The sequence below is a fragment of the Pezoporus wallicus genome, unplaced genomic scaffold (assembly GCF_028554395.1).
Source record: "Pezoporus wallicus isolate ANWC-B61680 ecotype Strahan unplaced genomic scaffold, APGP_CSIRO_Pwel_v1 contig_1181, whole genome shotgun sequence".
In the NCBI taxonomy this organism is placed as follows: Eukaryota; Metazoa; Chordata; class Aves; order Psittaciformes; family Psittacidae; genus Pezoporus; species Pezoporus wallicus.
Window position 1 is genome coordinate 2,473,357 of NW_026641428.1, and position 144,179 is coordinate 2,617,535.

Below are 144,179 nucleotides of genomic sequence, written 5' to 3' on the forward strand. Positions count from 1 at the left end.
GTAGAGTTCTGAAGAGCTCTTTTACGCAGAGTTACCATTCAGTTACAAACAGCTACACAAACTGTAATGTTCTCTTCACACCCCGTGGTCATCTTGGTAAAGGGAAACTTCAGTAAACAGTGTCCTCATCACTCTGGAGGTTAAAACATGCCAGTTCTAAGGGCTGCTTGACTGCCTGTTGGCTCTCTCCCAGCAGACCTTCTGACCATTCAAGAATTACCCCAAGCAGTACTGCAGCTTTTAGGAAGCGTTAGCAGTATGCCAGTCCTTGAAAGTGAGGCACTTAACTGCAGCTGCCTGCATACCCAGTCCTCTACAATTTAAAAAGGAAGTCTTCTGTAATCCACTTCTTCATCCTTTTTCATTTAGGTGCTGGAGTTTAGAATTGCAGCAGCTTGCCATACATACATAAGGACTTACTTGGTACATGCACTTTGTAGCTGCAGGTGTCCCCCAATATGATCCCCATTTGCGTGGCCAAATGCACTTCAGTTTGCAGAACACAAGTGCTTCATTAGCTTTTAGCATTTGAGGAAATAGAACAGCATCCGCTGATGGGATCCATCATACTGGTCACCAAGGTGACCAATCGCAGCTCTTCATTCCTTCCCCCATCTCCCTGTTTAGTTTGAGTGGTTCATTTAGAAAACTGCAATCAGCTTAACTATTTTAATTTTCACTGTAGTTTTGACAATTCAGAGCTATATAAAGCCTTAAGCAACTGTGAAATAAATTCACTTGTGTCCTTGCTTTACCACTTCAGAGTAAGTGTGACTGTAGCCATCACATCTTAGCTCTCACCACAGATCACATAGGGAAAGAAAAGAAAGGAAACCCCCCAAACCAAAACAATCCCAAAACCAAAACCCAAGAGAGTAAACAAACAGGCAGACACATGCATGTAGCTGGGGAGGTAAATTACGAAGTTCTGTCCAACTATAGTTTATTATTTTTTTTTCAACTCTTTTTTTTTCAACTAGAAATATATTAACCATTAGTAAGTACACTAGTGGTTAATGTACTCCAGCACTAGTACACCAAGTACACTAGTACTTGCAGATAGCTACTGTTGGTCAGAGTTATTCTTCAACAGTTGTTGCAGCTGCAGGTTCTATGGACTCAATTCTCCCCCTTGCCCTGAGCTGATCACATGCTTCAATGGCTTTACTCCTCTGGATATTCACTATCACATATGCAAGACATTTGTTAACATTCTCATTCTTTTAAGTACTGTGTCACTTGTGAAGACTTCCTCATAGATACTGTATTTTAGTGTGGTGCTCCTGTGCCGGCTATGATGGTATCAAATATTACAGGCTAAGCAAGGTCAGTCCTGCTTGGTACCAACAAGAAAGACTTTAAACGTGTCATTACCCTCTGCATGGTACAGGAGAGGGTGCTGCATTATTTGTAGCCAGTATTTTGCTTTCTGACTTACTGTATTACAGATTGGTAAACAGCACTAGAAAACACTGCTTCATTTAAATTTGCTTGTTGTCCTGGGTTCAGCAGTAGCAGTCATTTTTCTCCTTCTTGGTAGCTGGTGCAGTGCTGTGTTTTGACTTTTGGCCTGGGAACAGAGCTGATAACACTGGTGCTTTGGTTTGGCCAAGGACTTTGTGAGCCTCATGCTCTGCCAGGGAGGAGGGGAAGCCAGGAGGAAGCAGAGACAGGACACCTGACCCAAACTGACCAAAGAGGTATTCCATACCACGGTATGTCATGCCCAGGATGTAACTGGGAGTTAGCCGGGAGGACTGGGGGACTGCAGGGTTGGAGGAGGCATCGGGCAGACCTTGGTCGGACGGGGGGGCGAGTTATTGGTCAGCTGGTGGTGAGATGTTGTATTCTCTTCACTTGTTATTTCCTTTATCATTGTTATCATTGGTGGTAGCAGCAGTGATTTGTGTTATACCTTAGTTACTAAACTGTTCTTATCTCAACCCATGGGAGTTGCATTCTTTTCAATTCTCCTCTCCGTCCCTCCAGGAATAGGGGGAGGGCAAGAAGGGGAGGGGGAGGAGGGGGGGAGTAAGTGAAGGAGCTCTGGCTGGTTTTAAACCATGACACTTGTATATGAAAAACAGGACACAAAAGGAGGACTAAGAGCTCTATTCAGTCACTAGACATGACAAAGTCAGTTCTGTAGAGACGGCAACATATGTGCTCCAGCCATACTGTATTTTAAGTAACTATATTCTCTGTACCCAACTTGCTTTGACACTTGCAAAAGACTGTTTTACAACACTTCAATGCTGCAGTCTACATCTGACTGATAAGAGCAGAACAATTATTCACAGACTTCAGTTTCAGTATTTCAGATAATTTTAATCCTTATTTGAACACAACCTGCCAGCTGGTAGACTTCTTTAAAGTACTCAAATAACCTGATGGTTTGTCTTTTTAGTTAAACCTCACTATTCATAGTACATCACTATTTTCTAGTGTTTTAACCTCCCTGCTTCTGTATCAGCTTATTTCAATATTAACCTTTTTTTTTTCTGATATGCATATCGAAGGAGTACACTCTTTTTTCCTATTATTGCCTGTAGGAATTCAGGTATTTGATACCCACATGAAAATAAAGTTTCATTGTGACCACCTAACCCTATGCAGGGTTAGATATACTACATAACCTTATGCAGTAATCTCTGCAACAAGCCTGTAATTTGTGATCAAGTTAAATCTCAATCCACATTCAGAATGTAAATAATGACTAAACCTAAGTTTCTGTGGGAAGTTGCTTTAATGATTAATTAATTTCTTTTGTATTAGTAATGTTAACTTCCTTATGCAAGTTACAGAGCAGCACTTATTCTCGCATTAGTGTCAGCAGTATGCAATGTTCTCATTCATAAATCAGAGCAGGCTTGAATTTACATCTTAAAAATGACTGAAGACAGTTGTAAAGGAGACATGACTACTAAAACAGGAACAGCTTAATATTTCAAGAATCACTGACATGGAATAGGCATCCTCAGGTGTGGTTATAGTCCATTCAATAAGGGAATGTCTCTAAACAAAGTAACTGCATACCTTAACAGTATTTCATTAATACAGTGATTAGGTCCACCTATTTCTATATGGTTAAACATCTGGGGATCCTTCACACTTAAAGATGTTAAAGGTTTTTAACAGCTGCACATTTATTCAACATTTAAGTTCAATATGAAATTCAGGTAAAAAAAAAAAAAATCCAAATTGAGACTTAAAACTATAAGAAGGTGATGCCCCATAGCTTTGACATTCTCTGAGACACAGCAGCAGAGCCCCCTATACTGACAATTGCTCTGTTTTTAAAGTTTAACTTGAAACTTTGAAGACTGATGTAATATTTAATGAGCATTTCCTGGCACACTGGAAATTCTTATCTTCACAATAAACTGAGATATAGACTTTTACAGATTTACAGTTCATATAACCTGATGCAACTAGATACCACAGCTGCATAAAAATACAGACAAATCATAAAATTAAATCTGAAAGGGTTTGATAGCTACATAAAGACTTCTGAATATTCCACAGGGTGATCGATCTCATTTTTTTGCTACTAACTAACTAAATTATAAACTTAATTCATACATGGCCATAGCTAGATATACTATGAAGAATCATGCCAATCCAATGAAACCAAAGATTAAGGATCTGAATCTCAGGTGTTTCAGTTTATTCTCTCCAATGGAAGGAACAAAGGAACAGTCCATCAGCAAGTTGTGGTTTTTTTTCCTGTAGGAGTTCAACTACACGAATCATGAAGCTTCCCCTCCCTCATCCCAGCCTCCCTCACCTCTTGACACTCACTTTTTACTAAGAGTAGGGTTACTATTTATGCAAATAACAAAAAAATGCTGCCTTACATTTCATACACATTCATCTATTTCAACAGTTTCACTAAGGTGTATTCAAGTGACTAAGGAGGAACCTAAATTAACTTCCCACCCTATCCCTAAACTCCTATTTTGAGCATTGTTTGGGAACACTCATGCACTGATGGAAACTAATGCTTTCGAAATCACCAAGCAGATAATTTGTTGACACAGAATACAGTAGTTCTTCACATGCAGCAGCTGATACCAACAAAACAGCTACTAAAAATACACTCACCATACAGTCACAAACTGGTAAATATCACTGGCATTTGTGTATAATCACATTGGATGTAGTGCGATATTGGCACAAGACTGTTCTCAAAGTTTAATTCACAGATGAGTTAGTGACTTACATCCAAATCCAACTCTCTTGGATTCTTTTTGTCCACAGAGTTGTAGCTATTTCTGCTGGAGATGATACAGCCCTTGTTATTTCCAGGCCCTATGTATATATGCACAACCATTCTGAAATAACAATTACCAATAGATGTAGTTGAAATTTCCTAATAGTTTTAGTGCCCTTTTCAGATACAGTTGTTTCTCCTTTCCCAATGCCAAAAGATTTTCTTTCACTGCTATTTAGAAATGTGGAACAATACCTGTCCTGCACAGGATTGCATTTTCATCATTGTACTAATTACGCGGATGGGGATCACAAGTTATGAGACTTTCGGAGTTAAGCTTTTAATTTCTGGCTTGTATGCACACATTCCAAAATGGTACAACATTTGTAGCCAAAACAGAAAACATAATATGAAAGGTGGGGGGAGAAGCAGCACTCCCAAGACACTAATGAAGAATACGAAATTCACTCAACATCTTCCACTGGCAGCAAGCGAAGTAAATTTCTCAATTAATAATTTGCCTGTAGAAGATTACTCCTTTGTGCATTTAACCAGGAAGGAGCAGAAGTATGCTCCTGCTGGTCCTCACATACGGTGATTCTCCACATCAAGAACTCCTTTTTCTATACCTCATTCCCTCTTCTTCCCCCTCCCATGAATTTTATTCTCTTAAGTGTCTTGACTGATTTAGAAATAACTAAGCCCATTAACAGTTTTAGTGGTCTTTCCAGGGTAATAGAGGAAGTGGGGAAAGCAAGTGTTCATCTACTCTTTCACTTAAACAGTAGCTGCTGCACTGTTACGTGAATGTGAGGTTTGATACAACTAAAAGGAGAAAACTACGTGTCACGTCCAAATTTTCTCCTTGAAGACATACAAACATCAAAAAGGTGTTAAGTGCTTCTGTTAACAAGCAGGATCTGTTGACAAAAAATAATGCAACTTTATGTACAATACATTGTGATAGATTCTTGACACACAGTTTGTGTTAGTTACCATGTCACATAGCTCTTACAAGAAGGCAAACCAAAATGAAATATTTTTAACAAATGTAGTTTACTGTTACTTGCAAATTTCATGTCATTTAACAAGGACACCTTCCCTCTCACAAAGCTACCTAATACACAAATTTTAAAGGAAAAAAAATCCACCTTACCTGTGATTTTCAACTGGTTTGTATCAAATAATCCACAAAGCATCCTTTTCAATAAAAGGCTGTGACGCATTTCCATTGATATTGCTACAGCTTTGCTTTATCCTCACAATAGACTTCATAAGAAATCTGTCTACAATAAGTGATGTCACAGATTCAGCTATCCAGTCAGCAGCCAAACACTAACAGAATGTCACAGATTCAGAACCTCAGACCATTCACAGCACCCAGAAACAGTTGTCATGCCTGTGAAGACGGCAGCTCCAGTCCAAACACACTATTTTGACTTCAGCCTCACATTCTGCTAACATGGATGCAGACAATTAAATTAAAACACATTTTCCCTTCTGCAAAGAGCTCTGTTTGCTTTGCTACCAATTTAGTCATTTACAGTTACTCTTCAATCTAGTTGTAGTTGTCCAACACCAGATAGAGGCACTTTGGCCAGGCATTCAAGTATGTACACCCTACTGCTCAACAGCATCTTTGCTTTGTTTCTAGTTAACAGAATTCTTTCAACCTTCTCAGCAACTGTGGTTTAAAACAGGATTCTAAGCAACCCCAGCTGAAAAATGTTTGCTTTGGCTGGTAACAGATGCCTGCACAATCTTAACATTGAAAGCATTAGCTGCCCTCATGTTACATTCTGATCCTTAGTACATGTGACCTTGTGTCTCTTGGTCCATGTCCATTCATTTTCATGTCTTCCTTAATGATTTTCATGTTGTATGTTACAATATGCTACAATCACAAGTTGCTGGGAAAAAATAAGGCAGTGATTACTAAGCATATGTCCCAAAAATGGAGACATCCAGTGGTTTAACATCTTTCAGCTGCAAGTATGAGAGCTCCTGCCTTGGCCTTAAAACTTCTAGTCACAAGAATATTTCCAAATATTATCGGGTGATGCTCTCTCAGCAAAACTGCTCCTCTCTCCATGTACATCTGTAGTTTTGATTTTATTCTTCTGGGTAGAATAAATAAAAATTATAACTAATAAGTTCATTTTTACTCTTTTTTATTAGCCCTCCTTTACTTATAAAGTCCTGAAATCTGAACTAGATCAAGATTTCACTGTGCTACATGGATTTCTAACGCTTCTTCAAAGAACTTGTGACGGTAAGTCATAGCACGCTTTTATTTGGGTCTGATGTTTCACCTGCACAATTACACTGACATTTCATTTGCTGCAATATGCTGATTTCCTAAACATTCTGGCTGCCATTCAAAAGCAGCAAGGGGATTGTAAGTGCTGTGGCATAACTAGTTGCATTCTGTTGGAAGACATCCATGATACAGGTTGCCTAAATTGTAAGTATTCTCATGCCCCTAAAAAAGTCTGTTTTCTCTGCATGTAAGGCATCTACAACAAAAAAGTACTGCTAACTTAGGTTTTCAGTTGCTAAAAACACTTAGTTCTTACTCAAGCAGAAGTGTTTTCTTGTTTGAACAATGAATAAACATGTCAAGTTCATCAACAAGTTTTTCTGGTAGAATTTAATAAAAGAGTATAAGAAAAAATTAGTCTCTAGATATACAATAGCAAGATTTAAAAATGTCTTACAATATATGTTTCAAGAAGAGGGAAAGTTTTGCTAAACAATATTGCCAGCTAGTAAATCTCGTTGAAGAGTTTCACAGTACTATGGTGTGTGTAGACATTTCAGTTAATTATCAAGCAAGCTCAGTTACACAGACAAGAAACCCCAGAATTCAAGCAAGGTATTTTAGTTTTAATCTCTGTTACATAAATCTGTATTTGCCTTCAGGAATTCACATAAAAGGGCAATGTACTTTTAACATATAGGACTAAAGAAGATACAGTATTATAGTTTTGTAGTCAAAACCAAAGAAATCAATAATGAAGGATGGGTATTTGAACTTTCTCCCAAGCCAGAATAATGGGATTTTATCAATTTGGTTGAAATAGTGAAATGCCATATAGACTTTTATTACCACAGATGGAGATTATGCTAGTTTTATGAAATAATTTTAGTCACCTCGGCAGGGAATACCAAGGTTTGAGAAAAAAAAACATGTAACCCCTTCCCACCCAAAGTACAAACAAGGAGATTCCTTTCACAGTGCAACCTCTTCACAGCAGTTACAAACCATCATGTTGTACAGGAATGCTTGAAACACAGGCTGTAAATATCACAATGGATCCAGACACTAGAATCCTGTGAGTTACAATTTTTAAGTCTGTCACTCAAGACACGGTGAAATCTAGAATGTAAACCCCAGTTAGGAACTAGAAAAAAACCCTACCTCTTCTATCTCACCATTTTCAAGTGAAAGATGAAACATCCGTTTGCAATCAGACCCTGAAACAGATCTTTTGAACTACCCCCACCTTTGGAATTAGCTCTTGATCAGAGGCAAGAACAAGGAGGAGAATGAAGTGATAATAATATATATTGTCAAGGGACTAAGATACTGGAGAGAAAACAGGAGAGAGAACATCAGTGAACAAAAGTTCATCAGTTCTCTTTGTGAATTTTTATTTACTAAAACATTCCTTGAAGGGTTTCAGCATTAAATTAACACTGTTATTTGTAATCAGTATCAGAAAAGTAATGAGACCTCTTAGAGATTATTGCACAAAAACCTGGCAGCAAACCATTAATAACCCTTTGAAATGCACATATAGATCAGTTTCTGAAACTGAGTTACAGAATGTCTTTAAAGTACAAAATAAATATATTGTTAAAGAATAGAAACTAAATACAATTAATTTTATTTAAATCAAGTCCAGCATAAAATATTTCAATATGGCAAATACCCCAGCACTTGCTGCATGCATCCATAATCTAGCTATTTCATCATGAGTGTGATCATATTTTATTCCCTCCCCAAAATATATAACCTTGACAAGTAATGCAAAATAGATAAAATATAACATGAAGCCTTTTCTTTTAATGTATATTCCCATTTTGGTATTTAATGCTTAATCTATAAATAGATGCTCTCAGACACAAGAATGCTTTGTAAATGTGTTATTGTGCTGTTTTAAGATTAAAATATTTTACATTAATAAGTCCAAAGCAGTTCATTCTTTAGTCATACTTCCAGCAACAACAACAAAAAATTCTTCTATTTCATTAAGTATCAAAACTGGAATTTGCATTTTATCAGTAAGTGACTATATGCTGATGACTACTTCAATACAGATCTAGTTCACAATAAGTATTGCTTATTTGAGTACTAGGTAAATACTATATACATGTACTCAAAGAGTAGAAGAGAAACATCATGTAGTGCTACTGTTAAGAAAAGTTCTTAAGTAGTACAAAAATTTCCAGTAATTTATATCCTGGGTTTTTTTTTGTGTGATACCAGGAAAAAATTAAAGGAGATTAAAAAAAAACCAAAACCAACAGACTACTTATACCAACTACTCTCAGCTGAAGACACAAAACCATCTCTTTTCTAAACAGAAACAAAATATTGCATATATTTAAGATTTTTCTACTATTGCAAATTTAATTTAACAAAGTAATATGGAGGCAGCATGTGGTAGATTTAAATTCATACAATCTGTTAAAGTAATACACAATTGAAAATCAATGATCTAAAATCCTTAGAATCCTTTAAATCTGTAATTTCAGCATAGTGCTACATATTGTTTGTCTTAAAGGCTAAAATTAGGAATTTTTGATTCTCATGTTAACATAAGCAAAGCTCATCTGCACCTTCTCTTAAATTTTTTTAGCAGCATAGTCAGCTTTATAGAGAGAAAAAGGCAAAATATTACCATAATTTACATATTCTAATAATCTTTCCAAGGCATTAAAGGACCCAGTTTGAAATTTCTATTACAATTGACAAAAATATATTAATATATACTTGCATTTACACTTTCAAAATTTTGTAGTTAATATTAAGTTGGCCTATGAAGCAATAGTAAAGTGCAAATTATTTGGTATAGTATCTAGTGATTAACTTTTGCTTCTGTGGAATATAAATGAGTAAGCCTGGCTCTTCCATTGACTGACATGGTGTTTGATGGAGGACCAACCTGGAGGCAGGGGGGAAAAAAAGAGGGGGGAAAAAAGTAAATAAATATTAACCCAACTTTTCAGATTCTTTTCTCTGTTGTATTTTACACAGTATTACTTCAAGGAAACAAACACTGTTACTTCAGTTAGTATTTTTCTCGTTGTAATAAAAGACCTTTTATAGGATTTCTGAACAAAGCACATATGCTATAGAAGTAGAAATATAAGAAATTACTTAAAACATATTTTATTCTCTTGAAAAAAATCTGTGTATAACTATTAAAAATACACATTTTTCTAGTCCTTCTCCAGACCTGATTGCAAAGAAATGTTTGAAAAAACATCACTAAACACTTTTATTAAATATTGAATAGAATGCAACACTTACAACTACCATTCCTTTATACCATGGTAATGTTTCTTTTATCAGGATCTCTTGGTTTAAGAAGCAAACTATACAAATTTTAGAATAGATAGCAAAGATCTGATTTTTAGGAGAGCTGCATAAATCAGCAACTCCAACTGGAGCTACTGTGAGCTGTGAGTACTCCACGGCCATGAGAACTGCATACCGCAGCGCACACATTACTAAATACAATGAGAACACTCTGAAGAGAAAAAAATGGTTAAAAAGAAACCTCACTTGACCCATTTTAGGTTAGTAATTACTGAGGACCCTATTGAAAAGGCCAGCAACACAAAAGGCTACAGATCTCAGCATTTCTCAGCATTGCATATTCACAACATATTAAGTAAAATGGGGGAGAAGAAAGAATTTGGTTCATCATGCCAGCATTTTATTTTTTAATGATTCTCTCACAGAGCTGAAGAAAGGGTGAGTATGGTAAGAGGCAAAAAGAGAAGTATGCACCTGACAGACCTCTGTCACAATTCAAATGGATCAGTTATACTCCCTTTTACTTAGTGCAGCATGAGAGTGGCAGCTATAAAGTAAATGCATTTAAAAGACCCTTTCAATATTGGAAATCACTTTCAGGTGCTAATAAGTTATTGTTACAAAATGCTTCATTCCTCTGTCCTACTACTACCAGTTCTCCATGTTAAACGTCAAATGAGACCGTGTTTTCGTAAGATTTTCCATAGGCAAAAACCCCCTCTCTTTTTGCCGTCAGACACACCTGTACTAGGTATGTCTGCAGAAAAGAATTAATAACCACTTAAGTTTTTTGTTGTTTTCTTTCTAGCAGAAATAGACTTCATGAATTTTGAAAAGCACGTTATGAATTTAATATTGTAGTTATAAGCTACATTGCAGCAGCCATGCAGAAGCATATTTGCCATGGAATCATAAAAAAAAGTTCACACACGATGCAAAATACATAAAGCTCAGTATTATTCAAAATGTAATTATGCACCTGAGGTGGGGGTGGGGGAACCCGCCTTAATAAAAACATTCAAACTAAATCCAAATGGTATTTCTGGTAGAACAGATAGAGTTGACCTCTAAGAAACTGAACAATACAGCATTTTCTTAATCTTATCCTGTTTTTAAAATGGCTGTCGTTAGTGACATGTAGTTAGAAGCATTACTACGGTGTGTTATGTACCACTTGTACTGACTTTGAGGTCAAAAACTACTTGAGCATGCTTGTAAACCTTCCTGAGAAACTGAATCTTTCCATTCAGGGTAGAAATGATGGGAGGTCTACAAGCCTCAGAGAGGCTGTTGTAGTGCCACACAAACAAAACCTTACATATGAAATAGATTGCTCTAGTATTTGACCATTCACTGACAGATTTTGACCCCAGAGAGTCAAAGACTTCCATAAAAACAAAAAGACCCACCAACCCTCACATCCACCCACCATGTATCATTTGTTTCTTTCAAGTGGGAAAGGGAAGAGAAACAAAAACTACTGACTTTGTTTCACCTTCTGCAATGAGAAATTCTCAATACAGAAGGAAAAACACAAATGCCTGTCAAGAAAGCTGTGCGCGAGACCATCATTAAACTGTCTGGTTACAAATTTAAAATATAGATTTCTAAAGAGTGCAATGTTTTACCCAATGTGAGAAGTATAGGTGAACTTTGGGTGACAGAAAAGAGAAAAATTAAGCCACAATTTTAACCTGAGGGGCTGGGGGAAGATGGTCCTACCATGACTGTTGATAAAACATTGAGAAGTATCTTACTAATGATACCAAACAGCAGTAGGAGGCCTGAAGTACATTTAAGAAGAATTAAGGACCTGATAGAGTCTAATAAAAAATACAGTCTTCACAACTTTTCTGTGTTATCTGCCTACATAACATTGCAGCTACTTCAGGTCTAAGGCGAAGCATGTGCCTAAAACTGTACCACTTCAAACCATACAAACAGCAATAATTGAATATGTTCCTGATTTTATGAAAGAGATACTTGATTGATAACTTAAAAGATTTTTGACTAATTTCAGGAAGATTTCTAATTGGGTTTGTACTGTTTAAAAATACGGACATAAAAAGCTTGTGTGTGCATTCACCAGTTAATTCTGCAAAACTAAAGTCTCTTCCCCTACCTCCCTTCATATTGTTAAGAGACCTCCTAGTAGCACTTTGTGCTAAAGCTAACTGCTTCTAGTGTCAGGCATTTGAATCTTTGGTAATTTGAAGGAAGTTCCATGAATTCATTGTTATGGATGCAATGATGAAAACTCACCCTTTTCAATTTGGCAGCAGCTTCTCCAGAGCGGATTGCAGCCAGCAAGCTCTGGTGGATCTGTTCTGGGTCAGAGCTCTGGAATGTCATCACGGTTTGTCTCTTAGTGACAGGGGGTGGATGGTCAGTGGAAGCACCTGACTGTGCCTGACTCTTCTGCTCACTATTCACATTGCTGTTTTTCTATAAAGGGAGGAAGTGGGAGGAAAAACAAAACAAAACTCTTTAATCTCAATTATTTATAAATGGCAAACTAACTCAACCTGGCACAAGGTTGTGCATCAAACTGCCACCGTTCTAGTGTTTCATTCACAATTTCAGAGATAAGCCTCATTTCCCCTACAGCATAGAGTTTCCCCCTCAGATAATTATGCCAGCGAAACTGTATACCCCATTCAAGTGTGTGTGTGTGCCATGATCACCTGAAGCCAAACTGATCACACTACTCAGAATTATATTTAAGAAGAAGGGGATGCTAATTATGGCCAGAAATTGTTATTTCCAGTAATCTGAATGAGGTTGTTTTCACTTTAAGATTCCCCGTATACCTGTATTTCAATATGATGCTGTGCTACTGCTAGATTACTACAAGTGCTTACACTGTATTAACACAATACTTTCTGATCATGGAGCAGTTCAGAGACTATCTTCTAGACTAGTCACACTAGATGCCAGTGGATCAACATTCAAGCAACAGTAGAAATAAAGTTTACCTTATCCATTACACTATTTTGTGACTCCCCTGTTATGGTCTGCAAGGAAGGGGTTTGCACTTGAGGTACGGAGGTAGCTGATAATTCAGCTGCCGAAGCAGCAGAGGAGAGTTCAACAGGAAATTCCTCTCTCAGTGCCTGGCTAGTGATCGTACGTGTCTTATTGAATGATTGTGACCTTCTGACTGCAGATGAGACAGCAAGAGCAAAGGGGGATGGTCTTGAACTGGAGTATGGCTTTGGAACTGCAAAAGTTCTTAGAGTTCTTAGGTTCAATGGTGCTGGTGGACAGGAGGGAAAAGTTGAAGGTTTACTGCTTTTAACAGGAGAAATGGAGGATTCAATTTTTTTTCCATCATCATCATTTTCTTCATCTGCTGGAGGAGAGGGAGTACTTGTCTTGTGTAACGGTGAAGTTGGATCAGCTGATGAGATTTTTTTCCCCATCTCTGTATTCTTAGCTTCATTTTGAATGGAATTAGAAGCACAAATGGTACTTCTGGCAATTGCAGATGTCACATAATGACTTGAAGCTCTTCGCTGCATCTGCAGATAAAAAGAACTAGGCTTTGTTGTAGGACTTAATGCATTTGACTTATTCTGTGTCTCAGAAGAAGCATTTGTATTATCCAAGCTTAGCGTCAGTGGGACATGGTGTTTGGAAGACTCTGTTTCTGTCCGATTGCTCACAGCAGCGATCTCAGCTCCAGACACGACAGCATGTTCAGAAATGCTGTTTGCTCTGTGCAGCAGATCATTTGCTGCTGCAGGTGCATTTTGTGAACCAACCTGTAAATGACCCACACTTTTTGGAAGATGAGGAATTTCAGCCTGCACCATGAATTCTTTGGGGTCTTCATGTTTCAGAGAGTTTTCCAAAGTAGATTCCTCTTGATCCTTATGATCGGGTGGAATTTCTGATTCCCAGCTCTTCATTATTTCTAAGGATTTTGGAGGCACTATTTTATAAGTAGTCATCCCAATTTTTGGTATGTAATCCCTTGTAATTTCATTAGCAGGTTTGGGTTTAGGCTTGGCATCCTGTCTATAAAGAGGGTGACCTTTTATAGGAGAGTCATCTGAAATTTTTGCTGTTGTTTCTGGTGAAACAAAATTACTGCCATTTATACAAATGTGACTGTGATCTTTAATGGCAATTACTTTTTCATGGGTAGCTTCTTGTCTCTCAAGATTTTGTTCTGTTGAATTATCTTCATCCCCTTGCATTCCACGAATCACTTGAAGAAGGGGGCTGTTTGCATCTCTACTGTGTTTAGGGACCAGTCCTCTGAATGTGGATGATTCACAAACCTGAGGAACAATAATTTCTTTCTGAGTAGTCCTTCCCAAATTGCTATCCAACGGACCTGTCTGGATTGCAACATCCTGAGTTTTTACTGTGTCCAAGCTGGTTTGATGTGTTTTCTCATCTTGCTTTTCTGGAATCATTTGAGGATAATTCCTATGACTTACAGAGACATAATTTTTACATGTCTGGCAGTTTGATAGTCTGTCGACTTCGAGCTTGTTATTTTCTCTGAAATCTACTGTTTTAATTTCAGCTGACTGAAGTTCTTTAGCTTCTTCTGTTGTTGGAAAGAGTTCTGTATCACTGTGGTCTTTAAGAGAGATTCCAAAATTAACACAAATGCCAAAAAAGATTCAAACTTCCCCCTTACACCATGAAGCCCCCCATCCAGTGCATTTAAGTACAAGGACTGGCACCTCACTGATATTAAAGTTTTCCTTAACACTTACTTTTAAAGACTATTTAAAGATATCTTTGACTAATAATGCCAAATAATAGTATTCCAACTTGAGTATTTTTCTTTAATTATCAGACAACTGGTGCCATGCATCAATTTGACAGAAAAATCTATTCTAGAATCATTTAAAAAGTGCTAAATGAATTTCAGTTGGTTATATGGGCATCAGCGACTCAAGAGCTCAAGGACTATTCTATATTAAGTTAGATGCTATTTTTATTTAGTTCCACACTTTTGTGGCTTCTGTCCTTTAGTTTTAACATTACAAATGTTATTTGTCAACTATTGTACAAGGGACCAATTTGAAAACACATGGACAAAAGCAATTTTCTAGCTCTATTTTTCCAACTGTTTTTAGCAGGTATGAAAATTCAATTCTTTACTCCTGGACTAAACACATAGCCCTCTCCAAAACACTGGAATCAGTTTGGATCAAATTGGTTTGAATACAATATTCAAAGGAAAAAATATTCTTAAGGAATAATCATATTTTGAGGAAAAAAAAAATTCCTGTTTTAAGTATGCTGTAAAATGGCAGTTAAAACTTGTATCTCGTATAAACAAGACTCATGCAGTATGCTGTTATGATTTATAAACAGAGATGTGCTGAACATAAAAGACTATGGAAGGCCTAATATATATAAATCTGAAAATCAGTGTCACAAAAGGGAAAAATAAATTAGTAAGCTCACTAAATCGACAGAAAAATTTATGATCCATTAGATGCACAGGATGTCGTCATTTCTTTTGAAATCAGCATGTCACTTTGTTCTGTTTCTGCTTGAAAATATTTGCATTTCCATGCAGAAAAGTCATACTAACTTTGTAAGCACAGAACAACTGATTGCTTCTCCTTCCCCTCTGCAGTGCCCATGTCACACCATGGGGCAGGACAATCTTTGTGTCCAGCCTTCCCTCTCCTCAGCAGTGCTCCACCCACAGTGCCGTACAACAGCACAATGAAACTTTGACTACTGCTATAATAAAAAATTATTAAAACCAAAACCCCTGAAACCCCAAAACTGCTGTCAATGCTTGTCACCACATCACAGAGATGTGATACACTGCAGCTAGAGAGAGTATGAAGAAAATAATCTGATGATAGCAATTCAGGAGTTGACTGATTTGTCATTTTTCTCAAACGAATAGAAAAGCTCTCTTCAACCTTACTCTGAAGTACTAAAAATGAGTGGGAACTACTTACCATCAGTTTTATTTTGATCCAAAATTCTAAGCTTCCTGTCTTTTTCAAACGCAGCTTGCTCACTGCTTATCATAGTCTGTAGTCCTCTGCAAAGCACAACAGTACATTAAATATGCTGGTATCATTCATTTCAGTAAACACAAGTAACGGTGCAAGAGAACTGGCAATATCCTCCAAACACAGATGGACAAAATAGAATCATTCTGCCAAACACTGGAGTACTCAAGGGAATAGATTTATTTATTTTTTTTTAACAAGAGGAAATTCTGCTATGATATTTTACCAAAATTCAGCTTCACACTCTTCTGTGTAAGCAGATGATTGGTTTCCTTTTCTCTCCTCCCCCTCCTTTTGTTTATTTGTGCAGTTTGAACAAGCCCCTTTCCAGAAACAACTAAGTTTCAGTGATGCCACAACAGTTTATCATTCATATAACAGTAGTGTTCTATGAAGTGTTTTAAAACATTTCCTTGACTTTGTCCCCAACACAATATACAGGAAGCTGTATGAGATGCTGACTGCATGTGAACACATGAACTCTGCGGTACAGACTTTTCAAAATAATAATAAAAAAATTGTCTGTCCCTTTCGAGAAATCCCTTGAGAACAACAAAGAAACCTGCATCTAACATATTACTTGCATACTAAATGTTTTGCAAATGCATATAATTTATGTCCTTAGATCACGGTGGGCAAGAGAACTGCACAAATGCTGAATAAACTCCTCATCTTTTATTGAGGAAATTTTAATTCCTTGCCTTAAAAAGGTAAATGAAAAAGGCAAAAATATTTAAAATTTCTCTTTAAAAATATTATTAGAACTTCAAGCTTACATCTTTGCTATTTTTATTTTCTGTAGTTACAAATACTGGCATTATGAAGATTCCAATTCATTTGCTACATCAAATGTATTAGCTGTCAGGAGCCAGTGCCTTGAGCTAAAACATCTGCTTTGAATCATTTGAGTGTAAAACTTCCTCAATAACCACCCATCCTCGTGTTGCTTGTACAGTCCAAAAATATACCATAAGTATCCAATAAACCACTAAACAGGAGCACAGACTCCTAAAATTATTGCTGGAAGAAAGTTAAATCTCAGTCCTGCACTCTGTACTCTTGCTTATCTCACAGGGACTGAGGGACTGAACTACAAGTTCTTACAATGGGTTGAGCTGTGGGGTTTTTGGAATTTTTTTTTCTTTTTTTTAAAGGGGGGAGGGGAGGAAACCACAGAATACCCCAGAGTACCATTATAGAATATACAGTGGTTTTGACTGGACTATTACACATATCTGTGGTTTGATTAAAAACCACTTCTTCAAAGTAACTAGATCTTTTATATAAGATCTCACTTATCAAAAGGGCTCCAGAAATAGAATGTCAGAGAAATACTAGCCCTCATTCTGGAATTCCCATGATATTTCAGGAAAGAAAGGATTGCCAAACTCTGAAGTTAGAGGGCAGCGCATGCTGGATAATACCAGGATTATAGGCCATGAAAGGCTACCACAAGTCAGTAGGGGAAAAAAGAAACATTCCTTAGCCAATTGGCCAAACCAACCCATTAACGCAGTAACACCGGACTGATAATTTGCAAGTTCAAGAAAACTTAAAAACAGCTCATGGCTGATCCTCCTCCTTGCAGATCCCCAAAGAGCAGACACACCCAAGCAACTGGCACAGTATTTGTCAGGACAGAGCATCAAAGATTTTTGCAAAGCCCCATTTGGCTTTGGACTGACAAAAAAGACCCTTGAAATACAAGTCAAAGTTCTCCCTACTACTTTGAAAGTTCTTGGCTACTAGGGCAGTCATTTTGGCTTCAGTGCAATAATTGAAATAGTTTTGGGGAACAGTAGCCAGTTTAGTTGCCCCAGGGAACAGAGAAATAGTGAATTACATTAACACAATGCGACTTCTTTGGACAATCAACATTTATTTCAAGCAGGCTCTAACTCATGTTGGAAACCTGCTAAGTCAGGTAGTTTAACAAACATGCTGAAGGGTAAAGGTACAGCATCACCAGAAGGGGAAAAAAAAGCGGTTAAGGATACTAATGTGTTTATTCTTTAAAAGGGCAGAATTAACTTGTTTTCTGAGAGCAGATGGATCGATACAGGTCAAGACAACCTGCTAACGCAGAAGCAAAAGACAGAAGAAAAATTCAAACCAAACCAAACATGCAAGGAATAGGCAACTGTGCCCAGAACAGAAGTGGCCAATCTACCTGTTTTTCCCCAAATGCAAGAATGAATTTGTAAATTTTCATTTAATTAATCAATCCAGGTTTTTTTTTTGGTAGCACTTTGCTCTAGTAAATAAGCTGGGTATTTCAGAGCCAGGTTCAGCCTTCCTGGGATCCAGCTGTTTGAGTAGTTAGGAAAGGAAGGCTTAAACTGAATAGCCTGCAGAACACTTGTCATTTTTGTTGAAAAACTACATGAATTACTGTGTACAGAAGAGTGCTACAAATGAAAGTTAAGCATATTAAGCTCATTCCTCTCTCACAATCCTCTATTCTGTGCTCCACAATGAAGCAGCACTCCACTTTTTTTTTGCCTCCCCCATTCCCTCCCTAATGCTCCTTTCTTTGTCACAAAACGTACTTACTTGCCATCTGTGCTCATATTTTCTTGTTTTTCTTCCTTGAAGCTTTGTGATTTGTCTACAGAAACACTGCCAGGAACTGGAGCTGATGAAGCAGGATCATTTTGTTCAGTTTCCAGTGGTACCTCAGCAGAGCTGAAGGCTGCAGTAACCTCTCCTATCCCAGGAGAGGCATTTGTACTTTCACTGTCCTCTCTCTGTTGCACACTCCTCTCTTCCCTTTCATCAATTTCTTCTAAGCTGTATTCTGGGTTCCTTACACCTACACTCAGAAAGGAAAAAGAAAAAAAGAGAAAAAACCCCAACAAAATATGAAACCACCCACAGCTCGCAATGCACAGTAGAGATACAAAGGGGCTGGGGAAGTTCACCTAAACAGTTTGAAGAAGAGTAACTGAGACTTCTTTTTATAATTCAAGTAAAATAAAATAAGTAAACCAAACTAATTCAGAGGTTTAACACCACAGTATTTTCTGGTTCCTTCCAATTCTCTCTTTTTTACAGGTGAGAATACACTCACTGCCATGCCATGCTAGTGTCCACCTGTTTCTGAATCTGAAACTACTGTATAACATTTTCCTGTTTAACTCAAGTACTGGATTAGGAGAGATCAAAATATATCTAACAATATTATAATCCCAAATTTCATGGAGGCAGACGGTTTATTTTACCCAGATTTCTAAATACTTCCCTTAGGTCTCCAGTGAGGTTTAACATACAAGGTTCCTTCATACCAGAGTAGGTATGTTAGAGAACTAAAGAACAAACTGAATCTCAGTTTTGCTTATGGTTTGAACAAGTTTGATCTCCGCTATCAAAGATTTCCCATAATTATCCAAAGTGTATTAAAACAGTTGGAAGTGTCTTGTGCAGTTCCCTGTGCTACAGTAGAAATGCACAAAGAAAGAACATAGAAAAGTGTGAAACCACAAAAAAAAAGATTTTTTTCAGATATAGCATAGTTAAAATAAATGATTCAGCTACTGGATTAGCACACACGGAAGTCAGCGTACCTGAAGTTAAACTAATAAATCCACCTATTTTAATTTCCAGAGGAATTAGCCATCTCTAGCTTTTCTTCCCTGACAGTAATCTTCCTACAAGATGATGATTCACATTTTTCAAATATTAATAAAGTAGACCATACAATTAACCTCTTGGCTTTGCAACCTGCATTCTGTAACACACAGAAGATAGTAATTCCATCTATAAAGTACAATACAGTGCCACAGAAGGCTACTGGCACCAACTGAGCCATACAAGCAGTGCGCCTTGTGTGACCTGACCAGGGTATTCCTGTCAGCTTTGCATGAACCAGTACCTGTTAGGGACAAGCCTTGCACTTGGGCAATTAGGTTTCAGTCTTTTCTCACTTGTACCACTAAATTTCCAAATGTAAACCGAGACTACCAACGAAAGCAAAACAGTGGCTTAAAGCAAGTAATACTGGAAAGCAGTAGATCCTAGAGGACAGAAAATCTTAGACTGACTTTTTATTTCCACAGACTGGTGTGCTACAATGCTTCCAGTACTTCTAGAAAAGTACACTTACAGAAATATAACAAAGGACTGTATATACTGGAGAAAGTGTCCATATAGAACCTGATTTTTCCAATAGGGACGTTAGTTAAGAGTTCAGTAATACCAAAGTTACTCATTCACAGGTACAGGGCAACTACAAAAGCCAAACTTTTTACTACTTAATTGTAGTTTTTTGTTTTGCACTCCTCTAAGACTCCTTAAGAATTTGCTATTAGTAAGGACCTTCTACTCCTTTCCACCTGCCCTCTTCCACTGCCAAACCCTTCCATCTTCAGGTAGCTAAACGTAATGCCAATAGCTTTATACTCTGGGAGATGATTTTAGTAACAAAAGTATGATTTTATGTGTGCAAAGATAAATATATGCCACAAGGCACAAAGAAAGCATGACAGAATGTGAGCAAACAACAAACTTGCTTTGACTGTCCCAAAGCCCATAACCAGGTCTCAAGAACACTGTCTTCTTCACCAGTGAGAACTATTCTGCCATGGGCCTGAGCCATCATCAGCAACAGAAACAACAACTAGGTACCTTCAGTCTAAATACTCTGTGGAAGCCTGAATTATGCAACAAAGCACAGCCAGGACTTCTGACAAAACAAATGGAAGCATTCTGGAGTTGCTGTGGCTTTGTGCCCAGGCACTGCTGTCATCTCTTTCCTCTGGAGAGAAGTGTAACAAAGACCGAGTTGTATCTGTATTGGTGGGATGGAAACTTAGCTTGGGCTGGTAGGAGACATTCCTGCTATGTGAAAGTCTGTTCTTTGCTGAGCTAGGAACACTTCCAAGCTTTGGAGTGGACTAACCTGACTGCAAATGTGTAACACCAAACAAAACCAACCCTCACTTTTCCCAAAGTATTGTACTTCATTTATAAGCACAATATTAGCCTGGATTTGAGTTAATTTCAGTTACTGGCTTTTTATCTGTTAACTGGACACCATTCCAGACCTGGGCCACTACTGCTACAGCAGAATAAAGTCTGAATGCATCTGATACATAAACAGTTTTTAACAACTTACATCATGCAGTTAACTCCCCAGAGGAACAGTTCAGATTTTATGACTTGTTTCCACTCAGTTTAGAGTTTTATATGCAACATATTGCTTCAAAGTACTTACGGCAATACTAGCTACATACTGTTGCCTTATTGCTTATATGCCTTATATGTAAATCCATATACAATATGAATTCCAGTTTTGTCTGTGTATAATTTATTCTCTATGAACATTAGTCATTGAGTTTTAATTAGCCCTAAAAGAACACTGTTAAAGCCTACAGGATAACACTGCAAAGACATACCTGATGAGTGACATACCAACTGCAAGTCTCCTTTGAGTTAGTAAGAATCATCTTTTCACAACAGAGAAACGGCTGGCACTGCTCTGTGAGCCATTATGCTTGCAAGCACCAAAGCCAGAAAGCTTCACTACATCATGCAAATCTGCCAGTGTTTCTGCTCTTGATTCTACAGTCCTTAACAAGGTTCTTAAGAGATACTGTAACCAAGAAGATTGTATCACAGGGTTTGTTGGATGGAAACGATTTAAAAATCTGTAATTTTATAATTATTTAAAAAAAAAACACTATTTCACCCTTTTCCCTAGAAAAAAAAGACTGAGTATTAATTAAAGTTTGGGAAGGGGAACAAAAACCATAGTTGAGAAAAAAAAATGTTTATAATCCCAAATGTTCAAATTAATTCTCTCTCAATGTTTATTCTAGTAGATGTACGCCTTCAAACTACTTTTGTCAAGGTACAGGCTGTTTTTACACGACTGGAAAACTGTCATTTTGCAACAGACTTGCTGTCTACTCCAAATTATACAGCATAGTTCCACTTAATACATATGTATCTATTAGCTAGGTACTACTTAGTCACCAAATTGAACATTTGTAATGGCTCATCATAGGGCAGAAGGTAATGCTATATTTGCAGCTTAACTTTTTTTGCCTATTTGCCACAGTAGGAATGCATATCAGAACTACTTTGGGAATGCCAGTTGCAGCTGACCAAAAACTCACAATGCTTCCAGAAGCATGACAATCAAAGCGCTATTAATCCAAATGGAAGGAAGTACTGAGTTTATGTAAAGCTACAATTATGTCCAATTTGGCAATTAAAGAAATACTAAACTATTTTATGCCTTTAAAACAATACCCAAACGTGCATAATTTTCAGACTAGAAACAGGACGAGTGTGCTGTAACTGATTTTACTGCAGGTGAATGTTTGTTCTCACAGCATGACGGGCTTTGCTAAAAGGACCCTCTATATATAGGTCTCAGGACAGTTCCAGAGGTGCCACCAGAGAGCAGCAGTATCCCATGAGTCAAATTAAACAAAAAACAAAGGCAATGGAGCTGTGCTATGTGACTTGTCTCTGCATTTAAAACAAAACACGCACTGCATGAAGTCTTCAGCAAAGGCATCGCATGAAGCAGCAGAATGAAGACTGTCACAAACTGCAGAATTAAAACCCAGGGCTCAACACATTCTGTTCTGAGCCCAGTGAATATCCTTGCATTTTTCTATTTCTTTCAATTATAGCTCAAATTACAATGTTTAATTACAAACCTTAAAAGCCTCAAGCAGAAATTGCTAAATCTATGGAAAAGCAAAAAAGCTGTTTCTCTGAAATTCAGGGCTGATTATCTGTGCAGCACTCGGGCCTTAAAGCAACAGGAAGTGCAGACATTCCAGCACGGATCTATAATCTTAAGATAGAAACAAGCTCAAGAAAACAAAAAAACCTTGATTTTAAATCATAGCATGGTAACTTTGCTCATCATCTTAGACCCATCACATGTAGATAAACAGTTTTCAACACAGAAAGTTAAGTACTAATAAATATCATTAAGAGCCACTCACTTAGAAGTGATTGCCCTCTATCTGCTACAACAACTTGGAAAAGCAGAGGTTTCAGCTTCATTACACCTTCAACCTCAGACTTCACAGAACAGGTTCATGCTTTGCATTTATTAAGATCTTTATTGTTTCTATTAAAGGTCTTTTCTGACAAATTATATAAATTGCCCTAAACACAAACCAAACCTGAATTTACAGATTACTGATTATTTATTTTCTTTTCATTTACCAGAGATCTAGGATGACAGGTGACTTACTCAACTCCTCTGCTACATTTGTGTTTTATCACTCCAACCAATTTGATTAGCGTCCTGAAAAAGAACAACTGGAAAACTAGTAAGAGATCCTGTCAACTAGCCCAGGAACTATGAGTGCTTAGCCTCATATAATGCCAGTGGCACTCCACATGCTTAATGTTTATGTATTTCATTTTTAGTGAAATACATTGAAGAGTGATTTTTCTAGATACTGGCACTGATTATTCTGAAAGGTTTTATAAACTTTAGAAGAATCTTAGATGCTGTATCTTGTATCTAACCTTACAGCCTGATGCTTACAAACAGCAGTGTTTAAATAGTACAAACTGCATAAATTGAAAAAGTATTCAGCAGCTGAAGAACTGTATTTTAAACAGCTGCTGTATTACATTTTCTCCACAGCACCCAATAAATGGCTTAATTTAATGTATAAACCACTACTTATGCATATAGTTTATATTTACAGCTTATGTTTTCAAAGGCTGTTCAGATGCAAATCAAAAGGCAGGCATGGATTTGCTCCTACCCCTAGGTTACACAGGTCAAGGGCAGCACAGGGCAGGGTTCTGAAAACAAGACTGGGTTTTTGCTTTTGAAAGGTTTGTTATGAGGTATACAAAAATCACAAAAGTTCTGGCTTGTTCTTGTCTACAGCTTGTGGAGGAGGAGGGAAAACGGGGGTAACATTTTGTTTATTAAGTGTAAAGCACAGAGACCAAGACAAAGTATATTGTACACGTTTCTGTAGGCAGTAAAGGTAAAACACCTTTATTTTAAAAAGCCATATTTGTACTTCAAAGGAAAAGTTAAGCTGAAGCGTTAAAATTAGTACTATACTTATGACCCACCTGTAGTATAGTAATTTACTGTTATGAATTATCATAGCTTGCTATGAAGTAGGTTTTATCAACGCATTTGGAAGAGAACCAATCTGTTTCAGACTGCATTTCAGTGGCTCTTCTTTCTGCTTTACTAGGGGCTGATTCTATTAATTTTGTTACTACAAAAAGTCAAGTAAGATTTTTGTTGCCTCAATTTCTGCACCAACAAAAATTCTAGATAGAATATTAAATTGTGATCTTACAGACTTGTGAGTTCCTTAAAAATGTACCTTCTTTTAAGCAACTGATGTTCGTTGCCACATTTTCCAGGTATTTTAATCTCAACTCAGGTATTTTTGAATCAGATAACTGAATTTTGATCAAACAGAAGAACTACAAAAGAACAACACAAAACTTTCTCTAAATTATTCTTCTCAGTCCATTTCCTACGAAACCCTCTCTGATCCAGAGAAATCTTTTCTCCCCACATATTACAGTTAACCTAACTATAATTATTTTGTTTTTTTCTGGTTTGTTTGCTTTTTTTTTTTCCCCAGAGCTGTGTGCCCTAAAACCTGCCTACTTTCTCACACTTATGGGAAAATAATGGAGGATTGGTGAGGAGGACTGTAAACATGCTCGAAGTGACTTGCAGCTGGGTGCAGAAAAACATATACACGATACTATTATTTAGTCTTGTGTGTTTGACAAGTAGAACATCTCCGTTTAGATAACACAGGCCTGTGACAGACTGAAAGGCACCCTACTAAACATGCTTGAGATTCCTGTCCTGCTACCGGAAAGATCAAAGCACAATGGTAAACTACACATGCATGAATCCCTTAAATAGAGGCTAAAACAGGAAGTTCGGTGATCCTCTAACATAGACACGGACCGAGCTCCATGGTTCCAGCATTCCTGCATGTGTGCCTCTGCCCAGGTGTTGCTTCCAGGGATCCCCTCATTGGTGAGGTAATGAAAATAAAACTTTGCATTTCATATGTGGTTTTGTGGCTGTTTCTGCATCCTGCCTGTGCTGGCTAACATGCACTACGTGAGCTAATCTCATAAAGTGGTATTACTGCTCCTTACAATCTGAAGATGCCTAGCAATCACATTTTTACTTGAAGGTCTTATCTCATAAGGTGGTATTTCTTTAATGTTTAGCCAAGTTGCCATACCTTCTGTTGCCTCCCAATTAAACAGCATAAAAAGATTACCAGTCTCATTACTGCTTTGGCTTTGATCTTCTGGTACTCGAGAGGGTGGTGAGGGTGCTTTGCGCTTCATCCTCCGTAGAGAGGAGTTTATGGAAACGGTGTCACTGAGTGGCAGAGAACCTTTCCGTACTAATCCTGGAGGGGCCTAAGAAGGGAGACAAGGGAGAAAGAAGATTATTAGCCATCAAAGAAAAACCATAAAATACCTCCAATAATTATTCTCCAAAACTACTTATAATAAACATTTGGGAAAGAAATAATATATATCTATTACCAAATGTATTATGTTTCTCATCTTAATTCATCCAAGGAATTAAAAAAAATCTAGAGTAATTGAATATATTCACAGAGTTACAAGATACAGCAGCAAAAGAAAATCGGTTGTTACATATGCTATAAAAGACAAGCTTAATTCTTCTATGCCCAAAGGCTATTCTACAAACCCCAAATAATTATTTTCTATAAGTAGCTAAAAATTATTGTGGAAAGAAGATTCAACTATACACCATTGCAATGGTACATCACAGGTCTTCCTTCTCCATTCCTTCAACAGCAGTCCTAATTGGGCTGTGTATGTAATTAAAGGATTTTTTTTCCCTGCTTCAAATACTTGAACATTTATAAAAGTTTTTTGAATGCCAGTTTTCATACTACTTACTCAAGTTAAATTGTAATAAGCTGTAAAAACTATAAGATGTTAAAAACTAATGCTGTTAAAGTGTAACAATGACCTCATTATTGTAGCAAAAAAAGAACCCCAACTTTTTAATTCACAAATAATCAAAACCGTTAAAAAATGGACAAAGGCTGAATACTTCATAGTTTATGACGGAGCAGTCCAATTGCATTCTAAATTGTTAAAAACCAAAACAGAGTATTTTGTTGCACAAAATAAAAACTAAAAAGAAAATTGCTCACAAGGGAAAAGGAAACTGATACAAGATGCCTGTGAAGCAGAGTCTGGTAGCTCCTGTTAGATCCTAGTATCATACCTGAGTGAATGAACTGGGATGGTGATAATCATCCTCTGAGCTACCCTGGGCATATTCAGTCATCTATTTTGCCCCATCTCAGTGTCAGGTATGACAGGTCCCTTCAATACTTTACTGCACTATAAGGAGCAACACTGTCCAAAATGTTCACCTAACTCTTCTAGCAATCATATTAATGCCAAAGCAAGAAACCTGAACCTTTTACAGCAAAGCAGGACTGAGATTCCAAGGAGAAAAACAACAAAGCACAAGGTGAAATGTTCTTTTAAGAACATCAGAGGATGCAGGGGCACAGCACTCCACTTCTAATTAAAAATACTTGCATGCTTGAATAGTTTCTAAACAAGTCAGTTTCTAGATTAAAACATCACACAACAAAAAAATCACTTAACGCTCTTATAGTTTCTTATTCACAGTTCCCAAATAATTCTAACAAAAAAAAAAATTAGTATTCAGCATCTGAATTGATACAGGAGGGGATGTCAAATCTAATATTTTCCCAAATTAGGCTTTCTTATTGTTAAATCATTTTCCTCCTTGCTGTTGGGCAGTTCTGGTTTTCTTCTCTTTGGTAGCTGCTCTCCAGGCTGCAGCCCCTCCGTTCTGCACAGACACTGTTCTCTGTTCAAAGGTCTGCAACCCTCATCTGCTTCGCACAGGCTCCCTCAGCTGACTTAGCTGGCACCGAGTTCTGGGCATACTCGCTCAGCTAAACAGATGTCACCAGAGTTCCCTCCTGCACAGAAAGAGTATGTGTGTAGGGGGGAAATAATGTTCTCAGCATAAGAGTGCAAATGCTACTGGAAGATTTTTATAAGCCTTTCCACTGCCCTTTGCATCCAAAGAAACAAACGATTTGCAAAGAGAGATTTTGAGAAAGTACTAAATGTTCCAGTTAAGGTTCAAGTGTTGAACAGATTTTCTCAGGAATTATTCAACATATGAATATTAAGAGCTTTCAAATCCTAACAAAGGGTGCAATGTGAGAATAGTACTTTAAACAGATGGAAAAAAATTAAAATAATGTTATTAAGACATATCTGACAAAGTTTTGGAATATACATCTGGGTGTTCGTGTGTCATACCAACTGCCAGTGGTAACCAGTGCGTTATCAGTTACACTTGAATTAAAATTCATGTTAGAATCACTAAAGTAATTAACTGTGCTTATGCAGAAACACCAGCAAACTCTGTCATAATTTCCACAACATATGCAGAAGTTCCACTTTTAACAAACACTGTTACACCCTCCTTATCCTGGAACAAGCAGGGACGGGTATGAAGCTTTTTAGCCTCAAATGTGTCCAGGCAAATTTGGAACCAAATCCTGTACCACCCCAAGCAGACACTCATAGAGGCCAGTGCTTCCCAAATTCCAGCCTCTGAAAGCAGTAGCAGGCATGGCGCCTGGCCCTTCTTATTGTTTCAAAAAGCAAAGGCGAGTTAAGTGAGCTACACTAATTTTGCAGCTGGAATGGAAGAAAAAAGGCAGGGGGAGGAAGTATTTGGGAAAGAATGTAGTGTAGTGGAACATTTCAGAAAGCGTACCTCAAACCAACGGTCACTGTACACATTTTCATACCACCACTATCTACCTCTTTTCCTCCATAGTTAACTAGGTCTATCAAGAAGATATGCAGGCTGGAATATCAAAGAACATTGCTAGCCATTTTGCTAGTATTTCTTTCTTCTCTTTGTACAAGTATTCAGGCAAATGTATGTCCAATGATTAATGCACTCAATTTCTATTACATGACCTAAGCTTCCCAAAATACTTTAACTTGGCCAAAGAACTACACAGGAATTAATATACCTCTGACCTACTGGAAAGAAAGGACACACAGAACATGTTTGCAGAAACTCAGCTGGTGTTATTCTGTCCAAACACCCACTATTACTATTCTTTCCTATGATTTATCTATACACTTGCCAGTACAGAAGTAAATACAATAAGGGGACAAGGTTATACATTTGGTACACTGAAAAGCGGATGCACACAATATTCACCAGCAATTCTGAATCATACCAGACTCCTGTCTAGTGATCTTCACACCAACTTCAGTAAGAGCAAACAGGTCTGAGCGCTATCTTCTCCCAAGTAACCCTGTCTCTGTACAAGAACCTCCCTGATGTTCACAGCGCTCACTGCATCATCGCCCAACTTTGCCAGTAAAGGACTAACCATCAAGTTCCAGGCAACTAAGCCTCTGGTGTAACTTCTTAAGCACAGAACTCGTGCTCACAAATATCTTAACAAAGCTGGTCTGTGACAGTGACTAATATATCTTTTGAGAAAGGTTATGATTTAGTTGCTTCCCAGCCTTCCCCTATTCCCCCATCGTCTTCCCTTCCTTTTCAAAGGAGTAGACTGGAGAGTCAATTTTCTTTAGGAGTTAGGGTTGTGCAAATAAAAGCAAGCTGTGTTTCTAAATTAAGAAGTTTTATCCATAATTTAAAACTGTAAATGTTTTGACTAAAAATCTCCACTTAATTGTTCTACCCAAGCGTAGTTTACATATGCTCCTTTAGCATAACTGAAAAAAGGAGACAATCTCCTTATCCTTGTAAGGAGACAAACAGTCATGGGATAAAATAAAGACATCACAGTCTAGTCTTTATATACAAAGCATTAGGAAGAAAATCAGCAATGGCATTTTGGACATAATTAAATTCTTTTCTTTTAAAAGAAATTTTCTTTTAAATAAGTGTTAGTATTTGAAAGTTTTATCCACTTCTATGAAAACTGTGAAGATACTGCATTATACAACAGAACTTTGCAAAAACCGTGGAGAGTCCTCTCGACTTGCAAGTTCTAAAACTTGGCTAGTTCTAAACATACTTCTGGTAAGAGCCATCTTGCCCAAAATTAGAACTGACAAATAAAAGATTTAAATATTAGAGACTAACATGCTCATTTCCAATCTGATTTAACATAAACATTTGCTGGACAAACATTATCTATTAATCTTACTCTAATTTTCTGAGTCTTATAGAGAATAGGAAAGTCATGCTATGTAGTAACTTGTAATAGCAAGCCTTAAATCCACTGTACTAATTTACCTCCTAAAAATAGGAATGTGTCTCCAAAAACTAGCTCTTTAATCGCTCTGAAAATGAGGCAGACAAATTTCAAACCTCATACTAGAATGTAACTGCTCATATAAAGAGAAAGCAGTTCCTTTTTTAAGGGAAAAGATGTGGAGAAGCTGTAGGAGGTAAACATTAAAACCCTTTTTCATGCTGTGAGAAGCTGGACTACAATACACTGTGAATTTGAAGAAAGACAACAGTGAATACTCTGTTCCCTTAAAGTTGGCTCATTTCACTGTTGTCTGATGTTACCACTTTGGCATGTTTCTATCAAAACCAGGGAAACAGTTTATCCAGGCAAAGCTGACATTTCACTTTGTCTTCCTTGTTGATGTTACAAAAGAGGCTTGTCCATAATAAGGCACATGCAGAAGGTCATCCTGGTCCATAGAAGAAATAAAGCATGTATCCAGTCTGCCAAATAAACTGAAGGGCAGTCTTCACAACTTAGGCACTCTGAAAAGTAAAAGGATTTGCAAGGAAATGCTACTTGTATGGCAAAAGCAAATAAAAAGGAACCCTTGGCGGGGGGAATAGAGTATATTCTAAGTTTTGTAAACTAACTTCATGGGACACTACAATAACCGTGATGCTCCCAGACATGCTAAATAGTTCAGCAAACACACCAATCAGCCTGTTAAACAACCCGAAAGAGACTTAAATCCCACCAGCAGGACACAGATTTTTCAACAGTGAGGAATACGAGAGACCAAATTCTTATATTGTTTACACTAATTGTGCTCTAATGTGACATTGTACTTGCCTCATTACAAGTATAAATTGGTCACTTTAAGTTGAGAAAATATTAATTCATGATACAGATGAAAAAATGCTATGCAACCATCAAAACTGATTTTATTCTACAATGCCTACATGCTTCATTCCCAATTCTGTATTTAGGACGTCAATTCTTGAAATAAAGACCAATTCTTACTTGATGTATTTAAATAGTGCTCAATTTAAAGTTGTAAATCCTGTAAATGACATTTTTCTTTAAATAACATCATTTTACATTGTCCCTTGCCTAACATCTTACTTTTTTTTAGGGAACTGTCTTTTAATTTACAGTTAAGTGAAACCAGAAGTCTCGATAGCTAGAGACACTTTCTTGTTTATTTTCGAGGCTTCAGTGGAAGCCCTAAAAAACAAGCTTCCAAGTCTTCCCCTTGCCAGCATTACTCAAGCAGTGCTTAATCTCACGGCAAACCCAAGTATTTGTTGGTTTGTGTTAGCAGTGGAGTCCTAATATATTTTTTTCTGTTCTCCTAATTATGTGGATACAGTTTTGGGAAATCAAAATTCTGATTCACCCACGAGAAACAGGAAAGTCTAAGTTGGAAGGAATCTTTGGAGATCATTTGCTCCACTTTTCTGTTGAACACAAGGTCTTGCATTAGGTTATTGCAGGAACCTGTCAAGGCATGTTTTGAATATTTCTGATGTGGGAGCTTCTACCACTTCACTTCAGCAACATATTCCAAAGTCCAGTTTTTTTAACAGTGATGAGTTTTCTTCTGTGTCTGAATGGATTTCCCTCTGAGGGAACACACTTCTTTGTGCTCATTGGTCCTTACTCTGTCACCATGCATCTTTGTACAGAATATACATCTTTACTTTCTTTATAACACCTTCTGGGTATCAGATCCCATCTGAGCTTTCCTTTTGTTAGAACATGTATGTTCTTCAACCTTTAAACATCCTGGTGACCTTCCACTGGACTATTGCCTAGTTTTAATCTCTATTTTGAACTGCAGGAACTAAATCTGGACATAGTACAGCTGTGGCCTAACAAGTATTGAGTACTGAGATTCAAGGTGGATCACACAGCCAGACCCCAGGCTGTACAGGTGCTTCGGATTACTCCATTCCAGACAGAGAATTTCAGATGCACCTATTTTAAACCTCATGCAATCCCAGCCTGTCACTGCCTCCCTAAATGGTGGCTCTTCTGGTGTACCTGCCTGTATGCCCAATTTGGTGTCAACTTCAAGTTTGTTGAGGGTGCATTCAATTCCATCATTGAGGTTGTTTATAAAGATAAATTTAACAGTATTGGCCACACTACCAACTCCTCAGGAACTCCACCTGACAACCAGTCTCAGTTTGAGCCATTGTCTACCACCATCTGAGCCATTTAGCCAGTTTTTATCCTACCTTGTGGTTCATTTGTCTAGTTCATAGCTTACACATTAAACAAAAAATGTTGTGGTAGACTCTGACAAGCACTTTTCTAAAATAAAGATAGACAACCTCATCCTTTATCCTCAGACTTCTGCTTGCCCCTAACTTAAAAAAGCCTTTTTTGTTAATCTTGATGACATCTGCTGCTTTGAGCTCCAGGCTTGCTTTTGCATTCCTAACTGCATCTCTGCACATCCAACAAGTATCTCTGTATTTCTTTTAGGGAATTGCTTTGCCCCCTTTCCAGCCCTCACATGCTTCTTTTTGCACTTGACCTCCCTCAGTAGTACATTTAGATGAGACTACTCTTCTGCTTATTCCTTTTCTAAGTAGGGGAATGGACCACTCCTGTACTGCAGGAAGGCTGTCTCTGAAAATGTCTCAGCACTCTTACAAGGACCATATTTCCAAGGAAGTCTCTCATTAGATCCCTCCTAAGAGTTCCCTGATCAAGTTGAGCAACATGTACTATACAGTCCAAATTCTTCCATTAGATGACATTTATTGGAAAATAGGTACTAAAAAGACAAAATAGTTTACATGAATTAATAAAATTAAAAGCTCAGAGCAAATATTTGCTCACATTTAAGTCCCAAACTCTGTATTGTCTGGTAAATCACTGTGCAATCAAATTGTAATGAAACAGAAGTCATCTTAAAAAACACATGCCAAAGGCGTTCAAGTTCTACGGGAGCTGCACACATAAATACAAAACAGAAAATGCACAAAAAAAATGTAACTTAATCTGGACTTCTGTCCTTTCTTTGTGGGCTGTTAGACTTTAGTCCAATCACTTTAGATGAATAAGAAATGTCAGCACAAAATAATAAATCTAAGCAATTTTGTTGAGTGACAGATCCTAGCCTAACAGCCATACATTACTGTTAGACATAATAGGATGTGAATCATTTAAAGCATGTTGACATTAAGAAATTATTTTCAAAAAAATTTGAATTCAATTAAAAGAAAAACACGATGAGGTAAAAGAAGATCATGATTCCATCATCCCCCCCCCCCCCCCCCAGGTTCTTTTTATTAAAATACAGAAAGAAACCTTTGTCTTCTTCAAATGATAAAGCTTTTCAGCAGGACACAGTACACAGATTCAGAACTTCTGTTAAACAGTGCTCTCTTGTGGTTCTGTGCATCAATGAAAGAGTATATGATTGTATAAAGGAAGCCACAGTTTGAAATTTCTTGTCTTTCAGTTTAACTCAAAATTCATCCCCCAGATTTCTATCTGCATTTTATTTTTCTAGCATACCGATATCCTCATTTATTAGATACCACATTTAGGAACTGCATTTAGATACTGTATAAAATAATTTTTAAGGATTATAATGACAATTTAGCCTTGGTCTATTAATTGGAATTACACAACTGACAATATGTCCAATACCGGGAGAATACCTTATGCATCAGTTCTCCCACATTCTTTGGCAGAATTCCTGCATAGCATGGGATATATAGGTTACTTAAATATGCAGCCCACATCTCATAACTTCAATTAAATATATAACTATTGGATTAAAATAAAGACCTTACTTTAACTTCCTGGGAGCATAAGATTGCAAAGACTAGTCCCCAGGATTTCCACCTTTTTTTAGTAAGGAACAAACTTCCCATTATCACATGTAACTAAAGCATCAAACATTATTGGAAATATCAAAACATCAATTACTAGAGACGATAAAGTGAGACAATGTTCTCACATTTAAATATAATACCTATTCATCCACAAGAACAAAAAGGTGCTCACAATACCAACTTATATAAGAAATAGGTTTTACCTTTTCAAAATACTATTTTGAATAGCTCTTTGGATACACAATATAAAGTTTAAAAGGAATGAATCTTTCCATTTCTGTAGTTATTTTCCAACTACGATTTTTAAAAGAAAGTACTAAACTTTTCTTTCCTGTTTATTTCAACCTCAGCAGGTATTAACAGGGTTATCAGGATTATGATGTCTAAGCTTCCTAAGAGACGTGAAACAGACATAACTAACCTGTTCATTGCTATCAAGGCTGTTAGATTTCACAATATCAGATGTTGGTCTGACTTGGGCTTGTGCAATTTCCTGGGGAGCACTCTGAGAATTTGGCATAGGCGGTAGAGGAGCTCTCCGTTTCTTCGGCATTTCAGATGGCAGAGTGTTTGAATCATACTGCTTGCTAACAGTGTTAGATCTCGTGATAAACGTTGGTCTTGGCTTGCTCATCAGTGGAGTTGCTGGGGCACTGGAAGCCTTGACATGCAGGGTGGGGGAAGAAAACAAAATCCAAGTTACTTATACTCTCCGGAAAATGATCAACAGTGATTGATTGCTCAATATGTATAAGCAAAACTTCTAGAACCATATTCAAAGTTACAGCTTACTTGTTCTCTTTTCTTCTTGCTTCGTTGAAAAAAGCTGAAAAATCCTTTGTTTTCTTTCTCCTTCAGAACGTCTAAGTTTTCAGATTGGTAGGAGTCTAAAATAGAACACAGTAATTCTAGACATTATTTACTGCACAGATTATTTCTCCTGCGTTCTTACTATTTCACTGTCATTTCACATCCTTCATTCTTGAAAGGATATACAAAACACATTGTAAATCACCTGTGTTAATAGCTTTTTCTAAATGCTGCAAACTTAACAGGCTTCCTACCACCCCTGTTCTTCCTTCTGTCTCAGAGCTCAGAATAGCTGAGTTTCAGGTGCTGTTAATACCCCTACCACTTAATCCAGCCTATCCCACCTGTCACATGTTATGGTTCATGTAGAGGAGAAAAAGAGCATCAGCCTGTCCAGCTCTCAATTCAATTTAAATTCACGGCAAAGTGTGAAGTGGGACAAGTCAGGCACATGCCTGCACATGGTATGGCTCTGGAGAAAGATCACTGAAATACCTGATAGGTGCTGCACAGGTAACATGCATATCTTATACAAGTCCATTGTGGTACCTTGCAGAATTTACTCTCCTTACATTGTCTTCTTCAGGCAGATGATTTGTAAACCTAAAGGCTGTCTCTAATTTTTTACTAGATTTAACTTTGGTAAAGGCATCCCACTGAATGCAAATGCAATGAGGAGAAGAAATAAGAAAGGCCCCTTTGGGGTCTCAGTACAAGTATTAATAAAAACATGACTGCAAATCTAATCCATCAGTCCAGAGTAGAACTATACAGAAATCCTTCATATATAGCTGGGTATATCCATTTCTGTATTATCTTTTTAAATATGCATTTATGATAGGACAATTACTCATGTCATAGTTAAGCAGACGTTCTAATAGCAGCAGACTGTAATGTCACATAAGTGCTACAGTTTCACTGCCTATTTCAGTAAATCATACCTTGCAAAGATGGTAAATTTAAATCAGCTGGTGATGTGGCTATAGAAGGACAAAAAGAAAGACAGAAAATGTGAATCTGAATCAAGGATGCAGTTATAAGTTACAAACACAGAAAGTCAAGCTCAATCTTCATCACTTGGAAAATGTAACTAGGTACTTTCCTGAAGTAAAAGGATGTGTATCTTTACTATCTAAATGTTAAAAACCATTTAAGAACTTGAGTCTGAAGACATAAAGCACAGACAGAAATCTTGCAAATAAGGAGAGAGTCTTCAGTTATATTTCTGATGGAAAAACAAAAATCAGTATATAGAATAGTTTGCTCTGTAAATTTTGGATTGTAAGGCAGCCCAAACATGGAAAACAAAGAGGAATGTAAAATGCAAATATAATCTGGATAAAATATGAATTTAAATTTTGCTACAAGGCACACCGCACCACATGCTTTCATAAAGCAAACTCAAAATGTAAAGCTCTGAAGCTGTCTGCAAAACTGAAATGCTGAACTACTTTGTATCAAGAGAATAGTTCCTAGCCAGGCACTGCTGTGTAGAAAGCAGATATGCCCTCATATTCCCTCCCTAGGATTTTTGGCTGTTGATTCAAATGAAGCACACGTCATACGGCTCAAAAGGCAGCTCTGCCAGTCTGTAGATGAAAGCAGTAGCCAGACAACAAACAAGACAATGCACTATGGGCACATGTAGCCCAAGGAGCATGTTTAGGCAAGTTAAAATATGTTGTTTTCCAGTGGGGAAGAGAAAAATATTTCGTGTTTGTTTTCTCCACAGAAAAAAAAGACATTTTCCAAATCTCTCACTCTCCTGTTATTCAAGATAACTGGCACTTGCAAATTGAGAGAACTCTTAAAACTGTAAGCACCAAATGATAAGGTTACCATAATAGGTAGAAATGAGGAAAAAGACAAAAAAAGAGCCCAACAACCCCCCCCCAGGTTTTAGATTGGAAAGGAGAACAAGCAGATAGAACAACAGTCAAGAACAGGAGTAAGCCACTATTACTGCATTCTATATGAGTTAAGATTTCCTGTGAGAAATGTCTGAAACAGAGCAAACCACACTGTAGAAAGCTTTTACTTGTAGTACAATAAACTCTTCATGAAAAAGACAGGTTTACAAATACTGCTAAAACCAGGCAATAGGAACGTATGTACAAATACAAGGACGTTAGTTAGTTCATTATGCCCTTGTCGGGCCACAATTAAAAAAGAAGATTATTATTCCTTCACAATCTATAAAATTAGCAAATAGCAATCCAACAGACATAAATACCATCAGAATATTCTAACACTTTTGAAATTTTAAATAATTCTAAAACAAAACTATATTTCTGTAATGTTTTTGTACTTTTCAGCTCATCATGATCCTATTATCTTCTTATAAGCTCAGAGAAATACAGTGTTGTTGGTGTTTTGGGGGAAGGAAAGGAAGAGGTCGCTTACAAGTGATGATTTGTACTTAGCTATCTTTACTGGTGCCTAACACATTGTTAGAAAATAAGACCTTTTTATAGCACTTCTCAAACATAAGTACAGATACACTTGTCCCAGTTTCAATTTTAAGGAAGACTAATTAAATATATACTATATGCTAGAAATCAATTTCTTCAAAAGTAAAATTATCCCAACAAAACGTATACCTGATTGAAATATTAAGTAATTATCTTTTCTATAATTTTCTGCAATTCACAGAAGTTACCTTACCTCTACTGATATCCATGGCATATAATTCTCTTAGTCCAAGGTCATTAAGGGATTTTGTCACATCAAGGGGTTCTTGAGACTGGTAATCCTTCAGCAGTAGAGTGTGTGAAGGATCAAACTCACATTTGCTACAGATAACCGGAATGAGTTCTTGAAGGGGTGAATGTGGACTAACTCTTATGACTGTCTTCTGTGTCTTCTTGTAGTTTATCACTACCCTTACTGTTTGCTGGAAAGAAGAAAACTCCAGTAAGTACCACCACAAATTGTGAAACAACTGGCATTTTTATGACAGCCTTATAGCAGTCACAGGAATTCCACTTGTGGCCAACTTCACCAATGTTATTGATTCGACACTACAATTTTGCGATTTCCTGCTACAGAAGAAAAGGGCACATGAAACAGTCTGCTCCTTCTTCAGTATTTGTCATTTGCCTGTCCAGTAGGGCACATTCCAGGAGTGAGATGCTCTACTAGGTTACATTATGGAGCTGTAAAAGTCAGCCAATGAGCCATGGGTGCATGTGCATGTACACAAGTAGGATGAAAGTAACAGGGCAGCAGAAGAGTTCCCCTGGTCCTTAAGTGCTTTAGATAAATTAAATCCCAGGATTTTTCTCTACAGCAGAACAACAAAGCTAGAAGGAAAGATTGAAGCAACACCCAGAAGTTGCTTTAGTACTTCTAAAACCTCCTGCCTTCTCAAGGGTATATAAAAAAAAAAAACTGGTTAACAACAAAAAAGTGCAGTATGTATTAAAGGAAAATGAACATACAATCAGAAGGGCATATATATCACAGCATGACAGATGGTTCAAGTTGTTGATTTTCAGTTTATAGAAGGCTGTATTCAGCCACACCTCATCTGCAGAATTTGTCAAAAGGACGGTAAAGCGTGGGAATTCAAATAATATTCTAATGTTCCCTTCTTTCACAGCAAAGATGTTTTCTGCAACAAACTGAAGTGTATTTTACCTAGGAGGAGGTTATCAAGAACATGGAGCCAAGCATTTCAAAGGGGTGCATCGTGAGAGGATCAGTGACAACAGGAAATGCTGAAACAAGAGGCTGACCTATGAGCTCAACTTGTTGAATCCAATAGTGATTCTAATTTCTCAACACGCTTTAATTTCAGTTCTCACCTCCGGTATAACTGGAGCAGGTTTCTTCTTATCCATTTGTTTTGGCTTTAAAATCACCTTTTCCACTTCAAGCAGTCCCACTGGTGTATTAGGTTTGAATTTAATCTGGCTATTTTCTGCTGATAACAACTCTATAGTATAACTTGATGGATTTAAATGATACTGTGCACAGAGAAAAATCAGCAAGTCCATCATGGGCTTCCTGTAAAAGACAAATGGAACTGTCACAACAGACGACAATTAAACAGGCAATAACAAAATGCGCTGCTAAACATTTAACCCAAGTCATCCTTTCCCTTCCATGACTAAATAATTATTGCCAGCCACCAACTTTAAATATCTTCAACATAAAAAAGAGACAAAAAAAAAACAGCAATAAAAAAGGCAAAGCCAAAAAAAAAAAAGGAATACACTAAACAGAAAATGAAACCAGCTTGCACAGAAGTATGCCATGTGCTTGAGCAAAGGCAGAAATATTTTCTTGTATGAAATGATGCTTTTCCTGAGGTCAGCAGGGACATGTGGATTAGCCACCTCATTTGGTTTTTAATGGGAACTTAGCAGTGGGGATAAATACCCTGCTACTCGTTAAGAACAGTTTCTTTCCAAAGATTGACATTTTTATATCCATTCTGAGGTTACAAGGTACTTTCTTTTCAGAAATACCAAGCAGGAGCTATTTGGAGGAAACAGGAGAAATCAAGTTTGAGGAAGCCAGCTTTTAAGGAGGTCTTGCATTAGGGATCCCAAAATAAGAGCCAGGTGCTTAATACAGACAGAGGGAAAGAACCTAAATAACAATGTAGAAGCTGAATGCAATTTTATTTTAGAAGCTCTGTGTGATGCAGCAGATGTCCCTTTCACAATGAAGTATGCAAAGCAAATTTTTCATATGTAGTCATGAATTGTGCATCATTGTTCACTCAGTGCTCAATAAAGAACATGCAGAGCAGCACATTAAGATAATGCTGAACATTCCCAGTTGCTATTGGAATAAATTTATTAAAGCTGTACTTTAAACAGAAGCATCACAGATGTTTAAATAGACCAAAGGGAAGAACAGTATCCTAACTTTGCATGTTACAGCAACTGAATAAAGTTATAATACTATCAGGTCACTGCAACTGGTCATTCCTCAGTTTGTTGAGTTGGGCAATTATTTGTAAGGAGCATTTCATTTTGACGTTCTCTGTCTCTCCCAGTTACAACTACAAAGAGGGAAATCTATCACGGAGAGGAGAATCAAAAGAATGCAACTCCCACGGGTTGAGATAAGAACATTTTAGTAACTAAGGTATAACACAAATCACTACTGCTACCATCAGTAATAATAATGATAAAGGAAATAACAAGGGAAGAGAATACAACACCTCACAAGGATATTATGAAAAGAATTTACAAGTTTGTGAAGCAATCAAATGCTATGCTGAAAAGGACACTGAAGTGTCCAAAGGAAAATTAATACAGGGTTTGACTGGTATGGCTTTATCAGAAATCTTAAATTCTAGATGTAATCTCATAACAGATGCAAGTACTGATAGCATAACCAAATGTGAAAATAGATAGCTTCTACAGAGATCCATCAAGCTACGCAGAATTATAGACAGTATGAAGACAGTTAATACATTTATTAAGTTGGAAGTTAAACCAGACTTTTTATATGATATAGTTCTGTAAAAGAATTAAGAATGACTCAACATTAGAGATTATTGTGAACACTGCTCTTCTACCCCCTTTAACCCTGTAATATCATTCCTGTTTTCATTTAGTCTTAAAGAACAAATGTTCCTTAAGCAAGCTGTCTTCTGATTTCTAGAAGCAAGGCTGGACTACCTGGTGCACACACTGTACTTACAGAAGATGGAAATGGTTTGAAAGCTGACAGATATAGTTATTGCAGGACTGTTACTTCCCATCCACCCCCCACACACACAAGAAAATTTCTCCCTGCTTAAATGTCAGAAGAATACTTGCCTCAGGAGACAAAGGCAGGAGGAACAATAAATAAAAAACATACAGAAATGAGCCACCAAAGAGTCAAAAAAGCAGCTGACGGTCTGAAAAGGTATAGAAGAATGTAATATATTCCCCGTGCTTTCATCTAGATGATATATATCAGCCTGAGAAATACCATGCATAGTGCACTGAGCACTGCAGAAAACTAGCTATACCTCCCTTTTCACACAGCTAAACCAGAGTTTATTTCAATTTTACTCTCCTGCTCCAGTTAGAAGAACGAAGAAAAAACTACTTTATTTCTTGCATTTCTGGCAGAGAACAAGTATACCCATCTTACCCTAATAAGCTGCAAATGCAAATCATGTCATTCCCCCATGCCACTGGCAGGAGAGGCAAGGAGGGACCCAGAAGAGACTGCAGACACTACTTCTGTAGCGACCTTTCTAGTTATCATCCTATCCAATAAGTTACCCATTACTTTTTTTCTGGTGCATTTATATACACTATTTTTAACAGCTGCCCTTCCTTCTGGCCTTCAGGTATCAGAGAGTGGTAAGAACACTGAAGATGACCAGAGCAAGAATTCACAAGCAAAGACCACAAAAAGCCACTATATGGAAATGCACCGTGGTGACAGGGGAAAGCCCTCACATTACCAGAGTCACAGCAAGTGACAGAATGGTAAGTGAAAAACAGCTGCTCACAAACAACAGACAGGTACATGCAAATTAGTACATGAAAACAGTGATTCGGAGCAAATTTGCTTTCCATTGATACTTCCAGAAATTACCTGCTTGACTGGAGGATGCTAGACTAAGTCCCGTCCCCCCCTCCACTGGAAGCCAAGACACCTTCAATGACTGCTTTAGACAGATACTCCTACTGCGATATAAAAAGCAATCTTTTTTGCAATCACATCCTCCAAAACTTGTAACACTGTGTTTTGCTAAAGCCTTGTACATAAATCACAGTACATTTAACAGCTTCCATGATTAATATTTAGCAAAACTCCAAGAAGTGGCCATCAGCTGCCTCAGAGTACCTCATCTGCTTGTCTTCCTCTATCTAATTTCAGTAAAATCTTTATTTGTGACTTCTTTACCTTCATTACCTTACTTAACTTTTCTGGAAATCTCTGTTCATACATTTGTTTACATATTGCCACACCCCTTCTTCTCTCATCTGTTTGCTTCTGGTTCTTCCTACCTGACTAAAACACCAATAAAAGGTGGCTAGTAGTGTTTCATTACATCACCTCACAGTTAAAGTTGCACCTTCACCTATACTATTATGCTTGTAACCAACACCGAAAAGTGTATTTGAAGTGACTGAATCAAGTGTTTAAAGGAAAAACAAAAAAAAAAAAAAAAAAAAAAAAAAAAATCACATTTCTACACTCCTCTCTAAAATCAAGGGCTAGAAACCTGCTACTTAGAAAGCGGAGATTCTTACACAATCAAACTTTAGGAACAAGGTCTTTCTTCCCATCATGAGACTCACAGTAAGCACCACTGAACAAAAAAAACCTTCTGTCAGCAGCCACCAAGAGTATTCCTATGAGGAAGGGAGAAAGAAAAGAGAAGAAACCTACACACAATGTGGCTTTCTATAGATCTCCAATTACTTAAGCCCATGGCTTCATGGCCTTCCTTGTAAAACTATTTACTAATCCTAGTCACTAAAAAGACATTTTTTACTAACAAGTGTAAGTACGATAAGTTTTGAAAAGTAGGGCAACACCACAAAGCTTATTATTCACTAGCCAGCTATAGAGTAAACCAATGGTTTGTTAAAAAATATCTTAAAGACTGAACATACTCAAGAATGGATAAATGGAAACTCACAAAGGACTCTAAAGAAAACAAATTCACCAAAGCTAAGTCATCAGAAACTGAAGCTCTAAACATGCTGCCCTGCAAAACTGACACACCATTTCCAAGTAAAACGCACGTCATTACCATATTGGTCCTTGATATTTCTAAGTTAATTTACTGATGTATACAACTTAATCTAATTGTTCTGTTTTGATAACATTTTCTCACACTTTGCAGTTCTTTCTTGTGGGAAAATAAAAAAACTAACTCAAAATGATCAGGCTGCTAAACAAAATAGTTCAAGTTTTTTGTTGTTTGTGAGGTTTTTTTCTTCTTGGGCTTCAAATCTTGACCTATTCCTTCACCTGAACAGTGGAACTTCACTTCTTACCACTCACTGCTCCTACAATGCAGGTTTTTTTTTTTTTTGGGGGGGGGAGAAGTTGTTTGTCTGTTTTAAAAAAATAGTTTGCAGGAATCCTGGTGACAGGAGAGTTTGAATGCCACTGTCAGATTCTGAACTGAATCACTATCATCAACTACTACAAATTGGTGTCTAGGCTTAAATAAGAGAATCCACCTATGCTTGAAGTTCCAGAATGAGGAATGAGCTATTTCAGTCCTCCTTCCTTTCTCACTTTTTTGCTTTAGTTGCCAATAGATCAAGGATCAAAAATTATTCTCTCTTGTAATCTTTTTCTATAAAATCTCTTTCAGATTTCATTCTGATCCTCTTCTGCCTACTTCTACTCACTCAGGATATTTAGCTGTGTAACACCTTGCTTTCTTCAACATAGCTCTCACTAGACACTATGAAAAAGTAGGGAGCAAACCAACCCAACTTCATCTGAGAACCGTAGAGAAGTTTACTCTAGTAGACTATGACATTTGAGCACATGGCTGTACAAACTCACAGTTTTGCTTTTTCTAGTATGAGATTTTGAAAGGTATTCTCTCCTTGGGAGCTTCGAAGCTGCTTATCCCTGATCATGAACAGGAAAGGGACAAATTAGCAATTTATGTCATTTCTACAGGGATCTTCCAATTTGTCCATAAAATACAACTATCAAGACAGTGCAAAACTAGAAGATAGTTTGAAGTATGTTTCATGGTGGACTGCAGGTCCTGCACAGTGTCTCCCCTCATTCTAAGTGAGCCCAGCAGCACTTATATAGGTTCTTATTTGAAAGAGAGCAATTTATGAAGTCAATTACATACAGAGTCTTGACTGAAAAAAAGAAACAGTAACTGTGGGATAATAAAACTGATCAGGAAATAAGTGCACTTCCTGATAAGCCTGTGAGGTCTGTCTTGAACAAGGAGTAATTCTACACAATATAACAACCAAGTGAAGACACGAGCAATGTTCCTTTCTGGCACTTTGTTTTCAGCAAAGTGAGACAGTGGGCTCCTGGTACTCATAAGTGTGGACAAAGGGAGTGAAAAGAAGGAAGAGAAGTGCCTCATAGCGTACATGTGGAATCTCACCTTTAAGAGTGCCATGGAAGGCACCGTGTTAGCAGACAGCATGAGAAATATAACCTCAGATTTAAGTTATCCTAAAAATCACATGGAGTTGGGAAGGGGGGCAAGAAGTAGCCACAAAAGTTCACCCACTGCAGCTCTAGAGTATTTGATTTCTAAGAAACGACCTCATGAACAATGACAAAGCATATAAACAGACTCAAGCCAAACTATCTCTTATTGAGAAGTAGCTGTAACTATACATTTACATTGCCTAATTTGAATAAATAAATAAATTCACCTCCTTGCTTTCAGCAGCAAAGACACTGGCAATACACTAACGCAAGGACGATATACAGCTAGTTTATTTCAGCTTAGGAAAGCAACAATCTGGCATCCTAATTGCTCTCATCCATATAAGGCTTTCCATAGGAGCCTTCTTGGTAGGATAATTAATATAACATTTCAAATTTGGATCAACTGCTGAGGTGAGCAGCGCGAGAGAGGACGCCTTCAACACCGGAGCGGGGGGGAGGGGGTAGATCAGCGTCCAGGAGCCTCAACTCGGAGCGACGAGAGCCACCGAGGGAACCTCAAGTCCTCGACAGGAGCTGCCCGGGAGCCGGCAGCTCAGCTGACGACAGCGAGCAGCTGATTCACACGGGGCGGAGCCTGAAGCAGCGGCGGTTAAAAACCTGCCCCAAGGAGTGCGAGGGACCGGGAGCGCGGCGAGGCAGCTGGCGCGGGCAGGCAGGCGGGCGGGCGGGCGGCGGGATGGTGAGCACCCGTCGTGTGAGGAGGGCCCGGTCCGGGAGCTCTGCTCTGGCTGCCCCGGCGGTGGCCGGCGTAAGTACCCAGACAGAGCCGATGAGAGGGGAGGCTGCAGGGCAGAGCTCGGGGTGCAGAGAGGAGAGTGCCTGCACTGGTCTGGTGAGGGGAGGGTGCACAATGGGCAGGGCTGCACTCGGTGCTCCCTGGTGGAGGCCCTCCTGCAGCAGGGGCTGAGCTGCGGGATGCTGTTAATAGGCTGCGAGATGTCACCGAAGCTGAGAGGAAGCAGGAATGCTTGCTCCCGGCCCAAACTGTGCAGGGGCCTCGAGCTTCACCTCTACCTCATGAAGGAAAGAAGGAGGCCGTTAACCTGGGAAGCTGGGAATTAGTGACAAAAAAAAACAAAAAAAAAAAGAAGGAAAAGGACAACCGAGAGAGCGAGGGGCTTCCCCCTAAATCCCCTGTCCCCACGCAGAACCACTTTGCTGTCCTGCAGGGGGCTAATGAGGAAACGCACTCAAGCCAGAAACAGCCGGCTGGTGCACTGCTAAAGAAGATCTCTACTGGTGCTGCCAGGAAAAAGCGGCGGGTCGTAGTAGTAGGGGACTCTACACTGAAAGGGACAGAAGCACTCGTCTGCCGGCCAGACCCCGCCCCAAGGGAGGTGTGTTGCCTACCGGGGGCACGGATCAGGGATGTGACAGAGAGGCTGCCTGCTCTAGAAAGTCCCACGGACTATTACCCACTCCTGGTGATACATGTGGGTGCTACGGATATAGATAGCAGTAGCCTGGGGAACGTAAAGAAGGACTACAGAGCCCTGGGGGAGGTGATTAGGGGCTCTGGAGCTCAGATAGTCTTTTCATCAATTCTCCAGGGTACAGGGGAGGACCTAAAAAAAGCTAGGAGGATTGGCCAGGTTAATAAATGGTTAAAAGGGTGGTGTCATAGTCAGGGATTTGGGTTCCTTGAACATGGGACCCAAGCTTGTAGGCCAGGTCTAGTGGGGGCTGGTGGAGCTGGTCTGATAAAGAAGGGAAAGAGCAGTTTTGGTAGGAGGCTTGCCAGACTGGTCAAGGAGGCTTTAAACTAGATGTGCTGGGGGAGGGGGCATCATTCCATCCCAACACACCCAGTCAGTTGCCAGCACCTACAATAAATGCTCAGAGCAATGTAGAGATATCCCAGCCACTCCAGCCAATGAGCCGGCTTCAGTTGGAGCTCGGCTCAGATGCCTCTGTACAAATGCCTGTATCATGGGGAACAAACAAGAGGAATTAGAGATGTGTGCACATCTACAGGGGTATGATATAATAGGCATTGCAGAAACATGGTGGGATGGCTCCTATGATTGGAGTGTTGGAATGGAAGGTTACAGGCTCTTTAGGAAAGAAGCCTGGCAGGCGGGGAGGGGGAGTTGCCCTTTATGTTAGGGATAGGCTGGAGAGTATGGAACTCTGGGGACAGGTGAGCAGTCCACAGAGAGCTTGTGGGTCAGGGTTAAAGGGAATATAGCTATGGGAGACATTACTGTGGGGATCTGTTACAGACCGCCTGATCAAGGAGAACCTGTGGATGAAGCACTCCAGAGACAGATAGGAAAAGCCTCACGCTCGCAGGCCCTTGCTCTCTTGGGTGACTTCAACCACCCTGACATCTGTTGGAAGGACAGTACAGCCTGGCACAAGCAACCCAGGAGGTTCCTCGATTGTGTGGAAGACAACTTCCTTCTGCAAGTAATAGAGGAGCCGACAAGGAGAGGTGCCATGCTTGACCTCGTGCTCACCAACAGGGAAGGGCTCGTTGGAAATGTGACACTCCAGGGCAGCCTTGGATGCAGCAATCACAAGATGCTTGAATTTGAGATCCTCAGGACAGTGAGAAGAGCTTGCAGCAAGCTCACTGCCCTGGACTTCAAAAGAGCAGACTTTGGCCTCTTCAGGAACCTGCTTAGGAAGGTTCCATGGGATACAGCCCTAGAGGGCAGGGGAGCCCAAGACTGTTGGTCAATATTCAAAGATCACCTGCTACAGGCTCAGGAGTGTTGCATCCTGACCAGAAGGAAGTGCAGCAGGAGGGCCAGGAGACCTCCTTGGATGGATAAGGAGCTCCTGAGGAAAATTCAAAGGAAAAAAGGGGCTTATAATAAGTGGAAGCAAGGACAGGTGGCATGGGAAGAGTACAGGGATGTTGTCCAAGAAGCTAGGGACCAGGTTAGGAAAGCTAAGGCCCAGTTAGAATTAAACTTGGCTAGGGATATTAAGGATAACAGGAAGGGATTCTACAGGTACATAGCAAATAAAAAACAGACTAGGGAGAATGTAGGCCCCCTCAGGAAGCTCTCGGGAGAACTGGCTACACGGGTTTTGGAGAAGGCTGAGGTTCTGAATGACTTCTTTGCCTCAGTCTTCACTGGCAAAGGCTTTGACCAAACCACCCAAGTCTTGGAAGACAGATGCAGGGACTGTGAGAATGAAGACCTTGCGCCCACTGTAGGAGAGGATCTGGTTCAAGACCATCTTAAAACTCTGAACGTGCACAAGTCCATGGGTCCTGATGAGATCCATCCGTGGGTCCTGAAGGAGCTGGTGAATGAAGTTGAGAAGCCGCTGGCCATCATATTTGAGAAATCATGGCAGTCAGGTGAAGTCCCCGATGACTGGAAAAAGGGAAATATAACCCCCATTTTCAAGAAGGGGAAAATGGATGACCCGGGGAATTACAGACCAGTCAGTCTCACCTCTGTGCCTGGCAAAATCTTGGAGCAGATTCTCCTGGATGGCATGCTAAGGCACATGAAAAACAACAAGGTGCTTGGTGACAGCCAGCATGGCTTCACTAAGGGGAAATCCTGCCTGACCAATTTGGTGGCCTTTTATGATGGGGCTACAGAACTGATGGACAGGGGTAGAGCAGTTGACGTCATCTACCTGGACATGTGCAAAGCATTCAACACTGTCCCACATGACATCCTTGTCTCTAAATTGGAGAGACATCAATTTGATGGATGGACCACTCAGTGGATAAAGAACTGTCTGGATGGCTGCACACAAAGAGTTGTGGTCAATGGCTCAATGTCCAGCTGGAGACCAGCAACAAGTGGTATCCCTCAGGGATCGGTGTTGGGACCGGTCTTGTTTGACATCTTTGTTGCTGACATGGACAGTGGGATTGAGTGCACCCTCAGCAAGTTTGCCGATGACACCAAGCTGTGTGGTTTGGTTGATACACTGGAGGGAAGGAATGCCATCCAGAGGGACCTCGACATGCTTGTGAGGTGGGCTGATGCCAACCTCATGAAGTTTAACCATGCCAAGTGCAAGGTCCTACACCTGGGTAGGAGCAATCCCAGGCACAGCTACAGGTTGGGCAGAGAACAGATTCAGAGCAGCCCTGCGGAGAAGGACTTGGCGGTGTTGGTTGATGAGAAAATGAACATGAGCCGGCAGCGTGCGCTTGCAGCCCAGAAAGCCAACCGTATCCTGGGCCGCATCAAAACGAGCGTGACCAGCAGGTCGAAGGAGGTGATCCTGCCCCTCTACTCTGCTCTTGTGAGACCTCACCTGGAGTATTGCGTGCAGTTCTGGTGTCCTCAACAGAAAAAGGACATGGAACTGTTGGAGCAAGTCCAGAGAAGGGCCACGAGGATGATCAGGGGACTGGAGCACCTCCTGTATGAAGACAGGCTGAGGAAGTTGGGGCTATTCAGCCTGGAGAAGAGAAGGCTGTGTGGAGACCTCATAGCAGCCTTCCAATATCTGAAGGGGGCCTATAGGGATGCTGGAGAGGGACTCTTCATTAGGGACTGTAGTGATAGGACAAGGGATAATGGGTTCAAACTTAAACAGGGGAAGTTTAGGTTGGATATAAGAAGGAAATTCTTTCCTGTTAGGGTGGTGAGGCACTGGAATAGGTTGCCCAGGGAGGTTGTGAATGCTCCATCCCTGGCAGTGTTCAAGGCCAGGTTGGACAAGGCCTTGGGTGATATGATTTAGCGTAAGGTGTCTCTGCCCACGGCAGGGGGGTTGGAACTAGATGATCTTAAGGTCCTTTCCAACCCTAACGATTCTATGATTCTAAATCCCAGGATTTCTGATTTCAACACCAGTCAATGTCCAGGTCTTTCTGAATTAAAGGTCACTTGAGAGTTACACACACAACCTACACTACCAATTATCAGACTAAAATATGTATTTTAAATTAAAACCAGCTTAAACATATTAGTAAATAAAAAAAAAAAAGAACTAAAAAAAGTAAAAATAAAAAGGAAAAAAAACACCCAAGCTGTAGCTAGAAACTATTTGTTTAAAGCATTACAGATTTTGTCTGAAGTGATGACGCTATTTTTTAGGACTGCTAATAGTCTATAGGTAGTAGTGCTGTGTAAGTGCTGAACACATGACTTTGTACCCAAACAGGATTCAGGAATTCATTTTTAAGTCCAACAAGGAAAACTGATGTGGGAAGATTCAGTGACTCATACAAGCCTACATTTTTCTAGAGATTTGCAGCGCCTAGAAAGAACAAGTATGGCTACACATCCCAATAGGTGCCATACACAATTTGGAGAGAATAAAAGTCTCTCCAAAAGGTAGGTGAATGTATAAAGTATATGTTTCCACACTTACTCCAAAATCATAGCAGAATCATAGAATTATTTAGGTTGGAAGAGACCTTTATGAGCACTTAGTACAACCATTATCCTAGCACTGCCCAAGTCCACCACTATGCCATGTCCCTAGGTGCCCCATTTTACACATCTCTTAAATACCTCCAGGGATGGAAACTCCACCCCTTCCCTGGGCAGACTTTTCCAATGCTTCACAACCCTTTCTGTGAAGAAATTTTTCTTAATACCTAAGCTGAACTTCCCTTGGAACAATTGGAGGCTATTTCTTCTCATCCTATGGCTTGCTACTTGAGACAAACACCACCTCACTGCAAGCTCCTTTCAGGTAGATGTAGGGAGTGATAAGGACTCTCCTGAACCTCCTTTTCTGCAGGCTAAACAACCCCAGTTCCCTCAGCTGCTCCTCGTACAACTTGTGCTCTAGGCCCTTCACCTTCTTTTAATCCACCCAATGTTCACTTACAGAACTCATGTATTTTACTGAGTGATTAAAACATGGATGAAGATTGAAGTAAACCAGAGCAAGAAAATTCAACAAAAATGTCATTCTGTGTAACTTACCTCCCATTAACTGTAGTATACTTGATCACATCTCCTGGCAGGACCACTGATAGTTCAATATCTTTATCAATTACATTCTCTTTCTGTTCCATGATGAAGTTGGCTGGTTCTGTGTTATCAAATGGAGAAATGGCAATGGGTTTTGTTTCAGATGGAGGAGGCGGTGCTTTAGATTTTCTTCTGAAACAAATGGATAAAAATTAAAAGTCAAGTATGTATTTATACATATGATTCCATACTGGCAAACTAACAAGTCTCAGAACAGGAATGATACACACTTAATTTTCACTTGGACTGTGCAAGCTATATGTGCAAAGAAGGGATGAGTCAATATTAAACATGATCAGTGATGACAGAAGTTACAACAGGATAATGTATCCATCATACAAAACATAAAACAAACCCCAACCCAATGAACATCAAGCCCAAAACAAAAAAAAAAAACGGTTTTTAATACACATTTAAAAAGTATAAACTAAAAAATTAGTTACTTGTTTTCCTCCCTTGGATTTTGCAAAGGACCCTATTTGTGCATTCTCCAAACAGATTTACTGGATTAGTACAAACTGAAATAACTGTACCATTCAGGATGAAGCCAAATAGCACCGACAGTACGTTTAATAGAGAGGACAGATAGGCAAAAGGAATAATAACACTTTTCTTCCCCAAATTTTTCTTTTTATTATTAAACTCATTCCAACACACCCTACCAACTTTAATCTATTTACTTCATTATGGTAATAACGTAGCAGTATAACCAGTCCTACTGTGTTGTAATATTTCTTGGCACTTCAGTCACAATATGCTTTTATATTTTCCTTTCACCCAAGCCAATTTCCTATTTCAATTTTCTCGCTATCCTTTGCTATCTTGGTGAGAAGCCAGGGTACACTTGAATGCAAAGAGTCATCAATAAGGAAGTTTCACTTATTTCAATTAAAAAAAATAAACCAAAGTGGTATAAATGGAAAACTCTCTACATCTCTTAATATATTTATGCTTAAGTAAATTCTGAAGGCAGAACTCTCATGTCCTATATAGCACAACATCCCCTTTTATTCAAATAACTTTTCACCGATATTGTCACAAGGAAGAAACAGTATTTCAGAATTTCACCATGAGAAACAAAACACCCTGTGGAGATGTATTACCTCATGAGTGCTTCTTAATCCTTTATAAATATTCTTTTCAAAAGCTTGGATAGAGCCACATTCACAGAAAGCTAAAATATATCTCAAACATAATACACAAAGGTTCCAAAAATATGCTTGCAATTTAAATTCTGGAGCTGTAACAAAGTTCATTTTAAATTTAACAGAAGAAATTAAGTTCTATAATTGTCCTGCAAAATTAAAACAAAAGGTCTAGTGTACAATTAGAAACACACATCTTTCTTGGGAAAGCAAAGTTTAAAGTCACTCACAATGAAGGGGAAACAAGGTCCAGAGCCGCACTGCAAAAGACGGCTGTGTAATGAGACTTCACATGACCGATCTGTTGCTGAAAGTGCTTAGGGTTTTGAACTTAGGAACTACATGCTGAATAATTAACTATTCACAGCCTCTCAGAGCTAATCAGGAGTGCTCGTAGACCTCCAAACACACCGAATGAGGATCCGCCATCAAAATTTATACCTCCTCTCTGCTAATGTTTTAAATTAGTTTTGGTGCACTCTGCATACAGTTCAAGACGTGTGGCATTAGCTGCAAATTTAACTGTAGTCTCTACAGCTGCTTGCCTAGGTTGTTTCTGGGTTATGTGAACATTGCAAAATGTATTAATCAAACTTCTTTTTCCTCCTCCATGACTTGTTTGGAGGCTTTTTGCATGATCTTCAGCTTTCATGCATCTGCCAGAAAGAAATTATTGACCAGTATAGGGCATCAATACAGCTATTAAAAAAACCCCAACAAACAGAAACCTAAAAACTCCCCCGGCATTAATACCAAAACAGAATCCAAACCCAAAATGAAAAGGTACTGCTTATCCTCTTCTTTGCACGCTGTTACGTCTTTAAGTGACTTCTAATGACTGTTAAAAGATGTTTATTACAACTGATTTCAGAATTTAATCTTTGAAGAGTACATGCCACAGAAAGATTAGTTTGCAAATGCTAGTGGACTCTAGTTTCCATTAAGCACATGAATGCAATTGCATTGCGGGAACTCTACTATCACAGCAATAAATGCACGGTCCACATAAGTAAAATGTGGCTGTATTTAACATCTACAGTGTCTAACTTACACTAGAAAGCTAAAACTGATAAGATACTCTGGACAAAACTTAAGTGTAACAGCTAGATAGATGAAGTTCTTGTATTTATAAAGAGCACATACACACACCCACATGGGATCAGGCAGTCTAATGAGGTTGGCTGAATCCACACACACACCACTGCAGAGCCATGTACCCTACCCATCTCTAGCACATCTGCATGTTTGTGGTTAGTCATGCTTATGTTTCCTGCCCCATACAAAGGGGGTAAAATCTCCAAGTATACCATCTCAGAAGTTATGCCAAGTTTTCAGTAACCTCTTATTAAACTACAGGAATCCCAACACTTTCATTTTCTGTTTCCAGATGTCGTATCTTTTTCTTCATTTTTTCACCAATTCCTTCATCTCTCATTCTTAGCCCAAAGCACTTATATTTGCTCTTACAGCTTTTTCATTTCTTGAGTTTGTCTCTCCACCTTGTCACAGGAAAGGCTGCCTGACAAGTAATAGAAGCCCTGTGCTCCCAGTGCCCAAGATATGGTATCAGGCAGCAAGAGCAATTCATGTTACCATGATTACTTCTACAGGTGCAAATCAGAATCAGCAGGTGACAGGATGGTGGCAATACACTTGCAGGGATAGATTTAACCTACAAACCTTCCCTTCCTCTTTTGCACTAGGGTGCCTCCAAGAAGCTGACACAGGTGATTTCACTCACAAAGGCATCCTCCAGACACCATTTTATTCAAACACCAAAAAGTAAAACCAGAATTATCTAAGTAGCTCCAAGTCTACACCATCATTTCAAACACTTATCCATCATAAAACAAAACCAACAGCCCTGTTCTTTGTTGCCTCTTCAGCTCTATGAGGTACCTAGCAAATCAGGAGAACTGCTGGTTTTAAATTTGCTGAAAGACAGAGAGAGTGGTTAAGGTAGTTTCTTCTGAAAAAAAGAAAAGCCTTGATTTTTAGTATGACAACATACAACTATAACAGAATAAATTCCCAGTCATACAAAAATAACCCTTTAGAGATCAGATAAAAGGTGTTCTGTAAATAGTCTCACTCACAACACCTTTCATATTAAGATAGCTTCCAGATGTGCTAGGAACTAAGCAGACCTATTCTTATTTTCTAATATAAGCATTAGAAGGCGTTAGAACAACTAAAAAACCCATTCTTTTTATTTTCATGACTACTACAGGACTAAACAAAAGCTGTGGAAAGAATCAAAGTACAGCTTATTTATCTGTGACACAGAGGGAATTAAAAAGAGAAATTTTAACCAAGTAAGGCCACAAGTCATAACAAGAATTCCACTGAAAATTGTGTTTCAGTATCCTATGCAACACAGGTCCTCACTCCTTCCTTAAGTCTCAGCCCCATCAACTAACCAACCTACACCAGACATTAAAACTGCCAGTGAGCTCACCTGAAGGGACATGCCCCCACTATTTATTACACGATAAACAATTCCAGTTGCCTGTTACGCTGCTGTATCTTGAGTGTCATTTTCTGTTTAACTAATTGCTTAAGACAAAACAGGAATGGGGGGAAACCAAACCAAACCAAACTTTCTTCTCTGATTCTTCCTAGCCCTGGAAAAGGCAGCCAAGAGGGATACCTGCAATAGTCTCACAGGGTTTCACAAACACAAGAACACAAGCTGGTGCAGCCTGGACAGAGTTTGTATTTCCCTTGTTACAGTGCACATGGGTCCCACTACTTACGCCAAGGCTTTCAGCTAGCTCTCATCCTGTAGGATTATATTCTTCCCAAGAGAACTGATTCATCTCGTTTAGACATTTAAATTTGTGAAGTCCCACCTGCAATTCCCACCAGTCTTTGTGACAGAAGACAGTTCCTGTAAAGATTATTAGAGAATTCTTTCAGCCAAATACAGATAGAAATCTTCATTTTCTTAGGAAAAACAATACATCTTTTAAAATTCAATGCAAGATCGTTTTATGTGCTTCAGATCCCACTGCGACAAAGTGTCATTGCTGTATCTCAACATATTTTATGCTTGCAGAACCAAAGTAATCGTGTCAATAATCTGGATGTGTGGAAATAAATAAAGCCTCTATTTATTTGATTTTCATAAAATTCCCATTAGAAAGTTACAAGCAGTATATTTTTAACTAGTAGTAACTGGAGAAAAGCATTTTTAAATAATGAGAAAAACTTGAACTGACGGTGACCTGGATATTGCAGTTATCACTAGCACTTCCTTTCGACAAGGATCACTCCCCCCCCACCCCCAAAAAAGGATATCTATTTGCTAAACTTGTGCACAACTAAAGGCTACAGCATAAAAAATTCCACCTCTTTGAATCCTGATCTCAAGGAGTATTAATGTTTCAAGCACTTAGCTTCCCATTTTGAACACAATTACATGAGACACTGTACAAAGACAGCCCGATAGCCTTCTCACTGAAATTACTTTGGATCTAACCTCCAACATTTGAATCATCTCTCAGTTTTCTACAGCAATCACCTAGGACAAGAAAGGTCATATTCAGTCATCTCTCAGGTACTAAAAAAGTTCATTAAACATAGTGCAATAAAAACCTTCTACTGCATAACAGATAAGACTTAAGTTTGTAATTGTACTTACAGTACCATGAAGAACACCAGTTTATACAAAGAGCAACTACACACTTTTTTTACATCAAGCTTTACAAAATTATATATGCCAAAAGTACAAGCAGCACTTAACTTTCACTCAAACTCAGAAAAGGATCTAGCTCTGCTAAGATCACAAGAGGGAAAAGGCCATTGCAATAAAGCTTCTAGAGCTTTTCTTGCCTTTGATGTCTCATCCCAAGTAAGTATTTTAAGACTTTCCTGATTATGACAATAATGCTGCTCCACTACTACACCATAGTAGTAGAAACCTTGGACATCATCTGTTCAACCAAGAAACAGCTGAACAAAAGTTCAGGCCTACATAAAATACCTTAACTTGTTTTGTTTACAGTGATACATCAGTTTTGGCCAACAGGTATATGAAATACTTAAGTCCCTTATTCTACCTATTAGCATTTCCAGCCCAATACTCATCCTTTATACTCACAGAATAAATTTGTCTTCTACACTAAACAAAGATGACCTTTCCTCCTATTTATTCAGTTCCCTCTTTATGGATTATGGTTTCACAGCATTATTACTGCACATCTTCAAGATCAAGCATTACTTATTAATGATCAGATGAAGCACCTCTCCTATGATGAAAGGCTGAGTTGGGGTTGTTCAGCCTGGAGAAGACTCTGCAGACACCTTATTGTGGCCTTTCAGTTCTTAAAAGGAGGCTATAAGAAAAATGGGGAGAGACTTTTTAGTAGGGCCTGTTGCGATATGGCAAAGGATAATGGTTTTAGACTAAAAGAGTTTAAACTAAAAGATTCAGACTAGATGTGAGGAAGAAATTTACAATGAGGGTGGTAAAATACTGGCACAGGTTGCCCAGAGAGGTGATGGATGCAACATCCCAGCAGAGAGTCAAGCCCAAGCTGGATGTGTTTTTGATAATTACATAATCAAATACATGAAAAAATGGAGTATTTTACTATAGTATCTATTGTCTATGGGCCAGTCTGAAAGGCTGGCTTCACCCATAATTATAGATATTTTTGTTTTCTTTCTTTTAGTGAAACTTTTATTGTTCTTAAACTGAATACTAAGAATAGCATTGACATTTCTATTCCACATGGATTATTTTGTCTTTTAGCCTGAGAAACGGAATGCATGGTTTTCCTGTTATAGTAACTACAGAGACGTTGTAAAGACACTGCATAACTCTGCGATAGAGTGAAATTAAAATACTCAAGAAATATGACCATTACTCTTCCCACCCTTACCCCCAACACTGAGCAATGAAATAGGCTACATATGAGCACAGGACTTATTTTCTATGCATGTGAAGGCTTTTTTTCCTGTCTATATGATATGATACTTGGCATCTAGTCTCTTACAGGAAAAACAAATGAAAAGCTTTTTCCAGAGATTAGTGAAAATATAGAATTTAGCAATGAGTTACATGTAATAAGATATTTTCATTAGAGTTCATTAAAAAACTGTATTTAAAAACCTCACTCAGTAGCTCACATCCTAGAATGTATGAGTTTCTATTTTCCTGTGTGCTATTAGCAAAGAATGGAAAATTCCTGAGTCCCTAAAGTATCTGTTCACCATTATGTGAAAACATTGCATAAAATCAGTTAAAGTCAACAGTGTGGTATTACATATAGCTACAGCAGCATATATGCGTGGTTACTGCAAGCACGTTATCTTAACATTTTAAAATTCCTGATGATGAGTCCACTTGCTAGTGCACCTTTAAAACAGTATTTATTTCATACCACAATACAACATTATTTTTCTCATTTTCAGAGAGACTTCTCTTTCACATTTTGACATCTTGAATTCATCCATTCCCATCCTGGCTTCTTCCAGCCTAAGTCTGAAGCTGACAGAAAAAGAACTGACTGGAACTCCTTCACTTTACACCGTCCAATTAATTGGAACTGTTCTCACCAAGCAAACAAAACAAAACAACACCCCCACACACACACTTTTGGCTTCAGAAAAGGCTATTTTCTTTATATGCTTCAAAAGATTCTCCCCCTTAATGACTGTTACACTCAGAAAATAGAAGTGAGAAGGTCACCTGTGACTATCTTCACTGCATCTTAATCACCTTTTACTGCTGTTTGCTGCACCTGACCATCTCCATACAGACACATTTCTAACAAGTTGCTTAATACAAATTCTAGATTTTTTTCAATTGCTTAAAGTTTCAGACCAAAAGGTCAAAAATTACAGTTGTAACGAAACACTCTCTGCACAGCTGTATTTTTATTGTGATTCAGCAACTGTATTTAATACTAAGTAATATCAGCAAAAGTACGTATTTGTAACATCAAGTAAGGCTAAGGAATTGCAAAATACTCCTGCCAGAGAGAATACAATCACTCTATACAACATAATTTACATTATGGTACACTCATTGGCAAATTACAGTTCACTGCTCAGGTCCTCCGATCAGGGCTTAGAATTCTCACCTTGAGGTAGGCATGAAGACACAAAAGTCAGGCAACCCCTGAAACTACCCTTAATGGAGTACAGGGTTTACAGCAGAAGCCCATGCAATGGATCATGTTAAGTGGCTGCTATTTGAGAATGTGCATCCTTCCTTCAGATAAAGTTACCTATACTGTCCTACAGGTAAAGCCTATATTGTGTTTGGATCTTAAACTGAGAGAATAAGACAAATTAACATCTAAACAGAGAAAAAGACTCTGATAAACTAGCCACAACAACCTGCAAGGAAATTAAAAGTCAAGCTTGAAATAAACGACTAAGAGAAACTAAGGAAACCAAACAAAGAAACGAAAATGCTGAAAATGTGAAGGAGAAAACAGAAACCACTTTTTCCTGGTCATTGTATATCTGCTGTAAAGACAATGGAACAGAAGAGTCCAGACGTCTCACCTCACACAAGAATCACAGAATGGCAGACATCAAAAGCATCACAACCACTCCCAGCTTTGACTCACCTTTTTATAATATGTGATACACAATCTTTAGACTCAGCATGAATCCTTACCTTTGCTTAAGATCTATGGCTGTATTTATACACCGTCAACTTCTTTGTTCCTCCCTCACATAAAACAGTCTCTAAGTTTTTCTTATGTACGGAAATTAAACAGTGAAGGTAGCCCTGAATGGCACATTCAACTTTTGCTTTCGATTCCAGTACTGCTTGCCAAGAATCTCAAAAAAACCCAACCCCCCAAAAGTCACAAAACTGTTAATATTGTCTTCCTCTGGACAATGATTACTTTATTTTCACATGCGCGTGTTTGGATCACAGAAGAAACTCCTCAGCAGTACGCTGCTTTCCTCTCTAATGCTACAAGATATTGTCCATATTCAGCTTTTAAGGAAGGTCTTAAAATACTAGTTTTCTTAATCACAATCCTTAAGCCAGACAACTTCTGCTATATAACAGAAAAGCTGTTTCAAAACATTAAGATTTGCTTTGCATATTAGAAGACTTGCAATTTTGTTTCTAAAGTATCAGCAATGGAATTTTTCCCTACAGCGCCTGCAAGTTACTAAATTTTTAATTTTTAGAGCTAATTTAATATGTGACAAAGCAATGGTTAAAAATCATGCTCAAAGAACAGTCTTCTGTTGCTCATTAAAAGCACCTCTCTTTTGAGTGGAACTGAAAATAACAATTTTTAACTGGAGGTTGGCTAGTTGAAATGTCACATTCTAGTCACCTTGACTAAGTTACGGCCAGACACAGGTTTCTACACAAAATTTGGGTTGCTAAAAGTGCTGCAAAAAGATTACTTTTGACTTAGTTTTAACATACTGCAATATTCTAACATTTTTTTCCTTAACATTAAGCAATCTAAGTATTTGCTGTACAGCCTCACAGTACCTATATAACATGCCTATCAACCTTGATACTGGCTTTCATCTCTAGATCAATATCACTGTTTGATACAGTCTCTCTCTTTATTTCTACTATAAAAGCACCACCTGGATGTTAAGATCAAGGTCTGGATCAATGCAAGTCAAGCATTGTCCGTTCTTAGGTTATGCCTTCAAGCCAGGCTTATAATGCATGTAGGACAAAAAAAAAAAAAGGAAAGACATTTGCTGTACCTTCTCCATGAAGAAAGATGAGCTTTCAGGTTCTGAACTCATCCCCTTAGTTATTTGGGGAAGATTCTGAGCTTACATTGTATGGATACTGTGCCTAGCAGATGGCTCAGTAGGTACCCAAAAACCGTGAAGTTCAGAAACACATTTTAAGTTCAATTTCCAGGTAGAGGAACAAATGAACAATTTGGAAGTCTTTTATGATAACAGGGTATTTCACAGTGCATTTATCTATAGATTCCCACAGCTGAAAGGAGATTAAAATTGCAAATAAAAATGGTATTTTAAAAATATTAGATAAGACAGAACTAGAAATGAGGCACTATGTAAATAGCTCTCCCAACATAAAAAAAAATGTTGTGCAACTGTTACACCAGCTGACATGCCAGTAGCAATGTTACAGGTGATAAGATTCCTTGAGCTCACCTTTGAAAATTATCATTACAGGTTTACTTAGTGAGGTTCCAGCAAATAACAAATCATCTGCAGATGTTCTCTTACTTATGCCTATACACAGATGACTACTACAACAAAAGCGAGAAATGTAGAATACCTTCATTTCCACTCTCCATAAATAAATTAGGTCAAGAAAACACATTCCTTGAATGGTTTCAGAGCTCTTGCTAGAGAAAAGTTTTCCTAGTCAGTGGGATGTGCACAATCCTCCCTATCCTCCACTCACCCCCACTTCCCCCAACTAGCCCATAGCTCTGAAGGAAAGATTTTTTTTTCAAAGAAGACTTATCCTAGAGAGAAATAAATCACAGAAGTGGCACGGTAACCATGACAGTAAGGTGAAAGATTAATGGAATCTTCGGACGTCTGGTTCACACTAAAAGCGAGAAAGCAGCAAACGAACCCTTCAGTTGCCTCCAGACCACTTGGAGCAGACACTTGCCAGCCTGATTGTCTGTCCCCATGGCAGTGGCAGTCTTGAAAACAGAAGAGACTGTACCCAAGCCACAATTCATGCAATGTTTTCTCTTATTACACAGAAAAAAGGGTGACTCAGAGGCAATGTAAACACAAATATGTATGGTAGGGGCATGTATTTAATTGTGTGCCTCTTAGCGCAAGTCCAGTACAAACACTGACCAGGACTAAATCAAGTGCAAATTTAAAACTTTTCTAGAAAAAACCATTCATTATCCTTTAAAGCCAAATTATAACTACTGTTATAATGACCTTTTCAAGCTCACTTAAAACATAGGAAAAAACATGGGAAAGACTATCCAACCCTGAGCATGGACAGCCTGACTTAGTGCTGGTTTATGTCATGCAACAAAACATAGTTAGCTCCTCTCTAGATGTAAAAATTGCCTTGCTATTAGGAAGACAGCCAAGAGGTCAGAATCTGAGCAGGAAACAGAGGCTAAAAATCAAATTATACTATGAATTAGTTTATTACCATTAATGAGGAATTACAGAAATGTGTTCTAATACAAAAGTTCCTTTACAGTACATTCTATTGTGCCAAAAGAAGTACTACTTTTTCTTCTAAAAAACAACTGAGTAAACAAAAAAAAAGAGATGTAATGGAAAATTTGTTCCAACAACATTGCTTCTAATGAGTTTAAGAACTTAGATTTCTGAAGTAAATATAGCTAGGACAAAATACAAATACAAACTTGGCACATCCATGTGCAACATACCTCTGAGTAAGCAGATACTTCTATTTGCAACCTTTTCATAAGGTATAAGACATAAAAAAAACAAACCAATCCAGATTTACTACCAAAATAAAGTACAAAAAAACTTGAAAGGCATTGAAAACTATCAAAACTTCATACAACTCATTTAGCCTCTATTATATATACAGTTATGAAAACAGCCTGACAGAAAGAAAGGACAGCAGGGAAGAGAAAGCAGTAAATCTGTAACAGTAATTGAGTAATATATAACTGGCTGAATAAACAGGAAAAGAAAACAAAGAGCAGCTTGAACTGAAAGGGGGAGCTTAACCTTTGATACACTTGTAAATCTAACGCTTAAAACTCAAGCAAACGTTATGTTACCTCCACTAGGAGCAAACTCTCAAATCTTTTTCAAGGACTGTTATAAAAGGATGCTCATACAGATGTTTTTCTCCCATGAGCAGTAAAAAAAGTTCAATTAAGGGCTCTCAAATAGAGTAAAACCTGAATCTGCCCTTCTGGCCATTATCTCCTTGTCATGAAAGCAGGTGTAACACCACTGTCTTTTCAAAGCCTGTAGATGAAATACCTAGATCTGCTCATGGCATTTTCAGCTGCTATTCTGAACATCAATAGAGGCAAGAACTGTCAATTTATCTGAGCTTTTCTGCTGCTGCTTTTCTCTCCTGTTCAAAACCACGTTTTAGAAATAACACTGGAGGCAGGCACTGGATGGATTTAGAGGTTGGGAAGGGTAAGGAAAAGAAAAGCAGAGCCACTCCATAACCACAGCAGCCAGGAGAGAGGCTAATATGGACACTTCCCTTTTTCTTCACATACACACATGCCTTAAATATAGGTATGTGGGTGCAGGTATGGTTGGGTAATAGAGAAAATACTGCAGGACAGGTAGGAAGATCTGCAGTAGCAACAGAAAAGACAAACTTTACTCTCTCTTCTTATTTGCTGGTATAAAAAGCTGGGATCAGCTGCGACTGTCCGATTTCCCAACAGAGATTCAGATACAGGAAGAATAATTAAGCCAAGCACAGCAATGCAACTTTGGAATTCACTGCAGCTAATTATGGTTTGGTTTTGTTTTTCATGCAGATGTTTGGAATAGAACAAGCTTTCTCCCTTGCAGAAAGCTCTTTCACAAAGAGGATCCTTCTCTTAGCAGTTACGTCCTTCAGCTACCTGGAGTTTGGTAACACTTCAAAATGTTTTGCTCATTTGCACAACCAAGAAATAGGAGGGTTTAGTAAACTGGAGAACAGGTATGCCATTAAGCACTGGAAGGGAATGGGAAGCAGGGAAAGTTTCCTGTCCTGAGCAAGAAGCTTAACATATATATATATAACCTATAGATGCTATGTGACATGTGAACAATGGATAGACAGTTCCTACACAGACCACCACATCAGCAAACAAAGCACCCTAGTTCATTACAGAAAAGTAAATGAAAGAGAAAAAAGTTTACTAAACAAGTGTTTTTCTTTATTAGACTGCAAGAGAAGCATCTTGACAGTTAATACTCTGAAAGGTAGGACGTAATAAAGAGGTTTCTCCCAAAACATGAACAATGCAGTTTTAGTTTCCCAAACAGAAGCACTGAGCATCTTGGGCTAACACTCCTTGCAAAACTAGGAAGACATGCTCTACCTACCTGCCACCAGGTTCTTCTGCTCGTCTTCCACATCTTCCTCAGTGCTTACTCTCCTCAATCCTCCTCAGAAAGCAAAGCTCCTTACCTTCAGGAACAGGGTTGCATTTACTACCTCCTAAGATGTCAGTGCTGCTGCTAGAGCCCAAGCCTGACTGCTTATTCACTGCGTGAGGGGAGATGGGTGGTACGAAGCACAGGCAGAAGTCCTGTCCCAGCTTTCTCCGTAGCATAAACCTAACCAGCAGTTTCATAGCCACCTCTGCTGCCCCTCCCCTTTGTCCTACTTTAACTCCCTCGTCGGTTGGCAATTTTGGGCCCCAAATGAATGCTATTATTTCCTCTGCAAACTCATCTACACAAAAAAGTTTCTCCACTTTCTTCTGCACACTCAAAATCCCCTAAATCCATGTCTTACTGTACTCTTTCAACAAGCAATGAAGGAAAGACGGTATTTCTTCAAAGAAAGCTGGCTCGCTGAGTGATGGTGGTAGTACCAAAGCTATTTTGGGTGACCCATTACTCCCATTAGAAAGTCTCTGCTCTTTCTGAAAAATGGCACAGGATGTCAGCATTAACTATAAAGTAGGAAATAGAGAACAATACTTCTTACTAATCTTTAAAACAATTATAATCATAACTAGCAGTCTGCTCTGGGGAATGTAGAGAAACTTTCCTATACCACTATGCTGATGAATAATTTGCTGTAATTACTACACTTCTTATTCACCCCCTCATCCTTTTCAACTTTCACTATCACGTTTACACCCAGTATTTTTCATTGCTGAGTTCTTAACATAGTAATGTATGATTCAGTGCCAGAAGCATATCAACTTTTACAATAAAATCAACTTGACAAGATTTCTTAAATTCTTTCTTTATTGCTGTAACCGAGGTGCATCTTGGCACTTTGTAGTTATTTAGGTATTTAGTCACGACAAAATTGTTTTAATGCTTTCCATGACAAGTGTTATATAATATCCAAGGAATACACAGAATACACATCAAGGACTAGTACAGTAAACGCTACAGGCATTGACTTTTAAACATTATTAAAAACAAGGTTTTTTTTTTTTTTTTTACAAACAAAATTTTAGATCAAAATCAGATGAAAGACAATCTAAGTTAGAAAAGCCTTGCAGTCTGCATGAAACAACAACATTCCTCATTTAAAATAAGCTCAGTAACCTCATCTGAGCTCCTAGGCCCCAATCATCAAAATAAAATACGGAACAGCTTCTATACACAGAAATGCACCACTGAAATTTCAGCAGTGCATCCACATGGATAAATTCACAGGCCTTTATACAGCCTCAACTTTGAGCCAGAAACAAGATAAAGAAAGCATTTGTACCTTGGACTAGAAGAATTACATAATTTATCTAAAAAACACAACAACAGACATTAATTCTTCTTTCTTTCTTCAAGCCTATGTTTGAGCTCTGGCAATTTATGTACTGCCCTACACCTGAATTCCACCTTCCCTCAAAGAGCAATGACTTCAATGCTGCTGCAGATATGTTAATTATTGGTAAATATTTTTCCTCACAGCAGGTGTTAGGACAAGTTCAACCAAACAAGCAAGCAAATGTTGTGCAAATATCAACATTTGCATCCTTGAAAATAGTCTTGCAAAATATGTGTCACTTTACACCAACAAACACCTCCAGAATTCCCATTTACAGCCACCAGAACAGGGCTGTGGGTCAATTTTTTATCTGTGTATAGCAAACAAATTACTGTCAGTATTTATCTCTACCCAGTAAGATAATACAAGTATTAGTTTGAAGCCCTTCTGCTAATTACAAACAAGGAGAGGGAAGAATTACTGAAAGTGATTACACTCCTTTTCAGCTTACCTCCAAGATAATACAGGTTTTTCTCCTCCATTAAAATCAATTGAATCTCTTTCAACAGCATATGTATGTAGAAGGGATGAAGTGTGTGTGTGCATAGCAAGCTTGTTGTTGTTCCCTTGTGCTACTGGTGACATCAGTAAGCCTACCTATTTATAATCCCACCACCTGACCAAACAGCCTAGAGAGTACATCTAGAGATTTGTATAGCCATTAATCCTGACATATGTACTTCAGCCAATTCAAAACAGAGTATTAACTAGCTTTCTTATGCCTTCTGTGGCTTTAAATCATAAAAAGAATCCAATCCTATTTTCCATGCCCCTTTAATTCTTGCAAGACAAGTTTAATGGGAAGTTTTGGAATTAGGACTCTTCCTTCCCTCCATGCTTTTCAGCTTTCCCTACTTCTCTGTCCGTGATCAGCGGAATGGTTAGGCAGCAAAGGCAAATACCCATTCACATCCAGTTAATTTGATAATCAGTAGTACCTACAAAATTATTGAAACTTAAGATCTTGACAAATCAATTTCATAAAGTACAATATTTATGCTATCAGGAAAACAAAAAAAAACATTTATCAGTGTTTGGAGTAGGATACTTCACAGAAGCTTGATCTCTGTCAGTTAAAAACAGAAGTTGCTTAAAACTCAATTCGCTTACGTCTTCACAAAAATCAAACCTAACACACACAAACATGTGAGGACTGATTACAACTGTCTGCACAGGGAATGGGCAGCAATGCAGTCAACAAAGTGCCTAATGCTAATGCTTGCTCTTGGGAAAACACTATCATCAACAGCAACATCCTGCAGGTTCCTGTGATTGGTAAATGTTGCTCCTAGATCTGTATCAGGCCACAATGTTTTGAAGTGGATTGTGTCCCGCTTCAGTGAGAGGGTAACACCTCTGTGAGAGCATGCGAGTGTGCCGAGTGAACATTACTGAGGATTCCTTATCTAGTCTCTCTTACCTGAGAAGTCTTGCCACCAGCATCTACTCCCCACTACGTCAGATATAACAGTCAGTTTTGTGTAAGGTTCAATGAAACAAATCAGATCAATCTGCCGTGTTCCGAGTCAACTGCACTCTGCAACCAAACTTCAAGAGTTAGCAATACAAAGAATAGAAATCCCTGAAGCAATTTCAGTTGCTTGAAAAGCTGTGAACAGAGAGAATGCAGTTGCAGCTGAATCACCAGTAGTAAAAGTTTCAGTGCAGACAGGGTATCAGTGTTGCCTAAAATACCAACTAACATACTCCATATGGCTAGTATGGCCTACACAGAACAAAACGTGGGAATTCCACTTGGAGGCACTAATTATCCTCCAGGTCTAAAGGCTGTACCTAGAAATATTCAATTACTATTCACAATAATATCCATTTTGTTTAGTGTTTTTTTAGGGGGAAGGGTTGGGTTTTTTTGTTGTTGGTTGGTTTGGGTTTTTTGGTCTGGGTTTTTTTTTCAGTCTACTGGTATCTTGTGGTACTAAATTTTACATACTGTTTATCTACTTAGCAATTCCCTTCTTATGGCTTTCACATATGAAGCAGTAAATTTATCACTTTTAATTCAGGGAGTCATCAATGTAACTTAATACTGTAAGTACTTAATTGACTGTAATAAGCAAGTGCCCAAGATGGCAGATGACCTGAAAGGAAAGAAACGAAAGTTCTTCCATTTCTGCAAGTACGCACCTGGCTGTTTCCCCTGCATCTCAGAGATGGGTACTTTACTTTTTCGCCCACTGATATCACTCAGCACAGGCTACTAATATTTTATTTTTTTTCTAAGTTCCTAGAACACTTGTGAATGTAAAATGTTGAGAATTTAAAAAGATGGTGCAGGAGGTGAGCTTAGGCAGGGTACTAAAGGTATTCAGGGAAATAAAATAAAAATTTAAGAGAAAGGTATTAGAATGTTTTTCTATAATTACTTTAGGATTAGAATTTTAAAATGCTTCTCATCTTTCCATAAAGCATGTACTTAAATTACACACCCTGACACTGCTGTATTAGCAAACATTCCCTAAAAATAAACTATATTAGCAGCAAATGGGAATGCATGTGAATGGATGATAAATGTGGAATTTATTTTATTTCTTGCATGTATGCTCTTCAATCCACAGAACTGTTTCCAAGACCAAAAAGCTATGAAGACTTGCAGATACTACTGAGGGGAGTAAAACAACCGCTTCCCAATATTAAGTATTAGATCTTTAATACCTTCAGATTCACTTGTCCCTGACTACCCAGAGCACTGAGGATTTCTGCACCGGGGGAAGAAAACAAAACAACTAAACAACAACAACAACAAAAAAAAAAAAACTCCAAAAGACCAACAGACTGTTAAAATTCAACAGATGTGCATCAGTTACCTTCATATGGAAAAGCTGGTCAGAATTACTACCTGTTTTTAAAAATCCCCAATAGGAACCCATCTGTGAAGCTGGGAGCTCTTTGAACCCATTGTCTCTATTGTTATAAACAAAATACTTTTTAAAAAACTATCTGATATTCCATCTAACCCAAAAATAGTAATGATTATTTTTTTAAGTAATATTCATGGGAAACTTGAGTCTGAAAGCAGCAAGAATAGCAGGAAACCTGGATTACTAGGGAAAGAATAGGCATTCTTCCATATTAAATACCTTTTTCATTAAATACTCTATTCCTCCAGTTGCTTTCCACCTACTGAGATGACATCTCATCTGTGATGGATCAACGAAGTCAAGTCTCCAGGGAAAGGCAAATAGTTTTGTTCTATCAAAAAGAACTGGAGAAGAGAGCATAGACAGAGGCTTCCAAATAGCTTGAAAGCAGACCAAGAACTTGTTTTTCTTATGCAAGTCACATATCAACAAGGAAAGTTGACTATATATTGTATAATCACTTGACATTAAGGGGGAGGGGAGCTAATTATTTTTCCATTATTTAACATTTGGTTTAAGAATTTTATGCATCTTCATTACAATTATGTTTCATGTTCTCTTTTCACTTACTTGGAACAGTCGGAAGACAACAAACTAGTACATGTACAAACGGTAAACATAAGAACGTGAGAGCCAAGAGACCATGTCACTATATCCTTATATGAAAGCCATATCACACCTTTAACCATCTCTGTCAATCCTCTCTGGACCTTCTATAGTTCTACTACCTTCTTCTGGAGATGACGGAGACCAGAACTGTGCACTGTATTGTCATGGATTTAGACAGTGGCATAATCATGTTTTCTCTTTTCTTCTCTACTCCTTTATTAATACACATGACAAACTGATTTGTATTACATTTATATAAAGTGAATTTCATCTCATTTTATTATCCCTTTATTTTTGTAAAAACCTCCTGCAAGTCTTTAGAGTCATGCCTCCTCTCATTATGACAAATAACTTTTTACTGTCACCAAACTGCCACCTCATTATTCAGCTGCTTTTCTAGATTAACAACATGTTGAACTAAGAGTTCCAGCTCAGATCCATGTGGAACTCCAAGGTGGCCTCCCCTGACCTTCACAGCACACCATTTCCCATCTCTCTGTTCTTATTTTGGAGCCATGCAAGGTCTACTGTCTACTGCAGGCTTTAAGTTAGAGACTACTAGGATCCTTCTGAATGACTAGAAAGACTGTGTCAGCTGGCTTTTCCTCATCCAGTTGGTCAGCACAGCGCTTAAGATTCTTTTTATATTTTTACAGTATAAAGACATTTACTGTGTAGACACACTGCTGTATCAGAGTTCCTTATTTTAGTTTAACTGTGCTTTTGCATCACAGTCTGCAGAGAAACAGATCTTAAGTTCAGCCACCAAATTTATAGTTTATCTTGAATGCTAAGGTAGCACTTAAGAGCCCTCCCCAAAGCTGTCCTAGTCACTATGCAAATTCAGGATATAAGGACTGCTTATTTAGAAAACTGTCGGGGACAAAACGACAAGACTGTAATTTAAGACGCCTGTCCAGAGCGTAACTTCCCTTAAACTGCTGCGTAACCCTTCCACTGCTCTATCTCAGTTATACCTCTTTATCCTCATTTTCATGTCATAGATCACTCATCTCCCTATTCAGCACAAAAGGTAATATGCAAACATTAGCACATTTTATGACTTTACTGAGTCATATTTCATCTCAGCTGCTAAGATCTGCCTCACTATCCCAAAGTTGTTTTAGAATTTTCTTCTGTGCCAATTCTCTTCCTCAGAGCAATTTTTGTAACTTTCCCCATGGGAGCACTACCTTTTTCTCACCTGAGGCACTACCTGCATGACACCTATGATCATCTGACAACTAAGAATCCATAATATTCGTTGGTAAGTGCACGGTAATACATTACAACTTCCCTTCTTTTCGAGGTTAAAGAGAATTACAAATCAAGGAACTTGGGAAACTTTGGAGGAATTAAGCTCTACAGAGCAACACAAGGGTTAAGGTAAATGCAGCAGCAAAAACCCCAGCATCTTATGACAGCAAAATGCTTCAATTCATACCCACGATTCTGAAAGAATATTAATAGATGTTATCCAGAAGTTTTTATTTACTTAAAACCAAAAAGAACTGTAAATTCTAAGACAATCCTCTCAGCTTCTGAATTCTGGAAATTCAGATGTATTTGAGAGAATACGACACTGAAATTGAGGGGTCATTAACTGCCCAGAAATTACTGTTTTGGAAAGTCACCACCTCTTCCTCCCTGAATACTTCAGTTACAGTATAGAAATTGCAAGCTAAAAAAAAAAAAAGAAATAAATACATTATTTAAGGGGTAAATGACCAATTACACACTGGTATTAATGCCATGGCACTAGCGGTTGCCACAAATGAGAGATAAGAAATAAGAAACAATTGGGGTTGTTAACTGGGGGATTTTCTTTTTACTATTTTTTGTGTCAATTTGCTATGGCTAGGGAACAGATGGTATATTATGTTTTTCCTGCTTTGACACAATTTAAAAACAAGCTACAGATGGCTATAATGAAATCCTCATTAACACACTTATATTTTCACAGTTTAGTATAGCAATAATGAAACTTTCAGGTCTGGAATTTCCTGTTGGTTAATTAGTGGTTAGGTTAATAGCCTGAGGAAGTGCACAAGCCAGAAAGTTTCCTTATTGTTTAATCATATAACTACTATGTTCATGTTTCTGGGAAAGCTCTCAAGACAGATTTAATGTCACAGTAAAGCTACCTTTATAACCCTCCCTCTGTTTGTGAAACAACTGTATTATTTTATTTAGAAGCATGTGTAGGCAGGAAGGCTACAAACAGGCCTTCAGGAAGTTTCAGCTTGTTTTTATTTTAGAGATACTAAATTACACTTACAGAATTCTTCAAACACACACTACACCAAACACTCTACAGAAAAGTCATGATTAACAGCTCCTGGTCTACTGCTACAATGTTACCATAAGATCACTGATTAATGTTTAAATAATTCCTTTTATTTTTATAATCCCAGTTTATAATCATCCACAAAAACATGAATATGACACATGCTTAGCACCACACCAAGATAGCACTAAATCTAGCACATAGAAAAAAAGAAAAATCACCACAAATCTTGTATTCAGGTCATTTCCATAAACGAAGCTGCGGCTGTAACACAAACAGGCATAATACTAGCTGTAAATTAAACAATATGATTAAAATAATAGAGAAGGATGTGGCATTCACAGCTAAAAGCCCTCTGGGGTTTAATAATCCACACACTAGTTACTAACTGATGACATTGCAACCTTCCTTTCTACAAGATTACAGCTACAGTGCACAGCCATACCCATGCCCCACTCAGGTCTCCAGTGGGTGGTACAGGCATATCCCCAGATAACCGATACCTGCGCTTAGTGATGTGGCACTAGAAAAACAGTAGCTTGTCAAAACTACATCCCAAAATATTATTCAATCTTGGTGCTGGATTTTTCTGGGGCTTTTTGTTTGTTTAACTACCATCACCCAAAATCTACATTGAGAAAATGCAGCACTCTTGTACAAGTAGTATCATTCTGAGGTACCAGGCAAAGTCCAACGGAGACAAAAATACTGCTTTTTGAAGTGCTAGAGGTTCGAAAGAGGATAGCTACTGCCAAGCCATCATAAAAGGAACAACCTGGAAAACTTGACTTGTGACTGAAGTTACATAGTGAAAAAGAGATGGTATCCAACTCTTTAAAAGCTGTAATGCTAAAAATATCTATTAAGCCCCCAAACTCATAGCAAAGAACTGCAGGGAAGGAGAATTTGGATTTTCTAACAAACACCTTATTATTTAACAAACACATTATTATTATTACTATTCTGTAAGATTCTGGAGCCATCCCATTTCTTCATCATTTATTTAGACAACATTAAGGAGAACTGAAACAGTATTATCTTCCTTAACCAGCGGAAGCCATACACAACAAAGACTTTCTGGAACACTAAATGTCGCTATGGGATTCAACAATCAAATGAACAGACAACTGGAAAAAACCCCGCAGTGTTTTTGGAGATCTGAGAATTACTCAGAGTTACTGTGCTTCCTTAAATGCGTCTCAGAGGCCTAGAAAGTTAAACAAAAAATGACAGACAAAATAAAGCTCCCACAGTGATTTTTCTGCTGGAAAATCCCATGCTTTCAGAAACTTTCAGATCCAGTTTCACATGCGAGTTCTTATAATCATATCCATTCCTTGACAGAATAGTCTGTACTTTGACAGATCTTTTTATGGCACTGTTCTGTAAGGAATTTAGACGTAGCTTTAATCAGGAGTTGAACAAGTTTCTTGTTCTGGATGTTTATACATAGTATAGTGCTGTTTTTAAACACCTGTACCTGTGGTCGAGTTTAGCAGCACTCGCCCTTCTCCTCCCAAAACAAAATGTTAAAAATAATTGCAGTGTTTCAATGCTAAACAGTTTGTGAAGCAAGGACACCTTGTGTTTGCTTCATCTAGCACTCCCCCACTCTGTTCTGCAGAACTGTTCCTGGTGGTGTTCTCTTGATCTTTGGAGTTCCTGTGCTTATCAGACGATAAATTAGAAGGAAAAGGAAAAAAATAACAAAAATAACAAAAGCAAACACGATACTACAGTTATAAATTCTGTTATGCAAGTTTCAGGTACTTCCTTAAAGCGAACACATGACAATGGAAAAAATACAATTAACTGCACTGGGATCAAAATTTGTAATGAAAAGCCTTTGCCTTTTTAATGATGGCATCAAGCAATTCAGATCAGAGTTTCTTTTACAGGAGCTGAAACTGATTTACAGGTGGGCCTTTGTTCCAAAGGGGTAAGCAGCTATCTACAGAATAAAAGCCCACAGCTGTAAAGACGGCACGTGGGAAAGAACATGCCTTAGGCACCCCGCTACCCATAAGACAGGAATGAGGAAGAAAAATACTATGTACAATGTTCTTACTTTATATGAACACACAAGCTCCTTAATTCAGATAAGCACTTATCTTTGGAATCAACACCACGGACAATTAAATTTGACTGTACCAAACCAACTTCTGGAAGGGGCAGCTGGTCGTGTTCAGGGATTCTCTCTAGCATTCAAAAGAAGAAAGCTCAAATCAACAAAGTTTTAAAAAAGGAAAGAAAATACACCTCCCAAAATACACACTTCATTCTAGATATAGCAGAGACAGTATGGTACTATTAACAAAGTAGTTTAAAATATCTCCAAGACCAGGTAACAGGTTAGCAACCTGAAAGTAATATTTACACCATTATGATTTAAATTTTTAAAAGGAAAAAAAAAGGGCTCACAACTGCTACCAAAAAAAAAGTGTTTCCATCATTTTCAATCTCTGTACATGTTACAGTATTGGGGGATTTACTTTCTTATTTTATTTTTAGAAAATCTATGGTATAATCATAGAAAAATGCTCCCGCCATAAGCAATCATGGGGGGGAGGGGAGGAGAATATATTTTACACTGGCAAAAAATTGACAGAGCTCCCATCATGCTAATATTTCACTGGAACATCCACTTGAAAGCAGAAACCTTCCATGCATCTCAACAGTAGCTCATAGGCTCCTTGAAACTGCTACTAGATAAACCAGATATTCAAGAAACTAAGTACAACACCCTATGCTATGGAATGACATAATCAAAGGATCGCTTAGGTTGGAAAAGACCTTCAAGATCAGAGTCCAACGTTAAGCTAACACTGCCAAGTCCACTATTAAACAATGTCCCTAGTTCTGCTGCCCACGCTATTTCCGATTCAAGCCAGGATGCTGTTGGCCACCTTGGTCACCTGGGCACAAACTGGCTCATGTTCAGCTGGCTGTCAACCAGCACCCCCAGATCCTTTTCTGACCAGCAGCTTTCCAGCCACTCTTCCCCAAGCCTTGAGCATTACATGGAGTTGCTGTGATATAAGTGCAAGACCCGGCAGCTGGCCTCGTTGAACCTCACACAGTTAGCTTCAGCTCATTGATCCAGCCTGTCCAGATCCCTCAGTAGACCTTTCCTATACTCAAGCAGATCAACACTCCTGTCCTGATTGATGTCATCTGCAGACTTACTAAGAGTGCTCTCAACCCCATCATCCTGATAGCTGATAAAGTTATTAAACAGAACTGGCCCCAGTACTGAGCCCTGCGGAACACCACTTGTAACCAGCCACCAACTGGATTTAATTCCATTCACCACAACTCTGGTCTCTTCCATCCAAGCAGTTTTCTACTCAGCAAACAGTACACAAGTCCAAGCTACGAGTAGCCAGTTTCTCCAGAAGAATGTGGGGAAACAGTGTCAAAGGGTTTACTAAAGTTTAGAGCCTTTCTCTCATCCACTAAGCGGGTCACCTTGTCACAGACAGAGACCAGGCCAAGCAGGACCTGCATTTCAAAAAACCCATGTTGACTAGATCTGATCACCTGGCTGTCCTGTATGTGTTGCATGACAGCACTTAAGACGATCTGCTCCATAATGTTCCCTAATTGCAAGGCTGTACAGCTCATCAAACAGTTCTATGCCACTTGTTCAGCTTGCCTCTCATGCGCAGTAGTACAAAAGAGGTGCTTAAAATTTTATGTGAAAACATCCTAAGTCCTTGTAAGCTCTTCATAGAGCAGGACTGCCAGCTTGATTTTCTACCTACTCAGAAAAGGTTAAAAAAGAGGTGATACAAGTATTCAAACACTTGTATTTGTGTGAAGTACAAATACTGAAGTCCTATCAACTGAAAAAAGCTTAACAAAGAACAAAATGAATGAAAGCAGGAGGAAAGGAGAAATGCCAACAGCACAGTTTAATGAAGCTGATTTCTGCTGTATGAGAGAGGGACGGAGAAAAGGAAGAAAATATTTACTCATGCAGTAAAACGCCTCTTAGTAAGTTCACAAATATTTCTCAGCATCTTGCCTTGATGTGCTGCTAAAAAGGCATTATATCATTGTAGAGCGATACATCAGCCACAGAACATTTGGACTGCTTACCTGATATTACCTATTTTTAATCTCAGACGTACAATATCACCAAGATTTTATGCTTCAGTGTTTTACTTTAGCCCTGTAAGCTTCACAAGCCTTCAACAGAAAGGCAAATAGGTAGGTGGCTATTGCTGGCAGTCTTCTTTCTATCAAACAGTCCAAGCTAGACATAGCATATAACAGAATCAAAGGAACACCATGTATCACGCTGGTGGGGGTTGTTTGGGTTTTTTGTTTTGTTTTCCCCTCCCCTTGTGGACTGTTTGGAAAAACCAAAAAGCAGCTCTTCATAAAGGTTTCTAAAGATAGAAAGTTTTATAAGGGACAATTTTTTTTCTTTCATTTTATTGGAAATATATAAACAAAAGTATTCATTAAAAAGATACATAAATAAGGGTGTACAGCACAGTCCTGAATTTCACTTTTACAACAGCAAGCACAGTTTTTCTTTTCCGATGAAATAAAGTGCCATCACAGGCACCAACAGGCTTTTATTCACAATGCTGATGTCTTACCAGAACATGGTGTAAGTTTTTCAATGTATTTTCTTTATGTAAAATTGCAGTCTTTTTGTAATCTAGGGTATGAAGAGAGACATTTTGCTAGCCAAAATTCTAATACAGGAATGACTCAAGCTAGGACCTGTGATACACAAGAATGTACATGCACATGTACCTTTCAGTATTCTGTTTTCCGTTTGAAGAAAGAGTAAACAGAACTGTTCATGCTTGAAATTTGAATTATTTGAAAAAACATCCACTGAACAAAAAATCTAAACCACAATGAACTTGTTCCTTCTATTACAGCAGCCTGAAGAGATTCTGCAATAACTACCTTAAATCACACTTCAGTTTACACATCCCAATTACTGCAGAAGCCTGATGTGTGGCAGAAAGAGCAAACAAGCTTCCTAAATATAGACAACTAATCGAAAACTTCTCCAGGACTTGCCCTTACATCCATTTCTACCTTTGGTTGTTACTACCTGGAAATCCAGGCTTCTGAAAACATGTATTTAACAGCAAGTATTAAACCAATCAAAACTGCTTTACAAAAAAAACAAATTCTGAAAGAACTCAGTTCCCACATTCACATGCCTGTACTTCCACTTTACAAGCAAGATACATGCATTTGGAAAAAAAGAAACAATCACTTTCCATAAAAGGCCAAGTATAACTTCTGCAGGTAGGACACAAATATGAATGTAAGCACCCGCTTACCAGAGAAAGCCCATACACATTAAATACACAGCCTGATACTTACCATGCTCTCATATATATGTTTCTATTACAGAAAAATACAAAGCTCTTAGTGAATATGCCAAAGCCCAGAGGTGTGTGAATAACACATGTGGAGGCTTTGCTAGCCCAGACAGGATTTGTCCCCTTAGTCACTCGTCCTACCTTCACACAGCACAAGTAACCCTGGGGCAGGCAGCAAGCACTCTGTGAAAGCAAGGAAACCGAGGCAGTGCAATCAGGCCAACAGCAGAACAATGCAAGCACGGAAAGTTCATTTTGTTAAAATAACTAAGTACTTTTGTAGCAAGAAAATACTGAAAGCACATTCAAAGCATTACAATAAAAACTCTTACAACATTAAAAGCACCGATTTTAAACACTCAAAAACATAGCCAAATACTCTTCTTGGACTAGGAGACCTTGACAGGTCAGTTTTTGGTATACTGTAGACATGTGGTGGGCTGTGGTGGCAAGCCCAAGGAACTGCTGCTGGCACTTGCCCTGAGCAATATGTTAGTGCTCCAACCTAGGCAGAAGGGGCAAGGGAGTCTGTTCTGTTCCCAGCCAGAATGACAGGAAGAACATACAGAAAGGCAAAACCCTGACTTTCATCCAGAGATGTTATTACACTAAGCTGGCTGTGAGGAATAAAACTGGTTCTGCTCTGCAAGGCAGGCCAGGCAGGTGAAGGGCTGAAAAATTCCTTCCCATATGCTTGCTTGGCATGAAATATGCTCAACACTCTATTAATTCCTGTATGTGAAAATCACAGTCTTAAACATGCAGGTACTTACCCCACCGAGATCCGAGTGACTCTTTAGAATGATGCAAAGCAAAGCACAACATATCCCTCAAAGCATAATGCTGCTTTTAAGAACAAAGTCTCTCTGATATTCTTCAGTTAAAGTTAACAAAAATACACACAACTTGAATGCAAAATATCTCCATAAGAAATTCTGTGCCTACCTAGACAATCTATTTTTAGAATTAAATCATCTTTCTATGACTACCTGGAAATAAACTCTCTGCATATGTAGCATTGTTGGAAAAGATAAGACCATTTAACATGCTCCTTCTAGTTATTGCTGTGAATTGTTTCGCTTTCCAGTTCCAATGTTATCATTCCTTTTCAAGGACCAAACCAGCCATTGCTTAATGATTTGATGTGGTAGGTGAATGAACCAGTACTGCTCAGAAACGCTCCTTCTGGTTCTCCATCTAAACAGGTTTCATCAGGGACAAATAATGCTGCCTCATACAAGTTCGGCAAAGAATTGTGCTGTACTGTCCCTGTTAGAGTCTGCAGCCAGGAATACAGACATTTTAGAAGTCAACAGGTAGTCTTCCCGCTAGGGAAGATGGAATAGAAATTGATTTAAGAGAAGCCATGAAAAAAAAAAGCCACAGGGTGGCACTGCAGGTAACTGTATTTTGAAACTACTCGGCTTCTTACTCTTTTCCAGGCAAATCAGAGCATATCTAATCCCGTCTGTATAAAACAGGATACTGGTTCCTAAGGTTTTCTTCTTTTCTTTTCTTTCTGGACTGTAATGACCAGAACCAATTATCCCTAGCATACAAATCACATCTTAAAAAAGGTACTCTACTGCAGAGATATCAGGGTATTTTATAAATTCATTAAATGGTACCTTACAGCATTACCACAAGAATGCTATTGTAAAGATACTTTAAGAACTGGTATGTATTTTGGGTTAGTCAGTTCAGTTTGAAACAATTTAAGGAAAAAGTCTTCATGAAGCATGTGCATTTTCATACAAAAGCTAAAGAATTTACTTCATAGCATGAGCTTATCAATGTTGCAATGGCAAAATCTCTAAACAGTTCTCTCTCCCTCTGAAAGGAATAGTATTAACCTATGAGAAAGTGGCTGAAAGTGTGAAAAAGTCCTAATGTTGCATTCAACGTACCACATCCTTTTGAAACATTTTCCTTCTCCTGCATAAAAGATGCATACATCATTTCATCCAAAATAGAAGACTTAGTACAGCAATTTTTCAAAGCTAGACTTCGGAGTCTATTTAACCTGCTTTGCTGGCTTCTTCTCCCCTAAATTCCCAATCCCTGGCATTTGAGTTAAAAGCCAAAATATTTAAGAAAAGCTATTCCTGTTCATTTAGTGAAGAAACTGATTTTCAAAAGGAGATTTGGAGGTCATCCAGGATTGCAACAGTTATTTTCCACTTTACAAAACAAAAGGTTCCTTCAAGGTATAAACCTGATATTTCAGTAGATTCTAAATTAACAGATAATATATGACTATGTATGACTATTTTAGTCATCTGAAGTCCTAGATCACTTTCAGTTTCAAAGTATGATCAGCACCAGTCTTTCTTGACAATGCTTCTAGTAATAAATGAAAATGAGCAAAAAGTTGTATTTTAGTTCAGTTGCATCATGTTATAAATTAGAACACCAATTCATCTGCTGCCATTTCATACCCCAGAGGGCAAGAATTCTTAGAAAACAAAGTTTTATTCCCTCAGAGAACAGTTCAAGAGTGGACTGGTAATTGTTTCAACTGCCAAGATACTATAAACAATTCTTTCTGCTGCCAAGATTTGCTCTTTGTAATTTTTAAACTGTGTATGGAGATTATTTTGCTATTAGATAGCAAAGCATTAATATATTGGCAATAAATACACTTATATAGGTGCAACTTTAACATTGGATAAGGCAGATGTTATGTAATAGTATTGCTTTCCAAAGCTATACAAATTTGATTTAAGCATATTATTTACCTATTTTACTGACTTTCATACTAAAGCATCCTAAATTCTAATGAACAGTTTCAGAACATGTGCCTGACTAATACTAAATTAACAAGGTAGTGACCGGGTAAAATAAATCCATTTTGGCACCAGAAACTCTGTGCCTGGAGTCAGTATTTCTTAAAAATCAAATATTTAATAGAAAAATATTTAAGACTCCCAAAAACTCTCACCAACCAACAATAAAACACAAAGGAAAGTACTTATTATTGAAAAGGTGTTGCTGTTATTGTTTCCTCTGCTTGGGTGTGAAGAGCAAGGGCTTCTGCTGAAGCATTTGCCTGTAGACACTGAATAGCTATACCTACAACACTTCATATAATAACATCCCAGTTCATCAATTACATAAACTGTAATACTGTTTACCTATAACACAGCAAGATCATGTGCTGGTGCAACTAATGGAAGTGAGCTCCATTAATTCTAGATAAAATAAGCTAAAATTAGACACACTGGATGAAATCTAACAGTGTTTCAAGTAAGTTTTCCGTCTACCTCTATTGCCATCTAGACCATTATTAATAGAAAGATAAATAGAACTGGACCTATAAAAGTATGTCTTCTGAGAAACCTGTGTATAAGATGATATATGGTAGAATTAACCAGAATGTCTTTTGTTTGAGTTGTGTTTCCTTCTGCTTTTTAATTTCCTTACTTAAAGCAGAGAAGCGTTCAGTTAATTTGTACTTATTTTGCACAGGTTTGGAATAACACCTCAGGATGACACTAAATTTATGCAATTATATCGCTGATTTTGCTAACCATATTGCTAATCATAATATTAGAACTAGCCAATGCATTAAGTTTCCATAACTGGTCATTAGTAACTTCAAGAGAATTTGGTCTATGATATGCCATTACAGAACTTCTCAGTTCTAGATGAGAGGTTACACACACACAAGGAAAAAAAAAAAATAAAAATAAAAAATCATATACTAAAATTTTCACTCAAAAAAAGAAAAATACTAAAGAAAGCATTCTGCCAACCCTAGCCTTGCCTTACACACTGTAGAACAAACAAAAACCAAAACAAAACAAAAATCTGTTTTTACGTCCTTGGTATCTGAGAACTACGTATCCATGTATTTATGCAGGTGACTAAATTAAGTCATCTCTCCCTTCTTTTTCCAAATATCCTTGAACAGAAGTATTTGTTCAAGAACATAACAGAAACTCAATGGCTGCAAAGCTTTTGTCACTGCAATGCAAAACGTTTACGTCCAGTTCTTAGCAACCGCGGTATCACACAATTTTACACTCTTCTTCAAAGGTGCAATCAACATGTAGCCCAGATTTCTATACAATTGTCCTGGGTTCAGCAGTAGCAATCATGTTTTTTCCTTTGTGTTAGCTGGTGCAGTGCTGTGTTTTGACTTCTAGTTTGAGAACAGTGTTGGTGAAGCCGATGTTTTCGGTTGTTGCTAAGTGATGTTTACCCTGACCAAGGACTCTGTGAGGCTCATGCTCTGCCAGGGAGGAGGGGAGGCTGTGAGGAAGCAGAGACGGGGCGCCTGACCCGGGCTAGCCGGGGAGGTATTCCATACCACAGCACGTCATGCCCGGGGTGGGGGGTAACTGGGAGTTACCCGGAAGGACAGGGGCTTCCGGGTGGAACTCGTTTTCTTGGCCGGTGGTATCGTATTCTCTTCCCTTGTTATTTTCCCTTATCATTGTTTTAGCTGATAGTAGCAGTGGTGATTTGTTGCTGGACTGTTCTTGTCTCAACCCGTAGGAGTTGCACTCTCTCGATCCTCCTCCCCGTTCCTCCGGGAGCGGGGAAGGGGAGAGCCCCGGTGCAGGGGGGGGGGGGGGGGGAGACGGACACGGACCTTGATTGTTGTCAGCTCGGCACCACTCACTGGGAGTGAGTGAACAAGTTACCTGACTGGGTTTAAACCACGACAACAACCCACAGGAATTTAGATATAAGAAAGCAAATTTTAAAAGGCAAAGCAAAACCCTCCACAGAACTGCTCCTAGTCAGCAATGAAACACATTCTTACATTCCCATGGAAAGTTAACAGTGCAAGGAGCACAGCCCCATGTTCCCCTGAGTCCATGCACAACTGAGCTATTGGACAAAGAACAAGTTCTGGTCCCCATCATTTGCACATACACATAGATCATGGGAACTCATTTTGCCTGGGTCACTTGGCTACACAGCTGTGTGTGTCATTTTTTTTTTTCAGAACACAAATGCCTTCCTTTAAATGAACAACCAATTAGTGCATGATTTTTTAAAATCCAGAAAAGACAAAAATATCTGTACTGCTGGTATGGCGTGCTTTACAGCAGAAGCTAGAAACTTATACAAAAATCCTGTTTCACTGAACAGCACAAGAGTATTTTATGTGTACAAATTCTGCCAAACTAAAATCTTTAGATAGGTGACTTACAATCAGCTCACTCTCAGAAGGAATCCCAAAACTGTTGCAGAAGACCCATGACACTATGACAATCTTGTCTCTGTCTCTTGCTGACATATGACTAAAACTTATGCTTTCTGCATTTCTTTAGAGGAAACAAATTTATTTTATCACCTACTTAGAAGATAAAGAACAGCCATCAAGATGACCTAATGGATCAAAAAGGAATTTCTACCCCTAGTTTTAAAATGTAGCCTGCATACATGAAGACCTCGTCAGCAAATTCAGTAGAACTGGAAATTGAATGTGCATGGAAAATTGATGTAATCATGTAACTGCAGTTACCGTAAGTGGTTTTGTGTTGAAAGTGTGGGGACAGCCACAAATTAAACTTGTTAGACAAAGTTGGTCTGGTGTTGACTCAGATATACAAATAGGGATCAGAAAGATAGGCTATGGCTTTATTTGTCACTTCATATATCTACAGAGGACCAAACAAGCTATGACTTGCTTTTACAAAATACCAGAATTCACCTGTCAAATTAGGGATTACAGTAGGTAAAGATAGAGTAAACATACTGTGTGATTTTGGATGCCTTCACACTCTTCCTTCTAACGTCCAGCAGCCTCTCATCATCTTCTGTCTAAGGACCAGCCATGGCTAAATAATGGTTGTCCACGAAACACTTTGTATCAATGCACTATTTCTGTGTATGCATTCATATGGTTTCTCAAGCTCATCATAATTTTTAGTCTCACAGCATATCTGCTGATGTGAAACAGTGTTGAACAGGGGATACATCTGTCACAAAAACACTGCAGACTATGGAATTTTTTTTTTTTTTTTAGAGCTTAAATATAATCCAAAAGCCTCTAAAAATACTGCCTACTATTAGCTTCCTGGGGTCAAAGGTCATGAGTAAAAATACCAGATGATACCTAATAAGGAAGGTTTTCTTTTTTCTTCCCTTCTAAAACTCAAGACAGCAGAAACTAAAACAAGATGGCTATTTGCCAACACAGAGCACAGTCTTTCCTACATTTTGGAAAAGGTACATACCAGCTCAGTTGCCAAAGCATCCAGTTACAGGTTTTGGTACCATATCCTGTTTTATCATGTAGCACTTTTTGAAAAATTCTGAATATTTTATAGCTAAATTCCAATCTGAAAATCTCATTTATGGAAGCTCATTCAGTGCAAATCATTCCCTTCCTTTCACGGCAGCCTCTGCCTTTGAATATGACACTGTTAAGTCCAAATCAGATCAAATTACCAAGCCATCTAAAGTAATGTTAAGATAATATTGCAATCAACCTTTTCAATTCTTCCATATGCCAGTTTTCTCTCTCACTAGTCTTATTTCCAACAAAATTATAATACAAAACAATATAAAGAAACAAAGCAGAATAAGAACTATCATTATTTCACTCCAGTTTTTGTATGTGATTAAGCTTAAAAGCACGCTGAGTGATGTCTTACACCTGCTGCTATTTCAGGGTTGCACTAATTGCAGCAAAAATCCTTACACCAGCAGACCAATTTAAAATAGAAGATGCAGCATATCAGCTGGGACTATGAAAGGCAAATATTCTACATAAAAGGCAATTAGTCAAAACAGATCAGATAAATAAAAATTGGCTCAGGCCAGGTACCTGGAGTACCTTCCAGCAAATGCATTTGAAGTTTTTCTGACGACAAAGCCAACATGAAACAATAGAAAACAGTGGTATCCGTGACTCCTGTAATTTAAAGCCTTCCATGAAACACCAGAGATACTATGAAAAACATGCTCTTTATGGTTTTTTTTTGATATTTTTATTTACTTTTATTATGAGGAACTTTGCATGTAAAATGGAAGCTCAATTAGTGACAGAATTCATCAGAATTTATCAGCTCCCTGTACTTAATTTCTTCTTGATTTAATTCCCAGGATATCAGTTATTTTCCTGTTAATTGTTAAGGTCAAAGAGGACCCCATGGAAGCAATAAGCTGCAGGAACTAAATAAACAGAAGACCGGATCTTGAACGCAAATGTGTTTCCTGGAGGAAAGGAGTAAATCAGTGCAGATAACGTAGTACAGAAGCAGGCAAAAGTTAAAATATTAAAAAAAATAAAAACTTAAAAAAAAAAATATCACATGTTCTAAAACAATCTGTTCAAAAGATTTCTCACTGGAACATAAGTGCCTCTTCAAAACCAGTGTCCTGCTGAGGAATTTACATACTTGCCAAGGTTTAAGTTACCAATAAAAAGCAACAGCTATTTGCTTTGTGGATAGAAAGTTGTGATACTCGCTTAGAAATTTAAAAACAAACAAAGCACAACCATTTGAAGGTATAATACAACCTGCACAGTGAGAACTATCTCACAGTGTGACTGTGTAACTGAGACAGGGCTCCAGAATGCATCTAACTTCATTAGAAGTTTTAAGAAAAATACTGGAAGTATAATTAAGAGAATTTCAGAGGACTGGACCAGTTCAAACAATGCTTAAGGCTTTTCAAATCCATCAGTTAAAAGGTCACATCAGAATAATTCCACAGCATGTCTCCTGATAACCATGCTTCTGGCCTGTTAAAGAACACCATGCATTTATATGAACAGCTAGAAACCAAAATTTATCTTTAATGACCACAGGGCACGACTACTTAAAAGTTAAATGCATTTTCCAAAAGCACTGATCTACCCTAAATCATTATCTACCCTTGTTTCATGAACCACTGCTACAGACATTAAGACATCTGACACCTGACAAATATGTTTTCAAATGAATTAATTTTGGGCCCCAGAAAAGGTTCTCAATTCATAGAAATTACCTATCTCTACATGTAATACAGTATCCTCCCAAGTACATCTAATGTAACCCAATCTGTACCACAGAACTCGTGTTTCAATGAAATGACTTCACTCCCAATTAATTCCTACCACTGTTTAGTACTGACATGCAATAAATTCAAGATTCTGAGACTTCTTCCTCCTAATTCCACCCCTGTGGAAAAGCTGAAAGAAGTAGATTAGCGAGGCCTCCTTACTTCTTAGAAAATACATTTAATTGATAATGACATACATCCCCATTTTAAATCTAAAATCATTTTATCAGCATTTGTTTAAAAATAAAGTGCTCCAATAGTTATCCCCTGAGAGCATCTCACCTCCAGCACTTTTGAATTAGTAACTTTATAGTGTACACAAATAATGTGTCAAACATAAGTGCAATTTAGAAAATAGCTCAAACACCAGAAGCAAATCTTGTTTAACCTAATACAACCAGTTCACTCAACTGCAAAAAATTTGTAAGAGCAATATTCAAAAATAACAGCACTATTAAGTCTTTTAAAGAAGTTGCTATTTAAATGTGCTTCCATCTGAACAAGAAGGCTGAAATGTCTTTTGGAACATTGTATTAGTGAGATATTTTTCCTCAGGTGTTACAACGACCTGTTACATAGCTCCTGCAACATCCTTCTCCTATAGAATTTAGGGAAATGAAAACTGTAAATTTGAAAGATGAATTTATAATTCAGTATTAAGTAAAATCAATATTAAAACAGTATTATATTTACGCTGTACAAGCTTTCAAGAGTAATGATTCTTTCAAGAATGAATATATCTGCTTTCCCTTACAGTTCAGCAATAACTGACTCACCACTGCTGCCTTCTCACTTTCTTATCAGACTCTTTTCCTCCACCATGCAGGCATCAGCAACATGGACTGTTTTCAAATCTGATTCAGAAGTCTTTCGGTAAGGAGGCTAACCCTGCACTTGAATACAAATACTAAGAGGCTGACAAGTCTCTACTAACCAGTGTAAACCGCTATATAAAAATCACCCTACCAACATAGGTCTGGTTTAGAGGAGTCAACCCCAAAAATTTTCTGTAAAACCACATGTAATATTACAGGAATATCAATTTAACATTTATCCATACATTTACTGTTGTTCCAGATTCGGCTATTTCTCCCTAAGAGGAACTTACATGTATTTCTTAAATAACAGTCTAGACTATCTTACAAGCATACTACAGATCTGCCATGGGAGTTGGACTAGATGATCTTCAAAGGTCCCTTCCAACCCAAACAACTCTACAGTTCCACGATTTCCCTGAAAATAAACTGGTAGAAACCAGAAGCAGAAAAGTAATTTGACATACTTCCTTCCTAAAGTGAGAAAGTGTACTTGGATATAGTGCTCAGTCGGATAAAAACTATTAACTTTTAAAAACAAAATTAAAGGCAACACCATTCTAGTTAGCATTGAAGAACAGTAGAACAGTACACTGAGTGGAACAGGGGCAGAGAAGTGCTTTGAAAGATCTTATGAGAGTGAACAAAAATGACTTAACCTATCAAACAAACAAAACACTAAAGATGTTATAAGTGAGCTCTTAAATAAAAAAAAAAAAAAAAACAAACAAAAAAAAAAAACAAACCCAAAACTAAGCCAGAACAAAAAAACAGAGTTAGGAGAAGGAAAGGTCAGACATCAGCAAGGTGAGAAAGCCACCTGGCCGTTTCCGAATGACACGAGTACATGACTAAGCGGACACAACTTGGGGCTTAATGGGCACTGGGGAAACAACCCACATCCCTCTCGGTAAACCACCTTTGGCTAGAATATAGGAAGGCGGTTTTCTATTTGTATAATCTAAGGAACCATAAAGAGATAAAAATAACCACACTCAGTTTGCCCTCTTGAATGGGGGATTAAAATAACTGGCAACATTTTGTTTTCAGTCATGAACTTGAGGTGGATTCACCAGGTCACAATTGGAAAAGGAGAACTGGCAGTCCTTGATAAGCATGGTGATTACCATTCTTTTATATACAGAACTACTCTAAGGGAGTACAGCTTCCTTACACAGCAATAATAGCATATCCTTTGATTTATACAGTAGTTCTCCAGCAATGCAACCAACATCCTGTTTTCATCTTAAAAGTACAGCTGGGCAGTCTGTCTACAGGCTTTATTTATCAGAGTTCCTATAACTGAGTGCCTTCTCATTATGAGAAACAGCACCTTCCAACTTAGCAGCATTTTATGTTCCTGGTTCTTTCCTTCTGAAAATGCTAATATAGTACCTACCCACCTACAGGGTATATAGATGTAATCTAAAGTGGTTTAAAACAATGTAACTTAATTTTATAAACATTAACTAAAAAAAAAAGTAACATACTTTTCCCACCCAGGAAGTCATGTAAAAATATCCAAGAAAATTCAGAGAAAAAGAATTTTCTCACTTTATGGCTTTCAGAAGAAAGAGCAGAAATACTGCTTGAATGATCTAAGCTGCAAAAACTCATAAAGCCCTTGAAACACACATACACAAATTCCTGAGATCTGAAACCATCTCTTAAGTTCTCCCTGAATTTAGAAGTTTCCCTGAATATAATAATCTCTGTAAAATGCCTAAAAGAATATACTTTTATTTCATTAGACACCTCTCAGATTATTTTAAGTACTTAATAATTCTGTATCCTGTGTTATCACAAGTCAAAGCCCTGTCAGAAATTCAGTATACTCCACATTCCTACCCATGAAAGTAACCAGCCAAAAAAGCGCTTTGAATGATTTACATGCTCGCACTCTGAAACCATGCAGTAACTTATGAACATGCCATTCACATGTTGTCATGCTTTAGAAATAGAAAGACTTAACTGTTAAGCACTGTACTTATTCAAAACAGTTTTAAAAGAAATTGAAGCTTGTTGAATACGTATCACGGAGAACTTATAAAATGAGGAATGTTTTGCTAGTTATACCTACCAGACAACCATATTTTTTACTGATTTATCTTCAAGCAAGTGGTAAGCACCATGCCAGTAGAATATCAGTGTAAACAAAAAGGCAATTACTAATACCAACATAGGGCAACCTTCTGAATTAGAAACTAATGATATGCCGATTCACAAGCATTAGAGAGCCTTTAATTTGACTACATTGGCCAAAAAGGCCAATGGGGTAGGGTGGGCACTGGGGGTAAAGGACAGGCAAAATTACTACCAACACAGCAACAGCAATAGACGTTTCAGTGACAACATGTGTAAATCAGAACATGAACATCACCTAAACCAGAGCTTCTGCTCTTGTCCTTAAGGGTAGGAGCTAGGTCAGGCACAAGCTGCAGAGTGCTCATTTGCTAAAATATCTTGAAAATTTGTCCCAGTTTCTCCAAACTTAACTGCAGTAGGTCAGAGCTTCACAGAATGTTATTACAAAACTAAAGTTAACATGCTGAAAAACAGGTAAGTCAAATAACCTCGGAAAAAGTTCATGGGCAGCTATCTATACAGATGACAGGAGCAGAACGACACACAAACAAGACAACTTCAGCTTCTAACTCTGTGATCATTTGAAAAGTTCAGCCTCACTCTGCCAAGTAAAACTCTAAGTGCTAGTAACCTAAATCTCACTGACCTCTCCTAAGTGCCATATTTACTCTTGAACAGTGACCTTGGGTTTCGAGCGCCACCCAAAGATGGAAATCCACTGAAAGAAATCTTGCTTCATATCAGAGAAGATATTCGAATTGCGGCTAATAGCCATCTGGCTGTTCTTTTGATGTACATAAAATGACAACAAAAACTTTTGGAATTCTTATTACATGGACAGAAAGTCACTACCATAGTGCTGCTATAAAGCAGAGAGTGCATAACGCAGAAAGCCTCTCTTCAGATCCAGAAATTCAAAACTGACACTTCAAAAACATCCCCAAACTAACAGTATATCCTAAGATGAATATAGGCAAGGGAAGAGGGCCTAAAGCAACAGAAGTCTTGCCTAATCTTAAAAAGAGAAAGAGGAGGTGTCTCAGACCTTTGTGATCACAGCTTATCACTGACTTCTGGCTGAAAAGAACATAAAGAAGCTGCAACAAACTTATTCCACTGGTTCAGAACATGATATTAAAACTTCTACCTAGGTTATCTGCAAGGGAGGAAGACAGGTATGCAACCTCTGTTATTTATTTGACTACTACACTAATAAAAAAAAAGAACAAACAACAATCCTCACCCACAAAAAAAAACACAAAACAAACCCACACCAAACAAAAGCCATAATGGCAAGGGGTTGGGATAAGAATAAATCTCCATATTCAGCACCAGGTCTTTGACTATATCAGTCTTAAGAGTCACCAAACCACTTCTCTCTCACTGCAACTTACCTTTCCCTGAAAAATATTGGTTAATCAAAGCAACAGCTTAACACGGTGATACATAATACTGGTAGTTACGTCAGTTTGAGGAAGTGATTCATATTTTCTGATGGATCTCATTTTACTGTTGGAAGACAGAAGTTTTTTAATGGGTTGATCTTACTGACTGAAGTTTTACAACTTCAACAAATGCTATGCCATGTATAGCTAGCCCTACTTATCTTTGGTAAAGCATCACATGCTCTTTTGCAAACAGACTGGAGATCTTTCTAACATGTTGAGCATTTATTCACATGATACCACAAACTGACTCAAGGATACGCACACTCTCAGTGTATGACTGAGATGGGAAACATGATGTGACAGGATGTGAGAAAGGCCGGTAACTGTAGATAGAGTTTTCCAGATCTCACTGTTCTTTTATTTTCAAATGACACCTAAAACCTCAAAGTGATTACATCTAATCTTGGAGTTTTCGTTTACATGAAACGGAACTCTTTACACATTCAACCATTTTTTTCTTTCTGAGACTATGTAGGCAAATGAACTGCACACTTCTCAATCAGAGTAGGGTCTTGCAAGGGTATTTCTACCTTAAGTTGACTATGTTCTTCCACGTGGTTCTGGCAAACATTTGTTTACAAAATAAACAATTCACTGGGCACATCACTTCCTACTGCAGATCTCTGCAACATGAGCAGGAAAAGGCAGCATCAGCTTGTCGGAGTTTAGACAGATGTCATTCAAGAAATGTGAAGGAAAATTCAGTTTTTCTCAAGTGGACACAGCATGCAGGACATGTATTCTGCAGAGGGGCAGAGCTTTGACTGACACTGTATTGATCCTTCCACAAGACCAGTACCAAGTAATTTTAAAACCTCCATCTACAGTCAACACATAAAATACTGCCTGGCATTGCATAGGATGAAATTTCAGCATTTATGTTATGTGTCATTATTTCCAAACATTCTCAATTCTACCATAAAAACTTATTCTGGATTAAGTGCTGGCAAGTAGACTTAAAAACAATAAAATCCTGTAAACCCATTGGCTGGCACGATTTACATACTGGAGCTGCAGTATCCAGGAAATTTTTTCTGTAAGTAAAGGGAGGAGGAAGAAAAATACAGACCCCTAAAAGCTGTATCTTAAAGAACACCACCAGAAAGAAAAAACAGAAAATGACTGATCTGTTTGAACATTTCTAAGACTATCTTGACACTACCTCCCCCACCCCCTTTTTTTTTCTAAAATAAATCACTGCCTTTTTAAGGTTTCATTTAACATTTACAATTCATTGCTTTTCTCCTTTATTCATTTGAGATTTATGGATAAAGAAGCATTACAGCAATGTATTTTGGGAGGAAGACTGGAAAGTTTGTAAGAATGTTTGGGCAGTGGAAACACGAGAACAAAGAAAGACGCTTAGAAATAAAAGAGATCCCAGCAGTTCAGACAATGATGTCAGATCCTTATTACTTTTCCAAAATAAGCGGCTTCAAATTCTCTCCTATCCCACTCACCACTGACAATCAGCTCTGAAGGAACATTCATAAAATGTTTTGGTTTTCCATACCTTCTAGATTTTCACCTTGCTTTTCTATAAAAGTGAAAAAGCACTGTCCAGTGTGTTTGTATTTGCTCAACAATACCTGGGGGGGGGGGGAGGGGGGAGGGGAATATGTGCCCTACACTGCAGTAAAACAGTGGAAACAAAACCCAAAAGTTACCTGGATTCCAAAATCCTCTCATTCCTGTACATATCACTTGGAAGAAAAACAGACCACTCTCCCCACCCCCCCAGAAAAAAAAACAGCCAACCAAAAAGAAACAAGAGGGAAACATTAAAGTGCTGAAGGAATGAAGACGTATCTGACCCAGTTCCATCAGTTCATTTCTACAGCAAACATCCTGATAACCTGTCATGAAGACATCAAATTGAATATACCTGATTCTGAGGAAGGACAGTATATAACACACTAATAAAATTACTGCTACTGGCCCAACAAACTCATAAGTAAATTCTGACTTAGTGGAAGAGAGAAAAAAAAAGTAAAATAAATCCTATTTCATGTCTCTAGCTAACACTGCTGCCTTCAGATCTCAGCTTTAAGTCCTGTGATATCTAAGGCATTCCTCAACAAGCCGATAAAAACAGTACTGCAGAGACAGCCAATGACCCCTCTTTAGAGTGTCATACGAAAGGGCCTGGGAAGGCTTTCCCCACTTAAACGCAGTAGCAAAAATAGCTTCCATGTCCATATAAGTACAGGGGAATAAAATGCATTAATCTAGGTAAAATGATACATGATATTTAAACACAAAGCCACATTTATAAAAAGAAGAATCTATAGTTTTAGGGTGGGTGAAGTCAGGGGAAGAGAAATCAGATACAGGCAGAATTGGACATGGGAAAAAACAACAAACCCAAAAGAGATGGAAGGACCAAACTGAAGCGCCAGGTTCTTTTTAAGTCTCAAAATTTAAAAGAGCACACAAAACCAGAATCCAAAAAGCTAAAAGCAGAAGGAGTCTATGAAAGAGTTTAAGGACAGGGTCATACATTGCCAAACAATTTAATGTAACAGGAAGAAGGCATCTCCTCCCTCCCCCAAAAAATGAAAAAGGGCAGGGGGGAGAAAAAAAACAAACCAAAACTCCAAGTGTTGTTCAAGAGCATCTGCCACCAGTAAAAGCAGATGGGAAAAGTCCACTTTAGCTTCCAAGTGCTAAAACCTGTAACAGTTAAGGGGCATCAGGAACTGTGTAATCCTTCAAGGTTCCTAAGTGTGATCTATGACAAAGGCTTTTAGAAAAGAAGTAGTAGCACACTGAATTTCAAGATGCAGCAAAACAGGACTTTCTCCAAGTAGTGAGTACTTTAAAAAACGAATGAGGTAAAAATAGCTCAAGGAGGGTGCCAAGGATGGAATTAGTGAGGCTGCCTTGTAATGTGGGTGGAAGGAGAGGATCAAAATTTCAGGCAAGGGGAAGTCAGAGACACAAATCAGAGATCAACAGTGGATACAGAAAAGTTTATGTCTGGAGACTTCATAGAGTAGATTGAGAAAACAATAATTCTTAAGATGGAAGTTTGGGAACCTAGGGACAACTTTTAACACAGCAGTACCTGATTTTTGAGGAATTAAAGCTTCTGAATTTAAATAAATAAACAGATACATACGTAAAGAATTTGTCAAAGCCCAGATTTCTGTGATGGCTTGATTTTTTTATTTTACACAAACTCCTGAAAATCATCAGAAATTCCACCTCTGGAAATTCCACCTACTACACAACCATCATCAACTAACACACGCCCTGTTTGCCTTGCAAACTAAAGAACTAAAAAAACCTTCCACCCATGCAAATAATTTCTATGCTCTCAAAGCCAGAATGGTTTCATATTTAATTCTGCATAATATGCATTTCTAATGAAAAGAACAAACAGTTTAACTCTACCGCCACTAGTGAAGAAAGATGTACTTCATATTTGCCTGAAGGGGTTACAACCCAGCATAATGAGTTGTAAACATTTGTTTTCTCAACTTTGTTACTGATAGACATTTACATTTTGGCTTCTCTTATTCTCTTTTTTTTTTTTTTTTACTAGATTGAGACACAAAACATTGGTTTTTGTTTCTCCCAAGTTAAAAAAATGCTTTCAACACTGCTATCCCAAGAATAGTTAAACAATACATACGTCAGTAGATTATCTTCTACCTGCAGTATTCCTTCTAGTTTTTTGTCCATTTGGTTTGACAGTACAGAAGGACTGCAATAGATTTTACAAAAGTCAAGAGCAATACAATACTTAAACACATAGTAAAAGAGTAAATGAGAAAAATATGCCCTTCTAATTACCTGGATACCTACACATCAAAAGTATCTGGGTCCTAGTAACACTGTTTCCACTGCTACCCTACTCAGGGTCCCATGTCCTTGAACATAACTCAGGTTATACAGCAAAGCATCCAGCACATGAAACTGTTGGAAAGATGTGAAGGGGAGGGGAGAAGCTGTCAAAACATTTAGAAGTTACCTGCTAAAAACCCATGCACAGAGGCTTTTGTCACTTCGTCTCTGGAAGAAAATCCACCTGAAGGCCTGACATTAAAGCCAGGTAAAATACTAAAAGGGAAAATTAATTCCCAACAGGAAACCAAGGCCCATGAAAAGAACAAGATTTTTAAAACAATAAAGCAATATTCAGGCATATTAAACTGAAAGACAATTTGATTTTAAAGAAAAATAGCCACATTTCTAATGTTGTTATTTTGAGACAGAGTGATGGTGGATTTTGGTTGCTTTTTGTTGTTGTGTTTTGTTGTTTGGTTGGGTTTTTTTTAATTAAGATAGTATCACTTTGCAGGACAGATGTAGAACCAGAAAACCTAAACTGTATCATTGTTGGTATCTCAGAAAAAATTCAAGCTCACAACATTTCATCTTTAGCATACAGCAACTTCTTCACTGCTTTGGGAAGAAATTTGTTTGTTTGTTTATTTTTAAAAAAGATTGATCTATGTCTTCCAAACCAAGTAGCTTTATTTCCAGAACATAAAATTGACAGAAATGTGCAGAAGATTTTTAAAATACAGCTCAGAAAGCTCAGCTTGGAAGCTACTTCTTCAATGAAAACCACTGCAGAAGTGAAGTTTCCAGCAAAACCAGTGCTTTCTCACACAAGAAAGCTTATGCCTAGCTAAAAATATTTATGTGCTCTATTTTAACTGAAAATAGCAATCCTAACAACCCTAGTCTTGTAGCACAGTTGATATACATGCAAGCTTCCCAGGGAAACATTACACAGATAGATTAGGGATCCATCCTTTAACCACCTACAGCACTTTGATCATTTACATCCACAAAAGATACACATCAATGTACATGCCCTTCTGAACTGGATAACCTCCTAGCAAATAAAACACAAATCCAGGAACTCTCAATTCTGTAAAGATTCACATGGCATTCCACTTCTAATGCATAACCCCCACCCCCCAGTTTCTTAAACTATTAAAAAAAAAAAAATGCATTTTTACCCACTAGCCCAACATCATGCAGATTTTTAGTCAGAACACATCTACTGGAACTCCAGTTAGTAAATGTTCAAGTTTACTTTTACACAAAGAGTTGCATTTTTAATTGTGGGATCTTATGAGAGAATTCAGGTGAAACCTCAAGTTTTTAATTGCTTGTTACAGCTCAAAACAGCAGGGGTGGTTTTCCCCGTTGAACTCTCCATTGTCGCATGCTGCAGTCAGAGTTTCCTCTTCATTGTGCTAATGCTGGGCATGGCCACAGAACTCCACAGGAGTCTAGAAGCCAACATTTTGGCTTCTTGTCATCCTCTAATGCCTAGGCATCAACTCTCTTGAGTTTTAGAGCTGCATACAGTGACAGCAAACACTCATAGTAAAAAGCAACTCTTCCTCAAACAGCAGACAGCTACATGACCTTAAGTCAGAGCAGCAGGTCAGCAGCTGGGGAAGCAAGTGAGAGCCAGGTGAAAAGAAAAGAAAGCACAGGATTATATCTGTTTCAACTTGCAAGAAGCCATAAAAGAGAACACCCAGCATAGTGTATCATAGTGCATTAACAGAGCAACTCATCAAATTTACTTGGTAATTTCGAGGGAAGAAAAAATAGCTGAGCAGGCTAACATTGTTACAACTCCAGTGGCTGGCTGAATAATTTGGCATCTGCTGCTCCCCAGCACACATAAAACTGTAACAGCAGCAGCTAAAAACAACAGCAGTCAAGCTAGAAAAACTTGCACAGTTAGAAACTTTCTTCCAAGCTACAGCCAAGGAAGCCAGAAACAGTACTGGACTTCATGAAGGGTGACCTATTTAGATGTTACCAGATTACAGGAGGAACCACGTATTTGTGACGTTAAAATATTACTAGCGAGTTAATTTGTCTGTCAGATTACAGGAATCTGTAAAGATCTTCCGTTTCCTCTGGAATCTAAGCTTTTGGTCCCCTGCAACAGGTTCTTTTCTTCTTCCACCCAACACAGATGCACCTACTCAACACAAACAGCAATCTTCAGGTTTACATACACACTGTAATCTCCTCCTTTAAAGTTAAAAAAAAAAAAAATCCATTACAATAGAAAGGAATCTACCCTAAGATAACACTGAGACACACCTCCCAGATGCAAGCACTTTCTCCCCTCACCTGGGTTTGGTACCTCACTTAACTAGCCCTCACTTCTCCTTTTCACAGAATACCACCACACTTGGACAAAGCTTTGAATTTCTGCTGATTTCTCTATTTGTGTATTACCCTCCCACACATTTTTTCACCCTAGTATCCACATTCCTCAACCCTCTAATGTTTCCTTGATCTCATTCCCACAGCAACACACTCCAACAGTGAATGTTACCACTGACTACTCCATAGGCACTCAGCTATGACTTCAGATTTTATGAAGTTTCAGTTATCAAACCAGATTTTAAATACAACATTCAGTTCACAGCACCACTGTCTCATGTAACTATTTGACACTGCCCTGATTAAAACAAATACATCAAAAAGAACAACATAATCACCTCAAGAAATATTACATATATGTTCAGAACTCAGTTGGCAAATTAGCCCCTGGAATGATTAGCATTCAAGTGGCTCCTGATGGGCATCCACCCACAAAGTAGTTAACTCCCTGTTTCAAACATCCAGCAAGCTCTATGATCACGAATTCCCAAAGTTCTTTCCATTTTGTTATTGCTCAATCAGCTGATCTTCATCAGGGTCACAGGGGTGAGAAAAAATGAACTACTTATCTTGAAGTCCTTAGTCTAAGGGATGAAGCACACCTAAGACTGGACTGTTTGTAAAACGCATGCCAGCCTAACTTCTGATCCGAGATAGTGCTACCATTTAATAGCACAAGCACAAAAGGTCTTGCATTTATTGGTAAATATGTGTATACAATAATGTAGTTTATAGAGCAATAGCAACAGCCAATTCACCAAAAATACTGCAGTTTCGGTCCTGACCTAAATTTCACCAATGCAGCAAATTCACACACACACCTCACAGTCTGCTGCTGTGGCCTGGCAATACAATGCTTGTTTTGAAGCCATTGCCACACTTTCTGTCCCATCCCACACTTCACAACAGGCAGGAGTTCATTTATACTTGAACAAACCTAAGGCTATGTTGTGAACTAGCTCAACTGACAATGTGAAAGAGAGGAAGAGAGCTCTAATCAGTATTCTAAGCTTGATGCCAGACACTTCTCAACACTGAGCCACAGCTGATGTCTCCAGAGATTCGTAATCTGATTGAAATGATTTGATAAAAACTCAGTGGTTACACACACAAGGGAACAGCTACATTTCTTGTTCTTTCTGAAAAGATCTCTCACTTCCTGAGACAGCTCTAACCATGGGAAAAAGACTTCTTGCCTGTCCCTCTTATTAAACTTTTCAAATACTTTCACTAGGCCAAGCAACTGGGGAATGAGAGCATGAAGACGCGAGGTGTGTTTCTCCAGTAAATTAACTACAAGTCTGTTTGGCTTTGCCCACTTATCTCCGATACAACCATCTCTATCTTCAGCCCCTGGAGAGCAGCTGTATCTCCTCAGCATGTTTTCATTAGACGCACAAAAAGAAAATGACAAAACAAAGGGATTTTGTTTAGGTAAAGCAGGTCAGAAAGTTATTTTGAAAGTAAGTATATAGCTTTAAATATTATTTAAGGGAATAAATGAAATCATGTCAAATTATCAGAAACTGATTAGAAACTGAAAGTGGACCTCAACATGCATTCTAGTATTTCAAAGGAAAACCTTCTGTTTACTGAAATCCACATTTGCTCCAAAATTTTAACAGCATATTAACTTATGGTACAGTTCTTCATGGTAAAGAGCTGCATCAACCAGTGAAAACTACTCAGTAATGTAAAAATTAATTTACTCCAGGGTAGAGGATTACTATCCAGCAACAGTAGGAAACCTGTGTTCAAGAGGTGGATACCAACCACAGGCACTTTTTTCTTTTTTAAAGCATTAAAACACACATTTTCCTATCATCCTGTAACATAGCCAATACGCAAAACCTATTCAGCTCTGTGAGGAACAGGAGCAGGCTGTGTCAACTGGCCTGGCAGGAGCACACTGTCATGAGTGCTGCTCAGACTCAGGGCAAAACAGATGAGCTATAAAATGCCTCTAAAGTAGGTCTAGCCAAGTTTCTTCTGCCAGAAGAAACTACTTGTCATGTCCAGCCAGTTACTGGGCACACCTCCTATTCACCATATTTCAAAAAATTCCAGCCAGTTACTGGGCACACCTTCTATTCACCGTATTAAAAAAAAAAAAATAATCCATCAGAGGCTGTTTTTAAATCTCTTTACCTTGACTGTACAGTGACAATAACCACTGGCATATTTTTCTCCAAATTCAAGCACATATTTTTATCCAGAACCAATTTTAATAAACAATTTTTCAGTTGTTTCAAGAAAAGCATAATGCTGCATGCAAAAAAAGTTGTCTTCTAGGATGTACCAACAGTATACTTTCCCGAAGCTTGTCCCCATAGAACTGATAACAAAATTCCACATTGAAGAGCCACAGATTATTAAGTCATATACAAGTTCCAAGGCTAAATAAACATCAATGCTTGAAAATTCACAAAACGCCTTTAAGGCAGTTAGCATAAGACCTTTCTAAACTATGAAGAGTTACCACTTACTACACCATGTAACCTTGAAAAGTGATGTAAGAACACATTTACTGGTCAATAGTTTTCAGCTGCAGATTAACAAACATTCTCCACCTGGCTGGGCAAGCAGAGATACAATGCTGTTATCACATCATTTGGTAATACATTTAAAGAAAGTTGCTATTTCAACTGAAATTCTTTGCAGATTACACAATTTTTCCCATTGCCTCAGAGAGAAAACTGCAGTATTGCTTGCTACTCAAACACATATCTGAGGATCATTTTCAGTAAACTAGGAGTTGCCATTTTTGCTGTTATATCCAGTTTCTTTCCCCCCTCAAATCCGGCATTTGGATGAGCAAATTAGACCATCTTCAGGAAATAATTAAGTCTGCCAGTAAAGAATTCTTGTTGTAACAAGAAAGGAATGGCAAATTGATTTCCTAAGTACCAAATTATGCGGGATAACAGCTGATAAAAGGCCTGAAAATATATCTGCAGGGCTAACGAAAATGAGCACTGCTGTTAGCTACGTGTTTTTCAAAACTGAGATGTGAATGCTGACAGATGCTTGAAGACACATTAAAGGAACAGACTACTTTTCGTGACATAGATAAGTCAAGTGGCAGCCAAGATCCCTATAACCAACAGCTTTATGGCAGGTGTCAGGCCTAGAGAAACTGTCAGAGCAACCAAAATGTTAACTGTGCCTTTTTGCATGTTTCCATGCTCCTGCCCACAAGTAAAACTGAAGACCTTTCAGATACACCGTTTTAGTTAAGTTCCTAAACTGGTATCATGCTGTACTGCCCTACATTCAGTACTTTCAACTGTGCTTACATACTCAAAGTCTAAAAAAATACAGTGATTACCTACACTGTCCTCATACCATCTACACTGATTAACAATATAAACTTAATTTCTCAGCGGCCATACACAGACATGGAATTGCCACAAGGCCCTAAGTGAATAAAGACCCATTCTCTATGAGTGTTCCATATTCACCACAGCTATGACTTAAAACTTATGTGATTGCTACTGCAAACACTACAGCAAATTACCACCAGCTGCACCTGTTTATCTTGTATTCACTTGGTCAGAAATACAAATAATGCATTTTTGCATGTAATATGGAAGCTTCAAGAAAGATTGTTTCCTTCTATTTACAGGTAACTCAAGCAGACTTGGCAGTATTTTTAATCCCTCAAATTCCTCCTACTGAAGTTATTGAGTGAATTCATTTAAACACACCTTACTGCTTAACTTAACGGGAAGCCATCCTCCTCCTGATCTCAGATTTAAAAACACATTATTTAACGTTACGCTTTCTGACAGATTATAAGCAGTTCAAAAACAAACCAACCAACCCTTTTACTTCTCCCAACAGATGCTGATTGTTTATTTGCTGTTTCTCCTCCAGTGCGGGCAGTTCCCAAAGCCCCGAGGAGCGCCCAGCTCTCCCACGCCACCACTTTCACACGGACAACTGAACGCCGGCATAGGCGCACCTCTCGGACGGCCCGGCTGGCGAACTGCGTTAAGAGATTTCCCCGAGGAGCCGATCCCGATCGGCGCCGGCTACCCTACGGCCTTTTCCCGCAGCCCGGTCCCAGCTGCCCAAGTGCCGTCGAGGCGCGGGGAGCGCTGCTCCCGCCGCGCCGGCAACCGTTTAACGGTCACGCTGCTCCATCTGCCTCCGCCTCCCAGCTGGGCTCGGCCGGGCTCTGCGGTCCCGTACGAAGCTTTCGCCCCTCTCCCTCCGCCGCCGAAACCATCTCTCGCCCTGGTTGCGTCCCAAACGCCGCACCCCGCCCCGAGCTGCCCCCTCGCACCTTACCTCACCCGGCCCCACACACGGCCCCCGGGCCTCCCAGCCCGTGCGGCGAGCAGTGCTTACCCTGCGGGCGGTGGGGCGGCCGCGGGCGGAGCGCGGCCGTCCATGCTGGCGGGACTGAGTGAGCTCCGGTCACCTCTCAGGAGCAGGGCGGGTGTAAACGCTGGGTCCGCCCGCACAGCGCCGCGGCTGCCGGCCTCACCTGCTCAGGGCGGGCCGAGGAAGACGGCCCCGCTCTGCCGCCCCCAGCGCCGCCTTGCCCCAGAACCCAGGCATTCCCCGCTGTTTACAGCGCGGCCATGGGGCGCCGGCCGCGGACACGGCTCGGCTAGGCTGCTTGCGCCGGGGCGGCTGCGTGCTGAACCACACCTTGGGCGGACGGGGCAAAGACACAAAAGCAAAAAGAAACTTCGCGGCCAGAAACTTGAACCGCTGAACCGTCCCCGCTCCGCCACCCGCGCAGGAACAGAAGCTCCCTGTTCCCGTCCCAGCTCCTCCCTCCCTCTCCCGCCCACCCGCCTCCACACACCCGGCACCCGGCCCTCCCGCCCGACGCCCAGCCGGTGCGGGGACTCGGCCCGGGCACGGCTGCCAGGAGGTCCCGGGCTGCTCCTCGCGGCTGGAATTTTCCTCTCCCCGAGCAAAGCGCCCGCGGCCGCCTCGGGCTCGGCCCTTCCCCATTCCAGCCACCAGGGCGCGGGGCGAAAGCCCTACAGGTGGGGGTGGCCGGGCCAGCTGCAGTCACAGCCCGCTCTGGGCTCCAGCGCCCTAAGGCAAAGCCATGCTGCTCGGGGAACAAAGCTAGCGCACCGTGTGCCCGTCGTCGTGCGCGCCGGGACTTGTCTCGGGTGTGTGCGATGAAGTAGCCCGGAGCTGGATCCCAATCCGCATTCCCTAGCCGCCGGCTGTGCGTGGGGTCGCGGAGCCGGCTGCATCACAGTGTGACCCATCCGTGTCACTGGGTGCTAACTGCCGGTGTTAGAGCGGTTTCAGCTCCATCTTCAGCTCGCTGTTTGAGCATGATAGCAGCTCACCCCTTCCTGTGTGACAAGCTGCTCCTTTGCCATACCTAGCGAGCAGATCTGGCAGTGCATGCTACCCACCCGTGTGGGCACTGAGCGCCTTTCCTGCTGTGCCGTGGGATCAGGAGGTGATACAGTGGCACAGTCACATATATGCAACTCTTTATGCAGGTAGTATTTTGGCCAGTGCTCAACAGAAGGTGAAAAATAGCCAATGACAGAGCATTTGTACCTTCTTTTTATTTTTTTCCATCGGGAAAAGTAGAACATTGCGTTCTAGTAAATGTCCCTTTCCTGACTAGTTCTAGGATTACATATCTGGAAAAATTATTGTAATTGACCATTCTGTGCTAATGTTTTTCATAATATGGACAGTGTCTAGTATAATATTGTATATAGTATAATGCAGATATGGCAGTTTAATAATATTATACTTCTCACTGGATGCCCTTCTTATTTGTATTGTGCTTCTTTAATAAAAATTTTCTTTTACTTTTATTTTCTGCTTCTTCAATAGTTGAAATAACCCTGACGTTGCCTGTTTTGACAGACTGCAGAGGTTGTTCACACCCTGAATAACCACATACCATTACTGGGCACGCCCCATGAACCTGTGTACCTTTCTTAAACCAAAAATTTAACCACTGATGAGTCAGACGGATTTTCCGTGGTGCAGTTTTCAAAGTCAGTGTTCAACGAGTTGATCAGTAAGAAGAAACTTGAGAACAAGCCCACTGAAGACCTTATGTAAGTCTCTGACCCATTCTCTCTCTTGACAGTCCACTTTCTTTTTCTCACGCTCCTCAAACTGTTTGGGCACTTCCTAGGTTAGGATGAAGGCTGACAAAGTCCTTTGTACGTTGACTGTTCCTGGAGTCAGGGCAGGGTAAACTTTCTGCATTCAATATGTAGCCTCAGTACTTCTTGAGCAAAACCATTAAGTGACTTCATTTTCTAAATGGTAGTGAAACTCCCTTGTTGCAAAGGTGTCAGATGACTCAGCATTACAGTGCTGTTTCAACTGAACTGAAGACCATCATAGCTGATTGTATATTAGAATAATTGCATGTTGGTGTGATGTTGTCATCTCTTCTAGCTGGACCACCAGCAGAAAAGAAACTGTTGTACCATTGTCTTTAAAATCTCACTTGAAAACCAGTATATGCTATAGTCTAATTCTTTTGGCAAGTACTAATGCCATGAAGAATGAAGTCTATTGAATAGCTCTCATGAGCTAACAGTAGAAATTCAGTAAAGCCAGGGAGGAAAGTGACAGCAGAGAAATAACCTAAAAAATTGTTAGTGGTGGCAATTTGCAAGAGACTGGGGAATTATCTAAAAAAGCAGTTCACTGAATAATGCCAACCTCACTTAAGAGGGGGAAGATTATGCTTATTTAATTACACTACCACTTCTCTTACTCAAATCTCAGTTGTTAACTAAGCATGTCTGAGATACTAATCACCAGAAACACTGTAGGCTCTAAACTTGAGTGCTTGCAGGCCATGTTCTGCAGTGACAGTTTTATGATGACTAGACTGAAAATCATTTGGGTTTAAGAGATACTGGAGATAACATTTGTCCTAGGGATCTGTTTTTAAAAATAAGTTCTGGGTGATGATGGCACTTTGTTTTTTTAACAATAGAAAATCACTTCTGTGTTCCAGTTTCAAAATATGTTGACAGCCACATACTGGTTTGGTTTTTTTTTTCTATTTTCACAAAGTTACCAACTTTGTCCTGAACTCAGAATGTTGCTCATATAAAGAAATGTAACTTTCATACACAATAAACCGAGGGCTGCAACAGAGAATACCAAGCGGGTTATTAACACACTATTCCTATGCCTCCTCTTGAATTTTCCAAAGAAAAACATTTAAAGCAAAGTTCCCTAGTTTTTTCATGCTGATCTGTGAAGATAGCATTGCAGCAGTTAATGAAGTGGCAGGTTATTAATTGCACAGCTCCAATAATGTAAGCCTTTGTCTATGGTTTGAGCTAAAACAATCATTTATCTGGAGGCATTAATCCCCGTGACAAGTAGCCCTGCACTGCATTTAGTGAACATATTTGGTGCCATTGTATATTCAGTATAAATGTTTGCAGATTAATACCTAGTTCTGATAACTGTTAGTATAACCTTCAAGTTATGCTTGTAGTGAGAACTATTATTTGCAATTGCTATTTGAAAGAGAACCTCTGTCTTAGGTAGAGATGCAGAGTTTCAGGCAGCTTACTAACTATGGGGTTTTTACACAAGTTAAATTACTAAAAACAAAGTCCTGCCTATTCTGAAAAAGTAATATCCCATGGCATTTTTGTAACAGTCAGGAGTTGTCCTAGGTGGCTTTGGGAAAATCTCCATGCCTTTACCCACACAGTAGGATAGTGCTGGTGGTTGCTCTCCTCTGTTCAAGAGGTTGCCAGAAATGTGGAATACAAATATTTTGGGATGAAAGTTGCTGTAGAAATGTAACAGATTTTCAAACAGGTATGCCTATTATTGGCTGTGGGGAAAGCCATTAGAAATGTTAGACAACAGGAGCCATACAATATTTTTCATTGTTGCAAAGGTCTGTTTACAAGGTATCTCTTTTAAAATTTATTCATATATAACTGCATGTTAGGGGCCTATCAAGATTTAAGGATGTAATCTGAATGCTCTCTTAATGCAGTTTTCTACATAGAAAAAAATTACTGTAGCACAGAGTAGTTGTTTTGAATAATACTGTGCAAAATAGGTGTGAAATAAAATACATAACTGAAGGGTGTTTTCCTTCTTAAATTAATTTTATGATGCATAATTAAAATGTATTAGAAAAGTGAACTGGTTTATTCTGTATAGCAGATATGACAAAAATGGGGGGGGGGACACCTTTATGGCGTAAAGATAAAACAAGGAATTTGTTATATGATTCTTGCTTTTGTTTAAATGAAAATGTATGTAATTTTTTTCTACAGAGCAGGCAATTAACTTACACTGCATCTTGTTGAACAGTTGCCTTTTCTGTGTTTGCATTCCAGCCTGTGGGTGAGGTTTTGGGAAGCATGCACACACATGCATATAGCCACTGAAAGTATTGCTGCAGGCACAGGGACAGATTTTTGTGCCCCTCTAAACTGTGTGCTGAACTCAGTGCTGATGAAGCCACACCTCTAACACTGTGTTCAGTTTTGGGCCCCTCACTACAAGAAAGACATCTCTGAGATGCTGGAGTGAGTCCAAAGGGCAACAAAGCTGGGGAAGGTTCTAGAGAACAAGCCTGATGAGGAACTAGGATTGTTTAGCCTTGAGAAAAGGAGGCTCAGGGGAGACTTTATCATTCTCTATGACTGTTCGAACGGAGGTTGTAGCTAGGAGGGTGTCTGTCTCTTCTCCCAAGTAGCAAGCGATAGGACAAAAGGAAATTGCCTCAAGTTGTGCCAGGAGAGGTTCAGATTGGATATTAGGAAAAAAGTCTTCATGGAAAGGGTTATCAGGCATTGGAACAGGCTGCCCAAGGAAGCATTTGAGTCACCATCCCTGCAGGTGGCACCTAGGGACATGTTTTAGTGGTGGACTTGGCAGTGCTAGGTTAACATTGGACTCAATGATCTTAAAGGTCTTTTCCAACCTAAATGATTCTATGATCTCACCTATAAATACACAAGAGGAATAGTAAGCATTTTGTTAACACATTTTTGTAAGGAGCTCCGGGAGCATTTCTAAGTAGTAAAAGGTTATAACCATAAAGAAGTTAAAATTAGTATTTCTATTTCTCATGTTAAATAACCTTAGTGCCCGGAGATGATGCAATTTGCTAAAATCTCAGCTAGTTAACAGTACAACTGGGATGGTACTACTCTATATCACAACTACTTGTATTCTCTACTTTCACCAGCAGATGATCTAAAAGAAAATTTGATTACAATAATGAAAGGCATCTGCCTAGGTGGATGCTATATTTTTAAATACATGGAAAATTATAAAACTTGTTTTAAAATGAGTAGGCTCAATATTTGCATCAGTGATTTATTAAGTAGGGCACTGATACATGGATTTGATAAACATCTGAGCATAAAGACATCCTATGCAATATGTTGATGGATTTATATTCAGTTTACAGGAGGGCTACTGCATTTTTTTTTTTAATAGAATAGAATAGAATGGAATATTTTAATAATTTCTACCTAGGTCATATCTACACAAAGGTTTCACTCTAAGAAGGAGATGGATCACATTATTCTAAGCTGTAAGCAATGCAGTTGGCAGTTTAGTGCTTTGGCCAGACAGGTGAACTACAAATAAGACTATGAAAAGGTACCCCATATACTGTCAGATATAGGACTAAGGCATTTTTGTCTTTTATAGAGGACTTTTGCAATAGCTGCCACTACATATAATAGTAAACACAGGGTTAGATCCAAAAGTATTTTTTTCTTTCATTAATACTGTCCCACATATACTTTGCTCCTAATGTGTTTCAAGCATTTACTTTCTTTGAGTTACACTTTGAGTCCTTTTAGGTCATATTTAAGATTAGCATGATGCATTCCCTTTGCTACCATTATGTTTTTACTCTGCTAGTGTTTTATTTTTGCCTTTGGAACATCGAGGTGATTGTTTTACCACATTACATGCCATGGTTTGTAAGTTACTTTGTTTGTTAAACAGAATTTTTGGGAAATGCATAAAATAGCCATTAGTGAGGTATTTGTGTGGACTAACTTTGCACTTGAATAATATTAGAAAGCGCTTCAATGATGTGGAATAGTAAGTGATTTAAGATAGAGGATCACATACGTCCTAAAGTATATCCTGTTGCAACATTAATTATTTAAAAAAAACCAGCTTTATCTAATGCTTTCAAATCATACTAACCACAGTAGTTGCAATGAAGAATAGATAAGAATGAATTTAAATGTTAATCCTACCTAGGGTTTAGAAGAAACTACAAGTTTACTGAATTGCTATCATGCATAAATTTACAAATTATGAAAGTATATAACCAGGAAAGTATGCAGTGCAAAAATCATCATCACTGCAGTCTGTAAAGTCTAACCACTAAAAATACTTATGGAAAAATAACCCCTTTGGAAAAAAAAAGTTTATAATATTTGTTCAAGTGATTAGTAAGGCATTAGCTTATGTCTTACTGTACAATAACACAAGAAACATAATCTCCTTTTTCTATTAGAAAAATACACTTAAATCCAAAAGATGTGGGAATTTCTTTATCAGAGATACAGAAAATGTAGCAGTAGTAAGGTGTCATAGAGGAGTTATCTTAGGTCCTGAAATCTGTATTGCTATGGTTATACTGTATCTTGAAAACAAGGTGTATTAGCCCAGGAGAAGCTTTATGCTGCACAAATTTGTATCTCTTGGTACTTCAGCTAGCCTGCTCAGAACTAGTCTGGGTAACTACAGGGCTCATGCTTTCTGGACATCCTCTGAGGCACTGCATACATTTAGGTGGAATCTAGTGCCATATGTTAAGATGCTTTTCAAGCACGGAAAGGGAGTTAAATATTTAACTCGGATGTTATGAACTGCACACTCTGATTAAACAACTGAATAAGTGGGGAGGAGAGACGGAAAAGGTGCTCCTCCTCTGGAATGCTAACAAGTAAGAGACACTGCTCTATGTGCAGCACTCTTACTCAGGTATGCTTTAGGGACCTACCACTGGAATGGGCCCCACAACATTGCTCCAGAGGGAAGTATTCATCCTGTCTATTTTAAACAAAGGATGGTACTGCAATGTTCAGCACAGACAAATCCAGGATAATTCTGATTATGTCTGTGCATACAGTAAATTCTAGGGACCTGGAAAAAATCTGTTTGTCAAAGAAAAAAGGCTCATCCCACCTTCAAATGGTGGCAGTTTCAAGAATACAACACTGCAGTATTTACGTTACATTGTAGGCATATATGCTGCTTCACAAATCCAGAAATTATGAGTGGTCTAAACTTTCAGTAAACTGGATTATTTTTTTTCCCCAATAAACATTTGAATAAAAGTCACAAACAGGTACTTACATAAAGGTTTCAGCCAGAGCACCTAGCAGAGTTTACCAACTGTGACAATTCTCACAACCTTTTCAAATACAATTTCCAACTATATCGCTTATCACTATGATTCTAAGAAGCAAGAATGAACACAGTGTTTTTACACAGCTCAAGGCTGTGTACTAGGATAATATGACTTTATGCCTAGTGTTTGCCTCATCAGAGGGAGGTGAAATACCGGTTGCAGAAATTCTTTGAGGTCTTCAGTTGAAAATTATTACTGATCTGAGTTTGAGTTTGCATAACTAATTTCAAGTCCTTTCAAGGCCCAGCTCTGACTCATGTTTCTTTTCTGCAGTTTGCCAGTGTCTCCTTACAGATTTACCTCAGTTGTGAGCACCTATGTGTAGTCAACGCAGCTTGTGCAGACATGTCAAAGACAGTTTGAAACTAGCAGTTGCCTGAAGCTCAGCACATGCTAACAGCTCCTTTTCAGAGCCAGGTTTCCTGGAGAAGCAAAATTCTTTATCTCTTTAGCCATTCTTAGTAGCAGTACATAGTACAGGATAGCTCAAGGACAGCACAAGTATGTTCTCTGGTATGTATGCACCAGTATATATATCACTGTATTTCCCCTGTAAACAAAAAATGGTAATTAAGCAGCAAAGTAGTTTCACAAATAACTATAGTGTAAAATCAAACATAATGATGCTTAGAATTCTGACATGTTAATTACTATGTATACATGCAGCAGTTTACATTGGTTATTATTCACTCTAGCTAAGTACTGTATGCTAATCATAGACAAAAGTTGCATTAAGTTGTCCAGATAGTTCTATTAAAGGAAAAAAAAATAAACAAGCTGGGCTAAAGCTTTAAATGCTCCACCTGAAACCAGCAAACAGAAATGCCCTTAATTCAACCAATATAACTTGGGCATTAGACCAAATTTAGAAGACTGTGCAATGCATAGCAGTACCACTGCGCAACTAAAAGATCTGAAGAGTCAACTTTTAAATTGCTCATTAGAGGTACCGTTAACCTTCTCCTTTGAAAAGAAAAAAAAAAAACAACTAAATACAGCAAAAAGATTTTGAATTCATCATCCAGTCCCACTCCACTCCCAATGTGCAGCTCCACTGTCACACATTTACGCCAGATGTGACATTGCCATCATCATTCTATACTGAGCCCTAGGCCACTCAACTGCTATAAGAGCACTACAGCTATTTCTGACTTTCTGGAATGGGGCCAGTATTTTCCCCAGAAATAAAGGTTAGAAAATGAAAAGTGCACCAGTTGTATCTCTCTTATCTCTTCCTGGAGAAGACTAGGGAAGTTAATGGGAAAGAAATCCATCAAGAGTTGTTAAATACAAAGCACTGTCTCTGACTCAGGAAGTTCCTGAACCACAGATTGCTTGATGGTAGGAATACTTGTGGAAGCATATAATGTTCCATCAACATCCAATTTTGGACATTGTCTAAGACAGGATACTGGGCTAGATAAGACATTCAATCTGACACAGAGAGGCCATTCTTACCCTCTGAGGTTCTTGAGATATATTTGGAGGTCTGAAATAGAAAGGCCTGATTTTTAATAAAGGTAAAGGAGTGCTATAGATGTTTGTGGTTTCTTTGAACCTACTGTAATTATTTCAGGATTTTGCCTTCAGTCTTATTTTTTACCGTTGTAATGCACCACACCTTTCAAGTATTAGGCATTCAAAGAGCTGGTAAAGGCAGTTTGGTGGTGTTAGAAGGTAAATTACAGCTCTGCTGAATGCTTTGCTTGGGTATTGGCTTTAGAAGCTCTATGTAAAGCAGTGGTGCTGAATGGCCTTATTAACAACTCTGAGGCCAGTGTGTGTGAAAGTGACAGCACTGGGACAAGGAGATGTTTTATCTCTCCCTAGCAGTGAATGAAATGCTTATTGACCTGGTTGAACTTTAAAAGTCAGCTCATTATAGTCACATAGAAGTTCTTGGGCTTCATTCCAGATTACAGATGCACAAAGATAAGCATGTATATGCTAATCAAATGCATCAGAGTTTATTTAGGCCAAACAGTTAAAGAGAAAAGTTTGAAACAGGGCTGAACTGCTCAGATGCAAAAGGAGAAGAAAACAGGGGAAATAGTCACCCTAAATGCTTTGTACTCTTTTTTATTTTGCTACTTATAAAACTGCATTTGAGAAATAAGCAGCTGTAGACTCTGGTCAACATGGCATCAATCTGAACTGAGTCACACAAACATTTTTCAAGTGAACTAACTCTTGTCTCTTGATTTTACAGACAGAACCCTCTGCATAACCTGTTTTAAGCAATTCAAGATGCACCTCAGAAAATCCTTGGCCCAAGGGCAGAAGATTTTTAAAACATTTAAAGTGAATGAAAAAAACAAGGAGATAAAGCTGCACAATGGTTTAGGAGATAAATTCCTGGAAGGGCAAAAGGAAATTATTTTAAAACATCAACTGTGATTATCAACGTTTAAAGGAAACATGAAATTTTTCAGTTTAAGATATGAAGACTGAGATGACAGGAAGAGAACCAAGAGGTAAAAATGTCCAGCAAGGCCAGACTACACTATACACAAGATATAGGGACAGATTCATGGCACAAGTAAAAATAATGTTCTTGGACTGGACAGATGGTTAACCATGCATACTAAGGCTTTAATCTCCAAGTCACTCTGTCCTCTGTACATCAGAGTGACTATTAGGCTAGGCTGTATGACTATTCATCATAATCTCTAGCAAATAAAATATCCCTATAAATCATTCCTTTTTCCTTTTTTTTCTTTTCAAGCCACCTTTTTTTCCACATCACATGCCACTGATGAAAAAAAAAATGCAGAGTCCATAAAGAATAGTGCAGTACAAATTTTGCCACAACTTCATTCTTAGTCAGGACTGAGAGAGTTTAATGCTCGTACTCTTCAAGGTCTGTGCTCCAATGGCCCTGATCAACTGTCTAAGCCTGAGTCAGGAAATCAGATTTGTTACTGTCTTAATGTGTGAAAAGAACTAAAGCAGGATGGAGCTTCATCAAGCAGCTATCATTCACATGTAAACCTGAAAGGCAGCGAATGTGAATCTGAATTTAGGTCCTTCAAACTGAAATGGTGGAGACAACTATATCTAATTATCTAGACTACTGCAATTTTTGGTTGGAATTACTGAATGCAAAATGACATTATTTTTGCCCATAATTTTCAATGAAATACAGATTTTTAATCGTTGATACAGAATAAACATGTAGCTGACAAATAAACTCTAGTTCACAAAGATTTAAATCACTAATACTTAACCTGAATACATCTTTATTCTGTTAATCTGATGCTTATGAATTGCAAAACAGACTAAATATATGTTCTGTTGAAAGCAGAACAAACAATAAAAGTGAATCTTGTATTCTGAGAGTCAAGGAGGCATAGAAACATGTATTGCTTCTCCAGTAAAACAAAGCATTACTTCTACAAAGAAGAAAATATACTGATTCACCAATGCAGAACACAGACACCCTGGATGAACTCCAACCAAGGGCAATATCCTTTGTGATTCTTAGAGGTGCAAATGTACCTGATGTTTCAAGGTTCAAATGTGTGTTTTCAAGGTTTACCTTCTTCCTACTATTCAGGATAAGAAGTCTAATTTTTCAAAGGTCAGATACATTTAAGTCCCCATTTCTCTTTGAATTAGTGCACAAAAGCAAGTAAAAGACAGGACTTGATAGGGATCACATAGATGGGGAGTAATGAGGAAGTGGAATTGTCTTAAACTATTTTTAAACATATGAGGAAACTTATTTTTTTCCCCCTTTCTTTTTCCTAATAATTTTTATTATAGTGGACAACATTACCTTGCTTTATACGTGATGTAATGCTATCTTGCACACTATTATTAAGACTTTTAGTCCTAATGCTGCTTACAGCAAGTTTTTTGTGTGTAGTTTATGATGGAGAATTTAATCATAAGCCTGTTCACCTGCATGAGGCAGACAGCTGGAAACTGCTGTGCTATCTTGTGAGAGAATTTGTACTAGGATTTCCATCTGTGCTATATATGTGCCTGGAAGGGTACCAATAACAATTACTGATCATTGCAGAGATCATCCCTAACTGATGGCTCTTTCAGTGTCATTTTTGAACACATTCCAGTTTTCTTTAAGTTCAGAGAGAGATTTGAACCATAGTGCTAAGGGAGAAAAAAAGCCAGGAGGCAGATTTCAGAGTAACAGCTATGTCATATATTGAAATTCTATCTTTACACGTCCATTTTTCTAGTTTTTACTGAGTCTCTCTCTTAACTCCAAACTAAATCATGAGATATATTCTGAAAGTTACTTCAGTGAAAGAATCCTCGACATCTAGGGCCTATGATAAGTAAAGAAGCACTTTGCAATCTTCAGCAAAGTAGAACATGGTGGAGATAGTGAGGGCAGTGTTCAGAATTCATTATCACAGTCACTGTGAAGAGAATCTTCTCTTAAGTACTGTAGCAATTATGTGTAGCTAACTATTCAAACAGGAACCTAAATTGTATACAGTTCCTTAAAAAAAAGACTGAAATCTGAAAGCTTGTCTTATGGCTGTGCAAGTCAAATACATCCAGGTAAAAACAAGCATACAGCACAGAAAAGGTATCTGAGGTCAGTATGATATGACAGAGAACACCAGCAATCTGAAATGTGCTTAAGTCACGGCAACTTTAACCTGATGCTGGAAGAAAAAAGTGATATGATATTTCTCAAGTCTTTCCATGCCACACAGCTTACTCCTTGTGTTTATCCAGCAAACCTGCTTTTCCAGAGATCTCTCCAGGTTGCACCAGATAGCAGCAAGTATCACACATTGCAAAATGCCATAGTAGACAGCAATCTGATTAGAACTGTAGCATTTCTTTTGCAAACAGTCTACTTCAGTTACAGATTAACAGAAAGGATTTAATTTATTGAAGGAGAAAATTAGTAGCTGATAAAACCAAGGTATGAAAGAAAGCATGATGGAAATTACAGGAAAACTTCAGGACCTGATTTTAGTAAATGTTTTACCTTTGGCACTTTGAGGTGAGAAGTCTCGTCAAGACCAAATAAACTTTCCATTATTAAAGATTAATTAGAGATTATTAAAGGTTTCACCTTGTCCAGTGAAAAAAACACAGTGATTTTACTGATTTGTAAAAGTCAGCTCAACATCCCTGAAGTCAGGCCTCAAATTAACATAGTAAGTGTAACAAAAAACCCGACCTTGTTGGAATAGTGGAATTATAAACTAATCTATTAAACTTTTCATAACTGCCACCATGGAACATGGAGGTAAAGGAATAGGGTGGTAATGTCTTTTCCCACTTCTGCTAGAAATCTCACTTATCTCTCCAGGATCTATGTGACCAGCACATCCTGCTTGAACAGTATTCACATTTAATCTGTAGTACCGGAAATAAAAGGAGGAATAATAAAATGGGTAGAATTCCCTGCCAAACTTATAACAAACGGCAAGTTCCAACAACTCCTGTCCTCCCTTTCACTACCCAGAAGCATATGAAAGGTAACTTGCAGTTTAATCTCTTTAGCAATATCTGACCCAGCAGATTTAAGAGTATTTTTTGTATTCCCATACCTAGACAAATTCGCTATGCATCATAAGCCTAATTTACTAGAATGGTGTAGAGCCCATTGTAAGGATGGGGGGATTCTATAGAAACAGATCTCTGTGTCAGCCAGAAAGAAAAGCTTTCCTGAATTTCTTTCACCTGGCAATCAGTGTAACCCTACTCACTTTTCAAATTGTTAAGGCTCATAAACTATTTTACTGGAAGTGTGAATAAGCAGAAAGGCTTCTGTATTAAAAATATGATTGGCAGCAGCAAGTCTTAGCACACCATCTGCAGTGATTGCACTCAAATATTTATTATGTAAGTTCCACTACAGAATAGTCAATAAGCTTTGTCAGAAAGAGGGATGAGAGTTCAGAGGAGAACGCTGTGTGTCAAGCAGCCTGTGACAGTATAAAGAGACTACAGAAATATATGCATCCATGAGAGCTGTCAGGCACTTAGAAGCTGGAATATAGCATTTAGTCACTCTCGGTTTCATGAATACGCACTGGATTATTACATGAAAGGAAACTGCAGTTCTAACGATACTGTGGACTGCAATACAGGTGCATGTGCTGCCAAGGATGACCTTCCTGACAAGCACCTTATCCTCATCTCAATGCTCTGGATTCTCAGTGACACACTTCACCCTCACTTTGACATAATGAATACAGACTTCCTCAGAACATTGTCTTAAAACCTTGAATGCCCAAAAGTCGAATGACTTGTCTCAAAAGGAGGCAGAAACTCCTCATTCCTTGCTTTTTCTGTTTCTTAAAGCTCTCTTCTGAACTGTTATAGACTGCTAACTTTCTAACAGCCATCATTTTCTCTTCCTGAGGAATCTAAGGACCAACAACTATTTCACAAATAGGATTTGGATTGTTCTGTGCTTCAGGTTGTCTCTTATGCAGACTAATACTGCCCTGCCAGTGTTTGTTCAGCAGTTGCCATTGTCTGATACAATAGGCCTGGGTTACCATTTATCAGACCTGTTCTTCCAGCTAGTCTACATTCTGTGGCCTGGCCACATCCAGGATGAGGAGATTCTTTACAAAAATACTTCTGAGCCTCCCAAAGGGGCATGCTCCCTTTTCAAGAAAACGACAATAATCACGTTCATAATAAATTTAAAACTGAAACAAATGCTCTGAAAAGTATTTTGATTAATAGTCCTGATATAATGCTTTTTTTTTTTCCTCTTAGGCTTCTTGGTTCCAAGAAAATAAAATACCATCTTTCTACACTTCAGCTGGATTTCATTATCTTTTCCAAAATGTTCATATTTGCAACTTTAGCTGCTTTCTGCAAGTTCAGTGCGAGCTCTGCAGAGTAGCTTTATTGAAAGGGAGTTAAAAAAAATATCACTATGCATAAGTTAAGTGTAAAAGTCCATTAAAATGGAAAAGGTTAGAAATTAATAATAAAATTTAAAAAACTTTATAATTAACATGAAAAAGTTCTTCAAACAAAATGGTGTTTTTGCTTAGAAAATATCTGCCCATCTCTTACCAGTCTTCTCACCGAGTCACAGAATTGCTCCCAGCACATTTTTTTGCTCTTTCATATATACCCAGCTGTAGGTTCTCAGATTCTTTGCAGAAGACAGGTATGCTCAGTAAACCAAATACCACAAAGCTCCTGATACAAGTATGCTTAACTGAGATGACCATAAAATAATCCCTTGAATTCACTGCGGAGAGAAATGATCTACTGAATAGTATGAATGCCCTCTGCAGGTAGAACAAGAAACCACTGTAATTCTGGGATTGATTTCAGTTTGTCTCTGAAGAAGGTTCTAAATAAACAAGTCTGTATTAGTCCTTATTAGCCTCTTCTGACATTATCTGAAAATTGTAAATGGTACAGTGGTATCTCCTGATATCATTGGTATAAATCGACCACAGACTTTTCACCAGTCATAAAAACAGGCTGTGTCTCTACTGCTGAATTATATAGAAACATAGAGAAAGATTGGACTCTGCACCCTTGTTCATCAATGCTGCTTAATTGTTACAACACTCCTAGCATGGTGTGACTGTACTAGCTAGTACTCTTTCCTATACCCTCTGTATGATGCTATCTGTGAGCGTTTCACAAGTCCCAATAGTTGTTGCACATCCTTCACATCATTCTAAATATTTTGAGCTGAAAAAAAGTCTCACACACAGACATGCATGCACACACAAATTATACCTAGAGCCAGAGCAGTACTCTATTTTGTCCAGGTCACATCCAGGGCCAGCTGACATATATTTGTATTGTAGATATAACCAGTTCTTTGCCATCTGGCCTCTGATCAGGAGACCAGTCCCCTCTCTCTAAAGCCTCTAAATGTACTGCAAGAGCCAGGTTTTGAGGTAATCAATACTGCATTTCCCTGAAGGATCAGTTTAGTGTGGGGGACACCATACGTTAGGTAGCCCATGAGCATCAGGTGAAAATAGCTTCCCGTTGAAGCTGTTATCAAAGCACATGCTAAACCACCAGGCCTATATAGGCCTGCTCTGATCCTACTGCAGTCTGTCCACCACATATTGCCAGAGATTTCAGAGCCTCTGTCACAGCAGTCCTCTATTCTTCACAGGAAAATAGCAGTCAGCAACTATTGTATGCCTGAACTCTGTGACATTCAGCCCCATGACCTCCATCTCAGCACATCCATGCTGGTTTTCTGGTTGGCCAAGTCTGCTGCGGATGAGATCAACAAAAATATACACACGCAATTTAAGAGAAGAATGATCTCATCCCCTAGGCAAAGATGAACACGAATAAAACTGTTTGAAGACTATTATGAATTCAGAGAAGGAAACAAGGCATTTAAACACAGTCGTTACTGGAATAAGAGGACTGATGGACACCATGTGGAGTGTAGTAAATGCCATCTGCAACAAGAGTAACAAAGCAACAAAAGTACTAGAAATCAAAACCAAAAAGGATGGTCGTGTGACAAAGAAAAATCTATAGCCATACTTAATAGTTGCCATCACCCTTGTTATTCCCAAAGGAGCTCCTAAGAGCTTCCATGAGAGCATGCCCAAGACATCTTGCTTCAGGGTAGATTAACTCAAGCAAATGGCCTTGATTTCAAGCTGCACATGAGCTGCAGTTCTAAATTCATATGCAGTACAGAGTAAGAGCATTCAAAGACTCTAGCTGCATGGACTTGCTTGTATTTGTCCCTAACTCTGCCATGGAAGTTCAGGTAAAGCATACAGTCTACAAAATCAATATACACCATTACAGTGCTTGTCTTTTCACTAAAAAACATGAACAAATTACTTCCTTTCTGTATTTCAGAAAGCAATGAGAGGTGTTTGCATACAGCATCCTAAGCTACAAGCAGAATAAGAACTGAAGAGCAGAGAACTGTTTGATCAGCTTTGAGTTCAAAGACATGTCACAGCATATATAACTTGCAAACTGGATTATTGTGACAAAGGCAGTTATAAAAATACCTTTCTTTTCTTGTTCATACCTACAGCACACTTGAAAGTCAGTCTCCATATACACGGCTTTGGACTTGGTCTGATTCATTCTCAGTCTATCAAGGATATTAAGTCATATTTAAGGTCCATGAAAATCACATTGTATGAATGCTTATAGAGTTTTGAATCCTAATTTATATTTCAGTATTTATATTTTTTTTTCTGCAAATGCAGCAATCTCAGTAGCTTACAGCAGAAAACCTAGTGCAGAGACATGCTTCTCATGGATGCTAAAGGTGTGCCAAGCACTGAGTATACAGAGCAGCTATAAGAGCTCTGATTATCTGAAAATGCTTTTTTGAAAGTCCTGTATTAATGCCCCTCCTTTTATGTGCAACCTAACAGAGAGCAGATAAATCTTTACTTTTTTCCCCTGATGCATCTGTTAAAACACTAATGGCAAGTTTACTTTTAAGAGTAAGTGTAACAATGAGCTTAGCAGCAAGAGGTTGGTTCCTTGGTTTATTTGCATGCTGTGTAACTTATCTGTTTTGCAAGTTTGTCCTGTTTCTAAATTGTATTTTCTCCTTTCCAAAGAATGCACAGGTGGTTTTCAGGTTTTTTTTTATATGTATGGTTGTAAGTGGGTTTGTTTTGTGTGTGTATGTACACATACCATGTCTACTTCCTGAATGCCACTATAGTTCAAACTCTACTTGATTTCCCTGGAGTTTATGTAACCCAAAACTTGTTACTTGCCATAAACTTCTTACGTTAATTGTGAGATCTGTAGCTGTCTCCACTGATATGTAAGCTAGCCCTGTCTACATCCCTGTCCTGCCAAAGACCTGTCTAATTCATATTTCCTTCAGAAAATGCCACCACCACTATACCATTTGGCACTTTTTTGATTCTTTGTCAACTCTTTTCTTTCCAGTACAGCTACCTCAAGGCAGTTACTGCCAACATTAAGCTTTTACTATTAAAAAAAAAACCCAGTTTAATTAACTTGCCAATTCATTTTATTAAAAACAGACTATACAGCTTGGGTGGGTTTTGGCAAAGTTCCCAAGCTAGGCTCTTTTTCACACCGTATTGCATAAACTGAAGTGAACCTTTATCGAGGTGTCTGCAAGTGAAATATCCAAGAAAGCAGGGACTATAGAGCTGCCAGGTTTCAAAGTACCTGGGCATATCATTCAGAGCATCTAGAATGTAACATGTCAACAGGTTGTCACAGCCACAGACTGAGACTTAACAGGAAGGCAGAGCATGGTAAGTTTTCTGCATTTTTAACATAGGCCAATGCTTACTTTGTGATTTGCAGGAGGTTTTATGGTTAATACAATGTATATTAATTCTCAAGGCTCTTAAGATTATGAGTGTATCTTTGCAGCTTAACTTAATTTCAAGATGGGATTTTTTTTTTGTTAATATTTATTAGTTAATAACTATCATCTGCAGCTCCCATCACTCCTCCAAATATCATTACAATTATTCTTAAATCTACAAGGCAAATCATCTCAGTCTGATTAGGAGGAAGACTAGAGTTTTAACTTAAAACTATTAACATTTGAACTGAAAGTAAGTAATATAAGATAAATGATGAAATTAAACCCAACGATTACTGCTAGAAGAAAACTAGTAAGGATCCAGAGATTGATTTCCAAGAACTGTTGGGTATTCTGTTCCTCCATACTTATTCACATTTCCGTGTCATTAAGAAATGTGTGTAATAACCATTCTATAAAGAACAAAATAGAAAAATAAATGAATCGACAATGCACCATCACAACCCACATACGCTGCAATTAATTTTTGAGCACCATCTGCTGGTTTACTTGTAAAACAACAACTACATTTCTCAACTGCTGGTAACACGGGATACTTACCAGGTCTGTACTGACCTATCACTTATTTTGTTACATATTTACTAAAAGTTCCCACGAGTCACGCAGTATCATCATTCTAGTGGAAATAACAGAACTCATGTAATAATGGACAGCTATAGAGAAGATGTGTTGCAAAAGTTAAAATAGCTGCTCTGTTGTTAACATGGGTTGAGATAAGCCTGTCACAGTGATGTTTTTAAGCTGAAAAGGTTTCTGAGGTACACTGAAAATGAAAGCAACTTAGCCACTGTTTGTGTCTTAACATACCATATGTCACCCCTACCACAACTCTTCAGCAAGGAAACAAGAGGTATCACTGCTTTTATTTCTTGCAGATTCTTAGACACTACTGGAAAGAGTTATAGAGAAATCTAGAGAGAACCTCACCTTCAAATATATTATTATGATTACTTCATGCTCACCTCTTGCTCCTAGCAATACAGTGCCATCTGGTTTTTCTTTTGTCTTTCTCCTTACTCCTTTTCAGTAAAACTTTTAGGACAAGTTGACAAGGTCCTGTGTTAGGAGCCTGGATTTTGACGGGGTTAACTATTAGCAAATCTGGAGTCTTTTCTCCTTCTCTCTAAACACTAAATAAGTATTTGCTCAGGTTGCATTTATGGAAATACTTTGTAATAGAAGAAATCTGTACTTGCTTTCTGTTAAAGATAATTTGTTTCCAGTTTGAACTGACCTGTAGTGTCCAGTTTTGAAGACAGGATTTGAATCTTGTCACTTTGTTCCTATGCTTCTGATAAATGTACTTAAGTATTTTCCAAATATCTAAAAAGAAAAAAAAAAAGAAAAAAAAATAGTTTCAGTATCAAACTGAAGGTATAACCTGCAAGGCCTAGATATAAAATGCTGGTCTGTTGATATGCTGAACAGTTATTTACTCACTTTTAATACTGAATTAGTGAATAGTCACTAAAAATTTTCAATTGAAATATTAATTTATTTATATTCCACAATTTCCCTGTTTACTGCCCAGAATATTGTAGTCAGTCTGGGTATATTCTGTATAATGGTCAATATTTCACTGTAGACACTTGTCAAGAAAATCATGACTCCTACAATATGCCAACAAATGCTTAACCCTTTTTTCTTTTTTCATGTCAAGCACATAGGACAGCTTCTGCATTTTTAGTTAACTTTATATGTTCAGGACTGAGTCTCTGGATCCCTGTGGAGGCTCACAAAAATTTAAATCAAAGTAGAATAGCATGCAGACTGCTACTGTTCATGAGTCGAGTCTTAAGAATTAAAATATGCTTAATATTTCAAGGAACCCTAACACTTCACAGAGCAGAAAAAAACCCCCACCCAAGTTAGTCTGTATCAAAATGGTTGTAAAAAGAGAAAATGCAGTGAATTCTTAATAACCATTAATAATTTGCAGGAATCCCAAGGGCATCGATAGAGTTTCATTTACAAGAATACAAGAGTAGAGTTAGTTAGAGTTAGGAATAAACAGAAATAGAAATGTTTCTGTGATTCCTTTATATTCCAATTAAGACATCATTATTTTTGCATTTGCAAAACAGCAGTTTAAAGTTTTGCTTTGTGCTCTCTTGTTTTTTCTAAAAGGGGTAAGTCTAGTATGATGAAACTATATAAACCACTTTTTATTTATCATAGTTCTATAGAGGAAGAAAATTAACTGAAAATTTTAATACAACAGTTTATCTAGTTGCCTGGTTGTATCTAGTTCACTTCATCTTTTCCCACTAACAACTTTTTTTCTCTTGGGTCACAGTGATATTCTTCCTAAACCTGTACCAGTCCCATGATACTCTGTCTAGCACCTAGGGACATCCTGATGCATGGGATCTGTTTTATAATTCAACACTGGCACCATTCCATTTGTAGGAAATAGCTAGAAGCTGTTGCACAAGTTACTAACTATCACCATAAACAACTATTACTTGTAGAACATTCTCAACAGTTTAAAAATACAGTCCAATGAAATGCAATTTACATTGTTAAAATACTGATGTTACAAATGAGTTCCAAGTGAATTCCCAGCTTATAGCTAACTATAGAACAAGAAACACAATGTTGAGGGTTTTTTTTTGGCTCTAGTTTTGGAAGCATTAACCACCAGTTGGAATGTCTGCAAATTTTCAACAAAGTTCCTTCCTCAGTTCTAGGAGGATCCTCTTTTGATGCTCCACTAAAGTTTCAGGATGTTTTTTTCTGTTGCATCCTGCTTTAGGTCCAAGATAAAAGCTCTCTTGGAAGCCCCCTACAAGTTTCACATTCTTCCAAGGAAAAAAATTACAATAGAATGTCCATCTAAGGAAGAACTGCATCCTAGTAAAAGAAGGTGGGAACAGACTGCCAGCAATTAATAATACAAAGTAGCATGCAACAGAACTTGGAAGAATCTTTTAGAGCTAATTTTGCTGCAAGAAGTCCACAGCTCTTTATTGTTACAGATTGAGTTAATGTGAGCATTAGAGTATTCCTGTCTATTAAGGAAGACTTGCATTTTAAATGTTTATATTGATTTCCTGGTTCAACTGTTGTTTAGCAGATGCTGCCAAAGTGAAAGACTAGTTTCAAGTTTCCTTGTGTATTTCTGTTATTGCCCTAACCTTTTTAGTCAATAGTTACAGTGGACTTCAGAATAGACATAGGTGACTAAATCAATTCCCAAAAGCTTTAATTTGTTTACAGCAGGTAGAATTGTTAGCATCTTTACTATTGGTATTCTTAGGCGATACAAGACTGGATATTTGCAGAAAGCAGATAAAAGTATCAGTTCTTAATTTAACAAGCTTTCTGTGCCATCTTATCTGTGTTTTACATGTGCAAGAAATGCAACAGGGTCTCTCATCTCAGTTCCATAATGAGTAACTTGAAGTATAACAGCACGGGTCCTCAGAGCACCTGCAGATCCACAGGATCAACAGCTACACCCTACACCATTCCACTCTTGTCTCTCTGCCTACAAGGTTAAAGGTTACAATACTATTCCAGCTCACTCGCTCTAATGGTCTTTTCCTATTACAGTGCCCTGTAAATCACTTAATGCAACAGATTGGAAACACAGGGTTGAAGGGAGGAGTTATGAGGAGAAAAGGCATATTATGTCATTGATTCCCACTGCTTTTGTAGCTGAACCCAAATGAAGAAAATTGAGAGTGCTTCACACCCCTAGGGTCTAGCTCCCCTTCGTCTCTCCAACATGCTGGTTTAAGATTGCTGCATCCACATGCTTCTCCTACAGTTTGGACAAGTAAAACTGAGCCTACCAGCAATGATCTGACAAGCCATCAATTATATATTTGCATTTCACCACTGAGGTCTACCCTTCTTTTATAAAACCTGAATTAGAATCACAGAATCAGCTAGGTTGGAAACAACCTTTAAGACCATCAAGTTCAACCATTACCCCAGGACTGCCAAGACCACCACTAAAGCATGTCACCGAGGCTCTCATCTACACTTTTTTTTAACACTTCCAGGGACAGTGATTCAACTGCTTTCCTGGGCAGCCTGTTCCAGTGCCTGACCAGCCTTTCCATGAAGAAATTTTTCCTAATAGCCAATCTAAGCCTCCCCAGTACCAGCTTGAGGCTGTTACCTCTTCACTTGTTACTTGGGAGACGAGACCAACCCCCACCTCAGTATAATCTCCTTTCAGGTAAGTGTAAAGAGTGACAAGGTTCTGCTGGCTACTCTATTTCTGATACGCGCCATGATGCAATTGGCCTTCTTGGCCATCTGGGCACAAGCTGGCTCATGTTAAGTGGCCATCAATCAGCACCCCCAGGTCCTTTTCCATGAGCAGCTTTCCAGCCACTCTTCCCCAAGTCTGTAGTTGCATGTGGTTGTTGTGGCACAAATGCAGGACCTGGCACATCGCTCTGTTGAACCTCATACCATTGGCCTTAGCCCATCAATCCAGACTGTCCAGATCCCTCCACAGAGCCTTCCTATCCTTTAGCACATCAACACTCCCAGCCAACTTGGTGTTTGGAAATTTACTGAGGGTGCACCTAATCCCCTCATCCAGATCATCAATGAAGATATTAAACAACACTGGTCCTAACACCGAGCTCTGAGGGACACCACTAGATGCCAACTAGATGTGACACCATTCACCACCACTCTTCGGGCTTGGCCATCCAGACAGTTTCCAACCCAGCAAAGAATCCATCTATTCAGGCCATGAGCAGCCAATTTCTCCAGGAGAACACTGTGGGAGACAGTGTCAAATGCTTCACCTAAGTGCAAATAGACAACATCCACAGCCTTTCCCTCATCAACCAGGCAGGTCACCTTATTGTAGAAGGAGATTGGGATGGTCAAGCAGGACCTGCCCTTCACGACTCCATACTGACTAGGTCTGATCCCTGCCTTTTCCCACATGTGCTTTGTGATCCCACTTAGGATCATCTGCTCCCTGACTTTCTGGCACTGAGGTCAGGCTGACAGGCCTGTAGTTTCTGGGCTCCTTCATGCCTTTCTTATGGAGAGGCAAAAATGGGCTATACCATAATCTTTTTGCACAGTTTAAAAAATACTGCCTTATTAGAAGAAACAATCTTTGTTTTTTATCCCACTGCCCAGTCATTGGATGGGAACAGATTTAATATATGCTTTTAAATACATGAATGGAGTCCAAGAGCATCATTCGTCTCACACCACAGGCAGACTAGCACTGTTACAAATGTTTGGTGTCAGCATACAGCATGCCACTAATTTAAAATGTTGTAAAACACTGTGTTATGGTATTGCTTTATATCCTACCTCCTTCAAAATTTAATTTTAGGGATTTATCTCTTCTCTGCAAGACAGCTAGCTACATAGTCCTGGGAAGGCAATAATCCTTCTGTGAAAACTCATGTTATTTTAAGACATCTATTATTCTGTAGTAGGCCAGTGCCAAGAATTTTAATGTAAAGAAAAATAGATGGAAGAGAAAAGACTTTGTGCTTCATATATCAGAAGACTGTGCTGGGCTCAGATTCAAAAGGCAGACAATCCTTCCTGTGAAAAAAATAAAACAGACAAGATGGAAAGAGAAGCAGTAAATGAGCAGAAGTGAATTTATGTAACCTGAACATTGTTTAAATAGGCTCACATTTGACCATCTCTTTTCCAGTTTTTTGGTGGCATTTTTGCTTGCTTTGGTTTTGTTTGTTTGTTTTGAAGTTTTATTTGGAGGGTTTCTTTATTTGTTTTGTTTTTTTTTGTGTGTGTGGGATTTGATTGTTTTGGTTTTTTTTTGAGGGGGAATGTTGTGTGTTACTGTCTAGTCAAGTGACTTCTTTAGTTAAAACAGCGTAGGAAGATACTTATATTTGCCTCTTCTAGGCTAACATACCTCTCGCAATAGGACAGAAAAGAGCCTGAAACCTACTTGCTGAAGTTCATTAGAAATATTCTTTTTCTATGATATATAAAAAGTAGGGTGGAAGGAAAAACCTAGGGCTCAGTATAAGGGAACAGTTTTAAATACAGCTCTGTAATCATGTAATTTTTTTCCTTCTAAGGTCAAAGAATCACAGAATAATTAGGGTTGGAAAGGACCTTAAGATCATCTAGTTCCAACCCCCCTGCCATGGGCAGGGACACCTCACACTAAACCATGTCACCCAAGGATCTGTCCAACCTGGCCTTGAACACTGCCAGGGATGGAGCATTCACAACCTCCCTGGGCAACCCATTCCAGTGCCTCACCACCCTTATAGTAAAGAACTTCTTCCTTATATCTAACCTAAACTTCCCCTGTTTCAGTTTGAACCCATTACCCCCTGTCCTATCACTGCAGTCCTTAATGAAAAGTCCCTCCCCAGCATCCTTGTAGGCACCCTTCAGATACTGAAGGCTGCTATGAGGTCTCCACACAGCCTTCTCTTCTCCAGGCTGAACAGCCCAAACTTCCTCAGCCTGTCTTCATCCGGGAGGGGCTCCAGTCCCTGATCATCATCATGGCCCTCCTCTGGACTTGCTCCAACAGTTCCATGTCCTTTTTATGTTGAGGACACCAGAACTGCACACAGTACTCCAGGTGAGGTCTCACGAGAGCAGAGCGGAGGGGCAGGATCACCTCCTTCGACCTGCTGGTCACGCTCCTTTTGATGCAGCCCAGGATGCGGTTTGCTTTGTGGGCTGTGAGCTCACACTGAAGCCGGCTCATGTTCATTTTCTCATCGACCAACACCCCCAAGTCCTTCACTGCAGGGCTGCTCTGAATCTCTTCTCTGCCCAACCTGTAGCTGTGCCTGGGATTGCTCCGACCCAGGTGTAGGGCCTTGCACTTGTCATGGTTAAACTTCATAAGGTTGGCATCAGCCCACCTCACAAGGGTGTCAAGGTCCCTCTGGATGGCATTCCTTCCCTCCAGGGTATCAACCGAACCACACAGCTTGGTGTTATCGGCAAACTTGCTGAGGGAGCACTCAATCCCACTGTCCATGTCAGTGACAAAGATGTTGAACAAGACCGGTCCCAACACTGATCCCTGAGGGACACCACTCATTACTGGTCTCCAGCTGGACATTGAGCCATTGACCACAACTCTTTGTGTGCGGCCTTCCAGACAGTTCTTTATCCACCGAGTGGTCCACTGTCATGGTTTAAACCCAGTCAGCCATAAATCACGCAGTCTCTCTCTCACTCCCGGCCCTTCTTGCCCTTCCCCTGCTCCTGGAGGGATGGGGAGGAGAATCAAAAGAATGCAGCTCCCACGGGTTGAGATAAGAGCAGCCCAAGGTATAACACAAATCACTGCTGCTACTACCAATAATAATAATGCTAAGGGAAATAACAAGGGAAGAGAATACAACTGCTCACCACCTGCTGACCCGATAACTCACCCCACCCTGCCCGACCTGGCACCGACTGATACCTTGTCCAACCCCGCAGTGAACTAGCCCTTCTGGGTAACTCTCAGTTACATCCTGGGCATGACGTGCTGCGGTATGGAATACCTCTTTGGTCAGTTTGGGTCAGGTGTCCTGTCTCTGCTTCCTCCTGGCTTCCCCTCCTCCCTGCAAAGCATGAGACTCACAAAGTCCTTGGCCAGGCTAAACATTTGAGCAGTAACTAAAAACATTGGTGTTATCAGCTCTGTTCCCAGGCCAAAAGTCAAAACCACAGCGCTGCACCAGCTACTAAGAAGGAGAAAAATGACTGCTACTGCTGAACCCAGGACATCCACCTATCAAACTGATGTCTCTCCAATTTAGAGACAAGGATGTCTCTCAATAGACAAGGTCTATCTATCTTAATCATTGACATTTAATCCAAGCAGTTTAGATTTTAAAATATATGTCTTTTGCCCTCAAAATTATCTTTCCAAATGAGTTGATAGGAAAGGCAGCCAAAATTAGACAGCTGTCACTTCATCAAATGTCACATGACCCCAGACATGCCTCCTTTGATGAGTTAATTAGCATTCCAAGAGGGCCAGGCCTGCCCAGTATTTGAACATATTCTGTATAATAGGCAGGATACTGCTTTTTCACAAGAGTTCTCATAAGCACTACAAAAACTAGAATAACTACTGAACATTTTGGCTACATAAATAAGGTATTTGACACTTGCGTCCTTTTCAGAAGAGCCACAAAATGCAATGAACCAGGTACGGAGACATCTTCTAAGCCTTTTTTCCTCAAAAAAAAAATTTTACCCAAAAATAAAAGCAAAGGGACCCTCTGTTACCCAGTGATGTGTTTATGCTATTCATTCATGATGGGGGCAAAATATAACGATAGCGTAACAGTACAATATGGCCAAGGTATAATGTTTACTGCTTATATTACAACACATGAGGCCTTCTCACCAATCAGAAGCCAGTGCACTAAAAAGTATATGAACACATACACGCAAAAAGATACTCCCTGCCTCTACAAACAAAAGTCATGAAAGATGTGCACAGCATACCACCACAAAATCTCAGTCAGTCTTGGCAGGACAGCAATACCACCACTGTCATTTTTATCTACCACTACCAAGACAAAGGACACTGCTGAAGAGTCAAAGGAAAATAGGGGATAACTGGAGCAGTCTGTGTGGAATTATTTTAGTACAGAGCTTTTTACTTGCTACAGCTGAGCCTGCCAAGTGAACTGCTTGAACATAAGCTTCCCACTTAAAGCTAATATGCATGATCCCACCTAATGTAGGCTTTACAAAATGACATCTGTATTTGTTCCTACAGTGTCTAATAGTAATTTTCACTTCGTTTCCAACTTTCTTTTTATCTTCAGCTCATTATTTCAGTACTTATATGAATTGAGTAAGTCCATGAATTTTACTGGCAATTTCCAGGGTTTAGTGGCCATTGCCTCCTTTAGGAAACCATATGTGAAAATTTAGACTTTCCTGAAGATTCTTTGAACATCCCGCTGCATGTGATTTTGGAATTCTATACAGCAAAAATAGCTTTTCCATACATTGCCATATGAAGCATCTAGAATCAACATTTAGCTAAGAGGAAACAGCAAAATAAGCAGAAAGAGGAATAACCAAATAATGTAATTTATTTCTATAAAGAGTTTTGAGTCATGTTGAATTTTTACTAGCCTGTACCTGAATCTCGTCTTCAATAGCACTGGATGACAGAAACTGGAAAGCTTCTGCTTATTTCCTTCACCAGCCTGAATTCAAATCCTTTACTTTATAGAATCTATGCCAATCCTAAGAAATATCCAAACCACAAATGTTGCAACACAGCTTCTAGGCTGAAACTTAAGAACTGCTTTTTAAAATTAAATCTCCATGTTACAGAACTACTATAAAATTATAATCTTCTGTGATTTTTTGGTTTTTTTTTTGTTTTCTCCTCTCTTCCTGCTATGTGAATGTGTTCAATCTCATGTCTTGCACTCAATACAGTTGTTTATTCTATCACTTGTCTTCCTCCCTAACTTCGAGTCAGTGCTCACGCTAGACAGAGTCCAAATAAATCCTAACCCTACATTTGAGGATTTTTTGCTACTGAGTCACAAATACTAAATAGTTTATCTAATAAATATAAAAATATCCTTCCTGTATCAGATCCAGACAACATGTGTGGTATGAGATATAAAGATTTTGTGTGTGAAAATATACAGGATTATGTCCATTTAGCAAACCTGAGCCATTCTGTTCCCCCTCCACAGAGAAACTTGAGGAGGAAAGAAGATTCTCTAGGAAGTCTATGGTAGTACATGGGGTTTGCTCATCTGACAGACTTTCAGGAGAAAGTATTGTGTGAACATGCAAAAGTCTGTGATTGGTAAAAAACACACTGCTCAAGAAAGTCAGAAACAGACTGCTTAGCTTCTGTAAGAATGGTAATTGTACATCTGGTGTCCTGAAATGCCTTCTCAGCTACAGAGAGGAACTTGGAAGAAACAGTGAGTCACACTACCAGCTTTTGATGTGAAAAACCTGCCAGTAAGTGCTTGTGGAATATTGCTGCTCTCCTTCTGCCTGGATTCCATGAAGTCCTGTCACCACAGAGCATTTAGAGTCAGGGATATCACTATTTCCAGCAGTCCTCCCACTTCTGCACACAGCACACCTCTGCTTGAAGTACTATGGATCCTGCACATCCTGAGGCCAGTGAGAGCATCCCAAAGGATTTTACCAAGCTAGAACAAACTCCAGTTTGCACTGTTAACAAGCCAAACCAAGATAAAAATTTGAAAATATACAAAGATAAAAAAGAAACCTTTATCATACTGAAATACCAAGAGCCAGAGGTTGTGATTTGTTCAGTAGTTAAGCAATGATAAACCCCTCTACTTACCAACCAAACCTACTTTATACCTACAAATCTAAAGTATATTCTTCAGTGCAAAAGTCTATTCAGTAGTATAAAAACAGGTAGTAACTAGTTTTCATTAATTCTCAGTAAGCTTCATTAAAACTACCAGGTTGTAAATTGCTGCTTTTGCCTTAATTTTTTAGTCACAGAAAGACATTTCTGTTTGAAGCTTAAAGCATATTCACTAGTAATTCTTCAGTGTTGTTGTAATTTTTTTTCTGTAATGTTTCCTTTTACGTTTTCATACCTTTCTTTACTATTGCAACAAGACTTACCTACTGCCATATTTATATGAGCTTTATTTTTATAACTTTAAATGCTTTCCGTATTGTTTTAGTGATAGGTAAAACTCTATTTTTGGGAGTCTTAACTGCTTCCAAAAAAACATCGGCTATCACAGTTTTTATTATGAAATAAAAAAGGTGCTTCTTTCTGTATTCAGACCCCCTAGGTCCTAAGAAAGCATATAGCAGGTTATTGGTTCTGCCATTTCAATAAAGGTAAGCTAAACTATGTAATACTGAAAAGGAAATAAAAATGGCTTCTATAAAGCCATTAGCAAAATAGCAGTTAACTTTAAATTCTGGCATCCATGACATCTGGCTTCCCTTTCTCGGTGTACTTATTGTTGAGACAGCCCTATCATCCCCTGGGAAATTCATGAATGATAACCGCTAATATGATTACATGAATGCACTTAGTTTTGGCAAAAGAAACTTTTCAGAGCAAAAGAAGTTTTATCATCAATGAAAATTTAACTGAACATTACAACTTGAGACTTTTTATTTTTCAAATTACAAAGCATCATGAAACCAATTTTCTTTAAATCTGCAGTTATAAAGTACAAAGTCATAGAAAGACTTGGCCTTCTTAAAGGACAGGTAAATGTGATTTAATACTTGACAGAGCCTCAAAAGAATCTTTAAGTTGAACAGGCAATACTACAATGCATCCTATAAATTATTCTACAGACCCTGTAAAGCAGGGATAGCTTATAATTAATACTTGAAACAGGGGTAACATACTTCAGAACAAAAAAGGTTATGAGACTTATGAGAGATTTCTGATTCATGAGAAAGATCTCATTAGCTGTCACAATGAAATATTTAACTTGATTTGGCACAGAAGGAGATGAATCTATCCAGTGACTACTTATGCACAGCTAAGACAAAATCAGCTATTGCTGGATCTACTCTGGTAGGTCTATCTACTCATGAAAAATATTCTCTGTCAACAGTACCACGTACCTGGACTACAGATAAATAATCACCCGTAAAGTTGACTCTGTGTAGGGAAGTTAAAGCAGAATAACACTTCCAGGTCTCTAATAGTTTTACAACTTAAAAAGAAACAAACAAAGGAAACCTACCGTTCCAAAAACCCCAACAATACTTAAAACATTTATTATTAAAGCACTGCTTTCAGAAGAAAGAAGTGTGTAATTTCTATGAGTATTATTACCATCTAGCAATCCTTGCTTAAACATCTATTTAGCTACTAGCTTGAAAAAATATCTGTGTCACACAGGATGATCTGAAGACAAAAACCATCACCACCTCATTTAATACCATAAGAATGGAGTAGCATTATACATATAGTTGTCAAGGAATGGTGGGCAAAAGGAACCACAATGATCACAATAAAGCAAAACCTAACTGAAAGTACAGAGTTTGATTTGTTAAAAAAATATATTCAAAATCCCTGCACTGGTACTGAGGATACCAATATTACTCATTCTCAACTTCAAGTCACTTGTATTCTATGGGCATATCTATGTATTTGTGTATATATGTGTACATATATATCCATATATATATATATATATATATATATATACACACACACATGAATCAACGTTAAACAGACTTTGGAGAACATAAAAAAAAATAAATAAAAAAAACACTGGAATTTAACAAGCCATGAAAAAAAAATCAATAGCCATATTGAATGATAGAATGGGACTAGAATGATAACCAAGTTCAGAATGTTTTCTTACAGATTTTTTTTAAAGCTGCACAGGCCTAGCATATAGCAATGTTTCAATCCAGCTTCAGAAATAATCAATAGGGTTATAAATGTAAGAACCAAGCTGTGTTTCTTTTATTTTCTTCTCTGTCAATCCTGAAATTTTTACAAAGACTGTTTACTTGAGTCTTTTAAAATTCACCTGTGTAGATTTATTCATGCAGTATCTTTTAATTAGAAGACCACGCGTTGTAACAATAACAGTTGAATTGCATCAGTTACAGTTCAGTCAGAATACAAAATTGACTCAAGAGCCAGTACAAAGGATGCTTTCAGCACTACAGGACAGTTATGGCAAAATCAAAGACACAATTAATAGGGCTCTTTCAAATGAAGAGCAGAAGTTTAATACACATAGACAGATCCATGCATGCTTTTTTTTTTCAGGACTTCAAAAGAACCTCATGCTATGGTGTGCTAACAAATATACATTAAAGATTTTAAAATTAGTACCAAACTACAGCAATGAAACATTGGAGATGTCTACATTCCTAAACGTCTCATTTACAGATTTTAATCAGCTGTAAGACTAAGTTAAAAAAAAATGCAGCCTTTTTCGACAGGTTTGCAAGTTATTCAAGTAATGTCTACTGAAAGGCACCTCTGAGAATTTCTGTTTCAACAGCTAAAACTGAAGTCCTATCTGGAAAAGGGTGGCACCATAAAACCAAGTATGTAATTACAGTTGCACAGTTTAAAATTCTTAGTGCCTATCAAAACATAAAAGCTCTTTGTTCCGCTCTCATTTAAATTGGCATGTATGGCTTGCTGTGAGATGTATATGACCTAGTCTGCAGATTGGTGTTCTACCTGTGGTGGAAGTGTACTGTTGTGAGAAGAAATATTACTAGAGACGCAGTAGAACATTTCTTTTCCATGGCTACATTCCTGGGGATGCAATACAGTCAAAACAAACCCAACTGTCATCACTAGCACACCGACAGCAAGAATCAGGCAGGATATGAGGTTATCTGAATGGTTCCATCGCTCTTTGGACAACTTTAGGTAACACGCTGATGGGATGATAAAAACAAGTGGGGTAGCACTCAGAACTCCCTGTATGTGGGAAACAACAATAGAAAAAACCTCATAAGCATATATATTTAGATGTGAAGAACAAAACCCTAAATTTTTAAATGGTTATGATTAGACTAATACAAAAGTAAAGTCAGAGAATAGAGGCCTTTGCCAGTTTTGCTATATGCAAAACTTTCTTTTCAAAGTGAAGATACTTGCAGGAATATCTGTAAAATGATCTGAAATAATTCAGATTTATTTAAATGCTTTTTCTTTGCTGATACAGAGTGATATTTTCTGCTGCAAGTACTATTAATTCTGATTATCAGAAGTTTCTTGGTTTCAGCCGTACAGTAAAAGTCCAAACATACTGGCTCTGCAATACTATAACTGACTCAACATTTTTAATATCATTCCATGTAGGAAATGGAATACACCTCAGAAAAAAAAAAAGAAGGGGGAAACATCATGTAGCAGTTCAAAGAATTCTGATCAATTTCTACATTTATGACCTGATTTGGGTTGACTTCCCTATGAAAGCAAAGCTCCCTTTGAGAGAATTAAAAATTCAACTCCTCTTTAAATACTCTCTTAGATAAGGACACATAAAAAGCACCTGCTTAAGTACTTTTTATAGTAAAGCTACTGAAAAAGTAACATACAAATTACATGCCAAAAGAAAGCATTTTAATGCAGAAATTACAAATGTTTACTTTCTCACATACTTAACAAACACTATGTTTCAGCTTATCATGGTGAGGTAGTAATCCAGACTACTGAATATCTTTGCATCATTGTTTGTACAAACTTTCGTGTTACAGGTAGAACCTGTTAAAAGTGATCAGTACAGACAAAAAATTTCCTAGAGAAGAGAAGGCTGCATGGAGACCTCATGGCAGCTTTCCAGTATCTGAAGGGAGTTTACAAGGATCCTGGGGAGGGACTCTCCATCAGGGACTGTAGTGATAGGACAAGGGGTAATGGGTTCAAACTTAAACAGGGGAAGTTTAGGTTAGATATAAGGAAGAAGTTCTTTACTATGAGGGTGGTGAGGCACTGGAATGGGTTGCCCAAGGAAGTTGTGAATGCTCCATCCCTGGCAGTGTTCAGTGCCAGCCTGGATGGAGTCTTGGGTGACATGTTTTAGTGTGAGGTGTCCCTGCCCATGGCAGGGGGTTGGAACTAGATGATCTTAAGGTCCTTTCCAAACCTAACTATTCTATGATTCTATGATTGTATGATTCTATATCTGTTCATGCTAGAAAAACTTATTGGCAGTTCTCTGGTGTAAATTTATTCTTAACACATTATATAATAAATGTAAACCACACATACATATACAGAGATTATATGGGTACACAAAGTTAATCAGGCTTATTATACCAGTATTCAGATATTTGCCCAGAATATGCATGTACATATGCACACATTGAAATACTTCTATTGGTGTGTATATATACACACACAGGTGAATTTTCTGCACTTTTAATGTAAAAACACAGTGGAAAAAAGATGGAAAAGAAATCATCAACAGACGTCATGAGTGAGAAAATTTTAACGGAAACATGCATCCTGACCAAACCATTAGGAATAGTGTTTATTTTGAACTAGTTATGATTTGTTAAGTAGGTAATTATTTAAAATCGAGGGTAATTATGTAACTTATCTGAATATTGAAAGCTGTTCTATAATATTAGAAGAGACATAACCCGGTAAAATCACAGATACAAAATCACTCATTACTGCTCAGTTAGCAGATAAACTGCTCTGTGGATCAAAACAGTATACTTGTACCATAATGTACATACAAGTATGTGTATCACATAGGATAAATAACAACTCCCTCCATTTTGTTCCATCAATAAGCATGCAATATATGGCTTGAAAATATCAATGAATGCATGGACAGGGATGTAAGAAAGCAATTCCAAAATACTTCTATAAAGAATTAAAGGCTGTCCTTAAAAAGTTTTCACAATATTCTAACTTTCATATCCTGGAATGTATTTCCACATCTTCTTTAGTTATTAATAATAGCTGAGTACTGTGTACAGTTCTGGTGTCCCCAACATAGTAAGGACATGGAACTGTTGGAGCAAGTCCAGAGGAGGGCCATGATACGGGGGCTTGAGCACCTCCCATATGAAGACAGTCTAAGAAAATTTCATCTGTTCAGACTGGAGAAGAGAAGGCTGCATGGAGAACACAGGGAAAAAATCCAGTTTCTACCTCTGTGGTCTCACTACTACTGCTTCTTTATTTATCCCCTTGTTTTTTGTCTCTTTGGCACAAGGCAATTTTTAGGATCTGATTCAGTGTTTAGTAATTTGCCAACTTCATCAGAAGCAGGGATTACAGAAAAACATGCTAGATTCACTCCTTCAATACAGTTAGGATGAGTATCTTAGTGATTTCTACTGCAGTTTAGATGCATTTGGTAAATCACAGCCATTTGCCATATCTCCAGAACTGCCCTGAAAGCACTTTCCATCTATATGGACTTTACCTCTGAACTCCCTTTCTTCTGTAATTATCCAATTTTGAAGCAATGAATAATTCATTTTTTTCCTACTAACATTTCTACTGACTACTATGGTGAATTACGTAAGATTTTCAGTAGAGCTGTGGATTTTTCATAGTTCTGTTTTATAAGAAAATGATTTATTAAACAAGAGTATACAAGTTCACTTACATTGAGCTCTAAAACTATTCCAAGGCAATCATATACTAATGATACACCGGTCGCCACAGCAATGATAACTACTGTCACAACAATATGGAAAATTGTGGAGAGGTTCCCATGGAAAAACACATTGGCAATCACCTGAAACAGAACCACAATTTTAAACCTTGGTTTTGCTCTTTACCTGAACAAACAGATTATTCCAAATCTTCTAACATTAGGAAACTAAAAGAATGGGTGAGAATACACTGACCAAAGTCTACCTATTTTGCTTCAAGAAAACATCTTCATCCACTTCCATAATTAACTCATAAAAAGCTTTACTAAAATTGCAGAACACATGCAAGACTGATTTAGTTACACCTGCAGGATTTAGGGTATACTTACTTTCTTCTCATATGCCCACTACAGAATAAAAAATTACAATTATTTATTGAATAGATGGATTTCCTAGACGAAGATACTATCACAAACCAAAACTATTAAGCATGATAAATATACTATTTTTGGCTAATCTCAACATAATAACAACAGTGGTATTTATGCCAAACTTGGAACTTTAAGCAGTCTTGCTATTAATAGAACATTGGATAATATTATAATAAATGTAATACAGCATTATGTTACCAGAATCCAAACAGTACAATTTGTACCTCATACTCATTGCATGTAACAGAATAGGATATGATGATATTTATTACAGATCAATCACTGACTTCAGCTGCAATATGTACTAATGATGTGAAGGTAATATTAATATATATCGACATTGTTAATAGGAGAATGTGGTTAATTCTTACCTCTCTGGTCACAAAACATTCAAGGGGGAAGGTCAGAATCACAGTAACTCCATAACAAAATCTTCCAAATGTAGCAAGACTGTCATCTCTACAGTAGTTTTCAAATAGATCTCCTGAGGCATAGCAAAGCATCAGTTAGTTTGAACTTCATGTCATTGGCCTATTTGCAACTTGAAGTGTAAGTTACTGGAGTAATTGAGACTTTCTGATCCCCTTCCCTGATTCATCTAGAAAAACTGTAGTCACAGTCAGAAATTACATCCAGGAGGAACCTTCAGCTTATCCTGCTGGTAGCAGTGTTTTTATTTCAAGTAGCATTTATCTTTCAAAAATATTTTAACATATACACACTAGAGTTTGTCATCTGTTATCTTCCCCTTAGCACAGATTTTGTATGAGATGCTGGTGTTTGTTTAAATAAATATGTGACAGACTCAGAAAGAAAGCTTGTATGAGAAAGATACATTTCCTTTAAAAATGTAATTCCTATAACAGCAATTACACAAAGACAACCCGTGTGTTACCTCTGGAGAACTGCTTTTTTTCTGATAGTATCTAGTCACAGCTGGTAAGCTGCAGTACAGAATTTCAAATATTCTGACCCTGAAAGGCCTTATAAACATATGGATTATTACCTAGCAAATCTTCTTACATCTAACAACAAAAACATTGCTAGAGAATTCAAATCATCATCTTGATTAGAGTTTACCATAAAGAATCTGGAATAATGATCTCTGAAGCATGACAGGCACTACAAGACAGTGATCAGATGATCTATCACGTCTTCTCTACCTGATTACTGTCTTATGATTTACTACTTTTAGGATCAAAACAGCACTGAAGAAGCAATAAGGTGCACTTAAAAGAAAAGAAAAGATTTTGAAAGGGGAGACAAAGTAAGATGGAACCTGCTTGCAGTAGAGTCATATGCTGAGGGACAGCTGCAGTCAGAGCTTTCTATACTTGTAATACCTCAGCCAGTTTGCTGTTAAGTCTAGCTACAGGTGCATCTGGGCCGGTAAATTATTCAGCATAAACAGCACTAGAAGCAGGAAAAAAGGACAGATCAACCAGTAATCTATATCCTATAGTTTGTATTCTCAACTAGATGCTGCTGCTCATCAGGAAAGAAAAAGCTTGGAAGCCTTCTACGATTTGGAACAGCACTATTAAATAACAGAAAATCTGCTTGCTTGTGAAATATGTATTTTTCCTGAAGAAGCTAATGCATTGAACAAATTTATGCCTTGTTCTTCTGAAAGGACCTTTTATACTTCAAGAAAATGATGTTAAATAATATGATGTAACATTGATTAGATATATTTATACATTTATGTATATTCATATACCCACAGAAGTGGGAATAGGATTAGTTACAGCAAAACAGCTGTTGTAAAGATAGGAAATATCTCTTAAGTCAGAGGTAGAACGCTGTATTAGCACAGACAGGAAAAGATACAGAAAGTACAGAAATACATGCCAGGCATCCTATAGAAAAATCAAAGAAATTTTTGTTCTTATTGCTCTCTGCTAGTGGATCATATGGCTAAATTATAGATGCTTAGTCCTCAGAACTATTTTGATTATGGAAGTATTCAAAGGGGACTTTGACCAGAGAGGCTTATACTTGGGAATCTGACATCTTAGCATGCAGCTCGGATCTTTGTATCCTGTGTTGGTGGTTGGGGCACTACAAGCAATGTCCTAACCGTTTCTGTCCAAATACAGTATGATTTTGTCATTTTTACATTCACTAAGATATTAGCAGCAAAAATTGGGCAAAAAGGCAGGAATGTAAGGATTGCAGCAAGCACTGAAATCAAGCAGTTTACCTTCTGTGTATCCTGTAAAAGTCATATATCCACATGTGGCGAACACTACACTGATAATAACAGCAAGTGAGACAGACACATGTGTGACTCGAGACCAGTTCTTTAATGTGGGTTCTTCCAGAGACCCATATATTAAAAAGCTGTTATGGTTGCAGATGAATGCTGAAACATATGACAGTTGAAACAAATATATGAATTCAGGCATATAAAATAAATTCCAAGGTAGGGGAGAGACAGCATAGTTTGAATCCACTCATTATTAAATACAAACATTAATCCTGCAATGACTGGCAAGGATAAATGGCTTGAACTTCTACTTATTTGATTTGATGAGGTTTATATTCAACCTGCAATGATTCTGATTTCATTACCCTAAAATGCCACGCTGTTTCCCACCCCCCACACCTCCATTCCACCTCTCTTTCCTCTTCTTGCTCTTTGCTTAAGAACCCAACAGCAGTTTTGAGATTTTTTTTTTTTTTTAAATCACAGAGCCATTTGCTACTTTCAGATTTCCTATGACATCCATTTTAGGCCTCAGGTTATCACAGTATCAACAAGAAGTAATATACCGGATCCTGGAGGCAGGAACTGATTTTAGAATGAGGATAATGGAAGCAAGTTGAGATTCACCCGGGTGTTTCATTGTGAGAGATGGGAAGTAACAGGCAATCTCTAGCAAATGGATGAATTGCAGCATAAGATTTTTTTGTTATTGGTTATCCAAGAGAATACAGAATGATGACTTCCTCCTCAATTTATCAGTTAAACTAACCCTGTTGGTGCAGGTGTTTTAGGATGACCTCAACAGTTGAGCTAGATTCACGTACTACACCTCTGTCTGTGCTACAGGGGCAATAGTCTCTTGGAAATTATAGGAATATCAGGAATAATGTCTTAAATCATAACAATTAAATTCATATGGATGTCTCAAGTTCAATTTCATTTTTTTCTGAACTATCTTAGCATGAATATATAGAAAAAAAAAGCAATTTCTAGGTCCAACGTATTAAAGACTTTGTTAGAGTTGATCTGAATATTGAAAATAGAAAAAAAAATTACTTACCAAATGACATCACTCCAACAGCTTGTACTGCATTTGATTTTGCAAATATCCATGCATTTTCTGATTTGGGTCTAAAACAGACATTTGTTTTAATAGATTATTCCCTCTTCAAGTACCAGTTATCAAAAACAATTTAAAATACTATGCTGTAATACAGAACTGCTAATCAGATCTCCAGAATTCTCTCAAGCAGTCCAGAGTGTTCATCAACAATAAGTTGAAACTAGGGAGATCCCTTCTCACCTCCCTTGTTTTGGCTAAAGTATTTCTGTAACCAGCTTTTACAGCCAAAATGTCAGCCTGTTTCAGTTTTGTAAATAAACTCTTGAAGTCGTCATATACCAAGCAACAGGGAAGGTTAAACCTGTTGCTGATTCTGACTAAGGTTATCTCAACCCAAAATCTCTTCTGACTACTTAATAGCAATTTCTTCCTTTGAATTTGCACATGTAATCCATGCAGTATAGAGACACTTTTTTTCCCTAGTCTACAAATCAAGTAAGGCAGTTTGCCTTTCTTTACACTTGTTCCGAATATTCCTCATAGTGAAGGGATTCTGCTAGTTCCCAAAGGAGTGATAAATCAGGCAAGAATTGTAATATCCCCCCCATCTACTCTTATTAAGTTATGCTCACAATTCTGGACCAGTGGCAACTGTAGTTTTTAGAGGAGGACCACAGAAAATCATCAGCAAACCTTTTTAAAACCTATTTGATGCATGAACTTCCTCTCTGTAGAGAGCAAAAATGAAGGAGGACACAAAACATCATTTTCCAGAACTGCAATTTCCTAAAAATATAAAATGAAATTCACAAGCCAGTTGAACATTGTGTTTGTAATTAAAAATAAAACACAGACAGAAGAAATAGCACAGACAACTTGCTCTTAAAAAGTCGGTTGCTGCTAACTTTGCTCTGTTCTTATTTAGAGGGAAAGCTGCTGCCACCTGAGGCTTTAGCTGCTACTTTCCTACTGCCCTAGAAAGCAGTATGGCACTTATGCCAGTTCTGTGAAGGTAACAAAGGCAGCTTTGTCTCTCCCTCTATCTGGTGGCATACTGGCATATGCTATGCTAGGTTTCATTGCTTTCAAATGTTTAAATTCCACTCCCACACCCTAAAAAGACAAAAAAAAAAAAAAAAGACAAAGACAAAAAAAGTTGCTGTTTCCTCTTTCAAAACTTGTATCTTACCATTATTTGAGAGTTCAAACAGTCAATACTGCCTTTTCCATAGTAAAAAAAATACCCAAAATATATGCAATGCACATTCAGTTCAGACTTAGAGCACCTTTTTGGCTCTTAAGCTGTGGTTGCTAAGCTTAACTTTGAAGTGAACAGAATCTGAGCATCAAAATCAAGTTCAGTTTTTTGCCCTCAGATGCAGTATGTTGTCTTGACTACCATAACATACTGCTTCTAGTCTTAAAAAGCTGAATATGGCCCTCCTAAAACATTCTCAGACTCAGCATGTAGATGTAATAAATGTTATGATGAAATAGAGATATCTGGCATTTGTCTGGTGAAATAGAACTTCCAAATCATTACAGCTGCTGTAGTTCCTTGTACAGAGTACCCTCCCTCAACTTGATGTCACTGATATCAAACCACTAGAGATGTCTGTGGACAATTCATATCCATAATTTTGAATGCATTATTTTTCAGGAAAACAGTCACACCTGATTGGAAAAAAGTCAATAATATTTCAAAATAAAAATAGAATATAGAAAGCTAACATTACAACTGCTCCATTCGGTAACCACTAGAGGTCAGCTTTGATATCAAACATTCAGAATGAAAATTCCTTTCATATTATCCTTTGATAACAGAATTTGTGACAGTCTTCTTACCCCTTTTTTCTATTAATAATTAATATTTAGATTATGTGAAACCCTATAAATCAATGCACACAAATAAAGAATGCTTTTGTCTGAAGCACATATGATTTCTGTGAAAATGGTACATCCCACGTAACAGTATAGCTATATTAAAAGCTCCTACAAACAGGGATTTTAAAAAACTGAATGTAGAAAGCATGTGAATTTCAGTCAAAACGTTTTCAATAAAGTGCCCAAATAATCAAATAATAATAATAACAAATAAAAACAACAAAAAATCCCCATCACAGGAGCTAGTTTTCCCCCTGCACAATGTTAGCTTATGCACTAGCAATATGCAATAGACCAAAATATAGCTTTGCTTTATGCATAAATGCCAAATCAGATTAGGAGCATTATTTGGAGGGACAAAAATAAAAAAGAACAAAATCCTTCTTCTTTAGCAGCCTAAGAAGATAAATTCTTTCCATTCTAGTTGCAGAAAAAGGAAGAACATCAGATTCGTGATTTGAACACCACCAGCAGATTGCAATGGCATATAACGCATGGTGATACAGATTAGATATGCAACAATACAAGACTCTTTCTTACAGTAAATTATATACTGCTGCATGGGTTTAGGAAAACATTTTCATACCCTGGGAACAGAGGGATCTCACACATATGTGATAAACTAAGGGAAAACAACACAGTGAGCAATTCCATTTCTCAGTGATTAGAGTCAACAGCTCTAGAGTTCTCACCATATAAACAACAAATCAGCCCCAGGTCCAGTCTGCAGAACATACAGACTTATGCAAAGCTCCTGGAGAGGGGTGCAGATGACATGAAAGTGTCTATATAAAATAAGACTTCAGATTGGGAAAGACAAAATTGTGTCAGGAAACTACCTGTTAGGGAAGAGCCACACAGTGAGTAATCACATAAAATTACTCACAAGACAGAGGGCACCTAGTGGCAATATCAAGTGGCAAGGTAAACATGCATACATTCATATAAATATGTGTCCATGTAGGCAGATGCATACACAGGCTAAAAGTATCTTATCACAAGAATACCAGGTAACGCTACGCCTGTTTGGCTTTTTCAATCCTGCTGCTATTGTTCAAGATTGAATTTTGGTTTGGTTTTCTGTTTGGGTTTTCTTTTTTTGAGAAGGACCTTTGTTCTGACCAGTCTGACCTACATTCTTGTTAAGAACTGTTAGGGGGAAGATTTTAACTGCTGCTCATACATTAATAAACAAAACCAGCTAACTTCCTCGGTGCATGAAAACACCGGCTATGTCTGCATGAACACAAAGCTTTTTTTCATGCTGAAGAAGTAGTTAGATAAAACATAATAAAAGTTACAGAATAAATACATTTGTGATACTAAATGCACTTGTTGAGAGCTGTACTGCCTATCATGCAGTAGAAGTTGTCACACAGAATAAAAACTGAGAAGTAATATAACCGTGATTCTTGGAATGAAAATAGTAAAAGATTGAGCAACAGACATTCCAAGAGAGATCCCAGAGAGGAAAAACTCTTATCTGAAAGTAAGACAACAGCAAGATAGACTGACAATAAGAACTGTCTGTGGTAAAGGAAGGTGGTAAAGCCTAGCAATGAAGACAGTCTAGAGGTCCAGAAAATTACTCAGTGTTCAGTATAGTTAATAGAAAGTATAGCATATAAACATGCTAATGAGTTTTTAGAAGTTTGTGTTTCTCTACACAATAACAAGGGAAAATGAAAAGAGCTAATGAACTAGGCAAAAGTTAAGACTTCCTAACAGGGTAAAACAGGGCATTTCACATCCAGATCATGAGTAAGGGTTGGGCAAAATTGTTTGGCAGTCTAAAACAGCGTATCTTCTACTTCTTGTAAAACATTTACGCTATAGCATTCCCTAAAATCCATGCCATGCAAAAATATTTTCTGTCATTTATGTAGAAATGCTGTGAAATGCAGTACAGCAGATTGCACCTGAAGCAAAATACTTTTATGGAGAGAAAGAGAAACATAGGTCTCTGATCTAAACCCAGTTTTCAGGTATAAAACACTGACTGAAAAAAACAAACAGAAAACCTAATTTGTAGAGAGGAAGCAAAGTCCTGTGTTTGACAGAGGAGCTGCATGATGAATGAGCGAAAGACATCCATTGTTTTGGATTGAAGATCAGTGACTAACCTCCAAGTTTACGTGCAAACCAGCAACTATCAAAGTAATCCAGGAATACATGGTCTATTAACTCATGTTTAAGTCAATGATTTAGACATTTAGGAAATTAATTGTAAAATTTCAGTTCAGTTCTAAGGTAAAATACCTTCTTAGTTTTTGTTTAAACTCCAAAAGTTTAAAGATACTGAAAAAATTTATACATGCTGAATATAACTTTCATCAGTATAATGGAATGAAAATGAGTAATGCTCACATCAGCCTTGAATTTTATGTTAATCAAAGTCATCTTGGTTGGTAAAGAACACAGAAAAGGCAAAGCTATATGTCAGCCCCACTTAGTTAAAGCTGCTTTAATGCCTCTTTCTTCCTTAATGAGCTACTTAGCAGTTTTGTAAATATACGGTAGTTTAGTTTTATTTTTTAATTTCATCACACATTAAAGTTTTTTTTACTTACTATTGGATTATTTATATGAAGGAAAGAATCAACTTTCTACTTTCAAGTTATTTTCATGAACACTTGGTGTTTCATCCCTGTGATCAGCTGCCAGCTGAGTAATTCTCACATCTTATTTATGTGTAGCAGATGCTCTTGAAGCTTTTCCTAGAGATCTATGTATTATGCAGACACTGACACCACGACATTCTTTCCAAAAGAACACAAAATAAAAATGATCCATCCTTATAAGCTAGATAAAATATTGCTTCTTACAGCAATGGATGTTAGTTTCAGCTTTGAAGCATGATTTTATGCAGTATTAACATACAGCATGTTTACAGTCCGAGATAATTGTTTTTGATGACAGTCAAAAAATACCCATCTAGAAGCAGGTGGAAATAAAGATCAGATTATCAAAATGTGTTTTTATCCAGCATCTTAACCTACTGAGAATAAACTCTGGGTCCAGAATATGGCATTTTATCTGCAGGTTCATATGTCCTTCAGGCAAACAATAACTATATGGATGATATTAATCAAAACCAAAACTGGGCAGGAATTACCTCAGTTTTATATTTGTCATATGAGGAAATAAGTTAAATCAAGCAATCCCTCATCATAAATATATAGTTTTTTTTCTTGAGGACTAATTAGAAAATAACATTCCTAAAATGTTCCTGGACAACCCACTCCATTCCCAAAGCAACACTCAAAGACTTATAATTGCTCTTTTTCAGCCTACAGTTTCAAGCTCATCAAATCATTAAAAATAACCATAATGTTGTTTTGCTGATGGACTAACACATCGCAGAAGGTTTCCAGGAAACATAATATTCTCTGTTGTCCAAATAATAGATACAAAATTTTCAACTAGAGCATGGATTGCATTTAAGCAAAAGACAAATTCTTTTCCTATCTGACAAACCTAAGGACTGTGTTCCATAATCATGATTTTTAAAAATCACTTTTAAAACTCCAGCTTCTACTGTATTTTAGTAAGGATTCACAGTAAATATGTTAGACTTGTTTCACTTGTTATAATACTATGATGGGATTGTATTAAAATATATTAGTGTTCCTCATCCTCACTGAAGAAAAAAAAGAGATGGCACAGCATTATAACATTAATAAATATTACAAAAGGGCTGTAATAATTAAAGCGCATGTCTAATTCCCACTGTAAAACACAAATATGAAAAATAGACATTGATAGAATGTTTGTGAGGCAAAAGATTCTGATTAACAGTTAATCAACTTGCTAGATGAATTTCTGAAAACCAGGCCAAAAATGGAAGTCTCTCAAGAACTAAAATGTGAAACATCAAGAATCATTTAAAACCCAACATTAGTTATTGTAAGAAAAAATGAACCCATTCCATATTTTTTCAGTGCATCACAACTGTTGAGAAGAAATGTTACCATAGTAACAAGGTCATCAGCAACCATTACATATAACACCTTCCTTTTTTGGAAGGGGATTTTGATATTACACTTTCAAATATCCCTTTAACACACAGTATGAAAAGTATGCTTTCTTTTTGGGGGGTGATGGGGGGGGAGTGGAAGAAGAGAGAGGGAGAGTCTCACACAGTTCCAAGTGCATCATTTTATGGATAATAGTATCATCTGCTACAATTTTAGAAACTGCTATTCTAGCCATCTTCCTAGCATTAAACACAAATACCCTGCAAGTAACACACATATCACAGCAGTAAAACAAATGAACAATTATGCATAACACTACTGAAATAATCATGGTGGAAGAAACCAATTCTTAGACAAACATTAGAAATACTATATAAAACTGTTCCAATAAATGAAAAAGCACTTTCAGAAATAGAGTTAGTTGTCTTTATTAGTAATGTCTTCACATTTAAAGGATTAAGGAAAAGGTAGACCTTCTAGGCATAAAGGAAAGACTATGGATTCATAACACTTTCTTGCAATGTAATTAGAAAAACACTGCCCCAACATATTCATGTGTACTAAATTGTCTAGAATACTCTGATGTCCAATGTTAAATGCTACTTTCAGAGTGTCTGTACTGCTGAAAATGTTTTTACTGCTGTTTTTTTAATTGCCAGAATAAAGTTTTTATTATTATATTATCTTTTTTCTTTTCATAATTTCATAATAAAAACTTAACACAAATAATTATATTAACAGAAAAAGAAACATTATGAAGATGTTACGTATTTTAAGATCATAAATAAAGGCCATCTGACAGTAATGGATGAAATTCAAGATTTCTCAAATGACAATCTCATATGCCCATTCATGAGCCACCTGCTATTAGCCATATCTCACAGTTTTCAACTAATATGTAACTTTTTTTTAGACTTTTCCTAAGTTTGGTTATGGGCAACGGAGGGGTTAAAAAGAGGATAAAATAAAGTTTAGCAGTTCATTTTCTATTCCTGTTAATACAAATTTATTTTTTCAATTATCTCTCTCTCAAAACAGCCATAGTTCAAAACTATGCAGATACAATGCAGTAGTGAAATAACAAATTATATATATGATCAAAAATTCACTTTGTGGCAAGTGTAAGAATACTCACACTTGTGGACTGAATGTTACTGTTCTCACCATCACAACAATCAGGATGACAATGGTTAAAATCAGAGAAATAAGAGATACCTGTAAAGGTAAAAATACTGCTTTAGTCAGTAAGCTGCTGAAAGGCTTTCACTATAATGTGCTTTTTTTTAATTATAATATTTTTATTTTAAATATTGCATCAAATATTTATAATTAGAAAGCTTGTCCTAGATCATAATATTTTGTTATTCTTTTAAAGTAACTAGCCAGTTAGTTACAACTATTTGTCTAATTTTAACTGATATTCCCATTTAAACATTTCTAGTCAATGGTTCTCAGCATTTCAATAGCAGGTCCATACCACCCAGTGTTTTGCAAGACTTGAGTTCTACTAGCTGTAGATGAAAAAATTCCAGTGATTCATGAAGGCCAAAGTTCTGCTTAAACTATTCTGAATTTGCCAATATTTCTTGGGAAATTCTAAATATTCAACATGCTTCAGCTAGATATAATTGATTTCAAATAAATTAAGTTATAACTAGCACTTATTTTCTAACTGCATACAGAAAAGTAAACAAAAAATCAACTGCTATTATGACTTACCTTTCCTAGTTTTGCTATGTCTCGATATAAAGATATAGGCAAGGTAAAGATGATGGTGGTAAGAAGGATTATGAAGTGACGATCGGTAAGCACGTTATCTGTTCCAACTAAAGTAAAAAAGAAAATAATTTCTTTTTCTAAGAGACTGACATGAGGAACTGTCTGGTTACATCTGAAAGTCTAGAAATAACAAACTCTGAGGCTGACCAGGCTTTTATTCCCTTTACTTAAGCTACGTAACACTGAAATAAAGACTAAGCATTAGCTAACCTTGAGGAAGCCATTCACAGCATGTGCATAATCACAAGAATTCTACAAATTCAAAACAAATGCATAACATATGGGATATATTATACCAAACTTTGTGAGTCTGGCATTTCTACATATAGATTAGTATTAATTTCTTTCATCATGCCTGGGTCAGTATTGGCAGACTGCAAGTAAAACATTCCACTACTTCTTTCTGCCATTTACTCTTGGGGAATTTTTGGCACTGTGTTGACTTCAATTACTGTGCTGTTGAAAAGAAGCAAATTCTTAAAAAATATTACCCTAATATCAGTTAATGTTTAGATTTCTTTTGAGCACCTCCTTTCTTGCAGTCAGCTGGCTTACACTGCAAAATACAGATTACCACGTGAAGGCAACAAGAATGATATAATATTCCCCGCAATCAGTGGGATTTATTTGTACAACTGCTGGAGTTTTTCTTTAAAGCTAATGACAACTTAAAATAAAACATAACTCAGTTTCAGTCAGGCTACCATGAATCATGGGCTTGAATGAAAGCCTGCTGAATAATTATGGTTGAAAACTGATTGGCAATTGACACAGAAGTCTGTGTTCAGTTCCCTCTAATCTTTGGGAGATTATAATGCTTTCCCATCTCTTTCTAGGCAGGCATTCTACCAGCTGGGTGAAAAGATTTGCCTAGCTGGAGATTCCTCTTATTACAGAAGTGGTATTGCATATAAATTATTAGATATTCAATGTCACTATCAACCCAATCAGGTATTCACAGAACAACAGAGTGTGACAGTTAAAACTGCATCCACACTTTGAAGGCTTCACCTGTTGAAAATTACAGTCCTGAGGTGGAAATCAGACAGTTTATACAAATACTAATTTCCACTTCATAGCAGACATGTTCTTTTTACTTTAATTTCCCAGTGAAGAATGTTTTAACTTAGCTGGCTTTGTGCTGAAGTAGATGTTAAACATGCAAATAAATTGCTCCACTGCTTCTGCTGTGAAAATTTACAGCAGAATGGTAACAAGTGCATGAGTTAAATAGTTCAAATTTCCACATTTGGTTTTGCAGTGAATATCTAATAGAACTGAAAGTTACATATGCGGTTCATGACCAACTATTATAAACACACTCGTAAGTATTAAATCCACTATATTATTTGCAAGCCATCCAAAATTATTCAATAGATAAAGTGCAGTTTTAGTATTAAAAATATTGTTATTATTATGGGAAATACCTAAAAAAAGATAGCAAAATGTAATGACCTTGTAAATATACCACTGCGGAAGACTCCTTCTATTTGCTTAGGATTTCACTGAAGCATGTGGTCTCCCACTGACACCGAGTCCAATGATAGCCAAGGACTAGGATTCATAGTTTTTATTTGTGAAAGACTTATTAACAAAAAGATAACCCAAACAAACTCACCCCCAAAAGAAACAGACCCAAAACAACAAAAACCTACTCACACAAATATGCTTCAAGTTCTTAACTTGAACTATCTTTAAGAGTAATTTAAAAGTAATGTAACAGGTAATCCATAAATATTTGTGCTGTATTCCTATTCAACACATTTTCCCCATCCTGAATTTTTAAAATGCATCTTACCTCCAGGAATTCTCTGAAAAACTTTAGTTAAAGTGTCTCCTGTTATTATGTTGTAACTGATCATAGCTTAAAGAAAATACAATTTTTTTGTTAGTACAAGTCAAATATGAAATATCTGATATTTAATACATGTTTTGTAGATTTCAGGATTATATGCCACTCTCCCTCTTGGATGAATTCTGGCTAGCACCAACATCTTTTAAGGGTTTTGGTGGGTTTGTTTTTTTCTCTTTTTTTAAACAGATACAACCTAAGCAAGAATCCAGCCTGATCAGCAAGGCAGTTGTGCTAACTTGCCATACAAGCTTACTTCAGAATAGGGAAAAAAGGCTTTTTCAAACTGTTTGTTTCTAACAGCAATTCTTTGTCAGTTTATTTTCAAACTTCTATTTAGTAAAGTGCCTGTTAGTCTACTAATCAGTCCTGCAATCAAAAGCTCATGTAAAAAGTTAGCAAAATCTTTAAACCAGAAGAAAAGAGAAAAGAGATAAAGGTATCAGATATGGACTTCCATTCCTTCCTCTCATTAATAAGAACTGTAGCCTTAACATCCATATTTCATTCTTACCTTATCCTACACTAGAAATGTATGCGTACATGGGTGTGTACACACAAAATATATTTATTTATTTTGAAGACTCATGGGGTTTTCACCATTTACACAGCACACATATAGGTATCTTTGTGGGTGACAGTAGGATTGAGCCCATCCTCAACAAGTCTGCAGATGACACCAAGCTGTGTGGTGCAGTTGACAAGCTAGAGGGAAGGGATGCCATCCAGAGGTGGGCCAGTGCAAACCTCATGAAGTTCAACAAGGCTAAGTGCAAGGACCCCCAGTATAAGGACATGGAGTCCAGAGGAGAGCCAGGAGGATGATCAGGTTGAGGCAGCTGGGGTTGTTCAACCTGAAGGCTCTGGGGAGACCTGATAGCAGCCTTCCAGTACATAAAGGGGCCTGCAAGAAAGCTGGAGAGTTATTTTACAAAGACCTGTAGTGATAGAACAAGGGGAAACAGCTTTAAACTGAAAGAGGGTAAATTTATATTAAATATTAGAAACCAGCTCTTTCCTATGAGGGGGATGAGGCACTGGAACAGCTTGCCCAGAGAAGCTGTGGCTGCTCCATCCCTGGTGTTCCAGGCCAGTCTGGATGAAGCTTGAGCGAGCTGGCCTACTGGAAGGTGTCCCTGCCCATAACAGAGGCTTGGAACTAGATGGTCTTTCAGGATTCTAGGTACTGACCTCAACTAATGCATAAATACTCACTATTATGAAATTGTAAGTCATTAACACTACTTATAGAAACAAACAGAAGCATATATATGCATAATTACTCCATGCTAAGGACTGGGATCTTTAAAATTCTCTTCCATATTCTCTAAGAAGTAGTACT

The 144,179-nt window shown here is 38.1% G+C and overlaps 2 protein-coding genes across 11 annotated transcripts in view; both read right to left on the reverse strand.

The window, feature by feature from the left end:
• Positions 1-8,080: 8,080 nt before the first annotated feature.
• COBLL1 (cordon-bleu WH2 repeat protein like 1) lies at positions 8,081-97,018 on the reverse strand. Of its 5 annotated transcripts, none has more exons than XM_057423826.1 (13): positions 96,420-97,018; positions 48,686-48,865; positions 37,487-37,688; positions 36,345-36,573; positions 34,622-34,660; positions 33,663-33,757; positions 33,292-33,531; positions 25,021-25,165; positions 18,317-18,575; positions 15,707-15,792; positions 12,737-14,355; positions 12,024-12,206; positions 8,081-9,384 (listed from the first exon to the last, which is right to left on the reverse strand). In XM_057423826.1, exons 1-13 carry the CDS (start codon positions 96,896-96,898, stop codon positions 9,298-9,300), a joined length of 3,843 nt encoding a protein of 1,280 aa, XP_057279809.1. In that variant the 5' UTR covers positions 96,899-97,018; the 3' UTR covers positions 8,081-9,297. The 5 variants fall into 5 exon arrangements, with proteins under 5 accessions (XP_057279809.1, XP_057279811.1, XP_057279813.1 ...); XM_057423828.1 differs by having other exon boundaries at positions 96,281-96,562; XM_057423830.1 differs by lacking the exon at positions 96,420-97,018 and adding an exon at positions 60,968-61,134.
• Positions 97,019-126,383: 29,365 nt separating this feature from the next.
• The window catches only part of SLC38A11 (solute carrier family 38 member 11), a 24,986-nt gene continuing 7,190 nt past the window's right edge, over positions 126,384-144,179 (reverse strand). For 5 of the 6 annotated variants that reach the window (XM_057423773.1, XM_057423775.1, XM_057423778.1 and 2 more), the window contains 8 exons: positions 142,784-142,849; positions 140,926-141,032; positions 140,342-140,421; positions 133,343-133,413; positions 132,277-132,438; positions 130,445-130,557; positions 129,654-129,785; positions 126,384-127,000 (listed from right to left, as the gene is read on the reverse strand). In XM_057423773.1, coding sequence (XP_057279756.1) covers positions 126,731-127,000; positions 129,654-129,785; positions 130,445-130,557; positions 132,277-132,438; positions 133,343-133,413; positions 140,342-140,421; positions 140,926-141,032; positions 142,784-142,849 — 1,001 coding nt within the window. In that variant the 3' untranslated portion in view covers positions 126,384-126,730. The remainder of the gene's footprint in view (positions 127,001-129,653; positions 129,786-130,444; positions 130,558-132,276; positions 132,439-133,342; positions 133,414-140,341; positions 140,422-140,925; positions 141,033-142,783; positions 142,850-144,179) is intronic. The other variant, XM_057423774.1, reaches the window with a different exon arrangement.

Excerpts from the sequence above, each read along its gene's own strand:
- COBLL1 (XM_057423826.1), bottom strand. The coding sequence starts at position 96,898 with ATGGGGAAGGGCCGAGCCCGAGGCGGCCGCGGGCGCTTTGCTCGGGGA. Across the intron at positions 37,689-48,685 it reads TATACTACAGTTAATGGGAG|GAAGCCCATGATGGACTTGC; the intron begins GTAAGTTACACA and ends TGTCTTTTACAG. Across the intron at positions 12,207-12,736 it reads AAAATAGTGTAATGGATAAG|AAAAACAGCAATGTGAATAG; the intron begins GTAAACTTTATT and ends CTCCCTTTATAG.